The 122,422-nt window shown below is 40.1% G+C and overlaps 4 protein-coding genes across 6 annotated transcripts; 2 read left to right on the top strand and 2 right to left on the bottom strand.

Moving 5' to 3' along the window:
- Positions 1-856: 856 nt before the first annotated feature.
- On the top strand, positions 857-17,289 carry smg5 (SMG5 nonsense mediated mRNA decay factor). The gene is made up of 22 exons (XM_032558439.1): positions 857-1,293; positions 1,595-1,693; positions 2,553-2,676; positions 3,011-3,167; positions 3,858-3,947; positions 4,262-4,351; positions 5,427-5,505; positions 5,581-5,706; positions 6,385-6,453; positions 6,629-6,858; positions 8,201-8,338; positions 8,521-9,414; positions 10,620-10,780; positions 10,867-10,942; positions 11,686-11,861; positions 13,150-13,308; positions 13,415-13,474; positions 14,180-14,339; positions 14,506-14,596; positions 15,018-15,092; positions 15,180-15,318; positions 16,027-17,289. The coding sequence occupies exons 1-22, from the start codon at positions 1,229-1,231 to the stop codon at positions 16,108-16,110; spliced, it is 3,342 nt and encodes a 1,113-aa protein (XP_032414330.1). The 5' UTR covers positions 857-1,228; the 3' UTR covers positions 16,111-17,289.
- Positions 17,290-18,675: 1,386 nt separating this feature from the next.
- On the top strand, positions 18,676-61,993 carry paqr6 (progestin and adipoQ receptor family member VI). 2 transcript variants are annotated; one of them, XM_032557975.1, is made up of 8 exons: positions 18,676-18,819; positions 28,497-28,762; positions 31,746-31,873; positions 31,972-32,177; positions 55,826-55,952; positions 57,036-57,132; positions 57,352-57,496; positions 59,216-61,993. In XM_032557975.1, the coding sequence occupies exons 1-8, from the start codon at positions 18,759-18,761 to the stop codon at positions 59,467-59,469; spliced, it is 1,284 nt and encodes a 427-aa protein (XP_032413866.1). In that variant the 5' UTR covers positions 18,676-18,758; the 3' UTR covers positions 59,470-61,993. The 2 variants fall into 2 exon arrangements, with proteins under 2 accessions (XP_032413866.1, XP_032413867.1); XM_032557976.1 differs by lacking the exon at positions 18,676-18,819 and adding an exon at positions 23,417-23,558.
- A 2,966-nt stretch (positions 61,994-64,959) lies between these two features.
- On the bottom strand, positions 64,960-106,647 carry ntrk1 (neurotrophic tyrosine kinase, receptor, type 1). Its single transcript, XM_032557972.1, has 17 exons — positions 106,094-106,647; positions 101,641-101,715; positions 101,322-101,393; positions 97,940-98,008; positions 96,343-96,497; positions 95,999-96,141; positions 94,109-94,247; positions 85,421-85,753; positions 85,169-85,186; positions 85,029-85,087; positions 84,845-84,947; positions 83,608-83,763; positions 81,890-82,020; positions 79,653-79,825; positions 74,593-74,833; positions 74,338-74,496; positions 64,960-65,639 (listed from the first exon to the last, which is right to left on the bottom strand). The coding sequence occupies exons 1-17, from the start codon at positions 106,288-106,290 to the stop codon at positions 65,454-65,456; spliced, it is 2,409 nt and encodes an 802-aa protein (XP_032413863.1). The 5' UTR covers positions 106,291-106,647; the 3' UTR covers positions 64,960-65,453.
- LOC116716955 (zinc finger MYM-type protein 1-like) lies at positions 86,335-90,855 on the bottom strand. Of its 2 annotated transcripts, XM_032557974.1 has the most exons (3): positions 90,508-90,855; positions 88,907-89,053; positions 86,335-88,805 (listed from the first exon to the last, which is right to left on the bottom strand). In XM_032557974.1, exon 3 carries the CDS (start codon positions 88,507-88,509, stop codon positions 86,653-86,655), a length of 1,857 nt encoding a protein of 618 aa, XP_032413865.1. In that variant the 5' UTR covers positions 88,510-88,805; positions 88,907-89,053; positions 90,508-90,855; the 3' UTR covers positions 86,335-86,652. The 2 variants fall into 2 exon arrangements, with proteins under 2 accessions (XP_032413865.1, XP_032413864.1); XM_032557973.1 differs by lacking the exon at positions 90,508-90,855 and having other exon boundaries at positions 88,907-89,099.
- Positions 106,648-122,422: the final 15,775 nt, after the last annotated feature.

Below are 122,422 nucleotides of genomic sequence, written 5' to 3'. Positions count from 1 at the left end.
TTTTTATAAGAAAGGTTCAGATATGGCTTACAAGATGATCCCACTCAGGTATACTGAACTACATAGCACCAGTTATATCACATGCATTGTCAAAATTAAGTCACAGTAACTGAAACAAATCATAAAGTATATTACAGGTCACTGAATTAATTTACAGATACTCGTTAAAATATGGTGAAAAGCAGCTGATGAAGAATTTCAAGCAGACCTTATGATTGGCCAGTCTTGCAAAATATCATCACTTACTAAAACACAAATAGCAGCAAGATTGGAAACCTTTAATCTTCCTTAGCAGTAAGTTGAAACTGAGCCACTGCAGCACTATGGACAGCTCTCCATTCCAGTATCTCTCAGTCTAGATATGCCTACTTCATAGATGTTAAACATTCTTTAAAAATCTCTTGTTGGTGAAGTGTGCAATGCAAGCGTTCTTAAAAGCAGAAAGTTCATAACAGTGAACAATGTGAAACAACTTTTATCAACTGTGCAAGGACAACGGGAAGAAACCTGTTTGAGTAATATCTTTGTATTTTTATTTATTTCACTTTGCACATTTTGATCTTAAGAGGAATTGTAAAATTCACTCTTGACAAAATAAAACTTGTGTGATAATTCAATTGTATCATGAGGCTTACGTGGTTTAATGGGTCAACCGACTATGCCATCCTGTACTATATATGGATACAAGTCGTTGTATATTGTTGGAGCACAATACACTTCAAGAACATAAGAAATGCACGCGTCGTGACCGCTGTTAAAGGCTAACGCTAACCTTTTCTACTTGTTTTCCCTTACCAATATGGCGAAGTTGTTTACGTCTCACTACTGTAATCTCGTAATTTTGTTTATGAACTCTCGCGATATTCAGGCGGTCAGTGCCTGCTATGAATAATGGCCGCCTTCGTAGCGATGGCCGGAACGGAAAATAACACAAAAGGGATAATAGAGCTTTTTAGCTGACTGGAAGAACCGTCAGGCGCCGGGGACCCCTTCCTACCCACTTTTCAGGACGGATGGGTGGAGGGGGGTTGGCCAAAGGATTCAGGAGACAGAAAGAGACTCTCAGGGAACACAGGGAAAGCTAAGCGAGGAGCTAGCGCTAGCTGGCTAACAACACAGTTGTCACTAACGGGGAACAGAGCCGAGTAACCGCGACAGCTGTTCCGTCTAGAGGCACGAATGAAACGGTGACCCCGCGGTGTGGTGGTACTGCCGGCCTGTCGCTAATATGAGCGGACCGGGTCAGGACAGCGAGCCCGAGGCGAAAGTCCTTCTTATCAAGCGGCTTTACAGGTGAGTGGACGAGGCCGTTTTCGTCTAGCTAACCGATGAGCTAGTAAAATGCCTTAAAGAGGCTGATGGTTTCTGTTGTTGATAGTTATGTTTAAGATACATCTAAGCTAGTTGCGGAAACTACACCTGACTCTGTCATGAGGTTCTTTTTTTCATCTGATGAACGCAAAGTAGCTGTCATGTGTCATTCATCCTGTTACAGAGAAATGAAACAGAAAGGGTTGACATTTCAGGACATTTGTTGCGTGACAAACTGCTACTTCTGGTGATTCGTGTGGTCACAGCAATGCTTTTCATCTAGGGCTGTGGTGGAATCTGTGCACAAGCTGGATGTCATCATCGGCAGCAAGTCGTCCTACAGAGAAGTCTTCAAGCCGGAGAACATCAGCCTGCGGAACAAGTATGTCCAGATCAATCCACTCCTCTCACCGAAACTTTACAGGCTGAGTGATGACTGGTTTCATACAGATGCACCGTCACTCTGCAGCATTTCCTGTTACAAAGGAAGTTCAGACTGTCAGACTTGTCTTCTTATTTATTCATTAGACCAACAAAAATTACAGTTCTACCCAGAGACATTTGTCACATACTTAAATGTTTAAGTATCTGTAGATACATTTTGGTGGCAATCCCCTTATGAACGAGGTCTAATAAAACTAACAGATCTATAGTGTTTTTATTATTTAATGATTTGTTTTTGTTTTAATTGTTTTGCCTTTCTGAATCACTGTCATCTATATGACTGTGAAAGGTGCTACAGAAATATAATACTTGATATTATATTTACAGACTTGATGCATCACCATCAATACTTGTCATTATAACGTTCAGCTGATGCACTCTTAGTGTGTTCAAAATCCTGACTGAAAAGCATTAAAGATATATTTATATTATTTTTAAATTAAAAAAGCTAGTTGGCTGATATTGCTTATTGTTGAGGCATCTAGATTTAGCTTCTCGAAAAGAGGTTTGATGCAAAATGGAACTGCAGCAAGTTTTGGCTAATTTATGGCTCTTTCCCCAACATACCACTTGCCTCTAACTGCCTGGCATGTTGACCTTTTCTGTGGATAGACTGAATTTTAACAACACATGTGTATAACAATACATTGCCTATTGTTCAGCCTCATTTTTGTCTCCAAAAAAAAAAAAAATAATGATAATTAGGGCCTGTGATTGCATTTTCTTGTAGCAACACCTCCAGCTGTTGCATAAGACTATCCATGAGTTTATCCGTTGGATGTTTTTGTTTTTCCTAGGCTGAGAGAGCTTTGTGTGAAATTAATGTTTCTGCATCCTGTTGACTACGGCCGTAAGGCCGAGGAGCTGCTCTGGAGGAAGGTTTACTATGAGGTCATCCAGGTTATCAAGACGAACAAAAAGGTAAGATGGCAAACCTGCATTAAAGACTGTTTCAGATCTGGATTTAAGTCTGTTCCAGCTCTGTTGCAAATCTGGATTAAATTTGTACCTCGTCTGGATTTAAAGTCTGCTCCATTTCTGGATTAAATTGGGACCATGTCTAGATTTAAGTCTGATGTGAGAAAACACAACAAGAAGTACAAACTTGAGTTTGTCAAGTGTGTAACTCATTAAGAAGGATGTTTTGACCTCCGTATTAAACATATCTGTATATGACTTTAGATTTTGTTACTTTTCTCCCTTCATTTTGCGTTTTTAGCTCTTCATGTAGCTTTTTTTTTCCTGTTGCTTTCAGCACATCCACAGCCGCAGTGCCCTGGAGTGCGCCTACAGAACGCACCTCATCGCCGGCGTGGGTTTCTACCAACATCTGCTGCTCTACATCCAATCACATTACCAGCTGGAGCTGCAAGACTGCATCGATTGGACACACGTCACTGATCCTCTCATCGGTGAGATCTCAAACTTTGAATCTTTCCCTAAACAAAAACACATGAAGCTTAAGAATAATCATTTCTGGCTGCAGTTTGAGTACTTTTGGAAAAACCTAGACTAAAATTCACCACAAACACCAATGTTATTTAAGAGTTATTTTACTCCTCTCTTGTTTCATTTTAATGTATCTATTTACAAAATCACTGCTTGTAAAATCTAAGAACCATTCAAATCATTTCATGGAATACATTTTTATCCAAACATTTTTCAGATTAGGTTGTTTGCTCTTTATTTCTGTATGATAAATTTATATAATATCTCGGTTCAGATTTTTCTTCTCCTGATTCTATAAGTTTGTGCTTTGCTTTGAAAGACATAATGGCTGTCGTTGGAGTTCAGGAGGCTTGAAATTTGTCCCTCCAGCTTCAGCTGCACGTCTTCTGATTCATTTGCTGAATCCTTCAGACTTTAAGTCTGAATCAGGAGTTTTATTCCTCTAAAAGCTTCTTCAGGTCAACCTACTGGCCAGTTTCTGAAGCAGGATAATGCCTTGTATGGATTCTGTAAATTTTTCTTTCATCATTTACAGTTTTTATTGCTCAGCAAGCCACTTTTTTTTTTCTATTACCCACTGATGGGATTTTAGCTTCTTTCTTTGAAACTAACTTCACATCAGTTTTGACTTGAAGTCTAATTATTTCCAACAGGTCGGAAGAAACCCGTGTCGGCCTCTTCTAGAGAGATGGAGTGGGCTCAGATGGCGTGTCATCGCTGTCTGGTCTACCTCGGAGATCTGGGTAATAACATGTTAATAGCATATTTGGACTGGCTCATCTCTATTCCATGTCTGTGGAGGTGTGAGGCAGCCAGTGGGTGTCATCGCTGGTGCGTGGGAAAATTGGCCTGGTGTTATAGAAGGAACTGAGGACAGGCTGTGTGAGATGAGGACATGTTGATGTTTCCATCATTTAAGATCTAAAAACTGTTTTCTCATAACGTTTATTCAGTTATTAGAAATGTCAGAACTTAATAAAAGTAGAATTTTCACAGTTTTGCTGATTTGTTGTCTATATGTTTTCAATAATGTTTGGTAATCTGGTTTGGTCACCAGCGCGGTATCAGAACGAACTGGCTGGAGTGGAAGCTGAACAGCTGGCAGAGCGATTTTACCACCAAGCCTTGTCTGTCATGCCCCATGTCGGTGAGTCGCCATCACGCCGTGATTTCTGACTTCAATTCTTTTGCATTTGTTCATTTTACTAATTAAAAACAACAATGAGACTTCTGTGTGAATGGTTTACGATCCCAAAGCGACCTGCATGCGCAGAAGAAGAATGTTGACATCACACAGCAGCATCAATCTGTTTATGGAAGTAAAAATAGACGCCACCATTTCTGGATAGTTTTAATGTTGTTCAGCAACAGGAGTCGACAGGATAAAACTTAACTAGACGAAGGAAGGTAATAACAGAGAAGTACAGCTAATGGCAGCAACCTTTAGTGGAGCATTCACTGCAACTTCGATAGAGAAGTCTGTTTGGATGTGGAGTCGGACCAAGAGTGGTGGGACTGTAATGTGATGCTCTTCAATTCTTTCACAATTTCATAATTATAATTTTCAGCCATTGTTTCCGTCTGGATAAGCCTGTCACAATAAGCAATTAATCAATTAATCACATGATAGATGAAATTGAGATTGATCATTTCCATTCTGATTAATATTTGTTGAAGTTTTGTTTACAGTTGAATGTCTGTGGTTTTTATTTCCATTTTATTTATTAAGTTTGTTTTTTTTACTTTGGATATTTAAAATGTCTTCTAGTTTAAACTATTGTTTGAGAGGGTGAACTTGCACTATTATGCCATTATCAATACATCACTTAAAAATGGTCTCAAAACTACAATATTATTGTTTATCGCAATAATTACTGGGACAATTTATCATCCAGCTGTTTGTAATCTTGACAGCCATATTTTCGTCCTTGTCTGGTGCAGAATTATGCCGCATGTCTCACATCAGTGACATAAAAATTGGCACAGATCAGATTTTTGGGGGGGTGAAAAGATTGGAATAGGGCTGTTCAGACTTCCATAAAGAAGTTGGATTCACCTGCAGTGTGAATGTAACATTTGACTTGAGTTGTCCTCAAAAAGAGCCGAGCTTGGGTCCATTCGTCCGTTCGTCCACATAGTTGTGTGAATAAAGGCATATAATGACCAGTTTTATGCATGTAGCATCAGTTGTGAATTTGAACCACTTTTCTGCCGTTCTGCAGGGATGCCTTTTAACCAGCTGGGAACACTGGCAGGAAGCAAGTTCTACAATGTGGAAGCAACCTATTACTACCTACGATGGTGAGGGTCCATGACCTCCAGTTTTAAACAGTTCTGTTTAACATGAGGCTAAACGGATATTTATTCTGTCCTCAGCATCCAATCAGATACTCCGTTTGAGGGAGCCTACGGCAACCTGAAGCGTCTGTTCGACAAAGCTGCCAAGATGTACCACCAAGTGAAGAAACAGGAAATGAAGAAGCTGTCTCCGTCTCGGCAAAGGTGATGACGAGTCCCAAGATGCAGCTTTTCTTCTTTTTTTTTTTGACTCAATCATTTTTGGTTTAAAGTTACAGCTCTTAATTGGCCTTTTCTTGAAAAATCTAAGTGTTTGGTGAAAATCTATTCTTTTCCATCTTCACTCTTTCAGCAAAGAGGCTTTTAACAGCTGAAGGGAAAAACAGCTTCTCATTGTCATTGTGCAAGAAAGCAAAATGAAGTTTAAAAAAATAGCAACTCTCAAAGGCAGTGCAAATAAATAAATGAGTTTATTTTTAAGTATGTATAGTAGAAACAACCTGGTTGTTAAGAATGACGATAAGGGTTGGGATAAATTTGCGGTTTTCAGGGCAACTCTTGGGTAGAAACTGTTTTTTAGTCTATTTGTTCTGGTCTTTATTGGGTCTTATCCAAATAAAGCTATATTCTTTACAACCTGGAAACATTAAATGATGATTTTGATTACCTAGTAATTAGTATGCACTTCTTTGCCATCCTTTCCTCTTCTGTGCACGAGGAAAATCGACTTTTATCTCTTCTTTTTTGTATAATCAGAGATGGTGGACTTGTTTTTCTAGGATTATTCTTGCCTTTGTGTCACTAAAGAGTTTCTTGTTTAAATCAGAATAATAAAAACTGTTATGTTTACTCATAATAATGTATTTTTTTGTTTCTACATAGATCCAAAGACATTAAGCGTGTCCTGGTGAGCTTCATATACCTTCAGAGTCTACTGCAGCCTAAAAACAGGTCAGTCTCTGAGCTGCCGTACGTTTTATCTCACTTCCTGGATTTATTCTCTGTTTTAGCGCCAGTTAACAGTCTTTCTATAGTTTTTAACCTGCCATGTGCATCAGAAAACATGTTCTGTAAGCTGTGACCCACTAACCCGTTGCTTTTTGTTTTCCATTTGCTTCCGATGAAGCTTGATGGAGACGGAGCTGACTTCGCTCTGCCAGTTGGTGCTGGAGGACTTCAACCTGGTTCTGTTTTATCTTCCGGCTCCGATACACGGAGGCGCTCCACCCTGTCCGAGCGAGGAAGAGGAGGAGCAGACGCAGCACAGCGACAGTTCCTACCCCGTTCTGCCCGACAACCTCATCTTCAAGATGGTGGTCACATGCCTCATGGTTGTACACAGCCTTAAGAGAGGAGGTGTGTTTGTGTGTTTTTTAAAAAGTATTTTTCCACCTGGTTATTTTAATTAACTTAGAGTTAGTCATTTTTGAGTTGAACACAGAAAGAAGCAGGTTTCATTATATTTATTTTTTTTCCAATTTGTACCTGCATCTCTGTGCAAACAGTCCTAAGTTTTTAACTGAAAAACGTTTCAGTTAGAAACATTTCAGATCAAGAAAGGTTTTTGGAATTTCAGGATTTATTTCCAGTTTCTGACATCCAAATCTCTGAAAAACATTCCGTATCTTAACCACTCATTTTATTAAACTACTAGGACAATTGGCATATATGTTTGATATCTGTTTACCTGCTAATTAGTAGACGGATGGAAGAAATCTGCCCCAAAGCAAACAAAAACATGAACACTGCAGTAAAATCCCCAAAGAACAATTTAATTCTGCCTCAACTATAAAACATTTCCAAATTTAAAAGTAAAATATTTAATTTTACGTCTGTATTTTAACATTTTTTCCACTCCTAAACATTTGTTGTTGTTTTTTAGCTGTTTTTGAAAATGGATCGGTGTCCATTATTATTTAAATAATCGTCAACTAATTTAGTAATCAAACAGTATAAAGACTCTAAAAGGACAAAGTACTCACACAGTAACTAAGCCAAACTGTGTAAAAAGTATATAAATTTTTTGCATTTAAGATAAAAACATTTGTCAGCAAATATATTTAACCCAGATCTCCTCAGGTGACATCGATAGTAAATCAAGTAGAAAGGACTGAGCTTTTCTCATGTTGTTGTTATTAAAAGTATTTATTTTTCTGCAGATGCATACTTTGCTACAAAAGATCTGGTGTTCTCTAAAAGAATGCTGTTGTTGCATTTCAGGCAATAAAATGTTTATTTTTGTTATTTAAAAAAGAAACAAATTTTTTGTGTATTTTCATCTTTTCATATATTTCTAATCTTGTATAAAGAGGTTCAAGTGGTTTAATGAAAAATATGCAGAATGTGCCAGTTTTTTTATCTGATTAATTGGTAATAGGCGTTAGTTGCAGCTCTAAATTAAACATGTTTCCCTTTGCAAAGCTGGAAGAGGAAGAGAAGTGCCTCAGATATGCAGAGCAAACTCGTTGTGTGCATATTTGAGATGTTATTGCCACGTAGCAACAAAGAGCTGCAGATATGATAGAAATGTGTTCCTGGACAGTAAAGTGCAGATTGTTCCAGATGAGTAAAATTCTTCTTTGTATCGTTATGAACAAGAATAACTACAAAATGATTCTAAACATTAACTTGGTCGAATTCAACGGTTTATTATACACAGTTCACCTTTTCACTTCTAACAAACCTTGTTTTGTTTAAGGATCTAAGCAGTACAGCGCATCCATAGCATTTACGCTGGCTCTGTTCTCCCACCTGGTGAACCACGTGAACATCCGGCTGCAGGCTGAACTGGAGGACGGGGAGAGCCAGGTTCCTGCGCTGCACACTGACGCTGCAGGTGAGTCAGAAAACATCCACATCGGGGTGTTAGTTCAGCTCTGTGGATTTAAAGCCTAGTTGTATTTGAAGTTTTCCCTTGGTAGAATGCCAAAACAGCTTCTAGTTTCTTCTTTCTTGAAACGTGACATATTTTAGATGCATAACCAAACTAAAATAAAGTATGTTTCTCCTCTTACCCAGATGACCTTGAAATGAGGGATATCTCAGCTGCAGAAGTGGATCCGTCAGAGGAAAAGCCACTGCAGAACGGCTCCCTGGAGCAGGAGGATGAGGAGGATAAATATGAAGATGGCCGTGAGCGAGTCCGAGTCAAAAAGCAGAGCAGCGAAGAAGATCAGCACAAGGCAGAGGAGGAGAAGCAAAGACAGAAGAAGAAGTACACCCGCCTTTCTCGACTGCGGCGGCGCCGCTGCGCGCATAAAGGCGGACAAGGGGAGGACGAAAGCGACCTGAGCGAAGGATTCGAGAGCGAAGAAGATGAGGATGACGATGAAGGAGGGAGGGTCCATGCTGATTCCACAGTTGGGACGCCGATAGATGAACCGCTCAACCCTTCGTCTGTGAAGAAGGAGACGAAGAGGGATGGCCTGGGTGAGGAAGGCAGCTGGGAGAGTGGCTCTGAGGAAGAGGAGGGAGGGACCGCTTTTGACGTGGAGACCGACTCTGACATGAACAGCCAGGAGTCCCGCTCAGACCTGGAGGACATGGAGGACACAGAAAACTCAGACAGCACCGAGGGTCAGGCCCGGGAGCAGCAGGAGGAAGAGGAGGAGCAGCCCAAGGAGGAAGGCAGGGAGCGGGACGGCGAGGCCCCGCCCAGCACCAACGGGCCCCTCACGCAGAGCGACTCTAGCATCAGCAGCAACCTGCAGGCCATGTCCTCCCAGCTCTTCCAGTCCAAACGCTGCTTCCGCCTTGCACCCACCTTCAGCAACATGCTGCTGAGGCCTCAGGCCGCCTCAGGCTCCACCCCCACTGACACCTCTGCCCCGCCCTCCCAGGAGACGCCCCCTCCGCCTGGAGACTCACACTGCGACCTGAACCCTGGTACTGCCAACGGAATCAACGACAATGGTAGTGTACATCTAGCCTTCTTAGATCAGGCACTGAGACTTAAAATGTCTGATTTAAAGGGGACCTAATATGAGAAATTCACATTTTCCATCTTTTTGTTCTTCCATTTGTGTTTCTACTGATTCCAAAAACAGCCCAAGCTTTTAAGAATAAACACTCAGCCGTTTTTTGGCAGTAAGTTCATGTTTTTCGGTGTCTGGAAAATGAGCCGTTTCAAAAATATTCAGATTGTTGAATCACACTGTGCCGTTACCTAGCACCCCCAGCTGAGCCCAGTCCAACACCTACTAACTGTACAATGGCTGCTGGAAAAAACAAGTGTTTTCTTGTTGACTTCCCAACCACTTTCCCAGAAACCACTTTCTGCATTCTTGTTGTTTGTGCAGAAGGCTCCACTTCTACTTTTCAAAGATGTATGGATGTATAATTGCAGATCTGTTTGCAACCATTTTCATGTGCGAGTGTAAATGTTGAGTTCAGGGGGCGTGGCCAACAGCAGATCGATATTATATTTGGTAACACTTTATTTGACGGGTTGTGAATAAGACTGTCATGACACTGTCATAAACATGACACCTGTCATGAATTATCTGACATAAATTTGTTATAAAAGTATTACTGATTAAACTTTAAAAATTATGTAGCTTTATGTTATTAAAGCTAAAGTTTAATCGGTAATACTTTTATAACAAATTTGTGTCAGATCATGATTTCTTGGTTAATATCAAGTTGTCATAACAAAGATATTTTGAATAATGTCAACTTTGTATTAAAAGTGTCATGATTTACCGAATAACACTTTATGACAACAGTCATAAATATTCATGAAGACTTACTTATGTTCATGACAGGTTATGTCATGTTTATGACGGTGTCATGACAGTCTTATTCACAACCCGTCACATTAAGTGTTACCTTATATTATTTACAGTTTTGGCTTAATTATTGCTCTGAACATGTTTAAGTGTTTGGCCCAGTTAAAGGCCACTCCAGACCCCAGTAAAGTTGACTTCCAGCTGAGTTTGATGCAAATTTGGGGATTCTTTATAGATAGAAATCTGAAAGGTGTGGCTTGTACCGTTTAAGAAATGTATCGTTTCACTTCCACTTCACAGTTCCGAACTACATAATCCAAATAAACCATGTTTGCAATAATATCTTGACAAAAGAATCTAGTTTTATTGTTCTCTTTTGTTTTCCACTAGACTTGGACTCGGACTCGGAGGAAAGTCAGCACAGCGCCCACAGTGAAAAAACCCTGCTGGAGAAACTGGAGATTTTGTCCAATCAGGGATTGATGCAGGTGGTGAAGGTCTTTGTTGATTGGCTCAGGACGAACACAGATATCATCGTCATGTGTGCACAGGTGAGGCGACACATTACCGTACCTGTTTTATTGTTACAATAGAAAGTGCTCGTCTTTCTCACTGGGATGATCTGCTTTCTCTGCAGAGTTCGCAGAGCTTGTGGAACCGTCTGTCGGTTCTGTTGAACCTTCTTCCAGACGGCAGCAAGTTGCTGGAGGCTGGTGAGATCAGTAGGGCTGCAACTAACAATTATTTTATTTAAACAAAGATTAAATAAATACAATAAAATTGGCCCTTGCATTTAACCACCAGAGCCTTTTTGTACAAAATTAGAAATGCATTTAAAGATGCAAGCAAACAAATAATTCAGTTTCTCTTTTTAAATATGAAACATTTTACTGCCTAAAATCCAATGACGCAGCATTCCTCTAGTGAACGCTTGGTCATTTGTAGCAAGGGATGCAAAAATACTTTTAACATCAACATGTGAAAATCTCAGCCCTTTCTGCTTGACTTAGCATCAATAGTGTATCACTGATCTGATTATTAATATTAGGACTAGCTAATTGATCATTGGATGCTGTCCAAAGATGTTTAACAGGAGCTTTTTATGCAGAATTTGAACCAGGTGAAAATGAAACTGTCACTTGATATTCTCTATATTAATTTCTGGTAGCAAATTACTTTTTTGCGTCTTCAAGTTAATTACCTTTAGCTTATTATTTAATTGATTAATCACAATTAATCATATTAGTCGTTTCAGAAATTACTCATCACAGCAGCTATAAAGGTTCACTTAGCTGAATCCAGTTGATTTCTGTGTTGCTGTGGCATATATTGTTAGCTGCCTTAAAAATGCAAATTAAGTCTGGAAACCAAAGTTAAGTGGCGCTACCTACAATTTGTGATGAAATCTGGAAAAAATCAGTGTTGTTATTTTGTTGTGTGTGTGTATATGGTGCAGATTTGGGGCTGAACTCGGAGGTGACAGAGATGTTGAAGGAGTGCGAACAGCCGGGTTTGAGCCAGACTCTGCTGCTGCCTGAGGATGTGGCGCTGCGCCACCTGCCTGCGCTCAGCGCCGCTCACCGCCGCCTTGATTTCAGTCACCGCGACGCCTCCCTCAGTCCCCTGCAGGAGGTACGCTCCAGACACTCGAAATGAACTGCCCAGATTTGATTCAGTTTAAACCAGGCTTTTCCAGATCATTGTCTTGGAATTATATGGTCCTTAAGTCGTCATTTACTGATGCAGTTTAGAAAAAGCATTCATTTTTTCCCCTTATCGCCCATTGAACATTCTAATTGAACATGTTCAATAAAAAATGTTTTTCTTTGAAGCAGAATCTCTTTTTATAACTTGTCAGCGCTGGCAAAGGAACAAATAGTGTGTAAAAATGTTTAGCAATGATGCCATATTCCATCTACTGAAAGATAAAATATAAATCTCAAAATCAAATTTGATAACTGTATGTTTTTGCATTGAATTACAGTGAAATAACATTTTGTCTCTAATTTGCTACACACCGTCCTAGTGGTCAGTATTTTGGTGGGAGGGGAGGCCATTTCTGGCACAGAAGCCACAGAGGAATTCATATTTGTTCAAAAAACATAAATTACCATTTAGCATTCTGTAATGTCAGTAGTTGTTGACCATGTAGATACTAACACCTGAGTATAAACATTTCTAATTTCAAGATCTGATCAAGTTACAAATCTGAGAAAACCTACAAGAACTGAACTTAGCACTGGTGGATACCATGTAAGTTTTAGAAACATTTTAGGGATGATAAAGGAAAACGGCTCAATTTTGAGCTTCATTGATTTCTATTTTTAATGAATTTGGAGAAAAAAATCCACATTGTGATAATGGGATATTTCCGTGTAGAATTTTGAGGGGGAAAAAAAACTTAATGCAGTTTGGAATAAGGCTGCTAAATAACAAAATGTGGAAAAAGTGAAGCGCTGTGAATTCTTTCCAGATGCTTTGTGCTACAGCTCTGGTGTGGAGTTTTGATGGAAAAAGTGTCCAAACACTGCCTCATTTAGTAAATAAAATAAACTTTTTAAAAACAGTTCTAACATTTTTAGCAGTGCAGAGGAAGCGATCTGCATGTTTTTATATAATCAAGCCCAAATTGCATATTTCAGATTCATTTATGTCGACTGTTGTGAACAGATTCTACTTCACAGAAGATACATTCACCATTTTCACCATCTGCACTGTGAAGCTGTGACTTTCTCACAAGTGTTCTGTGTGGAGAAGCTTCTGTTCTGTTATCAGAAAAAATTGCATCAAATGTTTCAGTAAATACTGAATATGGACAAATATCTGCTAGCAGGCATCTAGATGTCGATCTAAGTGTGTTTCAGTTAAAAATGTGAACAGTAAATGCAAACTCTTTCCTTTTCTCTCCTTTTTTCTTCAGTGTGTGTTGCGAGTGTGTTGCATTCGCAGTTTTGGCCACTTCCTAACAAATCTCCAAGGCAACGTGCTGCACTTCAACCCAGAGGCGGGAATCTTTACCAGCATCAGCCAGTCAGAGCAGGACAATCTGGTGCAGCAGGCTAAGGCCCAGTTCAGGATGGTGAGCGACGGCTGAACAGAACCACAGCCCAACCCTAAAATAATGCAACACATGTGTAAATACTTATTTTTATTCAATAAAATATTTTTATTTCTGATTTGTCCAGGCGGAAGAGGAGGCCCGTCGGAATCGTTTGATGAGAGACATGGCCCAACTTCGACTGCAGGTTATTTATCAGCCTCTAGCTAAAATCAAAGCAGGAACGCAGAACAGGAGCCGCTGCGTCAGCAAAATATCTGTTCCAACAATATTTTAACGTTGTTGAATTAGTGCCAGCTTATGGAGGTCCATTTCCGCCGAGACGAAAAAATAAAAACCCAACAAGAAGTCATACTTTTGAGTTTTAAAGTTAGAATTTTGAGATGCTGTAGCAAACCTCCTTAAAGAAACAACGCAACTTTCTATCTCATAATTATGACTTTGAAAGTCATAATTTCAAAGTCATAATGACTTTGAAAGTCATAATTATGACTTTAAAGTAGAAATTGACTTTCAAAGTTGAGATTATAATTTTGAATCTCATGATTATGACTTTGAAAGTTGAAATTGTAACTTTAAAAGTCAAAGTAATGACTTCTGGTCTCGTAATTATGACTTTTATTCTTGTAATTATGACTTTGAATCTCATAATTGACTTTGTATCTTAAAATTATTACTTTGAAGAAGTTAAAAATTTCTTTTTTTGAAGAAAAAAAATGTATTCTCCTAAATAAGTTTATTCTCATTAATAGGACGTTTTATCTCAGAATTATGACATTTATTCTCTTAATTATAACTTCCTGTGTAGCTTTTATTTTTTTCTTTCCTGGCAGAAATGATCTTCCATACAAACTCAAAGTAAAACTTTCTTCTTTTTGGTCTTTATCTGCAGTTGGAGGTTTCGCAGCTAGAGGGCAGCCTTCAGCAACCTAAAGCTCAGTCGTCCATGTCTCCCTACCTCGTTCCTGACGCTGCCGCCCTCTGCCATCATCTGAACCTCATCCGACACCTGGCTGGCAGCGGATGCTTCATCATCATCATCCCAAGAACAGGTCAGGAAGTCGTTGATACCTGCATCAGCCAAACGCAGCGCCAATTAGTTACCAGATGTTTACCTGTGTCCGTTCATATGTCATAGGTTATTTCCAGTCTGCTTTCTAGGTCTCTGAAAGCATGATTTTTTAGTTCTTATTAATCTTTGCTCCATTTGTGTTGCAGTGATTGACGGACTGGATCGGCTAAAAAAGGAAAACGGTGGTGCAAGAGACGGGATCCGCTTCCTGGAGTCGGAATTCCGCAAAGGAAACAGGTCAGTGTTTTCTGAGTGGATCTGTCAGCTGTGGCTGTTTGGACCCTCCACAGAGAGTTGCTGAGCAATGTTTTTAAATGGAAATGATATAAAAAATTCCAGTTTTAGCAATTTTTTATGTTTTTATTGCAATATTTGCAGTGGGTTTAAGCAGAATTACATCATTACTGCAAGTTTTGTCCTTTTTTCCGCATCATTTTCAATAAATATTGAACCAAAAAGTAAATAATAAAGAAAAAAATCATCCTCCTTTTGAAAAAGTTCATGTTTTCTTTATTTTCTAATCAAAAAATAGCAATAAAATGGCTGTTCTTTAAAGATCAAAACTATCATCAAAATATGTTTTTGCAAACATATTAAAATAAGTCAGGTTTCCAGTCACATACTAATAATGTCCTTCCTCTACATATCCTGTCTGTAGGTACATACGTTGTCAGAAGGAGTCAGGTCGCACTTTTGAGAGAGATAAACTGAAGCGGCAGGACATCGAAGCTTGGTGAGCTTCGCTTCATCCCAATCGTCCCTCGCTGAGTGAAACCTCTTCGTCGTCTGACTGCTCTGCTCTGATCCGCCTCGTTTTCAGGCATCTGTATAAGATGGTGGACAGCTGCCGACAGCTGACGGTGTCCCAGAGCAACGGAGACGAAGACACAGCCGGCATGGTGACCATCCTGACAGGACATGAGGTGGACGAGCTCTGCGCTCGGTCTGCCGCCATGAAGGTCCGTCTCTCTTTATGCTCTTTAACGTTTTTGGTATCAGAATTTCCAAATTGCCCACTGATTCGATTTCTGGACATCTCACATTTTGATCTGCTAATTTTGTCACAAAATACTCAGTTTTTAGTTTTTATGTACATATAGAGCCTCATGTACAAAAAGCTTAGAGGTTATAAGTAGCTTTTAACTGCTGTAATAATTTAATCTGATTATTATGACGAAGTTTTAAAAAGTCTTAGCGGCTTTGCAGCACGCTACGTTACAGAATGATTTCCAAGTTCCTTGCAAAACTGATCAAACATCTTGATTTACATTTTTTCAGGTTACAATCAACTTATTGATGTAATTTGAAGTCCAGAGGGCCACATACAGGGGCTACGGCGGGGCACATTTGGCCCCCGGACTTTGAGTTCGACACATATGCTCTGGATCATTCTTCTTTAGCTCCAAAAGTAATATAATGGGGAAGTTGGAGTTTCCAGCGTGAAATACTGTAGATTTCAGCCACTAATACGCCTTAGATTTTTATTCTTTAAAAAAAAAAGTTTTTTCTTTCCTCCACCAGTTATGCCCTACTTTGTTTCACATCAAGTCTTAAAGAAATGTATTGAAGTTTGTGGTTATAAGGTGATAGTGAATATTTTTCAAGTAATATTTCTTCATCCAAAGCTCAGATCTGGTGTTTTATTTTCTTGTTCTTGTTCCTGCCAGTCGGCGACCCAGGCTGTGTCGTCCGCAGGCATGGAGCTGAAGAACATCGTGGAGTTCTACCGCCAGTGGAAGGAGATCGGCTGAGAGCGTACCGGGGGGGCAGCTGTCGGTGCTGCGAGCAGCTGATCAATGACAACACTCGCTCCCTCTCTCTCTCCCACTCTTTTGCTCTGTGTGTATCTGCGTCTCCAAAAAGGAAAGAAAATCAACTCAAAAGAAAGCTGGATCGAAGAGTTAAAAGTTTTGAGGGCTTGAAACGGAAATAAAGAGGAGGTCAAAAAATAACAAATAGATAAAAACAAAAGAAGAAAAGGCAGGCAAAACGAGAAGCAGCAGATCTCCCACCTCTCAGTTTGTTAAACGTAAAGCGTGAGCGTGGCGGCGGCGGCGGCCGGGGGAGGAAGCGGTGGGAGGGCGTGCCCCTGGTTCACCTCTAACCAGGAATACACTGTATATGTTAGCAAACGAGTACATTTGTGTTGAGAGAATCCACACACACAAACTCATTCACGCCGAGATGAATCCATATAGATATTTAGAGCAGTGTTCTGGATTTCCCTTCCCTCTTTCCTTCAGTCTGATTTCCAGAAACGGGTCAGGAACACGAGAGGCGGAGGAGGCGCCGCCTGACTTCCATCGATCAGAACCAAACCAGGCGCCTCGTCGCCCGCAGGCTCAAAGGAAGACGGATATATGGTTTCTCTAATGTCTGTTTTTTTTTATTATTATTTTTTTGGGATTTATTTTTTCCTTATTTGCGGTGTACTTTGTGACCAGTGACGTACGTATTGTGCTATTTGTCTGAGAAAAGAAAGAGAAAACGCAGCAGGCCTTGGCCTGTTGGAAGATTTTCATTTGGATTTTATTTTTGTACCCAAATGATGTTATTTTTCTTTATTTTTTTGTTTTGTTTTTTGTAAGCTGAATCTGAATGATAAACACAGGAATGTCTAAGGGAAAGGGGAAGGGCTTGTTATTGTGTGTTGATCCACTGAACCAATCCTGAACAGAAGCTAAGAAAGCAGAATCTATTTATCAGGTTAGAGGGAGCAGGTAGATGGAAGCTGATTGGTGGAGATCAGCCGACCTGTCCTGTGGGCGGGGCGGGGGGTCTGGGTTGTGTCTGGACGTCTGTAAACTCCTGAAATGTATCCCATTGACATCACCATCTCCATAGTGACTGTCCCATCATGCACAGTGCAGAGGAGAACCAGTTTATGTGGTCATGCAATGAACAATAAAGAGAAACTGATGCTGATCTTATGACGGTTTTTCTCTTTTTCTTCTGCACAATTATAGTAAAATAGATAACCTAGAAGTAAAGTACAAGTCTAGAAGAGATTGCATTCACTTTTTAACATGCATTTCAGTCATTTTTTACAGGGTGAAGTGATTATTCAGCAAACAACTTAAACAGGAATTAGGTTGGTAATTTTTGATCTGTCCAAATTAGACATTGATGCTCAAAAGTTTGATTTCAGTCTGAATACTTATGATATAGGAAACTGACTTAAGAGGTAGAATATGAGATTATTTTCATTCAAAATATTTGTTTAAATCAACATGTGACATGTTCATTTTAAACTGTAAAGGAATGAAATAATTAGATGTTTTTAGCTACAACTATACAGCTTTTTTTTTATCCACCAACAAGCTTGCTGCATAATCCTGATTGGATGTTTAAAAACTTTAATTACAAATCAGAACTTCATCTTTGAATTGGTGACATCATAGACAAATAATAAACCACACAAATAGAAAATATAAATAAAGCAATAACTTCATAACTGAATGAATAAAAGCATTAAAACCAACATTAAGTTAACTCATTAAAAACAATCCAGTCATCTGCCATTGTGTCTGTTTAAGAAAAACATGATATAGTTCACAATTGTGACGCTCTACAACAGGCATTAGAGTCATCAATACACAGATATATTGGTTAATGTTCCTTTTGTTATGGTTCAAAAGCAGCTCTGAACAGGTGGGTTTCTAGTCTTGATTTAAAGAATCTGTGTTTCAGCTGTTTTGCAGTTTTCTGGAAGTTTGTTCCAGATTTGTGGTGGATAAATGCTGAATGTTGAATTCGTAGCTTAAGTTGCACATTTTGCAAAGAAAAAACAAAAACATTTGTTAATGCAAAGTTATTCCAGAATGATCAATATCCACATGTATAGTCTAGTTCTCCTGCGTTGGAGGAAAAAGGGAAAGTTGGGACTGGAATACAGATTTTCCAGCAGACTGAGCAGTTTCCAGAGTAAAAACTGAGCGCAGCTCTGACATTCCTCCAGTAAACGTGAGTAAGCTCCTCGTGTAAATTCTCCCAAGGGCCCCTTTCCTCTTTTCTCTGAATCTGGGTCTCTCTGTGCCATTCCTCCCTTTCTTTTCTCCCCGCTGCCCCTCACTGAGCGCCCCTCTGTCCCTCTGCAGGCCCGGCGCCCGGCGCTGACCGAGCACACAGAATAAATAACCAGTCCCCTGACAGGCAGCAGAGACACAGAAGACGGCTGGCACTGGTGCTGCTGGCCCAGTTTGGGAGTTTTTTGTTTTGGGTTTTTTTTTTGCTGGGTAAGTGGGTTGGGAAGCCTCAGTGACCCAGCTTTTGGGGGCTGCGGGTCTGCCGGGACTTTTGGTGTGGACCGACCGGACTCGGCTGCTGCTGCCACTGGGACGGGATGAGAAATTATTAGAATTACAACCCGGCCGGGGACAGCCCGTTTTCCGCCTGAGAAATGTCCACGCAGGGGTCGGTGCTGGCGCTCGGGAAATGTCTGGCCTGCTTGGAGTTTATGCGTAAGTAACTTCTCTGTTTTTAGTTTTCTGTCTTAACTCGCTGTTTGTAGAAAATGTAGAAACTTTTCTGCGCCCGATCGAGAAAAAAACAAGCTTCCATTTTCCCCCCCGCATCCAATGGAAGAAGATTCCCAGCGCAGGGAGGGAGGGATCCGGGCATCTGGGGTTCCAGTGATGTTTCATTTGCAGCAGGAATGATCGGGGGGAAACAGGAGAAGAGTGGAATGGGTTGGGCTGTTTTGGGTGAAGGATGGAAGACTTTTAGATCAGAAAATCTACCCTCTCCTCTGTGCGCTCGGATGAACAGTTCGGACACAGAAAACTGACAGATCAGGCCAGACTTCTGAGTTCTGATCCCGGTTCGGCAGCAGAGCCGCTCTCTGCTGTTCTCTTTGGAAGAACTGTGTAATGTTACAGGGAATTCACTCCCCCTGTTCTCCCACACAGGCCCCCGCAGCTTTATCTTCCCCTCCGAAGCCAGTTTGTGTCAGAACAGGAAAGAACTATAGAAAACAGTTTGGCGCACTCTTTGCGCTGCGCGTCCTACTTTAGGATTTGTTTACGCAACCAGCTTCTGCATCAGAACAATAAGTCCAGCTGATTTGGCTTCTCGCAGTTGGACATTGTTTGATTAGACTTTTACTAGCCAGTTATAGTATTAAAAAATAAGCCGAACAAACATTTTTATGTAATGTTGTGAAAGTTTACCTTGGTAGATTTCTTAATTTTGTTTTGTTTTTTTTTTTTACCACATTTTTCACACTTGACTGTATATTTTTGATCAAATAACATTAGACAAAAAAAAACCTAGCTTAATAAATACAAAATGCTGGTTTCAGATGTTGATTCAATTTGTTAAAGGTTTTAGATCTGAAAGATCTAAAAAAAAAAAAAAAAAAGAAGAAAGAGAGAAAGAAATTCATTTCATGTTATCTGCAAACACCAATTTACTGCAGACTTGTCATTTGATTTTGATCTACACTTGTAGCATTTTGCATATTGTAGCTCTGGCTGTTTAGTGTTGTCCTGCTGGAACTTTGAGGTTTTAGCGTTTATCAAACTTTTGATTAACAGTTTGAGGCTGACTGGTTGGACTTTGCAGCAATTATTCCTAGCATTGTGACAGTGGATTGTTGTTTTCAACAAGTTAACTTTGCAACAGTACTTCTCACAGAACAGGCATATGGCGACAGAGGAAAGGAAAACTCCCCTTTAACAGGAAGAAACCTCCAGCAGAACCAGAATCTGTCTCAGTAGCTGCACAATTCAAAAACAAATTAATGGAAACAAACCAAATGAGGTGCTGTTTTTGGCTGTATTAAAATACATGTATTTTGCAGAATTATAATGGAAACACTTTTTTGCATCACACCAGTCACATGATCAACAACCAGATGTTACTACTGCCACAAACCACAAAGAGGAAGACAGGAAGTGGTTTGAGGCACAGCATGTTTTCAATGACTTATCACATGAACAAACTTATTCACATGTGATTTTAATTGTGTTTCTTATGTAGTGGAAACACTGCAATTGCGAAATTGTGTTTTTTCAACATTAACAGAGTATTGACAAAGCTGTGAGCACATTTGTAGTGGAAATGCAGCGACTTTAAGGGGTCATCTGCATCTCTGTTAACGTTTTATTTAGGAGTGAGACAGGCTTGAACAGACAGAAACGATCAAATATCAACTGTTGGACAACATAAGTTATTAGCAGCTGAAGCTCAGGCAATGCCACCACCAGGACAGATTATGGTAAAGATCAGAAACTGCATAAATACATACATTACATCTTTCTCCAAACATCATGTTGGGTTCAATTTCTGTAATTTTAAGTCAGATCAAAGCAAATATACGAGCACCTTTATTTTTTAATTTTGATAAAACTTTTCCATACACATACATAAGTCCTGCAAGTTTATTTGAGTTTTCCTCATGAATTTCTTTCACAAAACTTCCTTCCATGAAATGGGACATTCATGCAGTATAACAATGAAATAATTAGGTAAAACATAGCATAGAACAATAATGAGATTACTGCTAAACTACTGAGAGAGTCTGGTGTAAAAGTAGGCCACGTCGTAGTCAAGTTAATCCAAATGTGTTGGGTTTTTAATAATGAAGGAAAATGTGCAAAATTATTCTTTTGTGATTCATTTAAACTTTTGTAATTCTTTTTTGTTTCCAACATGTGTTGTGTGCTGCAGCCCTTCCTGTCTGTGGGTTTTTACATTACACTGGTACAACTATCCAGGCTTAATTTGAAGAAGTGAGGCAAAAATAGCAGTTTTTCCTTTTGGAACAAAGACATGAACTCAAACAAGACTTCAGAAATATAATAAGAGGAGTGAGGGCTGGAAGTTTACGCTGCAGTGAATCAAACAGGATGTCCTCTCTGGACAAAAGGAGCGTCCCCTCAGGTTTAATGTGACAGAAGGACAAAATAAAGTCAGACAATGAAAGTTCAGTTAAATTGTAGTTGTTTACATCATCTAATCTTAAGACACATTATAAAACAGACTGGTTCCATTCACATCTGTTGATTAAAATTCTAGTTCTATGGTCGAATTCAGATGAAGTAAAGGCTCATATCGTGACACGTTTTCCAGTCATATTGTCCAGCTGGAGGAATTTGACCTGTCACCTCTGTAAATTCATCACAGAGAAACTGATTGTTTGGTGCTCTGTGATGCAATAATGTGCAAGAATTTGGGATTTTAATTTGAGTTAAACATGAAAAACATTATTTTTTATACGTATTAAATCATTGTACCATAACAGTACTCTCTGAATGGCTGCTGTGTTTTTCTCTAAAAACTGATTGTTGTTCCCGGTAACTGATAACATCCAAAGAGACAGTGGACAATAGCTTGTCCAAAGAGACATTTTGTTTCATTTTTTTTCCATTCCTGTTTGCAGAACTGATCTAGCATTGAAGTGACCTATTGCGTTATATTCTTCTCGATCAGAGCAGCACTCGGTCTGCCTTCTCCAGTCTGCATGCCATCCGAATGACAAAAGGAGAACATGTTATTTGAAAGGAGGTGTTACTTTTAGAGGTGCATGTTAAAATGAACAGCTGTCTTTCAGAACCAGCTTCCAGGTTATTAACTGGTTAGAGAGGCTGTCTTTGAGTCTGGGAAAATATCTCGACCAGATTAGCTCCACAGTGTGCAGCTCAATGGTGTACAAGTTAGAGAAAACGTTTTTTACACATTTCTTATATTTTTGCTTTTTTTTCCCCGCCACGCTTAAATGTTCCGGATATACGACAGAGTATTAGGGCCAGACTAAGATTTTTTTTTTTATGTTATGAGAATGAAGTCATAAAACTATGACAATAAAGTCCTACTATTAAATTCGTTTTTATTTATGTAGCGCCAATACACAGCAAATGTTGTGATTATTCAAAGCAGTTTTAAAAAGTTTCTATCTAAGGAAACTCAGCAGATTACATCCAGTCATTCACTTTTCTTGGTGACAGCAGAAAATTGCTTGCATTGGGTTATTAACTTTACACCAATCCCTCATTCTGAGCATGTATGGAGCGACAGTGGAGAGGAACAACTCCCGTTAACTAGGAAGAAACCTCCAGCAGAACCAGAACCTGGCTCAGTACGAGCAGCCATCTGCCACCGGCGACCCAGAGTTTGAGAAGACAATGCAGATACACACAAAAGAAGAGCAATAACTGATGTTGGATTATTTTCTATGTTCATGAAAGTAAATAGTTAATGGCAGGAGAGGCAGTTATCTGATTTGATGCCCTCCTCCAGGAAGGCATCACAGCTAACAAAATGCCAGACCAGGTGTAGCTTCTATGGAGAGACAAATAACAGAAAAAACAGAAAAGTTAAGTAATGCAAAATGAAGAGTAGTATAAGAAGAAAGTGAGCAAAAGTGGTCAGTTTATCCTCCACTAGCCTAAGCCTATGGCAGCATAACTACAGAGATAGCTCAGGATAACCCAAACCAATTTAACTACTTTATCAAGGGAATCAATGAAGGGAAGCTAAAATAGGGGGAAATGATCTCTCTTTATAATTTTAGTCAGTACTCTTGCTGCAGCGATGGGATCAGCTGAAGGCTTTTAACTGTACTTTGAGATCAATGTTGGTGAGAAACTTTCCCATTTACAATTCCATCTTCTTAGGACCTTTCTGTAAATGTGATCAACTAAAAACTTGGAGTAAAACTTGATCACATTATTAAACTGTTCTTAAAATGTTGAGATGCTAATTGGAAGGTGAATTTTAAGTCAATAAAAAATCAAAAAGTTGACAATATAGGAGAATATTTAGGAGCAAGTTCCTCAAACAATCTGGACTAATCTGGATAGAAGAAGCATGGCGGACCAAACTCGAGACTACAACTGATTGCACTACCTGAAGAACCGTTCAGGAGCGGAAAGAACCGGCTCTTTTCGAGTCGTAAGCAAGCCGAAAGTTGTGGATCCTGGAAGAGCGCTGGAATTCCCATCGCTACTGGAACACATGGCTCTTGTTGTTGTTCCTGCGGAGAGCCACGTGAGCACCGTACGGCGCTTCCTATTGGCTGGGCTGGGACAAGAGACAAAAGAAAAGCAGCTGTGGATGTTCGGGCCTTGCACAATTAAACCGAGACGTGGAGAGCGGAGGACACCCAGCCCAGCCGAGCCCAGCCGAGCCCAGCCGAGCCCAGCCGTCTGTTAGCGGGAGGAAGGCTCTGTCAACCCCAGAATGGAGGAGAAACGCCGCGGTAAGTCGGTTCACCTAAAAAAAAGCTTAAGAGGATTTTGATTAATTTTCTTATAGTATAAGTTTTCCAGCTGCCAACTCTCTGGAAGTCTGTTGCGCTACAGAGACGCCCCTGTTTATCCGCCCAAATTCCTTTAAATTGCTGTATAATAGGTGGGAAGGGAAAGCCATAAACACATTTAACTGGGCTGAGACAACTTAGTTTGAGCTGCATGGCAACTCTTTCCAGCTTGTATTTTTCCATAATGTTAGAAGTTTTGGACATTAGAGTACCTTTGGAAAACTACATTTCTAAGGACTTTTCAAAAACTCTACATTTAAAGCATTAACGTGTTTAAATTACCAAATAAAACTGCAGCAGCATCTCTTCCACATGAAGACTAAGAGTTTTGCTGTTAAATCTCCTGAACTCTTCCAGTTGAGTGTTTGTTAAAAACTGTGACTTCATGGATGTTGAGCAATAACTTGTTTCTATTTGACACCCTGTTCTCGGGACTCACTGACTCCCTTATTACACCATTCAGTGTTCATAGATACCTTAAATGAAACAAAAACACAGAGCTGGTGTCCGATTCGGCTGAAAAATATATTTTTGACTTTAAAACTTGCTGGTCTCGAAGATGAACTCATCTTTCCAGGAGAACTGGTGCTGTTGCATAACGTTACAGTGCTTTCGCATGAGATGCTGACAGTTTGCAGGAAGGTGGTGAACAGGAACAGCAGCGGTGGGGGAATAGTCCTGCATGACTTCAGCCTGAGTAAGCAAAGGGAACTGCAGATGAAAAAGTCGTCTCGTGACCTGCTGTCATGCTTGTGAACATATCCAACAGCATGTCAAAAAAGTCGCCTCACTCAGTCAGGGTTCAGCGGTTTACTAGTGTTTTATTTTTCCTCATTAGGATATCTGTTCAGATTCAGATGTGTGATTAGAGGCCTTTCAATGCTGGTAGTTTTACTGTAAAATGACTTTGTCAGGGCTATGAGCTGTTGGTGTTATAAATGGAATACTGTACTTGTTAAGAAAATTTCAGATTTTTTTTTTCCTCTGTTATTTTGGAGGTTTATGTGGAGAAGTTCTGAATAGTCACCATCTGACCAGGTGTAAATAAGCCTCTTTTATTCTTCAGGTTGCATAAAACTCGTAATACATTGATCGTGCAATCTACACCAAAAATTCCAACTTTTTCTGGTCTGTAAATGCATCAGCAGACACCTTATTCTCTAATAATGTTTGTGTTGAGTTTAGAGAAAAGCAGTGGAAGGGTAGTAATGTGTTGAATTCAAAACTAATGTCCATTAATAATCTGCACATTTTTTTTCTGCATTATGTCCACATAAAATGAAAACAAAATTACATCTTTTTTTTATCTTTTTAACAAATTAATCACCTTTTAATAATCATACATTTTGCTTTCCATTTTTTTTAGTTCAAAGTAAGTAGAAAACTACTCATCCAGTTGTTCTGCATTAAATTGATTTACTAAACTTTGTTAAATTTAAACGTTTTTTAAAGAGATTTACTCAGATCGTATGTTTGTTCTATAGGCAGTCTTTGTTTTCTGGCTAAAAATGGAAGAAAATAAAAATGGGTTGTCTCCTCATAAAGCAATATTTAGTTAATTAAACTAACCATTTTTTGCATTTTAATATGAAAGAACTATTTTTGTGTCACACAGAAGCTTTATATGACGTGATTTGGTGCAAAATGTTTGAAACACATTAGCTCTGTCCTTCTTAGGACTTGTGTCTTTCTACCTGACTGCAATAATTAGCATTTATTTCTAAATAAATAAAGTAAATAAATCACCTGCTGCTAATCACCTGAGAAGACAGTTCAACATTCTGAAATATTAGTGTGTGTGACCTTTATTTTTTGTAGTTCAAAAATTGGAAGTTTTGTTTTTGTGTTCAAAGTAAAACAGAAATGAAAGTAACTTTCGTTTTTCTTGAAAACGGCCCTCTGAGTCAGAGTTCCTATGAGAGATCGTGATCATTTTGTCTTTAGGAAACCATTTTACAAGTTTGTTTTCAGACGATACATAAATTAAAAAAAATCCAACATGGAAACTTTGTGCCCGGCTTTTGTTGCTGTTTAGAGTCCGTTTTTTTCCGTTGATTTCCTCTACTCACCTGCTGGGTAAAAGCAGGTTGGCGTGTGTAACCTGACAGGTGACTGCAGCATGTGGAAACATGCTCCCGAGGGTGTTAATTTAACGGGGTGAGGTTACTGAGATCCACACGCAGTAATCGTTCTGCTCCAGACTGGACGTGTTCCAGCAGAACGGTGGAATTTTCCAAACTTCCACCCACGGATCGAGACGAGGGAGTTGTCCTGGCAGAGCCAGTGTGTGTGTGTGTGTGTGTGTGAGTGTGTGTGGTCAGCATGCTCTCTGTAGACCCATCTCTTTGCCAGAATCAGACCCATAAAGACGTTCATTGAAGGAGGTCACATGATGAGATCATGAGCAGGGGAGGCGGCGGGTCTCAGATGGAGGAGAGACGAACAAAAGAAAATGTATTGTTGTTTTACTCAAAATGCGCAACTTTGAGATGCACAGGATGGATTATCTGAGTTCATTTAACCTCTTTAGCATGAAATATCACCTGTTTTGACAGAAAACTACATTTATTTTTATGTTTTTTTGCATAGAATTCAGTTTATTTTAGAGATGAGAAATTTTAAATCAAATTTTCTCGCAGACTGGTTAGAACCCCTTTTTGTGGGTTATGTGAAGATTTGAAAAAAGTTTAAAAATTATTAGAATAATTTAGTTCAGGTTTAACTAGGGCTGGACAGTGAATCATTGACAATATACATTGTGACAGACACTTGATCAATATCAATAGGTAATGCATCTGATAGAATATTCACTGAAGTTGATTCAGAACTGCACAGCACTCTGGGAAATGTAGGCAGAGGAGACACCTTAGCTGCTCAACCTCTCACAGCTAGCTTAGCAAGGTTGGTAGCATCAACTCACTCTTTGGTTACCTAGCAACAACATGTTGAGTAACTTGTGTTTCAGGTTTCTCCATCGTTCCTCATAACCGCTTAAAAACAAACAGAAAACTGGATAGAACAGGAAAGATCAGGCCACCAGTTTTGCAGTATTTCAGATTTTTAACACTAATAAACAATTATTTATATTGATTGATCTAAAACGTTTATATCATATGAAAGGTTTTTTAGCCATCTTGCCCAGCCCTAAGTTTAACTGCATTGTTCTATTTTTTTCTCGATCAGTGGAAGTCATGGTGTCAAAGTGTTTTCTGATAGAATAAGGGTTTATTTTTTTACTTCTAAGCCTCTAGATGTCCTAAAATTATCTTCCAATATTTAAATGTAATCAAAAACAAAGACAGCTTCTTTAAACTTAGCAGTACAAATCTGTCAGACTCCTTCCTTTAATTATTACCTCAGGATCTAATGGCTACTATGAAGAACTCAGGATTTGTGCCAGAGTGTGTGCGCATCTCTTGAAGATGTTTTGTGTTGGCGGAGTGTGTGTGTGAGTGTGTGAGTTGCCTCATTTCCATCCCGTTCAGAGTGTTGCAGCCATAGTCTGGCCTCTGAAGGCTTCAGGCCACAAAGCTCACTTTGTCCCTGTTAGTAGGCCAGATCCTGCAGCTGGGGTTCTGCAGACGGCGAGGGGCTCCGAGGTCCAGGGGACCCCAGTGAGGCGGGAACTTCACAGTTTAAGGAAATGTTTTATCCTGTCTGTCTGAGGACACACATTCTGACGGGTCAGCAGGTTTATTCAGCGTGGGTTCTGGTCGGGTCAGCATCAACCAGTGTTCCCATTTAAATATTTAACTTTTGGTTTTGCTGTCGGCTTTAATTGTGAATAATTTGAAATGTCTCATAGTTTTGCTACCTCAGTGTTTCTGCAGTTACAGCAAATAATAAAAAGCAGCTGATCTGATATGGATGTAAAGTTTTATCCCAATATTTTACCACTGCCACAGTAAAAGTGACAATAAGAGCCATTTATTGCATCTTTTTTAGGTAACTGTGACTGTGTGTCACATCAATTAGATACCCCCCAACACAAATGATGCTCTTTAATAACATTCCTATTTGTAATGCGCTTCTTTAGGACACAAGTGACAAGAAGAAGTGTGATTTATATCACTAAAACTGCACAATGTAATTATATTTTCAGATTTATTGGTATTTATTTGTTTTTATTGAACAAACAGTGGAGAAAAGAGTAAAACTGTCAACAATAAGGACAATTTTAGAACGTTATAAACATCATTAATTGGAATTTATCATAATGGATTCCAATTAATTCAATGGAATTTATTCATCGTTTAATTAATATTAAATGATGATGATTTTTCATTTACTATAATAAACATTACTATAATCAGAAGCTTTTTTACTGGTAGATAAAGTCCTGCATAGATTTGTACATTTTGGAGACCATTTTATTGGGCACATAGTAATAATAATAATAAATTTTTTAGTGTAAAAACCAATCAAAAACTGTGCGTGCTGCTGTTTGATGATAAATCTGTTAGGGAAGCTTTGTGCAGCAGCCAGACAGCAAAGGCCATCTGAGATCCAAGTTCATCTCCTGCTGCTGTGGTTCTGTAGACGTTTCAGGAATGCTCCTCGTAAACATGTTTCTGCACGCTCTGCGTCTGATCACCGGCGAATCCTATTTGACAGAGCCCCTCATTCTTCCCATCGGCGTGTGGGAGGGTCTGAAGAGCAGCCACAATAAGAGATTGTTCTGCTGCAGTCAACAAACATGTCTCTCTGAAGGACTCCGTCACATGAACTTGAATGCTGGAGATAAGCTGTGCAGCTTGGAGAATAAGGAAGATTTGTTTCTGTTGGCTCCCGTTCACCACAGGGAGGATCAAAACCAACCTGACTGTGTTTGGGGAGGAAACCTGGCTTTGATTCTTACTGTGTTCATTGTGTCCTCAGTGTTTCCTGTGTGGAGGGGGATCAGGGCCAGCAGCGCCGTCGGGTGGAGCCAGGGCTGGGGCCGCTGCTTGAGATGGGAGCCCGGTAGCCAGGAGCAGAGCAGCAGAATCCCGGTGTTTGACTACCCAGTCTGGTTGGTGTTCTGCCGCCGGGGGCGTGCCAGGCTCAGGGAGGTGTGTCAGCGGGGCAGGGGAGCAATCAGACTGCCAACAGACCTGCTGAGCTTAAAACTCCCCCAACTCTTCGACATCCATCAGGTTCCCAAGGTAAGAGTCGGGAGTCTTTCTTATCCTGCACCAGAAAAAAACTCCTGGTTACTCCTGACTGTCTGGAAATGTCATGCAACTCAAGCACAATACTGAATCAATCACATAAACCAAAGTAAGTCAAACAATGACACCACAGTTATCGCCAAAAACTCTGAAACAACTATTAATCATGTTTCTGTGGTGAACTAGGGAATCAGGCTCATATTTAAGAGGCATATTATGCAAACTTCACTTTTAAAAAAAACATTTTCTAGTTCCATTTTGTTTCTACCATTTCCAAAAACAGCACTAGCACTTAAAAAAAACACCAAGACTGTTTTTGGCAGCAAAAACCGTCTTGCTGCGGTTTTTGCCTCAGGACGGTTTGTCTGGAATATGACAAGTTTCAAAAACCTCCAATATGTAAAGTCACAGTCAGCATCTGCGCTTCACCTAGCAACCCTAGTGAAGTCTAGCCCGTTACCTAGCAACCCCAGCAAAGTCTAGCCCGTTACCTAGCAACCCCAGTGGAACTCCTGCATGTTTGGTCAGCTGGTTTTACCACTGTACAATGGCTGCTGGCAAAGACATGCAGCCATTGCTTGTCTTTGCCAAGTGTTTTGTTGTCTTACCATCCAGAAACCACTTGCTGCATTCTTGTTTGTGCAGGAGGCTCTACTAATGTTTTTCAAAGATATATGGTTGCATAGTTGCAAATCTGTTTGCAGCCATTTTCAAATGTGAGTGTAAACGTTGGGATCAATTCAGTATTTTTTCTTTGGTCATTGGGTTCAATAAAATATTTTTGAATTTTAATTGAACTGAAGAATATTCTTATTGGTGCAAGAAGAACGACTTCCAGGTTAAAAACCAGTTTCTGAAGCGCTGCTTCACATAAAGTTGTTTGTTCCCAGAACTTTTAGAGAAAACTGAGAACTTTGGTCCGAAGGTGGTTTTCCTCATACATTGTCACTTTAATTCTGATACGACTACGACTCAGCTGAGAACTTCTGTTGACATCATCATCGTCGTGCAGATGGTTTTTCATCGGGGTTGGCGCTCCAGTTTCAGTTGTAGTGTCTACACTGGCCACCGCGCCGCTGCGCGGACCTTATCTTTGAAACCCAGATAGAGTTTGGAGGAGTTTTTGCATTAGAGATTCCAGTAATGCAAAGCCATGAATGTCAACAAACGAGTTTCTCTTTGACATTTTAGCTGCTTTTAATCTGCAGGATAAGCTCAGCATCATTAGCAATGAGAAACTGCCTTTGATATAAAAAGTTATTCTCCAGGTCAAATTAATTTTCTTCACAATAAGCAGATTATCACAAAGTGTTGCTGCTGCTTCCAGAAGCAGAATTACCTTCACTGCAAACCCAGCTAAGATAGTGATGGTTTAAGATAAAAAGGAAAAGAATAAGTCCTATTTTTATTTGATAAAACTGAGTCCTTTTGTAACTGAAACATTGATAACTCATCACCACTGCTAAATATTTACAGAACTCCCATCTGTGTTTATGTTCACATCTTCTATCTGAGTACAGTTTGATCCAGTTAGACATTTTAAACCAAACAGACGATTTCATCACTTTGTCAGAGGATACTGTATCGCTGAGATGTTTTTATAAAGCATGCTGCATCTAATCTGCAGTGACTAGCTGGGGCATTTATTTTTACTTTTAATAACCCGACAACAGCTCGCTTTTCTTTCTGGATATATTTCTCAACTGGAGAGTCTATAATTATGAACACTTGTGTGAAGAAAGTGACTGAAACAATTTACCTGTTGGTATAAAACACATGTATTTTTTAGGAGAAAGTAGTTACTGAGCAGACCTGAAAGAAAAAATTACTTATAGGTTTGAGTTTGAAAAGCTGTCTGGGTAACAATTTTTTTTTTTACTTATTTGTGCACAGTTCTGTCCAAAAGTTCTGACTTATCTTTCCTGTGTTGCTGGGAAGTTGATTAGTTTTTGTAATCTCCCAAAGTTGTTTTGATTGAAATTGCACCGATTAGGTTGATACAATTTGCTTTTCTTCTGCATTTGTTTGGTGGCACACACGCACACACCCCCCTCCACCCTCACACACACACGCACACCCCTACACGTTCAACTAAACACACACACACCCAGCCCCACACGCACTTTGCCTTTGTAGAAGGACTGGACTGAAAATGAGGAGCAGCTGAAGACAAAAGAAATCCTAAAAAAATCCTTCAGAAATTAGAAATGCAGCGATCCAATATTAATATGCATCGGTCCAGATATTGAAAAAAAGAACAGGTATCAATGTGCCCAATTCATAAGGACAGATCTATTGAGTCTAATTCTATGCTTTTTGTTCTGAGCAACGCCATGCTTTATTATTTCTTTTACATTATATTTAGAAGGGTCGTGCTGTGGTGGCGCAGGGGGTTAGCACGCCCCACATCCCGACGACCTTTGCCGCATGTCCTCCTTCAAAAATGGCGCCGGCTCAGCTGGCTGCCTGCAGATGCAGCTCCTGTCGTGTGTGTGTTAATCTGTGAATAAAAAATTCTTGCTGTAACTGCGAAATAATTTCCCTGCTGGGATGAATAAAGTAATTCTTCTTCTTCGTCTAATTACTAATTGCACTTTCTGAACCATTTGAAAGAAAGTTTGTTGCTGCGTACTTTCAATTTCTTTATTATTTATTTTACATTGTGTGTTAAACTCCCAACTGCACTGACTGAACAAATTAAAGTTATTGTGTTTTTACATGTTTGACCAAGCTTGTGAAGCTATTGGTGTATTTAAGTGTGCTGTACTGGTGCCGAATGATCAAATACATTTTTAATTCAGTAAATTTATTTCTGTGTCTTGAAAAACAAAACATTTTAAATCAATTCAGCACAGTTTTTCTGTATCGATAATAAACCTCAGGTGCCAGTATTAAAAGTGGATCGCTGCATCCCTGTCAGAAATCATAAAGAAGTGATGATGAAAAGTTGGATCTGAGGCGATGCGTCTGTGTTCAGGTGTTCAGGGAGGACAGCATCATCTCCGGTTATCGTCACCCTCAGAGCTCCGCCATGGACTGCGTCCTCAGCAGCTTCCAGATGAACAACGAAACCGTCAACATATGGACCCACTTCCTGCCCACATGGTGGGTGGAAACGCTTCAAACCAAGTTTATGTCCACCATCGTTTTTATTTATATTTTTCATATAGTGATGATCTGGTTTATGAAACCCTTCGCTGCAGGTACTTCGTGTGGCGTTTCTTGGCTCTGTGCTCCGCCATGAACTTCCTGAACGACAGCTACACCTGGCCGCTGCTGGTCTACATGCTGCTCATCTGTATTTACCCGTTCACCTCCAGCTGTGCCCACACCTTCAGCTCCATGTCCGCAGAGTCCCGCCACATCTGCTACTTCTTTGACTACGGAGCCCTCAGCCTCTACAGTCTGGGTAAGACGCCTGAGATGCTGCTTGATGGACAGCTAACAGAAATAACTCTCTACTGTTTTTATTTTAAATCTTACACCTCTGTAATTTGAAGGTAAAATGTCATAGTTGATATATACTAATATTATTTTTTTCTGTTAAGATTTTAGACGCAAACATTAAAATGTTAGCACTTTACCACATACAGAACTGTCAGAGGACTAAGTATAGTAAAAAAAAAAAAAATCAACTTTTAGTTTCACATTTCTAATTCAGTTCAAACATACTTTAGTTATCCCAGGGGAAAACTAAATCTAACTCGTATCATAAAAACATATTTTCAAAGAGTTGTTGATGGTAATGCTGCAGGCAGAAAAACATGTTTGGTAGCAATCAGTGTTGCATCGAATCTTAAGAGGCCTCTGACTGAAGATTGTTGCTGTACGACTCACCACTGTCATGACATGCTAATGGCACGGTATCTGAGTGACTTTTCACAACATACCCTGAAGCCAGGAAGCACTTCTGTCCACTCTTTATTAGGCCCGAGCAGCAAAGCGCTGCGAAGGCCTATTGTTTCTGTACTGTTTCTTATTAGGCCCGAGCAGCAAAGCGCTGCGAAGGCCTATTGTATCTGTACTGTTTCTTATTATTATTAGGCCCGAGCAGCAAAGCGCTGCGAAGGCCTATTGTATCTGTACTGTTTATTATTATTATTAGGCCCGAGCAGCAAAGCGCTGCGAAGGCCTATTGTATCTGTGCTGTTTATTATTAGGCCCGAGCAGCAAAGCGCTGCGAAGGCCTATTGTTTCTGTACTGTTTCTTATTATTATTACGATTCTGCCCCCCCAAAGAGGCGCCTTTTTGGGGGCTTTATCATATTCAAAAACTCACCAAACTTGGCGGTGGCGACTAGAAAATTTAAAAATTTTGAATTTTAAGGTTGTCGCAAAAATCGCAAAAAAAATTGCTGAACGGCGGCAACTAGCAATTTTCTGTTGACACAATGGTATGAACGTACTTCATCGTAGAGACATGAAATTTGGTACACATGTAGAGCTCACCAAAAGACTCAGAACTTACATTTAATGTTATAAGCCAACTATCACAGGAAGTCGGCCATTTTGTATTGAACGTCCATTTTTTACCTCGATTTTGACGTTTACAGCCTTCGTATTTGATCGAACTCCTCCTAGGGATTTCGATTGATCGACTTCAAACTTGGTCAGTCTGATCATAAGGCATGTTTGATTTAAAGTTATCAAATTGGTGAGTTTTGGAGCATGTTGAAGGGGGGTTAGCAGGGGTCAAAGTTCACCTACTCGCCATGAAACACGAAACTCTTATATTTCCTATACAAAAACACATAGAGGGACCAAACTTTCAGTGATTGATCGTCATCGGGTGCCCTACAATACCCTATGGTCAAATGATGACATCACTTAGGCCACGCCCCCTGAGAACAGGAAGTGTCATGTTTTACTGTGAACGGTCGCTATCTTAGCCCTTTGACCTCATCAATATGAAACTGTGTCCAGAGACAGAAGACATGTTGGTGTGTTGAGGATTCCAACCCTGACCGGCTTTGACATAGCAGGTGGGCGTGGCGGCGTGGCGAAGTGACCTGTAACGCCGTTGCCATACGTTTGGCTCTGAATTCCACAATTTCGGGCCCAGCTGCTCCAAACTCACTAGGATGGATCCTTATCCACTCACCGACAGGAATTCATAACAAAATTTGGTGGGCGTGGCCTAATTTCTCTATAGCGACCCCTAGAGTATTTTAAATGAACAGCCCCAAGCCATGCTTAAACCTAGAATTACGAAACTTGGTACACATGTGTATTTTGTCGGGACGTACAAAAAAGTCTCTTAGAGCTATGCTCTAAACCCAACAGGAAGTCGGCCATTTTAGATTGAATTTCATTTGACCTCGATTTTGACGTTTACAGCATTCGTATTTGATCGAACTCCTCCTAGGGATTTCGATTGATCGGCTTCAAACTCGGTCAGTCTGATCATAAGGCATGTCTGATTTAAAGTTATCAAATTGGTGACTGTATGAGCTTGCTGAAGGGGGGTTACCAGGGGTCAAAGTTCACCTACTCGCCATGAAACACGAAACTCTTATATATCCTGCACAGAAACTCACAGAGACACCAAATTTTCAGTTATTGATCAACAATAGGTGTCCTAAAATACCCTGTGGTGAAATGATGACATCGCTTAGGCCACGCCCCCTGAGAACAGGAAGTGTCATGTTTTACTGTGAACGGTCGCTATCTTAGCCCTTTGACCTAATCAACATGAACCTGTGTCCAGAGACAGAAGACATGTTGGTGTGTTGAGGTTTCCAACCCTGACCGGCTTTGAGATAGCAGCTGGGCGTGGCGGCGTGGCGAAGTGACCTGTAACGCCGATGCCATACGTTTGCTTCTAGATTCCACATGTTTCGACCGAGCTGCACCAAACTTGGCTTGAGTGATGCTGGTGTGATACCTGAAAATTCTATGTCATCAGATTATGACGTCATCTAAGCCCCGCCCCCTCAGAACAGGAAGTGCTATTTTTTTCCTTGGAAACTTTCATCTATGGCTCTCTTGACCTAATCAAGGTGATTCTGTGTTGGATGACAGATAGGAAGTTGGTCTCGCTTGCTTTAAAGTGCCAAGAGTTTTCAATGGCGGCAACGCCGTTCGTATACGTTTGCCTCTACATTCCACATATTTTGACCGAGCTGCATCAAACTTGGCCTGAGTGATCCTGGAGGCTTGCCCGTCAATCCTACGTCATCACATTATGACGTCATCTAAGCCCCGCCCCCTCGGAACCGGAAGTGCCGTTTTTTTCCTTGGAAAGCTCTGTTTATGGCTCTCTTGACCTAATCAAGGTGATTCTGTGTTGGATGACAGATAGGAAGTTGGTCTCGCTTGCTTTAAAGTGCCAAGAGTTTTCAATGGCGGCAACGCCGTTCGTATACGTTTGCCTCTACATTCCACATATTTTGACCGAGCTGCATCAAACTTGGCCTGAGTGATCCTGGAGGCTTGCCCGTCGATCCTACGTCATCATATTATGACGTCATCTAAGCCCCGCCCCCTCGGAACAGGAAGTGCCGTTTTTTTCCTTGGAAAGCTCTGTTTATGACTCTCTTGACCTAATCAAGATGATTCGGATGATAAACTCTGTCAATGCTCACTGCTGGCTGAACCGTGTGGGCGTGGCCAAATGGCGAATATCAGTCCCTCGCCATATACATACGTTTGGCTCTAATTCACACATGGATCATCCGATTGGCGCCAAACTGGATATGTATGACCTTTGTTCTGCTCTAAAGAGCCCAACGGGTTTGAGATGTAATTTGGGGAAAATGCGCGACAGCTTCTGCAGCGGCTAGCGGGCGGCAGTGCTGGAAACTGCGGCAGAGCTTCTGCGGTGGGGAGTTGGCTGCGGCTCTGGAAAACGCGCGAGAGCTTCTGCGGTGGCCGGAACCCCCGCGGTGGCCAATAGGCCGGAGCGGCGCTTGCTGCGAGGGCCGCCCGAGGCTGCTCGCAGCTTTAATTATTATTCTTATTATTCTTCCACCCAAATGAATTGCCTTTTTGGGGGCTTTATCATATTCAAAAACTCACCAAACTTGGCGGTCGCGACTAGAAAAATTCAAAATTTTGAATTTTAAGGTTGTCGCAAAAATCGCAAAAAAAATTGCTCAACGGCGGCAACTAGCAATTTTCTGTTGACACAATGGTATGAACGTACTTCATCGTAGAGACATGAAATTTGGTACACTTGTAGAGCTCACCAAAAGACTCAGAACTTACATTTAATGTTATTAGCCAACTATCACAGGAAGTCGGCCATTTTGTATTGAACGTCCATTTTTTTCCTCGATTTTGACGTTTACAGCCTTCGTATTTGATCGAACTCCTCCTAGGGATTTCGATTGATCGACTTCAAACTCGGTCAGTCTGATCATAAGGCATGTTTGATTTAAAGTTATCAAATTGGTGAGTTTTGGAGTATGTTGAAGGGGGGTTAGCAGGGGTCAAAGTTCACCTACTCGCCATGAAACACGAAACTCTTATATTTCCTATAAAAAAACACATAGAGGGACCAAACTTTCAGTGATTGATCGGCATCGGATGTCCTAAAATACCCTGTGGTGAAATGATGACATCACTTAAGCCACGCCCCCTGAGAACAGGAAGTGTCATGTTTTACTGTGAGCGGTCGCTCTCTTAGCCCTTTGACCTAATCAACATGAAACTGTGTCCAGAGACAGAAGACATGTTGGTGTGTTGAGGATTCCAACCCTGACTGGCTTTGACATAGCAGGTGGGCGTGGCGGCGTGGCGAAGTGACCTGTAACGCCGTTGCCATACGTTTGGCTCTGAATTCCACAATTTCGGGCCCAGCTGCTCCAAACTCACTAGGATGGATCCTTATCCACCCCCCGACAAGAATTCATAACAAAATTTGGTGGGCGTGGCCTAATTTCTCTATAGCGACCCCTAGAGTATTTTAAATGAACAGCCCCAAGCCATGCTTAAACCTAGAATTACGAAACTTGGTACACATGTGTATCTTGTCGGGACGTACAAAAAAGTCTCTTAGAGCCATGCTCTAAACCCAACAGGAAGTCGGCCATTTTAGATTGAATTTCATTTGACCTCGATTTTGACGTTCACAGCATTCGTATTTGATCGAACTCCTCCTAGGGATTTCGATTGATCGGCTTCAAACTCGGTCAGTCTGATCATAAGGCATGTCTGATTCAAAGTTATCAAATTGGTGACTGTATGAGCTTGCTGAAGGGGGGTTACCAGGGGTCAAAGTTCACCTACTCGCCATGAAACACGAAACTCTTATATATCCTGCACAGAAACTCACAGAGACACCAAATTTTCAGTTATTGATCAACAATAGGTGTCCTAAAATACCCTGTGGTGAAATTATGACATCGCTTAGGCCACGCCCCCTGAGAACAGGAAGTGTCATGTTTTACTGTGAACGGTCGCTATCTTAGCCCTTTGACCTAATCAACATGAAACTGTGTCCAGAGACAGAAGACATGTTGGTGTGTTGTGGATTCAAGCCCTGACCGGCTGCGATGAAGCAGCTGGGTGTGGCGGCGTGGCGAAGTGACCTGTAACGCCGATGCCATACGTTTGCTTCTAGATTCCACATGTTTCGACCGAGCTGCACCAAACTTGGCCTCAGTGATGCTGTTGTGATGCCTGACAATGCTATGTCATCATATTATGACGTCATCTAAGCCCCGCCCCCTCAGAATGAATTAGAAAGATCTTCTGTGTAATTACATAATAAACAGTACATGTTCGTCGTTTGTAGGGCAATGCTGCCCTCTGCTGGCCACTGAAATAGTTTCATTATTTCAGTAATTCGACACCAGAGGGCAGCATTGCCCTGCAGATGAAATTCTTCGATTTTGTAATACACAGGAAAAAATGAAAAATTGGTATTTCTAACACAAAAACTCACAGAGACTCCAAACTTTCAGTGATTGATCGTCATCAGGTGTCCTACAATACCATATGGTCAAATGATGACATCACGTAGGCCACGCCCCCTGAGAACAGGAAGTGTCATGTTTTACTGTGAACGGTCGCTCTCTTAGCCCTTTGACCTAATCAACATGAACCTGTGTCCAGAGACAGAAGACATGGTGGTGTGTTGAGGTTTCCAACCCTGACCGGCTGCGATGAAGCAGCTGGGTGCGGCGGCATGGCGAAGTGACCTGTAACGCCGATGCCATACGTTTGCTTCTAGATTCCACATGTTTCGACCGAGCTGCACCAAATTTGGCTTGAGTGATGCTGGTGTGATACCTGAAAATTCTATGTCATCAGATTATGACGTCATCTAAGCCCCGCCCCCTCAGAACAGGAAGTGCTATTTTTTTCCTTGGAAACTTTCATCTATGGCTCTCTTGACCTAATCAAGGTGATTCTGTGTTGGATGACAGATAGGAAGTTGGTCTCGCTTGCTTTAAAGTGCCAAGAGTTTTCAATGGCGGCAACGCCGTTCGTATACGTTTGCCTCTACATTCCACATATTTTGACCGAGCTGCATCAAACTTGGCCTGAGTGATCCTGGAGGCTTGCCCGTCAATCCTACGTCATCACATTATGACGTCATCTAAGCCCCGCCCCCTCGGAACCGGAAGTGCCGTTTTTTTCCTTGGAAAGCTCTGTTTATGGCTCTCTTGACCTAATCAAGGTGATTCTGTGTTGCATGACAGATAGGAAGTTGGTCTCGCTTGCTTTAAAGTGCCAAGAGTTTTCAATGGCGGCAACGCCGTTCGTATACGTTTGCCTCTACATTCCACATATTTTGACCGAGCTGCATCAAACTTGGCCTGAGTGATCCTGGAGGCTTGCCCGTCGATCCTACGTCATCACATGGTGACGTCATCTAAGCCCCGCCCCCTCGGAACCGGAAGTGTCGTTTTTTTCCTTGGAAAGCTCCGTTTATGGCTCTCTTGACCTAATCAAGATGATTCGGATGATGAGCTCTGTCATTGCTCGCTGCTGGCTGAACCGTGTGGGCGTGGCCAAATGGCGAATATCAGTCCCTCGCCATATTCATACGTTTGGCTCTAATTCAAGCATGGATCATCCGATTGGCTCCAAACTGGATATGTATGACCTTTGTTCACCTCTAAAGAGCCCAACTAGGTTGAAATGTAATTTGACTCCACTGCGCCCCCTAAGTTAATACATCGGCTATATCTCCTCGACGCATCGACCGATCTGCACCAGATTTTTTGACAGTCGTCGGGGAGCGCTGCCGAACGCATTCACGCGTGTCGCCCGGTGGACGGGCGGGGAAAATGCACGACAGCTTCTGCGGCAGCTAGCGGGCGGCGGTGCTGGAAACTGCGGCAGAGCTTCTGCGGTGGGGAGCGGGCTGCGGCTCTGGAAATCGCGCGAGAGCTTCTGCGGTGGCTGGAACCCCCGCGGTGGCCAATAGGCCGGAGCGGCGCTTGCTGCGAGGGCCGCCCGAGGCTGCTTGCAGCTTTAATTATTATTATTATTCTTATTATTCTTCCACCCAAATGAATTGCCTTTTTGGGGGCTTTATCATATTCAAAAACTCACCAAACTTGGCGGTCGCGACTAGAAAAATTCAAAATTTTGAATTTTAAGGTTGTCACAAAAATCGCAAAAAAAATTGCTCAACGGCGGCAACTAGCAATTTTCTGTTGACACAATGGTATGAACGTACTTCATCGTAGAGACATGAAATTTGGTACACTTGTAGAGCTCACCAAAAGACTCAGAACTTACATTTAATGTTATAAGCCAACTATCACAGGAAGTCGGCCATTTTGTATTGAAAGTCCATTTTTTACCTCGATTTTGACGTTTACAGCCTTCGTATTTGATCGAACTCCTCCTAGGGATTTTGATTGATCGGCTTCAAACTCGGTCAGTCTGATCATAAGGCATGTCTGATTTAAAGTTATCAAATTGGTGAGTTTTGGAGCATGTTGAAGGGGGGTTAGCAGGGGTCAAAGTTCACCTACTCGCCATGAAACACGAAACTCTTATATTTCCTATACAAAAACACAGAGAGGGACCAAACTTTCATTGATTGATTGTCATCGGGTGTCCTAAAATACCCTGTGGTGAAATTATTTTTTTAAGTAGGCCACGCCCCCTGAGAACAGGAAGTGTCATGTTTTACTGTGAACGGTCGCTATCTTAGCCCTTTGACCTAATCAACATGAAACTGTGTCCAGAGACAGAAGACATGTTGGTGTGTTGAGTAATCCAACCCCGACCGGCTGCGATGAAGCAGGTGGGCGTGGCGGCGTTGCGAACGCCGTCGAATTTCGTTTGGCTCTGAATTCCACAATTTCGGGCCCAGCTCCTCCTAACTCACTAGGATGGATCCTTATCCACCCACCGACAGGAATTCATAACAAAATTTGGTGGGCGTGGCCTAATTTCTCTATAGCGACCCCTAGAGTATTTTAAATGAACAGCCCCATGCCATGCTTTATCCTAGAATTACGAAACTTGGTACACATGTGTATCTTGTCAGGACGTACAAAAAAGTCTCTTGGAGCCATGCTCTAAACCCAACAGGAAGTCGGCCATTTTGTATTGAAGGTCCATTTTGGACCTCGAGTTTGACGTTTACAGCCTTTGCATTTGATCGAACTCCTCCTAGGGATTTCGATTGATCGGCTTCAAACTTGGTCAGTCTGATCATAAGGCATGTCTGATTTAAAGTTATCAAATTGGTGACTGTATGAGCTTGCTGAAGGGGGGTTACCAGGGGTCAAAGTTCACCTACTCGCCATGAAACACGAAACTCTTATATTTCCTATACAAAAACACATAGAGGGACCAAACTTTCTGGGATTGATCGTCATCGGGTGTCCTAAAATACCCTGTGGTGAAATTATTTTTTTACGTAGGCCACGCCCCCTGAGAACAGGAAGTGTCATGTTTTACTGTGAACGGTCGCTATCTTAGCCCTTTGACCTAATCAACATGAAACTGTGTCCAGAGACAGAAGACATGTTGGTGTGTTGTGGACTCCAACCCCGACCGGCTGCGATGAAGCAGGTGGGCGTGGCGGCGTTGCGAACGCCGTCAAATTTCGTTTGGCTCTGAATTCCACAGTTTCGGGGTGAGCTGCTCCAAACTCACTAGGATGGATCCTTATTGACCCGCCAACAGGAATTCATAACAAAATTTGGAGGGCGTGGCCTAATTTCTCTATATCGCCCCCTAGAATATTTCAAAAACTCAGCCCCAAGCCATGCTTTAGCTTAGAATTACGAAACTTGGTACACATGTGTATCTTGTCAGGACGTACAAAAAAGTCTCTTGGAGCCATGCTCTAAACCCAACAGGAAGTCGGCCATTTTAGATTGAAGTTCATTTGACCTCGATTTTGACGTTTACAGCTTTCGTATTTGATCAAACTCCTCCTAGGGATTTCGATTGATCGACTTCAAACTTGGTCAGTCTGATCATAAGGCATGTCTGATTTAAAGTTATCAAATTGGTGAGTTTTGGAGCATGTTGAAGGGGGGTTAGCAAGGCTCAAAGTTCCCCTGTGATCGACTGTGTAATACAAAGGGCTTTGTCATGTGTAGGGCAATGCTGCCCTCTGGTGTCGAATTACTGAAATAATGAAACTATTTCTGTAATTTCAGTAATTCGACACCAGAGGGCAGCATTGCCCTACGGAATGACAGTTCAATGTTGAATTATAGAGGAAAAAATTAAATAATTTGTAATTCTAACACAAAAACTGACAGAGACACCAAAGTTTGAGTTATTGATCATCCTCGGGTGTAGAATAATATCCAATGGTCAAATGATGACATCACGTAGGCCACGCCCTCTGACAACAGGAAGTCTTGTATTTTACTGTGAACGGTCGATAGCTTCTGCACCAAACTTTGCACGAGTGACCCTGGTGGGATCCTTGACGACCCTATGTCATCATATTATGACGTCATCTAAGCCCCGCCCCCTCAGAACAGGAAGTGCCGTTTTTTTACTTGGAAAGCTCCGTTTATGGCTCTCTTGACCTAATCAAGATGATTCGGATGATAAACTCTGTCAATGCTCACTGCTGGCTGAACCGTGTGGGCGTGGCCAAATGGCGAATATCAGTCCCTCGCCATATGCATACGTTTGGCTCTTATTCAGGCATGGATCATCCGATTGGCGCCAAACTGGATATGTATGACCTTTGTTCACCTCTAAAGAGCCCAACGGGTTTGAAATGTAATTTGGCTCCACTGCGCCCCCTAAGTTAATACATGGGTTGTATCTCCTCGACGCATCGACCGATCTGCGCCAGATTTTTCGACAGTCGTCGGGGAGCGCCGCCGAACGCATTCACGCCTGTCGCCCGGTGGACAGGCGGGGAAAACGCGCGACAGCTTCTGCGGCGGCTAGCGGGCGGCGATGCTGGAAACTGCGGCAGAGCTTCTGCGGTGGGGAGCGGGCTGCGGCTCTGGAAAACGTGCGAGAGCTTCTGCGCTGGCCGGAACCCCCGCGGTGGCCAATAGGCCGGAGCGGCGCTTGCTGCGAGGGCCGCCCGAGGCTGCTTGCAGCTTTAATTAGGCCCGAGCAGCAAAGCGCTGCGAAGGCCTATTGTATCTGTACTGTTTATTATTAGGCCCGAGCAGCAAAGCGCTGCGAAGGCCTATTGTATCTGTGCTGTTTATTATTATTATTCTTATTATTCTTCCACCCAAATGAATTGCCTTTTTGGGGGCTTTATCATATTCAAAAACTCACCAAACTTGGCGGTCGCGACTAGAAAAATTCAAAATTTTGAATTTTAAGGTTGTCGCAAAAATCGCAAAAAAAATTGCTCAACGGCGGCAACTAGCAATTTTCTGTTGACACAATGGTATGAACGTACTTCATCGTAGAGACATGAAATTTGGTACACTTGTAGAGCTCACCAAAAGACTCAGAACTTACATTTAATGTTATTAGCCAACTATCACAGGAAGTCGGCCATTTTGTATTGAACGTCCATTTTTTTCCTCGATTTTGACGTTTACAGCCTTCGTATTTGATCGAACTCCTCCTAGGGATTTCGATTGATCGACTTCAAACTCGGTCAGTCTGATCATAAGGCATGTTTGATTTAAAGTTATCAAATTGGTGAGTTTTGGAGTATGTTGAAGGGGGGTTAGCAGGGGTCAAAGTTCACCTACTCGCCATGAAACACGAAACTCTTATATTTCCTATAAAAAAACACATAGAGCGACCAAACTTTCAGTGATTGATCGGCATCGGATGTCCTAAAATACCCTGTGGTGAAATGATGACATCACTTAAGCCACGCCCCCTGAGAACAGGAAGTGTCATGTTTTACTGTGAGCGGTCGCTCTCTTAGCCCTTTGACCTAATCAACATGAAACTGTGTCCAGACACAGAAGACATGTTGGTGTGTTGAGGATTCCAACCCTGACCGGCTTTGAGATAGCAGCTGGGCGTGGCGGCGTGGCGAAGTGACCTGTAACGCCGATGCCATACGTTTGCTTCTAGATTCCACATGTTTCGACCGAGCTGCACCAAACTTGGCTTGAGTGATGCTGGTGTGATACCTGAAAATTCTATGTCATCAGATTATGACGTCATCAAAGCCCCGCCCCCTCAGAACAGGAAGTGCTATTTTTTTCCTTGGAAACTTTCATCTATGGCTCTCTTGACCTAATCAAGGTGATTCTGTGTTGGATGACAGATAGGAAGTTGGTCTCGCTTGCTTTAAAGTGCCAAGAGTTTTCAATGGCGGCAACGCCGTTCGTATACGTTTGCCTCTACATTCCACATATTTTGACCGAGCTGCATCAAACTTGGCCTGAGTGATCCTGGAGGCTTGCCCGTCAATCCTACGTCATCACAATATGACGTCATCTAAGCCCCGCCCCCTCGGAACCGGAAGTGCCGTTTTTTTCCTTGGAAAGCTCTGTTTATGGCTCTCTTGACCTAATCAAGGTGATTCTGTGTTGGATGACAGATAGGAAGTTGGTCTCGCTTGCTTTAAAGTGCCAAGAGTTTTCAATGGCGGCAACGCCGTTCGTATACGTTTGCCTCTACATTCCACATATTTTGACCGAGCTGCATCAAACTTGGCCTGAGTGATCCTGGAGGCTTGCCCGTCGATCCTACGTCATCACATTATGACGTCATCTAAGCCCCGCCCCCTCGGAACCGGAAGTGCCGTTTTTTTCCTTGGAAAGCTCCGTTTATGGCTCTCTTGACCTAATCAAGATGATTCGGATGATGAGCTCTGTCATTGCTCGCTGCGGGCTGAACCGTGTGGGCGTGGCCAAATGGCGAATATCAGTCCCTCGCCATATTCATACGTTTGGCTCTAATTCAGGCATGGATCATCCGATTGGCTCCAAACTGGATATGTATGACCTTTGTTCACCTCTAAAGAGCCCAACGGGTTTGAAATGTAATTTGGCTCCACTGCGCCCCCTAAGTTAATACATGGGCTGTATCTCCTCGACGCATCGACCGATCTGCGCCAGATTTTTCGACAGTCGTCGGGGAGCGCCGCCGAACGCATTCACGCCTGTCGCCCAGTGGACGGGCGGGGAAAACGCGCGACAGCTTCTGCGGCGGCTAGCGGGCGGCGATGCTGGAAACTGCGGCAGAGCTTCCGCGGTGGGGAGCGGGCTGCGGCTCTGGAAAACGCGCGAGAGCTTCTGCGCTGGCCGGAACCCCCGCGGTGGCCAATAGGCCGGAGCGGCGCTTGCTGCGAGGGCCGCCCGAGGCTGCTTGCAGCTTTAATTATTATTCTTCCCACCTCTTCGTGTGCCTTTTTGGGGGCTTTATCATATTCAAAAACTCACCAAACTTGGCGGTCGCAACTAGAAAAATTAAAAATTTTGAATTTTAAGGTTGTTGCAAAAATCGCAAAAAAAATTGCTCAACGGCGGCAACTAGCAATTTTCTGTTAACACAATGGTATGAACGTACTTCATCGTAGAGACATGAAATTTGGCACACTTGTAGAGCTCACCAAAAGACTCAGAACTTACATTTAATGTTATTAGCCAACTATCACAGGAAGTCAGCCATTTTGTCTTGAACGTCCATTTTTTTCCTCGATTTTGACGTTTACAGCCTTCGTATTTGATCGAACTCCTCCTAGGGATTTCGATTGATCGACTTCAAACTCGGTCAGTCTGATCATAAGGCATGTTTGATTTAAAGTTATCAAATTGGTGAGTTTTGGAGCATGTTGAAGGGGGGTTAGCAGGGGTCTAAGTTCACCTACTCGCCATGAAACACGAAACTCTTATATTTCCTATATAAAAACACATAGAGGGACCAAACTTTCAGTGATTGATCGTCATCGGGTGCCCTACAATACCCTATGGTCAAATGATGACATCACTTAGGCCACGCCCCCTGAGAACAGGAAGTGTCATGTTTTACTGTGAACGGTCGCTATCTTAGCCCTTTGACCTAATCAACATGAAACTGTGTCCAGAGACAGAAGACATGTTGGTGTGTTGTGGATTCCAACCCCGACCGGCTGCGATGAAGCAGGTGGGCGTGGCGGCGTTGCGAACGCCGTCGAATTTCGTTTGGCTCTGAATTCCACAATTTCGGGCCCAGCTGCTCCAAACTCACTAGGATGGATCCTTATCCACCCACCGACAGGAATTCATAACAAAATTTGGTGGGCGTGGCCTAATTTATCTATTGCGCCCCCTAGAGTATTTTAAATGAACAGCCCCAAGCCATGCTTTAACCTAGAATTACGAAACTTGGTACATATGTGTATCTTGTCAGGACGTACAAAAAAGTCTCTTAGAGCCATGGTCGAAACCCAACAGGAAGTCGGCCATTTTGTGTTGAAGGTCCATTTTGGACCTCGAGTTTGACGTTTACAGCCTTCGTATTTGATCGAACTCCTCCTAGGGATTTCGATTGATCGGCTTCAAACTCGGTCAGTCTGATCATAAGGCATGTTTGATTTAAAGTTATCAAATTGGTGACTGTATGAGCTTGCTGAAGGGGGGTTACCAGGGGTCAAAGTTCACCTACTCGCCATGAAACACCAAACTCTTATATATCCTGCACAGAAACTCACAGAGACACCAAACTTTCAGTGATTGGTCGTCATCGGGTGTCCTAAAATACCCTGTGGTGAAATGATGACATCACTTAGGCCACGCCCCCTGAGAACAGGAAGTGTCATGTTTTACTGTGAACGGTCGCTATCTTAGCCCTTTGACCTAATCAACATGAAACTGTGTCCAGAGACAGAAGATATGTTGGTGTGTTGTGGATCCAAGCCCTGACCAGCTGCGATGAAGCAGCTGGGTGTGGCGGCGTGGCGAAGTGACCTGTAACGCCGATGCCATACGTTTGCTTCTAGATTCCACATGTTTCGACCGAGCTGCACCAAACTTGGCCTGACTCATCCTGGTGTCATGCCTGACAATGCTATGTCATCATATTATGACGTCATCTAAGCCCCGCCCCCTCAGAATGAATTAGAGAGATCTTCTGTGTAATTACATAATAAACAGTCCATGTTCGTTGTTTGTAGGGCAATGCTGCCCTCTGCTGCCCACTGAAATAGTTTCATTATTTCAGTAATTCGACACCAGAGGGCAGCATTGCCCTACGGAATGACAGTTCAATGTTGTAATGGAGGAAAAAATTAAATAATTTGTAATTCTAACACAAAAACTCACAGAGACACCAAACGTTCAGTGATTGATCATAATCGAGTGTCCAATAATATCCAATGGTCAAATGATGACATCACTTAGGCCACGCCCCCTGAGAACAGGAAGTGTCATGTTTTACTGTGAACGGTCGCTATCTTAGCCCTTTGACCTAATCAACATGAAACTGTGTCCAGAGACCGAAGACATGTTGGTGTGTTGTGGATCCAAGCCCTGACCGGCTGCGATGAAGCAGCTGGGTGTGGCGGCGTGGCGAAGTGACCTGTAACGCCGATGCCATACGTTTGCTTCTAGATTCCACATGTTTCGACCGAGCTGCACCAAACTTGGCTTGAGTGATGCTGGTGTGATGTCTGAAAATTCTATGTCATCAGATTATGACGTCATCTAAGCCCCGCCCCCTCGGAACCGGAAGTGCCGTTTTTTTTCCTTGGAAAGCTCTGTTTATGGCTCTCTTGACCTAATCAAGGTGATTCTGTGTTGGATGACAGATAGGAAGTTGGTCTCGCTTGCTTTAAAGTGCCAAGAGTTTTCAATGGCGGCAACGCCGTTCGTATACGTTTGCCTCTACATTCCACATATTTTGACCGAGCTGCATCAAACTTGGCCTGAGTGATCCTGGAGGCTTGCCCGTCGATCCTACGTCATCACATTATGACGTCATCTAAGCCCCGCCCCCTCGGAACCGGAAGTGCCGTTTTTTTCCTTGGAAAGCTCCGTTTATGGCTCTCTTGACCTAATCAAGATGATTCGGATGATGAGCTCTGTCATTGCTCGCTGCGGGCTGAACCGTGTGGGCGTGGCCAAATGGCGAATATCAGTCCCTCGCCATATTCATACGTTTGGCTCTAATTCAAGCATGGATCATCCGATTGGCTCCAAACTGGATATGTATGACCTTTGTTCACCTCTAAAGAGCCCAACGGGATTGAGATGTAATTTGGCTCCACTGCGCCCCCTAAGTTAATACATCGGCTGTATCTCCTCGACGCATCGACCGATCTGCACCAGATTTTTTGACAGTCGTCGGGGAGCGCCGCCGAACGCATTCACGCGTGTCGCCCGGTGGACGGGCGTGGAAAATGCGCGACAGCTTCTGCGGCGGCTAGCGGGCGGCGGTGCTGGAAACTGCGGCAGAGCTTCTGCGGTGGGGAGCGGGCTGCGGCTCTGGAAATCGTGCGAGAGCTTCTGCGGTGGCTGGAACCCCCGCGGTGGCCAATAGGCCGGAGCGGCGCTTGCTGCGAGGGCCGCCCGAGGCTGCTTGCAGCTTTAATTCTTCTTACGATTCTGCCCCCCTCTTCGTGCGCCTTTTTGGGGGCTTTATCATATTCAAAAACTCACCAAACTTGGCGGAAGCGACTAGGCGGTTTAAAAATTTTGAATTTTAAGGTCGCCGCAAAAATCGCAAAAAAAATTGCTCAACGGCGGCAACTAGCAATTTTCAAAAGACCCATTGCTATTCACTTACTTCATCGTAGAGACTTGAAATTCGGTACAGTTGTAGAGCTCACTAAGACGCTCAGAATTTACAAGTAATGTCATAGTGCAAGTATCGCAGGAAGTCGGCCATTTTGTATTGAAGGTCCATTTTGGACCTCGATTTTGACGTTTACAGCCTTCGTATTTGATCGAACTCCTCCTAGGGATTTCGATTGATCGGCTTCAAACTCGGTCAGTCTGATCATAAGGCATGTCTGATTTAAAGTTATCAAATTGGTGAGTTTTGGAGCATGTTGAAGGGGGGTTAGCAGGGGTCAAAGTTCACCTACACGCCATGAAACAAAAACCTCTTATATTTCCTATACAAAAACACATAGAGGGACCAAACTTTCAGTGATTGATCGACATCAGGTGTCCTAAAATACCCTGCAGTGAAATTTTTTTTTTATGTAGGCCACGCCCCCTGAGAGCAGGAAGTGTAATGTTTTACTGTGAACGGTCGCTATCTTAGCCCTTTGACCTAATCAACATGAAACTGTGTCCAGAGACAGAAGACATGTTGGTGTGTTGTGGATTCCAACCCCGACCGGCTGCGATGAAGCAGGTGGGCGTGGCGGCGTTGCGAACGCCATCGAATTTCGTTTGGCTCTGAATTCCACAGTTTCAGGGTGAGCTGCTCCAAACTCACTAGGATGGATCCTTATCCATCCCCGAACAGGAATCCATAGCGATATTTGGTGGGCGTGGCCTAATTTTTCTATAGCGACCCCTAGAGTATTTTAAATGAACAGCCCCAAGCCATGCTTAAACCTAGAATTACGAAACTTGGTACACATGTGTATCTTGTCAGGACGTACAAAAAAGTCTCTTAGAGCCATGCTCTAAACCCAACAGGAAGTCGGCCATTTTAGATTGAAATTCATTTGACCTCGATTTTGACGTTTACAGCCTTCGTATTTGATCAAACTCCTCCTAGGGATTTCGATTGATCGGCTTCAAACTCGGTCAGTCTGATCATAAGGCATGTCTGATTTAAAGTTATCAAATTGGTGACTGTATGAGCTTGCTGAAGGGGGGTTACCAGGGGTCAAATTTCACCTACTCGCCATGAAACACGAAACTCTTATATATCCTGCACAGAAACTCACAGAGATACCAAACTTTAAATTATTGATCATCATTAGGTGTCCAAAAATACCCTGTGGTCAAATGATGACATCACTTAGGCCACGCCCCCTGAGAACAGGAAGTGTCATGTTTTACTGTGAACGGTCGCTATCTTAGCCCTTTGACATAATCAATATTAAACTGTGTCCAGAGACAGAAGACATGTTGGTGTGTTGTGGATTCAAGCCCTGACTGGCTGCGATGAAGCAGCTGGCTGTGGCGGCGTGGCGAAGTGACCTGTAAGGCTGATGCCATACGTTTGCTTCTAGATTCCACATATTTCGACCGAGCTGCACCAAACTTGGCCTGACTCATCCTGGTGTGATGCCTGACAATGCTATGTCATCATATTATGACGTCATCTAAGCCCCGCCCCCTCAGAATGAATTAGAGAGATCTTCTGTGTAATTACATAATAAACAGTCCATGTTCGTTGTTTGTAGGGCAATGCTGCCCTCTGCTGCCCACTGAAATAGTTTCATTATTTCAGTAATTCGACACCAGAGGGCAGCATTGCCCTACGGAATGACAGTTCAATGTTGTAATGGAGGAAAAAATTAAATAATTTGTAATTCTAACACAAAAACTCACAGAGACACCAAACGTTCAGTGATTGATCATAATCGAGTGTCCAATAATATCCAATGGTCAAATGATGACATCACTTAGGCCACGCCCCCTGAGAACAGGAAGTCTCATGTTTTACTGTGAACGGTCGCTATCTTAGCCCTTTGACCTAATCAACATGAAACTGTGTCCAGAGACAGAAGACATGTTGGTGTGTTGTGGATTCAAGCCCTGACCGGCTGCGATGAAGCAGCTGGGTGTGGCGGCGTGGCGAAGTGACCTGTAACGCCGATGCCATACGTATGCTTCTAGATTCCACATGTTTCGACCGAGCTGCACCAAACTTGGCCTGACTCATCCTGGTCTGATGCCTGACAATGCTATGTCATCATATTATGACGTCATCTAAGCCCCGCCCCCTCAGAATGAATTAGAGAGATCTTCTGTGTAATTACATAATAAACAGTCCATGTTCGTTGTTTGTAGGGCAATGCTGCCCTCTGCTGCCCACTGAAATAGTTTCATTATTTCAGTAATTCGACACCAGAGGGCAGCATTGCCCTACGGAATGAAAGTTCAATGTTGTAATGGAGGAAAAAATTAAATAATTTGTAATTCTAACACAAAAACTCACAGAGACACCAAACGTTCAGTGATTGATCATAATCGAGTGTCCAATAATATCCAATGGTCAAATGATGACATCACTTAGGCCCCGCCCCCTCGGAACAGGAAGTGCTATTTTTTTATTTGGAAAGCTCTGTTTATGGCTCTTTTGACCTAATCAAGATGATTCGGATGATAAACTCTGTCAATGCTCGCTGCTGGCTGAACCGTGTGGGCGTGGCCAAATGGCGAATATCAGTCCCTCGCCATATACATACGTTTGGCTCTAAATCACACATGGATCATCCGATTGACGCCAAACTGGATATGTATGACCTTTGTTCACCTCTAAAGAGCCCAACGAGTTTGAAATGTAATTTGGCTCCACTGCGCCCCCTAAGTTAATACATCGGCTGTGTCTCCTCGACGCATCGACCGATCTGCGCCAGATTTTTCGACAGTCGTCGGGCAGCGCCGCCGAACGCATTCACGCGTATCGCCCGGTGGACAGGCGGGGAAAATGCGCGACAGCTTCTGCGGCGGCTGGCGGGCGGCGGTGCTGGAAACTGCGGCGGAGCTTCTGCAGTGGGGAGCGGGCTGCGGCTCTGGAAATCGTGCGAGAGCTTCTGTGGTGGCCGGAACCCCCGCGGTGGCCAATAGGCCGGAGCGGCGCTTGCTGCGAGGGCCGCCCGAGGCTGCTCGCAGCTTTAATTATTATTACGATTCTGCCCCCCCAAAGAGGCGCCTTTTTGGGGGCTTTATCATATTCAAAAACTCACCAAACTTGGCGGTCGCGACTAGAAAATTTAAAAATTTTGAATTTTAAGGTTGTCGCAAAAATCGCAAAAAAAATTGCTGAACGGCGGCAACTAGCAATTTTCTGTTGACACAATGGTATGAACGTACTTCATCGTAGAGACATGAAATTTGGTACACTTGTAGAGCTCACCAAAACACTCAGAACTTACATTTAATGTTATAAGCCAACTATCACAGAAAGTCGGCCATTTTGTATTGAACGTCCATTTTTTTCCTCGATTTTGACGTTTACAGCCTTCGTATTTGATCGAACTCCTCCTAGGGATTTCGATTGATCGGCTTCAAACTCGGTCAGTCTGATCATAAGGCATGTTTGATTTAAAGTTATCAAATTGGTGAGTTTTGGAGCATGTTGAAGGGGGGTTAGCAGGGGTCAAAGTTCACCTACTCGCCATGAAACACGAAACTCTTATATTTCCTATACAAAAACACATAGAGGGACCAAACTTTCAGTGATTGATCGTCATCGGGTGCCCTACACTACCCTATGGTCAAATGATGACATCACTTAGGCCACGCCCCCTGAGAACAGGAAGTGTCATGTTTTACTGTGAACGGTCGCTATCTTAGCCCTTTGACCTAATCAACATGAAACTGTGTCCAGAGACAGAAGACATCTTGGTGTGTTGAGGATTCCAACCCTGACCGGCTTTGACATAGCAGGTGGGCGTGGAGGCGTGGCGAAGTGACCTGTAACGCCGTTGCCATACGTTTGGCTCTGAATTCCACAATTTCGGGCCCAGCTGCTCCAAACTCACTAGGATGGATCCTTATCCACCCACCGACAGGAATTCATAACAAAATTTGGTGGGCGTGGCCTAATTTCTCTATAGCGACCCCTAGAGTATTTTAAATGAACAGCCCTAAGCCATGCTTTAACCTAGAATTACGAAACTTGGTACACATGTGTATCTTGTCAGGACGTACAAAAAAGTCTATTACAGCCATGGTCGAAACCCAACAGGAAGTCGGCCATTTTAGATTGAAGTTCATTTGACCTCGATTTTGACGTTTACAGCCTTTGCATTTGATCGAACTCCTCCTAGGGATTTCGATTGATCGGCTTCAAACTCGGTCAGTCTGATCATAAGGCATGTCTGATTTAAAGTTATCAAATTGGTGACTGTCTGAGATTGCTGAAGGGGGGTTACCAGGGGTCAAAGTTCACCTACTCGCCATGAAACACGAAACTCTTATATATCCTGCACAGAAACTCACAGAGACACCAAATTTTCAGTTATTGATCAACAATAGGTGTCCTAAAATACCCTGTGGTGAAATTATGACATCGCTTAGGCCACGCCCCCTGAGAACAGGAAGTGTCATGTTTTACTGTGAACGGTCGCTATCTTAGCCCTTTGACCTAATCAACATGAAACTGTGTCCAGAGACAGAAGACATGTTGGTGTGTTGTGGATTCAAGCCCTGACCGGCTGCGATGAAGCAGCTGGGTGTGGCGGCGTGGCGAAGTGACCTGTAACGCCGATGCCATACGTTTGCTTCTAGATTCCACATGTTTCGACCGAGCTGCACCAAACTTGGCCTCAGTGATGCTGTTGTGATGCCTGACAATGCTATGTCATCATATTATGACGTCATCTAAGCCCCGCCCCCTCAGAATGAATTAGAGAGATCTTCTGTGTAATTACATAATAAACAGTACATGTTCGTCGTTTGTAGGGCAATGCTGCCCTCTGCTGGCCACTGAAATAGTTTCATTATTTCAGTAATTCGACACCAGAGGGCAGCATTGCCCTGCAGATGAAATTCTTCGATTTTGTAATACACAGGAAAAAATGAAAAATTGGTATTTCTAACACAAAAACTCACAGAGACTCCAAACTTTCAGTGATTGATCGTCATCAGGTGGCCTACAATACCATATGGTCAAATGATGACATCACGTAGGCCACGCCCCCTGAGAACAGGAAGTGTCATGTTTTACTGTGAACGGTCGCTCTCTTAGCCCTTTGACCTAATCAACATGAACCTGTGTCCAGAGACAGAAGACATGTTGGTGTGTTGAGGTTTCCAACCCTGACCGGCTTTGAGATAGCAGCTGGGCGTGGCGGCGTGGCGAAGTGACCTGTAACGCCGATGCCATACTTTTGCTTCTAGATTCCACATGTTTCGACCGAGCTGCACCAAACTTGGCTTGAGTGATGCTGGTGTGATGTCTGAAAATTCTATGTCATCAGATTATGACGTCATCTAAGCCCCGCCCCCTCAGAACAGGAAGTGCTATTTTTTTCCTTGGAAACTTTCATCTATGGCTCTCTTGACCTAATCAAGGTGATTCTGTGTTGGATGACAGATAGGAAGTTGATCTCGCTTGCTTTAAAGTGCCAAGAGTTTTCAATGGCGGCAACGCCGTTCGTATACGTTTGCCTCTACATTCCACATATTTTGACCGAGCTGCATCAAACTTGGCCTGAGTGATCCTGGAGGCTTGCCCGTCGATCCTACGTCATCATATTATGACGTAATCTAAGCCCCGCCCCCCCGGAACAGGAAGTGCCGTTTTTTTCCTTGGAAAGCTCTGTTTATGGCTCTCTTGACCTAATCAAGATGATACGGATGATAAACTCTGTCAATGCTCACTGCTGGCTGAACCGTGTGGGCGTGGCCAAATGGCGAATATCAGTCCCTCGCCATATACATACGTTTGGCTCTAATTCACACATGGATCATCCGATTGGCGCCAAACTGGATATGTATGACCTTTGTTCTGCTCTAAAGAGCCCAACGGGTTTGAGATGTAATTTGGGGAAAATGCGCGACAGCTTCTGCAGCGGCTAGCGGGCGGCAGTGCTGGAAACTGCGGCAGAGCTTCTGCGGTGGGGAGCGGGCTGCGGCTCTGGAAAACGCGCGAGAGCTTCTGCGGTGGCCGGAACCCCCGCGGTGGCCAATAGGCCGGAGCGGCGCTTGCTGCGAGGGCCGCCCGAGGCTGCTTGCAGCTTTAATTTTTTCTGTTCCTGCTTGTACAATATTCACATAGTTTCACCCATTTCTGAAAACAAAATATCAAAATTATCATTTTATCTGCAGATTTTTAATCATAGCAAACCGTTGGATTATATTAATCGTTAATGTGACTGAGTTAAATATAAAAACTTCAACAAATCTTTGGAAGCATCTTCAAAAAGTCTCTTCAACCGATGAACCTATGTTTAATCTTCATGTAAACCAGTGATCATTCATGAAACCCACTTAAATTGATAAATAAAATCCTGGAAACTGAATTTAAAGTCTCCTCGTGTTTACTGTTGAGACCAGAGGTTCTTTTTGATCAGATAAAAACTCAGAACATGATGAGCACATTATGAAAACATTCCAGATGCTGAGCTTTTCCTCACACAGGAACCCTGAAGCACTTTGAACTATTGAGAAGTCGAGCATATAAGGAATGTTTTATATGAATCTCTTCAGCTTCTTGAACCTCTTTATAGGACAACTTTCACCTTATTTGAACTGAACCAGGCTGGACACGTTTAACAGATAAATATATGTTTTTGACTTGCAAATTTTCAACAGTAACATTCAAATCCTTTTCTTTCCCTTTGTGTTGGAGCTGCAGCTGCTCTGATTTACATGTCTGACTTTACTTGATAGCATTCAGCGTTCGGCTGATTTTTCTCTGCTCGGTTGAACTCATGCAGACCCAGATCCTGTTCATGCTCCCAGTAGCAGATCATATTTTCTGCCTTTAGGGGTTCAGCACTGCACCATTTGAATATATTAACATTATGCCTGGAGTCTTGTTGGTGCAGAGATTTCCTTATAGAAAAACTCTAGTGCATAAACTTTCTTTTAAAGAAAGTGCAGGACAGAAAAATTAACCCAAAAGATAAACATAGAAACAATATATTGTTACAAAAAACATTTTGAAGTTTTAGTCATGAAATTTAATCTGCATGGAACCAAAATAATCCTTCTACATCTAAACTATGGCGTGCTCTAAAGTTACAGTCACAAATTAGCAGCAATAATTTGGGTCATAAGAGGAACAAAATGGGGGTTAATTTTTCAAAGTTATATTTTCATCGTGTTATTCATTCACTTAAAAATGTCACAGTTTTAACTAAATGTTTAATTAGCAAACTAAAAATTTCACTTGCTAGATAGTTAGCAAGCTATTTAGTTAGCTTGCTAGCTAAATATTGTGCTCCTAAATATTAGCTAAGTAAATATTTAGCTTTGAACTAAATATGTTGCTTGCTAACAAAATATGTAGCTTGCAAACTAAACATTTAGTTATCAAGTTCAACATTTAGCTTTCTAACTGTTTTAACTGTTCAGCCAACTAAATGTTAATAAGCCAAACATTTAGTTGTTGACTGCATGGTGTGACTTTTTTATGACTTTGTATTTTTCTTATGTAAAGCACTTATTAGCAAGTTAAATATTTAGCTCCAAATTAAATAAGTTGGAGCTAAATATTTAGCATGCAGACTTAGATCGTTGTGAAATATTTAGTCTGTAACAAATATTTAGCTTGCCAATTGAATATTTAGTTTTTTTTACTGAAACTGTACAAATGGCCCCCTGTTCTAATTACAATTTAAATGGTACTTTTACTCAGAATAAATAACATCAAGTTGGTATTAAATGTTTTGTACCATGGGGGGCTCTAGTGGTTTAATCAGGAACAACAATGAACAGAAATGTTTAATGTTACATCTACAACATTAAACAAACAGTTGATGTGTATGAATTCAGCCAAATGCAAATATTGAAACTCAACATGTTTAGTACCAACAGCTGAATAAAAATCAGCAAAGACAAACATTGAGGTGATTCTCTGAAAACTTTGTGACTCTGTTAACATTCCTGTGTTTGTCTGCAGGTTGTGCCATCAGCTACGGTCACTATGTGATGCCAGACTGCTGGGTGAACAGTTGGCTTCATCAACATTTCATTCTCATCGCCATCGGGAACTCGCTGTTCTGCACCAGCATGTCCTGTTATTCCAGGTAACAATCTCCCAGCTCTTCTGGATTGCTGCATCTGAAATTACAGTTCAGCACCTGGAGGAATTTTGATACTTAATTATCTGAAAGGTAATTAAAGAGGTGGGGATGTATTTTTGTTTCTTATCTGGGGCTCACCTAGTAGATCCTCCAGGTCATCAGACAGTCTCTCAGAACTAAATAAGGAGATTTAGTTCACTGCAAAAACACAAACTCTTACCAGGTATTTTTTTTAAATCTAATTTCTAGTGCAAATATCTCAGTACAACTCAAATAAGACAAAACTAACATAGAAGTAACTTTTACTTGTTCACTTACAACAAAACATTTTAAGTGAAATAATTTCGGTGCATTTTTTAAAATCAAATTTTTGTTTTAAGTTTCTAACTTAAAACAAGCTCTGACATCTTGCTGAAACATTAAACGTGAGTTAACATATTTTAAGTGTAATAAAATATTTGTACTATTAAACTAGATTAAAATACTTTATTTTGTGTTTTGCAGTGTATCTGTACTCCTTAGCTTTCAAACAAATTCCCTGAAAATTGACGAAAGGTCATCTTTTCTTTTTTGCACACATGCAACATGTAAATATGAATATGGCCCTTTTAGCTTTTATTAATTTTGGTATGAATAGTCCACCGTTACTTTTGTCCCCTGATACACGTTATAGACGTCTGCATGCGCCTTTGCAAATCAGATTATTGTCACCACAGCAGCCAGACCTCATGTGACCCAAATTACACTGGGATGTATTTTATGTTTGTGTTTAAAATGTTGTAGATTGTGCAAAGCTGTGCTGGTGGAACAGGGTTTGAATTTGAAAAGCATGACTCCAGTTTGCTTGAGAAGTTCTCTAGTGTGTTTCTCTTGGTGTGTGTGTTTGCATTCTGCCTGTAACTGAAAGCACCTGGAACAGCATTAAGGTCGTCATGTGGCCCTTAAACGCTCCATAGAAACCCAAATAAACTGATTTTTTTTAGTTCCAGCAGCCCTGAAACCAGATTATAAACGCTGCTGCTGAACAGCCTGAGCTGCTGTTGAAAAGTGAAAAATTTTTATTATTATTATTATTTTTTTTTTCAGATTTGTGGAGCTGCAGTTCCCAAAGAGAAGTAAAGCGTTACGAACCGGAGCGTTTGTTGTGCCGTTTATTTTCGACACTGTTCCTCTGTTTTACAGGGTGAGTCCCTCAGTTTGAACACACATATTTGATTATGTAATCTCTCATTAGTTTAATAGGACTTTGGCCCACTGACCCAGGATCTGACTTCCTTTTTTTAACTCGATACAAGCAAATTCATGCCAGTAATAATTCTACTAATCCTATTGATGATTAGTCTGTTATGTAATCTGAAATTCTGTAACAATCTAAATAACAATGGAGTTCTTTGATTCTCAGGCACTGATCTGCTTTTGGGGCGGCGGCACCCCGAGCGATGCCCTTTCCAGTCACTGTTACCACCTCCTCTTCGCCTTCCTCACCTGTTTCCTGTTTACCGCCCACCTCCCAGAGAGGCTGGCCCCGGGGCGCTTCGACTACATCGGTACGTCCAGATCCTCCGTCGGCCTCGTGAACTGTCTGACTCGCGGTAATGCTGGGGGAGCTGCAGAAATCTGATCCAAAAATGTACTTTTATGGAGGATTTGCTCAAAGAAAACCAGAGGAAGTTCAGTTTCTTTTCCCCACAAGTTCAAGAAAAAAGAAATCAACAAGTGGAGTCAATTTAATAATAAAAAAAACATATATACATCCAAAATTAAGAAATTTTGCAGATTTACTGTATTGAAAGAAAGGCGTCTTGTTTTCAGTTTTTTAGGGGGGCCCAAATGAACAAATTTACTTTTGGTAATAAAAACAGCATTTGGGTCAGTTTCTCTCAAAACGACTACTAAATTTAACCTAGTTTAATAAATTAAATGAAAGCTGATTGGGGTGCAGCAAAGTTGGCTTTTCAGTAAAATCTCTGGATTATTGTGGCTCTTCTTGGTGTAGAAGCTTGGTTATAAAAAGACGAATACTTTGTATATTACTTAACATTTTCCATTGTTGGAAAATTATGTCAGTAAAAATTTTATCCTGATTACAAATTTTAAGTCTCTTCATCAGTCACCTGTTCTGGACAGATCAAATTTGTATTATTTTTGAATTGTAGTGGGCCGCGAAATGTCAGTCCAAGGGCCACAAATGGCCCCCGAGCCACACTTTGGAGAAAGATACAAACTTTGTATCAATTCCTCATAAAATAAACTGATGTTTGTGATTAAAGTAAAAAAAGGTCAAAGGGTATGAATTGTTCTTCTGGGCATTTTCTCCTAAATTGGGGTGTAACTATTAAATAATATTCTTTCATCTCAGCCTGAACAATACTGGATCCACATCAGAGGCTTTTGATTGGACGCCATGGAAACTCCTCCCATTGTTTCCTTGCTCTCCTGTTTGTGTTTCATTGTTAGAAATGATAAAGACAAGAAAGCAGAGTCTGTTTACAAGTTGTACCAAATATTAAAATAAGCATCAGGAGAGATTTTATAACTCAAACTAGTTTTTTATTATTTAAACCTTCAAGTCCAAAAGTGGAAAATTTTACTTAACTTTGTATTAATACAGAATCTGGGTGTAAATATTATTTCAGAAGATTTAATTTTAGGATTTTCTTAAGTATTTGTGATCGTGTTTTTAGTGTAAATATCGTAGTAAACTTGAAATAAGACAAAACTAACTGATGGGCAACTTTTCAGGAGGAAAGAGGAGCTTGATAAGGGTCAATAATTCCTCTATTTTGATTAAAGTGCTAGTTCTACCTCCAGATTATTTCACTTATCATAGGATATTTTTTTATTTTAAGTGAAATAATCTGCCAGTAGAACTATCACTTTTAATAAATATTCAAAAAGTATTGCCTTAAATAAAACTCCCATATCTTGCTGAAAAGTTATTTATAATTTAGTGTTTCAAGTGTAATAAGATATTTGAACTAGAAACTACTGTAGGTATAGTTTGTAAGATTTTGTCATTTCTGCTGTGAGCTTCCAGTTGTGCTGCTATAAACTTAATTAGTGCAGAATGTTTTTTCTGTAACATGATGCCTTTTTGGGAAAAATTAATAGTTTTGCTTTAATCCATAGAAACGTTGCAGTTTCAGGGATTTGATTAGAGATTTTACTTTGAAAAATGGGCCAAAATGTAGTTTCCTGTGAGTAGGAACATCAGCCGCCGGGTGTCGCCACGCTTCACTAACGGACTCCTCTGCTCGCCCGTTTAGGCCACAGCCACCAGTTGTTCCACATGAGCGCTGTGGTGGGAACCCACTTCCAGATGGAGGGCGTGGTCGCGGACATGACGTCCCGGAGGGCGTGGCTCCAGCTCCACGGGGCGACGCCATCCTTCCTGGGGACCATCGGGGCGCTCGCCGTCAGCGTCGCCCTCAACCTGGCCATCATCGGCATCTTCAGCGCGCCGCTGCTGTGGAAAACCCGGCCTGGCTCCGCCCAGCAACACGCCTGCAGGGAGCAGTGAGGAGGCGTTCCTGCGGCGGACTCATTGGCTTTCCAAAGGAAAGGTTTCCCAGTAGTGCTGGTTTAACAGTTCCCTCTGTTGTTTTAAGTGTTTGTGTGTCGGTGCAGCGACTGAAGACCCAGGTTTGGTTTCTGAAGCCTCGTCCTGATGTTCGGGTCGAGGAAGGCTCTGGGTTGAAGGACGCCTGCTGCAAGTTTTTAAACCTCAAACTGGAAACATTCTTTTCAAATTGAAAGAAATTCTGAGATTTCACCCAAAGTATTCCTCCTAACTGGACATATCAGTTGGTCGGGTTGTTCTGTGAGGGCAGCGGCTCTGTAAAATAATGCAGATTGGATCGGCAGCTCTTAAACGCCCACCGATTGATTCAACTCCTCGCTGACTGGAATTGATTTTCAGAGCCGTGCGGTTTCCTTTCCTTTTTCTTTTTTATTTCTCCTGATTGCCCGCCTCATTATGAGCCACACAATCTGCCCTGGAAGAGGGCTGCTGGGGGGGCAGAAAGTGTGGCGGTGATTAAAAGACAGGTACCACTTTCAGAACGTTCCGTTCCCATGGCAGCGGCGGAGCGGCCTCTCGTTCCCGTCTCGGTTTCCCTCAGGAAACTGATGCTAATTAGATTCTGACCTTATTGGCGTTCAGAGAACTTTAACATTTGTTTCACACACGTTGGTGGGATTCAGAGAAACAGACAAAGTGGAGTTAATTTAGAATCATTACCATTCATGATGATTTCTGTAGAAGTGCATTTAAGCAAAAACATTAACGGCTCATTTATGCTTCATAAATGTCAAACCCAGTGATTCTTGTTTACATTAACCACTGAAATAATTTCTTTTAAGAAATTTTAATCTAAGTGCAAAATGTGGTAAAGAGGCAAGATTTTCTCCTGTTAATTGCATTTATCTTTAAAGGATCATGTTCTGTTTGCTCATTTTTATAACCTTAATGATCCTAAAACAAGTGGAAAAAAATCCAGATCATAAAACTACTTTTCATTTCAAAATTTTTACACATTTTTTATCTAAAAATAGTTTGCTTGATACAGGATTCCTGATCTGTGTGGAAAAGCTGTGCATTTAATATTTCTGTCTGGATGATGCTGGAGTAATGGGTTAAAAGTGATGGGAAATATGGATTTGCAGAAATCAAAAACTTTTAAATAAATTTTTTTTAAAACTGTTGCAAATTTTCTATATTTATTTTATCAAAGAAAATAAATCTAATCTAATATGGTCATTATGTGTGCAGAGATCACATTAAGCTATTTTAATGCTTGAATAAAATAAAACATGATACATATTTGCTAGAACTAATGACAATTCACAGTAGCTGCTCAAATGAACCATTTTTTGCATATCATCTGAATTCTGGTGTAAAGCTGCTATTTTTGTTCGATTGTGGCTGAAAAATCTGGAAAAGAATATGCGAGATAGATTCTATCATCAAAAAAAGAGCTGATTTCAGAATTTTGAATTGTTTTCCCACTTGTTTTAGGAAAAGTTTCTTACCTAAATGAGCAAAAATAATTGAATAACCTGTAGACCCGGCAGTAGGACTAACAGAAGAGGACGGTTAATTGGAAGCTGGATGTTGCAGATGGTTCATTCTGCAGATGAAGGTTTTCCCTGTTCCTCATTTTAACTGAAATCCGTATAAAACAGTTTTCTTCTCCGGTAGAAAAGCCACGTTGCTAACACACGCTCACTCTCACACATTCACACACTCGTCATGTTTAGTGGGACGACTCGGTCAGCGGGATAACTGTAGGTGATTTAAAGCGAATGAGGTGCAGTCCAGGTCCGTTTCGGACGCTGAGGTGGAAACGTTGGATGTAAATTGTGAGTAGAAAACACAAAGTGCACACACTTTTATTTTTTTATATAAATATTACCAGGGTTACTGTGCTGGGTTCGAGTGGCAGCATCAGATTAAAGAGCACTCTTTACCCTAAATGTATTTTTGTTTTATTTTATGTTTTTACCTCAGATTTTCCTCGTCTCAGCATTCATCATGTTGCAACATTCCCCAGTTTGAGCCTGTTGATTTCAGGGATTTTCTGTGGCATTCCTCTCATTGTTCTTCCTCAGACACTTAAGGGTCAAAACTTCAACATCATGTATATCTATACATATATATCTGTATAAATACAGATATATATGTATATCTACTTCTTCCAAACTGCATTATTTTGATGAGAAAATCCAACCTGACCGGATCACTGTAACGTCTTTCCGTTGAGTCTCTGTGGACGGAGTGATGCAGGTTTTTCTTTTTTTTTTACATAATGTGTATTGAAGGATTTTTTGGGGATCATATAATGTTAGCAGGAAGATTATGATGATGTTAGTGGAGGGAAAAACTATTGGTGCCTATTTTTTTAAAAGTGTTTTACCCAATTTTTATTTTAAATTCAGAGAGCTCTTAAACGGTATAAATACTTATTTACATTTTGTGTACCATATGTAATTTGCTGCTTTGTTTTATTAGACATAAATAATAAATTAAGGCTTTTATAAAAGTAGTTGTTGTCACTGGAATCATTTTATGTACCTGAAAACAAACTGGTTTCATAGTTTTTATAAGTTCAGCTGACAGGAGTTGAAAAATTTTGTCGCCACCAGTGCAGAGCTACAGTGTGTGTGAGTGGGTGTGTGTGTGTGTGTGTGTTTATGTGCGCGTTTGCACGTGTGTGTGTATTTGTATCATACTGTGAACAAGGACAGAAATAGACATTACTTCTGAAATTCAGAGTAAAGAAAAACATCCAGGACAGACTGAGTGTCTGCAGGGATGGAGCCTCCTGATTGGTCAGAACACCTGCAGAAGAAAAGGTGAGAACTATCTTTGAGTTCTGTTACAAACAGCGAAGCATGCTGATAAAATCCATGCCTCTCATCCAAGCAACCGGAAATGAGCCTGAGCAGTTCGTGTTTGTGACCACCAGAGGGCAGTACAGAACAAGAAGCTCGACTCCAGCAGAGCAGCGAAGAGTAAGGAGAGGGCGAAGATTATTCTGCAGGTAAATCAGGTTTTGGAGCAAAAATATTTAGTGTTAAAACCGGGTTTTTGTCTGTCAAAAGCAGCACTGGAGTCGCTTTTAGTTGTTTTTATTTAGTTTAAAATTTTTTTTTTTTAAATCATTCAGTGAGTGCTTTTATTTAAGCTTTTTATGTTGTTTTACTTGCATTTTATCAATTTACCTGAATGCATTTAACTTAAAATTCAGATTTTTTTGTAATTGAACATCTTTCAAATATTGAACCCTAGAAACGAATTAAAGGGCTGCAGGATAAAATACTGGACGGTTTTTAAAAGCTTGTGGATTTCTTGATCAAGTTGTGCAGTTTTGTCGGCCGTGCTTTTGATTCATTAGCTTCCTTTCTTTTCCTACTGTGAGACCTCACAAGGTGGTCTGCAAAGCACACAGAGTGGTTTATTATTAGCTGTGCACACAGGCCACAATGAATTGGCTCTGCCATTATCCTAAAAGAAATAATTATTATGAGGAATCAATATTCTGTGTGCGTACATTATGAGATGAGGTGAAGGACTGAAAAGGAAAGTTTCCTGCTGCAAAGCTCTAATAGGACTTCCATTTTAAAAATGGCCTCATTTCCAGCTCTTATTATCCTCCATATTCCACATCCAACCAGGATGGAGCCTCGAGTGCTTATTAAAAAAGCTTCATTCTGAAACCACAAAGGGGGCCCTTAAGGAGACCAGGGACAAACACTACACTCTGTTCTAATCCTATCTGGCCTGAATCTGCTTGTAAGACTCTAGAAGAAACAATATGCCAGACACGAGTCCTCCTCCAAGTGTTTTTTTTTTTTTTTTCACCAGATGCCCCCCGTCTCTCCGTCCTCCCCCCGGTACACCAGGGAGGAGGGGAGAAAGGGATGATGGCATTACTCACAATCCATTACCCCTCCCCAGAGACGCTCTGCATACAGAGTGATGGAGGCGAGATTTTTTTTTTTTTTTTTGGAGGGTGTTTGTTTGCTGAGGGGGGTGACGGTAAGGCAATATGAAACATGATTATTCCTTTTCAATAACCGTCTGCTGAGCATCCCATGGAGACGTCGCAGGTTGCTGATTAGTTCGTCAAAATAAGAGAAGGCTCCTGAATAGCTTGTTAGGATGCTAAACTTTAAGTACAGACAAGAGCACAGATCATTATTCACTGTGAAGAGTATCTTAATGATGGATTGACTGATGTACAGGGACTCTGATGCTCTTTTTTTTTCAAACAACTTTATTTTTAAGGCCAGACAATATACAAAGTGCTGGAGGAACAATGAAGATACAGTCTGAGTCAGAAGTTTACGTACACTCAACATGAGCATCGACGTCATTATTACGTCTAAACGAAATAATTTATTTTTTAAACTATGGAAAGATAGTAGAACATGCAACTATCCTGATTTAAATGGAGTTAATTTTATTTGGCTTGGTTTTGTTTTCCAAGCATTTTCAGCAGGGTTGAGGTCGGGAAGCCATTAACAGTTTTGGATGTGTGTGTGTGTGATATGTGTCCACATTTCTACACTGCAAAAACACAAAATCTTACCAAGTCATTGTCTACTTTTTGTTTTTGCACAAATATCTTAGTACACGTGAAATAAAACAAAGTTAATTCCCAAGTAACTTTTAGGCAAGAAATATGAGCTTGTTTAAAGCCAATAATTTCTTAATATTATTGGGAATATTCCACTGGAAAATTATGTTACTTGCAAGACACTTTTCCTGTGTTGTGACATGATCTGCCGATGGAACTAGTACTTTTTAAAATCAATATTAAGGAATTATTGATTCTAAACAAGCTGAAAAGTCACTTGTAAGTTGTTTTCTTACTTCAAGTGCACTTAGATATTTGCTCTAAAAACCAGACTAAAATATTTGGTAATATTTTATGTTTTTGAATGTTGGCTTTGCTAAAAGATTTGGGTGAATTTCTGAGCTTGATTACACTTGAAAAAACACAAATTCAAACATGTGCAACTAAATCTTTTATCTGAGCCAGGGACTGATAAAAAAAAAAAAAAAAGCTGGTTGGTTATAATAAATCAACAGCCCCAAATTAATAATGCAAAAAGTGTATGTAAACTTCTGATCTCTTCTGTACATAAATGACACTAATGCAGCGTATATACATGTAGTATTTACATGAAGCGCTGCAGTGGTTTGTTCACCTGATCTTGTTTTTTTTCTCCAGTTTCACTTTCAGCGCCATCTGTCCCTCCTGGAGTCGCTCTTTAATCCATCTGTTGCCTCTCAAACCATCTCAGGCTTTCACCCCCCCACCATCCTGCCCTCTTACCAGATTTCACTGCAGTGCTTTGATTTTTTCCCCCCCTTTCTCACAGTCGCATGTTAAAATGTTGCTAATTTTGAAGAAAAAGCCAGTGTGGAGGGTGTCGCAGGTCAAACCGCCGCTGACTGGAAACGCATTTCTGTCCACATTAAATGTAAACATGGAGATTATTCTCTCCACTTCATATTCAACAAATCTTTTTGTTTCTTTTTTTTTTGAAAAATAAGTATATGATACAGACAATTTGACACATGAAAAACATTCTTTCATTGGGTTTTTCTTATTTACATTTACATGAACCCCCCACTCAGATAAGTTACACAAACACCTTCCTGCTGCATCCAAATCCAGAAAACACTTTTTTTTAAGCTGCAAAATCTTACGAAATCCTCATCTTCAAGTTACACTTTCCATGCACATCCCATCCCATCCCACTGATCCCACAGCAGATAAACTTTTTAACACTTTGGTAAACATTTGACATTTTTCCAGAGCAGCTCAGGGGAGAAAGCAGGACTCTGAGTCGAGTAGAAATGGGGCAAAAAGCTCATCTCCAAAATAGAAATAAAGCCTTAAATGAAGCAACGTAAGCCGTTTACAGTGAATAACGTAAATCCCAACGCTTTGAGTCTTTGATTTCTGCTCCCTGGCTGCGTCTCGACCCGCTTCAGCCCAGGATGTCCAGGTAAACGGGCGGGTTCTTGACCAGCTCCAGCAGGCGGCTGTGGATGTCCTTGATGACCATCCTCTGCTGGGGCTCCCTCTGCCAGCAGCCGTGCATCAGCAGGTACACCTCCTTGGGGCAGGTCCGGGGCCGCTCCAGCTCCCGCCCCTGCGTGATGCATTCAATGGCCTGTTGGGATGGAAATAACATCGACTGATTCGATTAAGCATGAAAAGGACAGTTTATCTGTAAAATAAATGTAATGAAAGCTTTTCATAATTTCTTTATTTTTGCTTTAAATGAGTAATTGTTTTTCACAAACTTGGGACAGACTCATAAAATTAAAAGCAAAAGTTAAAACATATTCATAGGAAGTTTAGTGGAAGGAAGAAGTGTGTTAGGGAAAGGTGTAACTGCAACTTTGAGACGATTTTCAAGAAACCTTTTTACTTTCTGAAATGAGTGAAGTATTTTTCTCTGTATTCTGACTAAAGCTGGTACAGTAACAAAAAATATTAGTTTTTTAAATAATCATATAATCAATTTTAATTTCTATATTTAGGTTTTAAAATACAAACGAATGTAAAATTTTGACAGAAAAACTGATGAATATATTTTCTTCTTAGTGGAAAAAAGGCACATTGTTTCCAATTTTACATAAAAACATACATTCTTGGTAGTTAATGCAGTTATTCAATGAAAAACTGAAAACTGCTAAAGCCTGAATTTGTTATATTTATATTTTAAAAAACATTCTTCAGCAGGCGAGGTCGATTCTGTTTCAAAGAAAGCCATGCATTTTCTCTGAGTGTTTTAAAGAGAAACGGGTCAATAAACCTCCCCTGGACTGTTTGTTGGTGAAAATCTGGATTTTAAAGCACAAAGTTCCAACAGACTTCACTAAACTTCACATGTTTACATTTGTGATGGTAGAACTTTAAAAGTTTTTTTTTCCTGCCTCAAGGAAACAGATTACATGGTGTCTGGGGGTTGCTATGGAGACACTTTGCTGCAGCTGTAAACCATCGTCCTGTGTAAAATGGGCCTTTGTGTCACGTTATATTTACACCTCAGGGAAACAAGAAGTCATGGGTTACTGATTAAAAGTTCCTTGATACTGATCAGTTTAAGAAAATTAATAAATTAGAAAAATGGAATCTTACAGGAATTATTAGGGGTAAAAACTAACAGCAGCACCAGAGTAATTTACTGACTAAATGTGATCAAAGTAAAAGTTAGATCATTCCAGTGATATATTTTTTATTATTCTAGATGTTTTTTAAGGTCGTAAAAGCTTTAAAAACTGGGGTGTTTTCTGTATTTACAGCGCTTTAACCAGGCTGGCTGATCCCTAATGTTTCCTTGTAGGCCCAGCAGGAATAAATCAGCAGCGCTCTTATATATGGATCCAGTGAATGTATTGATTTACCCGCCTTTGTGGCAAGAAATTGAGACCACAAAGCTCGATGTCAAAAAGGTGTCTAACTAAGCTCAGTGTTCAGGAGCCGAGCCCCACAGGCAGCTGAATATTCAGGCCAGCACCTCAGCTTCGCTGGTAAAAGCACTTTATAAAAGCTAAAATAAATAATTTCCAATGTTCACATTTAAAAGAACAAATCAAACACATTCAATAATCTTCTTCACTGCTAATGTTCAATAATCTTCTTCACTGCTAATGTCACAGCTCCACTCTGCCTACAGCAAATGATCAAATCTAATTATGTTTTCCAATCGGAAGAATGGAGTGAGGAAAACACCCATGATCATTTTGGACCATAATCAGATTATTATTTTTCGAAGAGCCGACAGCTTTTGTGCATCAATCTACAGAATCAAGGACTGTGTGGGCAAACCTGTAAGAAAGATAACGCTTCCACTGCAGAGAAATTTACATCAACTCTAACTTTGACTGGAAGAAAGTTCAGCAACATTTTTATTTTTCAATGACTGAGGAGAGGAAACCTGCATTAAGCTACAAAGATTTTAGACAATTTAGTCTCATGACAAATAAAAAAAATCCTCTTTCAGTTCTAAAATTTACAAAAAGAGATAAAAACAGCAGCAGAACAAAAACACAACACATCACACTACATCATTTAACAAAAAACTCAAATCCAGCAGCTTCAGTTTGCATGTTAAAGGTCAAAGTTCATGCATTTAACTTATTCTACCAGTTAGAAACAGGCAGATTAAGTGAAACTTATGTATTAGATTTAGGTTTAAGTTTGCAAAGGTCCATCTGCATGAAGCTCAAGACTTCTGAGATCCCTGGACATAAAACACAGCAACATGTTTGGAGAAAACCAAACAGCCCCAGGCTAAAGGAAAGCACGGAGGAGGAGGGCTGATGATCTGGGCTTCCGCCTGGCAGTCCTCAGTTACATTAACACAGCAGGGCTTCTTTTGCTGAAATCCTTTATTTTAATTTAGTTTTTTACATGGTTGTTCTTGCTAATAATTAAATGCAACTGCAATCAGACTTCTCTGTGAGCGGTTTATGTCCACATTTACTGAGTCTGTCGCTCTCTGGTGAACAATTATGATGAACGTCTCTCAGTCTCAAAGTCGGCTGAGAATCTACAAGATCGTTCAAGCATCAGACGCTTTGAAATCTATCACATACATGTACAATTTAGCTTTTTTGTCCTATTGGTGCATTTGGCAACAACTGAAGGCACTTTTAACTTTGTTGTCCATGTGACAATGAAAAAGTTTCTATTCTGTTCTAATACCACATATGGAAGAGGCACAAATCAGGGGAAAAGATTGGAACTGAGTTGTTCAGACTGCTGTGGAAAAAGTCAGACATGGGCAAAAGGAATCGTATTTGGGTTGAACCCGGACCATGAACTACTCTATAAACCAAAGAAACTTGGACTCAAATATGCCACATCTGTCCGACACAACAACAAATCTACAACGGATGAAAAAGAATAGAATGAAGTTGTTGCAACGGCCCAGTCAAAGTCCAGCCTCCGAGTGATTGAAATGATTGGAGAGAGCTGTGCAGAAAGTGAAAACTCAATGAACTGAAGCAATGTTGTTAGGAGAAGTGAGCCAAATTCCTCCACAACAACTAGAGAGACAAATATTCAGATTTATTCCCCCAGCTTATAAAAACACACATCCTGTTTGATCTCACTCACTTCCTGCCAACTGGAAACTTAGAAAAGTAGAAGAACCTCAACAACCAGAAAACTGTTCATTTCTTTAGGCTGCCTGACTCCAAACTCAGAGCAGAACACACAAACAGTCTTAGCCAGTTCAGGATGGATCTTTCCTTCATTATGAAGTGTTCATGTTTTCTTATATGTAATGTTTTGAACAATGTAGGTTTTTGCATCCTCTTGCTGCTCTCAGCAATGTCCTATTTATCTGCTTTTCATGGCCCGGCGTCGCTTTGTGCTGCGTAGCTTCACTCCAGCAGACAAAGCTGAATGCTGCAGAACCAACATAAACATATCTTTATGTGTAGCAGGTAGCCTTCAGTTTACGAAGTGCCAGTCCGTTTCTGGATCCTGTTCAGTACAATAGAGGGAAAAAACTGAATTGTCTATTTACAGTGCAGACAATTACATTTAAAAGCTGTGAAGTTTTGGAGCTGATGTGTTCTGTAGGACCTGTGACGATGTTTGTTGAGAGGTTTATTCAGACAGAATAAAAGAATCAGCTTTTTCAAACCCGTCAAGGTTCCTGTTTGTCTTAGTGAAGAATGGTACAAAACATCAACAACACACACAAGCCAGTAACCAGCAAACATCCCATAAACAGCTGTGGAACCGACCGTTTTCTGAGCTCATTAAAGGCATCATTGCTTCTAATTAGCCAATCAAAATCCACAAACAGATCTCCTATGAAATAGATTTTCTGACACAAGCCAAGGTTCACATCAATCAATGTGTGTCTTTCTCACATCGCAGTCTTCCAGATTAAAGATTGTTTGCTAACAACATTTAGCTAAAAATGAAGCTGAAAAATCGCAGATTTTTTCAAGACAGTTTCAGCTAAAAATGTTTGCACTGCTCTAACATGTCCTGCCATACGCTTTCTCTACATCTAGAAGGTTTTGATTATTAAGTAATGAAGAATATTGTTTAATTTTGAGACTATTGAACAGCAGTGTCTGCTAATGTCTCTTTAGCATATAATGAGTGTCCAGCACCATGGACAGCAGCACCTCTGATTCAAATCCCTAGTTTTACATTTTGTTTCCACTCAGGTTAAAATTAAGACTTCTCAACATCTGGAGTAAATTGTTTTTTGTTGTTATTGCTAATGCTACCTTAAACATAAACTTTGCTTCCTTTTGAGTTTTTTTCTCTCCAAAAGTGTCTTTTCTGGTTGAAATCATTGACTGATCTTCTGTATTCACATATGTACAGTCTCTGTGCTTCTACTTGGAAGAGAAAACACTCACAGCTTAGTGCTTTGTTCGTCTCCCTGTTCCCTGGTTGGAGACATCGATAGAGTAGTTGAGGCCATTAACTCGATGAAGTTAGCATTTCTACATCCAAGTTTGTATCTATCCCGACTGAGCTGATAGCAATAATAATTATGTCATTCTTTCTGATGGAAACTACTCTCAGGCTAGAGGTTCCTGGTTCAACCCATTAACGGAGATATTGCTTCAGTAACTCTGTGTACTTTTTTTTTCCCCTCACAGAAAGTTGTTCCTTTCTACTGTTGCGACATTCTTACATAAGGGTGAGTTGCTGCAGTGAGTTAAGATAATGTGTTGTGAAATTGTGCCATAAAAATAAACTAGTAAATTAAAATTTTTAATCAAACCTTGCAATCGACAGTGGACAAAATAAGTAAAATTTTTCAATTCAAAAACACTTCTTGCTGCTAAATTACAGAATAAATAGACATATGAGGTCAATAACAAAGATATTAGTTATTGTAACCATCAGATTAATGAAAAATGCTATTATATCCATTCAAAGTTCACATGTTGTTGCTACATGTTTAGCATTGAGATGCTATTTTAGGCTTGAATAGCTTTGCTAATAGGCTACTTCCTGTTAGCACAACTTGAACACAACAATAGTATTTTACAGCATCCCATCAGATCATTTTTCTGAATTAAAAATTAAGCGTGTTGTGAGGGTCTGCTGGGAACGTCTGGCGGAATCCCCTGTGAGACGGAGCTTTAACTCCCATCTCCGGCAAAACTTCGAACACGTCCCGGGGGAGGTGGGGGACATGGAGTCTGAGTGGACCGTGTTCCGTGCCTCCATTGTCGAGGCGGCCGATCGGAGCTGTGGCCGCAAGGTTGTCGGTGCCTGTCGCGGCGGCAACCCTCGAACCCGCTGGTGGACACCTTCGGTGAGGGAAGCCGTCAGGCTGAAGAAGGAGTCCTATCGGGCCTTTTTGGCCTGTGGGACTCCGGAAGCAGCTGATGGGTACCGGCGGGCGAAGCGGCATGCGGCTCGGGCGGTTGCTGAGGCAAAAACTCGGGCGTGGGAGGAGTTTGGAGAGGCCATGGAGAAAGACTTCCGTACGGCTTCGAGGCGATTCTGGTCCACCATCCGGCGTCTCAGGGGGGGGAAGCGGTGCAGCACCAACACTGTTTATAGTGGGGATGGTGTGCTGCTGACCTCTACTCGGGACGTTGTGGGCCGGTGGGCAGAGTACTTCGAAGACCTCCTCAATCCCACCAACATGCCTTCCACTGAGGAAGCGGAGCCTGGGGACTCTGGGTTGGGCTCTCCAATCTCTGGGGGCGAGGTCGCCGAGGTGGTTAAAAAGCTCCTCGGTGGCAAGGCCCCGGGGGTGGATGAGATCCGCCCGGAGTTCCTTAAGGCTCTGGATGTTGTAGGGTTGTGTTGGTTGACGCGACTCTGCAATGTCGCATGGACATCGGGGGCAGTTCCCCTGGATTGGCAGACTGGGGTGGTGGTCCCCCTGTTCAAAAAGGGGGACCGGAGGGTGTGCTCCAATTATAGAGGGGTCACACTCTTAAGCCTCCCTGGCAAGGTCTATTCAGGGGTCCTGGAGAGGAGGGTCCGTCGGATAGTCGAACCTCGGATTCAGGAAGAGCAGTGTGGTTTTCGTCCTAGTCGTGGAACACTGGACCAGCTCTACACCCTTGGCAGGGTCCTGGAGGGTGCATGGGAGTTCGCCCAACCAGTCTACATGTGTTTTGTGGACTTGGAGAAGGCGTTCGACCGTGTCCCTCGGGGAGCCCTGTGGGGGGTTCTCCGGGAGTATGGGGTACCGGGCCCTTTGATACGGGCTGTCAGGTCCCTGTATGACCGGTGTCAGAGTCTGGTCCGCATTGCCGGCAGTAAGTCGGGCTCGTTTCCGGTGAGAGTTGGACTCCGCCAGGGCTGCCCTTTGTCACCGATTCTGTTCATCACTTTCATGGACAGAATTTCTAGGCGCAGCCAAGGTGTTGAGGGGATCCGATTTGGTGGCCTTAGGATCTCATCTCTGCTTTTCGCAGACGATGTGGTCCTTTTGGCTTCATCAGATCGTGATCTGCAGCTCTCGCTGGAGCGGTTCGCAGCCGAGTGTGAAGCGGCCGGGATGGGGATCAGTGCCTCCAAATCCGAGGCCATGGTCTTGAGCCGGAAAAGGGTAGAGTGCCTTCTCCGGGTCAGGGGGGGTGTCCTGCCCCAAGTGGAGGAGTTTAAGTATCTCGGGATCTTGTTCACGAATGGGGGAAGAAGGGAGCGGGAGATCGACAGGCGGATTGGCGCAGCGTCTGCTGTCAAGCGGGCGCTGTACCGGTCCGTCGTGGTGAAGAGAGAGCTGAGCCAAAAAGCGAAGCTCTCGATTTACCGGTCGATCTACGTTCCCACCCTCATCTATGGTCATGAGCTTTGGGTCATGACCGAAAGAACGAGATCGCGGATACAAGCGGCCGAAATGGGTTTTCTCCGTAGGGTGGCTGGGCTCTCCCTTAGAGATAGGGTGAGAAGCTCAGTCATCCGGGAGGGACTCAGAGTAGAGCCGCTGCTCCTTCACATCGAGAGGAGCCAGTTGAGGTGGCTCGGGCATCTGGTCAGGATGCCTCCTGGACGCCTCCCTGGTGAGGCGTTCCGGGCACGTCCCACCGGGAGGAGGCCCCGGGGAAGACCCAGGACACGCTGGAGGGACTATGTCTCTCGGCTGGCCTGGGAACGCCTCGGGATTCCCCCGGAGGAGCTAGAAGAAGTGGCTGGGGAGAGGGAAGTCTGGGCCTCCCTTCTGAAGCTGCTACCCCCGCGACCCGACCTCGGATAAGCGGAAGAAGATGGATGGATGGATGGATGAAAAATTAAGCCCTAGTGGTCCAAAAGAAGCTGCTCTTTGTCCCATCGCTGCTGTTGGTTGTGCATCAAATTCACGGGTGTACCAGAAACATGCAACAAAGGTTCCAGCTCTGAATTTTGTAACAAAAAAATACAAAAAAAAGCAATTAATTATGCTAAAATTCTTTAATACATAAATCAAAATTTATGTACTAAAGTCCCTAAAATAAACTGAATTGTGCTGAATAGCAAATTTAAATAGTCAATCCTCTGTTTTGTAATAAGTGCTGAGAAAACCAACTGTGAAACTTAACTGTAAGCCTCTAAAGCAAACACACTAAACTTTCTGAATCCAGACATCCTGCCTCACCAGTTTTAATCTTTAAAAGCAGCATTACTCTATACAGATCTGTGTCCATTAGCAGCGACTCTGGGACAATTGAAAGCAGCCAGTAATGTCTGCAGAGACTGGTACAGTTCACAGCTTTGCTCCGCTCAGTGCATAAAGCACTGTGGAGGATCTCCACCTGACTCTTTTTACTGCCGTTAACCTTTGCCTGATTAAGTGAGCAGAAGATGCCCAGTCACCAGAGCCACTTCACACCAAAATGAGCTGTCAGACAGTCGACTCCTAACGAGCCACTGAAATGCCTGCTGCCGCCACGTCAGGTTGGGGTGATTTATCTCCGCCGCTCAGTATTTAGGCAACATGATAATTTCACCTGTCCCTCACCAGGCGAGACAGATTAGGATAACGAGGTTACACCTTATTGGCATAGGGCAAAAATGAAGCCAATGAGATTAAAATTGAGTGCAGAGGAAAAGTGATCCACCCTTCTCTGGAAAGAAGAGCGGCTCCTGCCCTGTAATAGCACCGCTGCGGTCACAGTGGAGACCCACTTCTTGGTGCTTAAGCTAAAAAGGCCAGACTGGACCGCCCTTAATTACTATGAACTTATTGATTAGCTCAGGAGTGCAGAATATGTAAGGCTGCAATGGGCTGACAGGTAAAACGATGAGAGAGAAACAATCCAGACTTGGGTATCTGTGCCAATATGAGTTGAAAAGTTCATTTAAAGGATAACAATTTGATTAATTCAAATCAAAACATGTACAGTAGAGGTTAGTCACCATCAGAGTTGAAATTATCTTCCACTGCTAAAGTTACATGGAATTATTACAGGCATTAAGAATGCTTCTTCCAGTTAAAACTGTTTTTTCTTTCCACCATCACCATATACTTGTTAAGGAGGAGGGATTGCTGCAAAGTGAATAAATACCTTTTTGGCAATACATTGGACCCCTGCCTATTTGTGGATTTTTTTGTGCAACTTAACTCCAAATCATTCATAGAAAACTCAATTATTTCAATATTTTTTTCTTAAATACATATTTTAAAGTATGTATGCATATATATATATATTTATATTTATGTATTTTTTTTCACTTCTTCTTTCTCATTTTCTGTTTTTATCAAAACCAGAACAACACACTCAGGCCACCTTAAACTCATATCAAATCATACATTAATTTTACTTTAACTTCAATTTTAGAATTGTCAGTAAGGACTGAAAATAATTTATATTAAATATATTCCACCAAACTGAACAAGAAAAGTGAAATGTTCCAATAAAAAGCATTTTATTTACCTCACTGTTGGACAGCTGGTACCAGGGTTGTTTGCCGTAGGTGAAGATTTCCCAAAGAACGACTCCGAAGCTCCAGATGTCGCTCTCTGTTGTAAACTTCCTGTACATGATGCTCTCCGGCGGCATCCAGCGGATCGGAAGCATCGTACGTCCACCAACCTGAGGATGAGGGCGTCCATCCAGCAAAACACTTAACCACACAGAATAAATATCAAAGGAAACAGCTAAAATGTTGGTGGACCTCCAGACACGTACCCGGTAGTAGTCTGTGCTGTAGATGTCTCTGGACATACCGAAGTCTCCAATTTTCACCACCAGGCCTTCTCCCACCAGACAGTTGCGTGTGGCCAGGTCGCGGTGGACAAAGTGCAGCGATGCCAGGTAAACCATGCCTGAGGCGATCTGGGCGGCGATCTGCAGCATCTGGGGCAGAGTCAGCTGGCCCAACGGGGGCAACTTGGACTCCTCCAGGATACGAGCGTCTGGGCCGTGAGCTCTGTGGGGGAAACGCAGAAGACAGGTGCCGGTTATTATTGGTATGTTAGTTGTTTAAATCGGCAGTATTATGTGTTTTTCAGTATATTCGAGTAACTATGTTAACTTCAGTTACTATATAAATGCTATTTATATCAAATATGACTTAAAAGAAATTTGACTTTGTAATTTAGCGCCTTGAAATTGGGTCTGAAACTCCTCCTTCTGGAAGTCATCACAGCATCACTCCTCTATTAACGCTTAAAAAAACAATTTTTTATCAGAGTTTTACTGATTAGTAGCTCGTATAATGCCACCAGGTGCTTGCTAATTGCTGTCGGCTAGTCTGAAGGAGCTGAATGGGGGAGTCGCTGCTTCATTTCTTTTGTAAAAGGTGCGGGGAACAACTTCACTCAGCTACATGGATGAGTAATAAGTGAACCATTTTATTTAAAAGATTTACAATAATTTAGAAAAAGTGAAACATTTTAGATTATTCACACAAAAAATGAAGTTTTAAACTCTTTATTGCCATTAATTATAATGATTTTCTGCTTACAGATCAAGAAAACACGACATTTAAGAAAAACATAAGAAATATTGCTTGAAGGTTGTTCCTTTCAAAATCTGACAAACGAACCTCAGCTGATCTTCAAAGCACGTTGGGAACCTGTATATTAAAACACATAATAGCTACTGTTATATGTTTGTATTTTAAGAGCGGAACATGAGAGCCGTAATAAATGCAGACAAGGTCATGTGGGCCCACATGGCTGAAGAACCTGCAGGTCTTTGTAATGATTCATCTACTATTGGCTGTTTATGATTATGAAAACACTCAGATTGGCCTCTCAGCATGTTTGTAATTATGGCACCAACCTTGGGTCACCTGAGGTACAATGACCTCAGCGAGCAATCTGCAGATTGAACACTTTCAGTCCCATCCAGTCCAAGCCGTGGTCAGCACCACCGCGCCACAATAAAGCCATTTAAAGCCGACGCTTAATAGAAAACACGAGGCTTGTAATACGCCCACAATTGATTTGCAATAATGTAATCCAGAGATGCAGAGCACATTAACGCGCTGTTGTTTCTGCGGATCATGAACACCCACTCTGACATCCAACTGGCTAAATGAGCAAATCACAGCTGATGTGTCTCCATGTGTCATCCATCCATCCTAATCTCTCTCCTCTCCATATTACAAAGGAAGTTGTCTATACAATCACTATTAGTTTAAAAGGCAGGTGGCAGGGTGGGAAAGCAGCTGCAACGTGGGGGCTCTCAAAGAACTCACCCACTCTGTTTTCTGGAAATGTGATTTCGAACCGTCCCTGAACATATATCTCAGGAAAAGCCTGTGTGAATGCACACACGTGTGTTTCTTTTTTCTTTTTTTTGGATGGAGGGGTGGTGTGTGTTTTCATTTCCAGTCTGTCTCCTGTGCAGGACACCCGGTGATCTGTTTTAACTCCGTCTACTCCGGTACTTTCTCAGATTGTTTCCAAGGTGCCAGCTGAGCTCTGATTGGTTCCCTTCAAGTCCTTCTGTTGCTTTCTGAATGATTTATCAAAATTTTAAAATGTAAGCTTTGTAAGTGTAAATGTAAGCTTTTCTTACATTTCTTACAAGCTTTTCTGTCAGTATGTTAAACAGCAAAAAGTCATTTTGCATATGACCCCTTAGATAATAAATCAGTTCAACTACAGCAGACTTTTCTGCTTTTGCTCAAATGTTTTTCTTTTTTTTATCAGTGTTTCTTAATGCAGAAAAATCTTCTGAAGATTAAAGTCTATCATTTTTATTAATACCATCTCGCTAATAATGAAGCTGCCCTCGGCCTTGACTCGTTCTGAATCGCATCCTGGAGCTTCAGGTTTATTTAGCTCACACATTATCCAACCTAACATGAGCCGAGCAGATAAAATGATATTCCATCTCTCTATCCTTGAAGCATAAACTGAGTCTAATTATTGCAAAAGATGCAGAGGAGTTGAGATCTTTCTGGGCTTTGACTGACCTTCTTTCCATCCAGAACTTGTACAGTTCTTGGGTCGAGAAAAAGGCAGATAACATTTTTGCAGATCTCACACATCCTGGACACAGTCTGTTTAGCTTCAGGTGGCACTAAAGCTAAACTCCCATAAACACAATAAAAACTAATAAAAACCTAACAGCTTGTGAAGTCATCAATTCTTTTGGGAAACTAAAAAAAAAAACAAAAAAAAACTTTTGTACAATCACAACAATTCTTCTCTATTTCTTTCTTTTATACAAAAATAATGTCTGAAAATACATACACATATTGTCCCTTAAGCCTAATTTTTATTTTGATTAAAGTTTTATATTTACGCTTTATGGATGCACAATGAGTGCTTGATAACTGATACATTTCTTTTGTTGTGTAAAAAAATCTTAACCAGTAAAGCTGATTCTGATTCATCAAACACAACATTTGCATTCATCTATAAATTATCAATCATCTTTCATTCCTTTAGTTTCTCCTAAATTCAAAACTTTTCTATCTGGAGCAATTTTTTTCTTTCATGTTACACATTACAAAGAAAAGATTTAAATTTGTTAAAAACAAAATCAGCAGGTTAGAAAAAAACTCAGAAATTAAATTTTTCTTACTTTATTTTATTCAAATGTGGCCTTTAAGCAGTAAAGTGAATTTTCTTTGAAAACGAACGAAGCAAATAAACCCGATTTGCACAAAGATAGGTGGGAAAGTTTTTTCCACAAATGTGCCAAACAAAAGCTTTGTTTTCCCCAAAACATTTCCAAAATTCATAAAGATTAAGCTTCAGAAGAATCACAAATCTGATGAAAACGAAAGAAAAAAATTAACTTGGATTTTTTTCCTTTCAGAGAATTTTATTTAACAAAACTATTCTGGGTCATATGGAAAAAAAATCAGCCAGAATTTGGCATATCTTCATTGCTAAAACACAAAATTGACACAAATTCAGGTTCAGACACAAATTAGACTGATTATATGTTATATATTTGTTAGATTTTCAGTTTATATATAAGACCAATGCACCTGTTTCCTCAGGACATTCAGATTTAACTAAAAAAAAATAATAGGATGAAAAAATGTCCAGATTTTCCTCAAACCAATCCGGATGTCAAGAATAAAATAACAGTAAATAGAAGCTGCTGTTCAAGGACTTAAAAATAAGACGGAGGTTGTGACTACTGTTTAAGAAAAATCTGAATATTACAAGAAAAATATGGAAAAACCTTCATCACATATTTCTCAACATTTCTGAATGGCTTTTTGGCAACTTTTAAAGCAGCTATTTATGTTGAGAATAAGACGAAACAGAGAGAATTTAATTTCAAAGACGCGGTCAGAGGGAACCTGAGTGGATCCACGCCAGCGTGTGGCCTGCCATTACCTGCAGGAGAGTCTCAATGCATGAATCACATACATTAGAGCCGCGAAGGCTTGATATGTTGATGGAGCCGGTGCGTGATATAGTGATAAGTTAACAGGGGAAAAATAAGAAAAATAAGAGCTAGAAACCAGGGAGCTTCAACTTTTGAAACGGCAACAAGAGCACAGAAAATACAATTTATATGAAACTCCTTTTGCAATTGTGCCTAAATGAACCTTCTGTAGTAATTAACAAGAAATGAACAGCCTTTGGAAAGTTGCAAAAATTAGACCTCTATTCAGACAAACCTACTTTTAATTTAGAAGTGTTATTTACAGACAAAGCAAATCAGCCGTTTGACCGTTTGCAGAGAAGAAAAGAATCAGTTTGAAAAACAGAAACAGCCTTCAGTAAAATTTTAAACTATCTCCTCATTTCCTCTAAAATTAAAGTTGTGTATTTATCTTTTTTACCTGTAAATTTAGAGCAAATATCAAGTGGATTCAAAATAAAAGAAATTAGCTAATATTTCACTTCATGATTATAGTATATCAACATGGTTCCCCATCTAGTGTAACAATTAACAGACACTGATGATATTTTAGAATTAGTTTTATTTAAATTTTTTTAAACAATAAAACAAATATCTTAATTTTCCATGTAAATATAGATTAAAATGGACAAAACAGGGTTTATTGTCTGCTTCCACTCATTTGGTCTTAATTCATTAATTAGTTTTAATCTGTATAATTATGCAATGTTTGATTTTTACTATTTTGCATGCAGAAAATAATCCTAATTAAAGTGAAATTAGAAACCACTGAACCATTCTGCAGATCACAAAGGAAGGACTTCAAAAGCCTGTATTTTATTGAGAAGTGTAGAAACACCTGTATGTCAAAGCTAATGCATAAAATGCAATATTTAAAACAGCAGAAAAAAGTAACTTTACTGTTAAAACTAATTTATTCTGTTTCTTTTCTGCTTCAGCGCTTCAAAATGTTAGGACCAAATGATCCACTGTGAGTCTATTAGTTATGTTTTGTGTGAAAAAGTCCATTGATCAGATAGAAAACATTCAACCTCACAGCTACAGAAGATTCTTTTGAGCTTTTTCCCCCCAAAGATTACAGTTAGGGGACTAATTTCTTCATTCACTTAGCGACATTATTATTCCACCAATCCGCTCAGCCTTACTTTACATGATGAAAGGCATGATGGCTGTGCTCCACTTAGCTGCTTCAGATTCAGGCTCCTGTATTGTGAGAGCAGACTTACTGCTGGGAAACGTTCCTACTGTGCTTTTCCTACTCTGACACATTTGCCATGAAGGCGTTGCTGTTGCCTTTCATCCAACACTTTTAGGGGTCTAACATTAAGCAGCATGAGGACCAACAGCTTGGGCGGCGGAGACTCGGCGGCCCACTGCAGAGGCGGGATGTGTGGTCTTGTACGTACCGAAGGAAGCGGTTGAGGTCTCCGTGTCTCATGTACTCGAACACCATGGCCAGCGGCTCGCCGTCTGTGCACACGCCGTAGAAACGCACGATGTGTTGATGCTGGAGGACCGTCAGCAGCTCGGCCTCCCGCTGGAAGTCCTGCCGCGTCGACTCGTTGGCATCCTTCAGAGTCTGTGAACAAACAACGGTTGCACCAAAATAAGACACTTTCTGTTACATCATAGTGTTACTTGACCTTTTGCACTTATAGGATCATTTTTTTGAGGGTGGTTTTTCAAATACGATTAAATGACACGAGCCTGCAAATGCGTTTATGTTTAATATCATTGTGAAGGTCAGTTTAAGCATTTTTCCTTTGTGTTTTTGTGCAATATCTGAATGAATTGTCACAGATAAAAAAAATACACTTACAAGGTCATTGGAAGATAAGCTGACTTTTGTGAATTCAGTTATGAGAAAGATATTATAGACAAATGAATGCATGGCTTCTATCACATTTAGTATGAATAACACCTATTTTAGGATTATACTATGTATTTAAAATGCTGCAAGGCAACTTGAAAATTATAATTTTTCAGTAAAATTATAACAGAAATGTGTAAGAACATGTCACAAATCAGTGAAGGGGATTTTAGGCATCATACCAAAGGAAGTCTAAAGAAAAAATAAAATAAATTAGAAACAAAATGTCGAGTGTTTGTTGTAGCGCCTTAATTTCTTATGATTTACATAAATGTGAGCCGTGTTGATTTTAATGGAAAGCTGAGGTGGGGCACACAGCTCGGGAGAATGTTTACTGTTTTGATTTGTTTTACTTTGGGATTCCTCAGGGCTTTATTACTGGAACACTTTCACTTTATTATCTGGTCAAGAGCAAAACGGTTTGGGAATTAATAAAAGAAACTAACAAAGTTTAAATTCTGCTGAAAATCTGTGATCTACGGTCAGAACTGGGTCCATAGTGGGAGACTAACATATTTCAATTTCACCACTGCTTGACTTATTTTGATGTGATTTGTTGAAAATACGTTTTAACTTCTTTAAATTTAATTACCTTCTGTCCTTTGTACTGTTTTTCACCACAACTTGTCCTGTTTCTGAGTCAAGAAAGCTTTTAATAAAATAATTAAAATATTTTTAAAAAGTAGTTAAAAGATTTGTCTCTGAACTCTGTCTGAACGTTAAGGGAATGTTCCCGGAATGACGCCTTTCAACGCCTTGGCGAAGATGAGTAACGATGTATTGTAAAAGCTTACATGTGTGATTAATGCACTGATAAATGTGAGCAGATGCATATTCCATCATCTCCTTGTATAAATTTTTCCCTCTGTGGTTTTCATTAACCTGGTGTAACATGAGGTGGATATAAAACCACCTGACAGCCTTTTAACAACAATGGCTCACTCTAAAACCACAAAGTATTCTTCCAACAATGCACTGGAGGGGGAAACAGCTTTAAAAGAAGAAGTTAAAGTCGACTTTTATTGGGTATTATTTTATTTATTTGTCAGTGCCTAGAGAAGAAAAAGTTCTGTACACATCTACATATATAAAAAAATATAAATAAAGCAAAATAAGACTAATTTATGAATTTATTATTGTTAAGTTATCCTGTCTCAACTGGAATTGGGAACTTTTGTTCAAAATGTTCTACAATGCATGATGACTCTTTTTTTTTTTTTTAAAGTTTGCTCAAAATTCACGTGACAACTGAATGGAAACATATGACAGTATAAACTTCTTAACTAATGCCTTGACTGTAAACATGAAGATGTTCAGATGAGGAGCTTTTATCGTGTGGCTATTTCAGAGAAGCTAACAGAAATGAGCCTTTACGTAGCGTCACATTTATACTCCAGGAAAACTGGAAAAGACGGATTATGTTAAGAAATTGATAGACATTTTGATCAATTTATTAAAAAAATTTAAAAAAGCTTCCATGTATTTTCTTTCAGATCTGGAAGAAAACAACTGCACTTTAGCTTCAATAATGCTCTGAACCAGGGATGCCATTTAGAGAAGAATCAGGACTTCTGAACACCAACTGTAACTTTGTTGCAGCAGGAATAGAAACTTTCTGTTTTTATTACCACAAACGGCCTCTTTACCGGCGACTCCTCTGCTCGGACCACATACTAACGGCTGACATTTTCACTGCTGTTGCAGATGTTTAGAGCACATTAGTTGTTAAATTGCCTCTGAAGCGGCGTAGGGGACGATGTAAGATTTCCTCACCTTAATGGCAACCAGCATCTTGTCGCTGTCGGGGCTGAGGTTCGCACACTCTGCCAGGTAGACTTTGCCGAACGCTCCTTCACCTAGCTCCCACTTCAACACAATGTCCTGCCGCTTAATGTGCTGCACACCTGCAACAACAAGAAAGAGACGCAGCTGTGAGGGAGCCGTTGCTGAGATCTGATCCAAGCCAAAGCAAGTTTTCGTGAGCTACACTTTCGCTAAAGCCTGGAGCTGATCTGTCTGAATATTTTCAAACTTGCTTATCCTCACGGGGAAAAAGTACCAATGCATTCCCTAATTGTTCTTATATGTTTATCATCTTTAAATGTTTCAGATTATGAAATTAATTTTAATATTAGATGAAGATAAGTAAATTTGTTTACAATTGATGATTTTATCTATAAGGGGATAAAAACTGATCCAAACCAACCAAGTCCTGGGTGAATAACTTGAATGTTTGTGCCACCTTACCAGCAACAACTTCAAGCATTTCTGAGATCTGGAAATTATGGATTTTTTTAATCTACTCTTCTTTGCAAAATTGTTTAAAGTCAATAACACTGTAGGGTTTTTGAGCAGGGTTGAGCAGTTTAGGGAATTGCCACATTGGATTTCCTATCCGATCCTGGGGAAGCCAAATGTTACCACCGAAGCAGACAGGTCCGGTTCTTCGCACCCAGTCCAAGTTAAAACATGTTAAAACATACCACATGCAACTAACATATCTAAATACTGGAACAATAATGAATAACATAGCAAGCTAGCAAGCTAAATATCTAGGTTGCAGCTAAGTATTTAGTTAGCAAACTAAATATTTAACCTCAAAATAAATATGTTTCAAACTAAATATGTATTTAGTAAGCTAAATATTTAGTTGATATGCAAAAATTACTTGCCAATAACCAGAAGTGGACTACCAAAGTAAAAGTTGGATCTTGCGAATCTTTAATTAAACTCCTGCTACTGTGACTGTTACACTTCATCATTGTTTCTTTTCCTCTCAACAACAATTACAACATTTCAATTTAAAACATTGGATGAGCCACTTAAATGGCAATACAGACGTTCACCAATGGATTTAGAGCAACAGAAGTTTATGTAGAGGTTCACAAGACCCAGTTATTATTTTGATAGTACAATTCTGGTTATTGGTATGTGAATTTGCATATTTGTTAAATATTTACCAAATATGCTAGCAGTTAAATATTTCGTTTGGAGCTAAATATTTAGTTTGTGAACTAAATATGAATATATTAGTAGTACTGAATAGGCAGCAGTCTAAGCATAGAGGTCCAGTCACTTGGGCTAGCTCTCCAGTTCTTGGGTTGATCAAATTTATGTCCACTTCATTATTTCACTCACATATGGCTGCTAATCACCACCCTAAACACATTTTAGAACTGATAACTAACTTGGACAAACTGCAACAAAATGCTAACAAAGAACATCATGAGTAAAAGGGATTAGGGTGTTTTCTCTTTTCAAGTCTAAGAAGGATTTTTTTTTTTCAACATTTTGACTCATTATTTCTTCTGAATTATAAGCAGTTTGCATTAAGAGCGCTCAGACAGTGAGACAAAAACACACCTTGAGAATTCATCTAAAAACCTTCTAAATATCTCAGAAACTATTTACTAATGAATTAAACAGTACTGTAATAAGAGCAGATGTACAGTATATAATAGTTATGGAGCATAAATTGCACCGGCACTTACACATGTCTTTGTCCTTGATGATGCCACAGAAGTACTGCGGGTTCTCCACAAAACTTGATAAACCAGAGTCTTCGTCGGAGGAAGGCGGGCTGGTCCCAAAATTCATGAAGCGGAGTGAGACGGCCAGGTCATCCTCCTTACCGAGAACTGATGAGCCTAATGAAACACAAGAGACAAGCATGGCTGACAGATACATGACACCTAATCAGTCTCCAACCTCTTTTGATTGCAGCAGCCAACAAAAGAAGCAATTCTGGCCCAATTTTTCCCTTCTGAAGGACAAACATACTCCACTACCAACGTGGCGGCCCAGTCGCTGGTACCATGGTGACAGATGATGACAAGCTCTAATAATCACCATCATCAACCATGCAGCAATCAGGCCACATTGAACTGGGGGAAAAATGACCATACAGGAAGCCTGGATGGTTAGCAACACCTGACTATGGCAAAGTATTAAAAGCCAAACAAGTGGGACCCAAATTGTGAAATCCACTCAGCAAGGCAAACCACAGAACCCCCAGAGTCCAAAACAGAAGAAAATGGAACAACAACGAGGGAGCCCAGAGGAGATGGAGGGAAGGAAAGAGGGAGCACGGTCCACTTAGGCAATCAGGCACACTTAGGAGCTCTGAGTGAGGAGAGAAAAGGGTGGGGCGTCCACACGGACCTAGCTTTTCCTCCATCCATCCATCCATCAATCCGTCCATCCATCGTTTTTAATGGCTCTCACCACGTGGCGGTGGGCAGCGGAGGTCTACGCTGTAATTAAGGCACTTTGCCCAACAAACAAACAGCAGCTGCCTGTGTGCAAAGTTACATCACAGTGCAAGGCTGTATTAGTCCATTACATCCCAAAAAACACAACCATCTCTGATTCCAAACTGTAGTTTTGTGGAAACTCTGAGAAAAAACATGAGGAAAAATTTGAACTTTGAAGAACAAGGACAATTTTAATGGCAACAGAAGGAGATATTTTCTTATGTCAAACAAAATTTCATAAATCTGGTCACTGATCAAAAATTAAACATTGAATTTATGAATTTTGGGAAATTATAATGTTGACTTATTGTAAATATATATATAAAATGGCTGTGTATTTTTATGTGTTTTGGGCTGTTTTTAGAAGCAGTAGAGAAACAAATAGAAGTACATAATGTGAATTTAGCATAACAGATCCCCTTTAAGGTGTCAACATGTGGTTTTACTGTCATGCAATTTTAAAGAACCCACTTACGGTGAATACCAAACTTGGTTTGGTGACCACACTTGTTAATGATCAAAACTGTGATGAGCAGAAAGATGCAGGTGAACACAGCGAGGCCCACAGCAACAGAGACCTGCCAAACACACAAGTTAAATAAAATAAACTGGCCTGGTCTAAATCTAAAAAGACTCTTAGATTCTCAGCAAACACATACCACAAACACCCGACTCTCTGAATTCTCTGTAACGTCCACGACCGGTTTGTTTGATGGACCTGAGAGATAAAATACACAGGAAGTTAGTACTGAGAAGATGCACGGAAATTATGAGGAGTCATAGTCAGTTGAGAACTTACTTGGATCCCCATTAGAGACTAGCATGAGGGACGCAAGAGAATATAAAACATATTTAATGCAAAACAAACTTAGATTGGTAGACCAAAAAAAAAAAAAAAACTCAATAAATGGTATTTTAGTTGGAGGAACAAGATTAAAGCAAATCTATGAAGATGTGTGATGCTGATTATCTAGTTTTTGTTTGACTCTAATAAAGCTGTTAGTTCAGATCGATCATCAATCACTTTTTTTTTTTTTTTACAGGAACTCACCTATCATGATCCCCTCAGGATCACCATTATCAAAAGGATTTTCCATAAACATCCCGACAGCCGTGGCATTTTCCCCTCCGAGCTCGTTCACCGCAACCAGAGTGTAGTTTCCGTTGTTCATGTGGGTCGGCTTGTTTAAGGTTAGGCAGCCGTGCTTCACTGACCCGTCGTTCGAGTCCGCGATGAAGTGTATGAAGATGAACTTGCTTTTTCTGTACGGTTCTCCATTGAAGAACCAGGAGATGTACGTGTCAGGATTCCCGTCCACAGCGAACGGGAAGCACCAGTGGTGGTGTTTCACGGCGTCCTTGAAGAAGATGATTTTGGCTGGAACTGCATGTTTGGGGGTTCAGATGAGGTAGGAGACAGAAATACATTTTACAATCACTTTTATCCACTCTTATTTCTTTATATTTTAAGTCATTTTGAAAGAATTTGATCAATACTTTTCCAGATTTTCTGATGACGTTTCATGGTTTTATTTGGACTTAGAATGTTCTGGCTCTTTAGTTGGTGCAGGATTATTTTTAGATTTTCAGTTTTCCGTTTGTTAAGCAAAGACACGCTCTCTAAAAGCCCTATTCTAATAGTTCAACCTCCGTTTATATGCTAAACTCTAAGCCAGCTAAGCTAATGTACAGTCTTCTTCTTGATATTTATTGGCAGTTGTCAAAAAACGTGAAGTAGCACTACCGCCACCTACAGGTATGAACAGCATGTACTCTTCATTATAGGATACAGCCAATCAAAGCTAATAGGGGGAGCGGGCAGTGGCGGAGCTAGACTTTTATTTCTGGGGGGGCGAATGGGGGGCCAGGGCTATCTGTAAGGGGTCCACTGACTATGACAATGACAATACAGTAAAAGTACTTTCATTCACATACTATATATAAATAAAGACTCATGAAATGAGATTTGCTCATGTAATTTGCAGTTTATTATCAATGCATGCCACACAAAGCATAAGTGGACATTAACCTCTAAATGACACCATTGTAACAAGACAAGACTTACAATGAGAATGCAGTGTCACACAGTTCACAATTACAATATCTCAAAAAAGAAGGTTGTATGTTATGGAAACTGTTATTTAATAGATGCTACATGTGCATTTTATTTTCAAACTTAATGCAGCTATGACCAAATGTACTGACTCCTAAACTATCATTGGTACAAGTACCAGTCGGTGAAGACCCAAATCATGACGAGAAACACAAGACTTCTTCATGCACTCATAAAAGTAAAATCCTTCGGTTGTTGTGAGATGAAGCAAAATATGTTACAAAGTCATCCATGTTGAGGCCCCGTGCCCTCCTTGACTCTATGCTAAGTGTTCCAATGTGACTTAGCCTGGCATCAGCCATTGTTGTCCTTAGGTAACTTTTAATTAATTTTAAAGCAGAAAAGCTTCTCTCACAAGAAGCAGTACTAACTGGACTAACTACTGCAATCTTGCAAAGTCTGAATAATTCATGTAAAACCTCTTTATAAGGTTCAAGAAACAGAATAAAATCAAGCAAAGTAGAAGGTGTGCCTAAATCACTCTTTATTCTCTGATCAAGCAAACGCCTTATTTGGTGCACTTCATGTTTCAGGTCATCTAAATCTGACTCAAAGATATGTCCAAAAGCAATCAGAGGCTCCTCATTCAAGAAAGTTGCACTTTTGGGGTTTAGGGACTGCACTCCTTGCATGATCTCACAATTTTTCTTTGAAAAACGCCTCTTTAACTCCGCTATGAGACAGTCAAGCACCTGATTAAAGAGTGGTCTGGGGAAGCCCTCGTCATCACATTTTCTCTGTCCTATAGTGCTCATTACAAGTGAGTCAAGAAATTTTGAACTTAATCTTGGATTTCTTCTGTCAATTTTTACACTGATTTTGCTCTTCTCAGCAAGTTCCTCAACCTCTTTCCATAGTTCATCAAAGTACTTTTCATTTCTGTAGTCCTGGAAAGTGTCTATAAGAGCACCTACTAGATCTACAGCTCTTGCTAGGTCAAGAGTGCTGGACTGAAGCATGTCGGAAAGACATTTGGCATCACCAAGCACTTTACAAAAGGTAACCAAAAGACCTAAAAATTGGATATCTATTTGAAGAAGCAGGCCCCTTGCCTCCACTGTTCTTTCGCCATTTCTTTCAAGTGCAATATCCTGCAACAATCTCAGAACTGCTGGAAGTCTGTCTCTCATGGTACGGCATGCCGTATACCTGCAGGCCCACCTCGTATCTGAAAGTGCCTGGAGCTCCCTGGGTTGTTCTGCTGGATACAACTCTTTCTGTACGTCAAGCCACCTCAGATGAACATAAGAGCCAGACACAAAGTTATGAAGCTGCTGTAGAAGTGCAAAAAAGTCAACGACCTCAGGGACTGCTTTGGTAGCATCAACAAGGACTAAATTCAAGCAATGTGCGTTACAATGAACATAAAATGCAAATCTGGCATTGCTCTGAATTCTGGCAGATACACCAGAATGCTTCCCACTCATGACGGATGCACCGTCATAACCCTGTCCCACTAGGTTATTCCTGTAGTCCAGACCATGTTTCTCAAGACAGCTAATGATCATTGCACTAAGACCTGCTGCATTAAGGCTTTCAGCTGCCTGGAAACATAGGAAGCTTTCGTGGATGACACCATTGTAATAATATCGTACAACCAAAGACATTTGTTCCTTTTTTTGCAAGTCTTTTGTTTCATCTGCAATAACACTGAACACTTCACATTCCTTCACTTCTTTTATGATTTCAGTCTGTACCATCTCTGCTAAGCCCTGAAGAATTTCATTTTGGATTTGATGACTTGTGTATTTTGCATTGGCACATCCTCTAAGCTTTTTTTCAATTAACTGATCATGCTTTGCTATTTCATCCAATATAGCCAAAAAGTTTCCCTTATTTCTAGAGTCCCGAGACTCTCGATGACCCCTTTGAGCAATATTTTGTGTTGCAGTCAAAAGAAGAACATCGGCTATTGTTTTAATATAATAACGGTTTTCTTCCACCACTTTTTTCCGGTTTGTGTTTATAGAATTTAGCATGGTTGTATTTCCCTCATTAGCCCTTTTATATTGACTCCATGCATACATTGCATTTACATGGTGCTCTAACTTTGAGTGAAGCTTAAATCCAGACTCCTTGGACAATGCCTTTTTCCAATTACTGAAGCCGGAATGCGAAGCAAAGACACTATCTGGTGCATTAGGCAAAGAAAAATGCCTACAGGCAAAGCAGTAGGAGGAGTCTTTAATAACAGAATATTCTAACCAAGAATAGTCTTTGTACCAGGAGCTGTGAAAAGTTCTCTTTCTTGTTCCATGCTGAGTTCTGGGGAAGTTTGTCAAACTTGGCTGAACAGGGCCCTGTTCTTTTGACTTTGAAATATCTGGAATACAAACACAATGGTTATGTACACATAATTTACATGATCATTATGTCATGTAAATTGTGCAGCTACTAAGCAGGTCTTAGTGTAAGTAAAATTACCACTGGGTCCTTTTGGAAAAGCAAAAGGAGTGCTGGACACTGCTGAGAAGAGATCAGTGGTATCTCCTGCAATTGCCCCTTCTGGCTCATCATCATCCTGGTCAGGCGCAGAGCTTTCTGTGTTTTCAGACTCCTCCTTTGATGGAACTACGTTGTAAAAACAGTACATTAACATAATTGAACCAACAATTAAAGAAACACATTAGCAGAAGCCAGCAAGTAAAAATAACCTAAAACGGGGCAGGAATTTGACTGTTTCTGTAGATACTCTGACCTGGTGATGGTGGATTGGTGTTTGCCAGACTTTCTTTCTCGTGACTGTTCTCAGGACATGAGCTACCAGGACTGCTGATGTCAGAGCTGAACCCTGTTTGATCTGTGCCTGATTTGCTTCTTTTTATAAAGAAGCTGTCTATCCTGCCTCCCTGTCTTTTCATTCTCAACTGACCCTAGGAAAAAAAACAAGCCAGTCATGTTATGCCAAGTATCACTTCCTATTACTTAGTGTTAATAGATCCCCACTTCCAGTGTGTAGGTCAGGGGAAACAGACTGTGGCTGTATGTTCAGCATTCAAACTTCTCAGCTACTGGACCGACTAACCTGTTTTTGTTCATGATCATTATCGACTTTATTTATAAAGCACTTTAACAGCAGCCAGAGCTGAAATAAAGTGCTAAACATCAGCGATAAGATAAAAGAAAACATAAAAGAAAATGACAAAGCTAAACACATAAGAATTTAAATAAATTAAACATTTCATGGAAAACATAATAAAGCAAAAAGAGTAACAGATTAAATTGTCACAAGTTCATGCCCTTTCCTAGGGGAAACGGAACCTCTAACAAAGTGTTGCCGTTTCATAGAAAATGTTTAGAAAAGAATTAGTAAAAATAGCAAATGTCAGTGGGGAACTTGTGTGGAGTTTTTTCACTCATTTTATAGTACAAGCTGGCTCCATTAGCATTACCTTTCACAGGTAAGAAAGAAAGAACACAATTTTATGAACAGAATTTCTTGACTTTGTGGCCAAACGACAGCTTCTGAGCCAATAAATATTTCCCATGTAATTATATTGGCCAGAAGTAACTACTCTGATTTTTATTTTCTTAGTATAGCTAACATTTTTCATTCTGTATAGTTTTATTTAATGCGAGAGCTAATAAGAAATCGCTGTTAGAAAGAAAGAGCATTACAGACCAGAGGATTTTGGCAGGTCATATAATCAGGAATGTCGTGATCCATTCTGTCTGATAACACATGCACCACGTTGGATACTTTTTTTTTTACTTCCCGTATTTATCCTCCCGACATTGTTCAGGCAGACGTGAGTGGTAAACACACTGAAACACGTCAGCGTCTTTACAATACTTTTTGCTTCTGCGTGCATTACGAGTCTGACTGGCAGACGTGACGTATCATAGCAACTGGCCGACTCGCTCACTAAGTCGGCGTCTACGTATGTCTATAGCTGTAGCATTGTTAGCTTGATGCTCGCAACTTATAGTAGTAACTCAACTACCAGAAACTATTTCCTGGCTGAGCACAAAATGTTTTTAACGGGGTTTTTTTATTGGTAGTAGTAAACCATTGTAAAACTTACCTTTGAAGTCAGATTATCCGTCTTGGAGTCAAATCGACTGTATTCCTCTTAGCTGTACAATATTTCTCTATCGTCTCTTCGCGGTTCTCCTTCTCTTCTTCTGTTGGGTCAACTCTGTTGTGTCCAAATGGTGTATCACAATAAACGTAAATGGTGCATATCGCCCCCTGCTGCTTTTGAGCAGTCACAACAGTCACAAGTGTCACAACCCATTGTGGTACATAGTGCTACCTACTGTGAAGGAATGACTGGGTGTCGTGACATGTCGATCATTTGGGGGGGCCGCTGGGGGGGCCAATCAGATGGCTGGGGGGGCACTGGCCCCCCCGGCCCCCCCTCTAGCTCCGCCTCTGGGAGCGGGAGCCATTCTGGATTGGCTGCTTGGCAGGTTGACTGGTATTTTGACTTCTAACATCAGTTTCATAAGTTAAATTATCTATTGAATATTTTAAATATGCTTTATAAAAAAAAAGACAGAAAAATATTGAACCATGAATTGGGTGGAAAGTGAACGGTATAGCTAAATTAACAGTAGAGAACAACACATTAAAATGTATTAAAATTAAACATGAGTGTCCTTTCAAATGCTTGAAATCAAATAATTTACTGAGCTTAATATCAATCCCGGATGTCAGTTTGTTTATGACGAATTTACACAAAAATTTGAATTTCATCTTGAGGCAGATTGTTGCAAAAAATGTCACAAATACATTTTTTTTAATATAACAATTATTACTCAATTTTAAAGTGAAAAAACACAGCTGAAATCTTGCTGAGTTCCTCAGGTCCTGATTCAGGTTTCCAGATGTAGCTGGAAACCTGAATTTTCATCTGCTGTAAATTTAGTCACTGATACAAACAGTTGGACAGAGCTGTAAATGTTGCCATTACTTTATCATCCAGAATACAGTTGCATGCTGTATGTTCCCTCTGAGTTTCCGTGAATCAATGCTCTCCATCTGAACTGCAAACCTTTGACGACCTGCCATGAATAATAAATCCTGGTCGTCGTCGTGCTCCCAACCACAAAAACTACCTGGAAGCTCTATGTCTATGTCTCCTGGACATGAAGTTACAGGAAATGGCCCCATTTAGATCGAACGCAACCCTGAAGTGCAGAGACCTTCACTCCGCCCTGGAGATTGTGCTGCTCTTAACCTGCAACTCTGACCCGGAAAGTGCTGTTAAAAGGGGGATACCGGCCCATGTGCCCCTTTACTTTACTGCACTGCAGTGGAAATTACTGCTATTTATCATATTTGACTAATCATTCACTGGCAGTCTCTTCTGATCTTAAGCTACAGGGGATAAAATAAAGGCTATTATTATATTTAATTTAGCTTGTCACACCTCATTTGATATTTAGACAATGAGCTAATTTAGATGTGCCACAATTAATTCTGGAAAAATTCCTGTCACAGTTAGCACGACTGACTCACTTCCATCTTTGCTCATGTTAACTTTTCATTATCGTTTTTTTTTTTTCGTTTTGGCATTTACAATATTTCAGCTTCAAACATACAGCAACAGTGACTACAGGACTTTATATAGAGGTTTGTAAGACTCAGCTTTATTTTGAGAAGACACTTCCATTTATCAGCAAGTGAATTTTTGTACATTATCTACACATTTACTTCTAAGCTAAATATTTAATTTGAAGCTAAATATGTAGCTTAACAACACATATTTAGATAAATATATAGGTAAATATTCAGTTTGGACCTAAATCTTTAGATTGCTAGCTAAATATTTAGTTTGTAGTTTAAATATGTAGCCTGGGCTGCTAAGTAAACAAGTAGTTTGTAGCTAAGTATTTGCTTTGCAAATAAAACATTTAACATACTCAATAAATATTTAACTTTAAACTTGCTAGTTGAATGAATAGCATGGTGAAAATATTCCCCTGTCCATTTTTTCCTCTTATGGCAGGCCAAATAACCCAAATTATTGCTCTGAACTTCTTAATGTGAACAATCTCAACAGACTCATATTTTTTACACCAATTGGTTTCCTGCCACATAATTCACACGTTCTGTATAGTTGAAGTCATTTCTTTAGTAATGACATTCCAGAATCAAAATTTTATCCTTCTTTATGCATTCTTCCCCTTTGTGAAACCTGGACCAGCACCGAGAGCCAGAGAAACGGACCCACAGCTGCTAAATTGACATCTTAGGTCTGAAGGCCTCACTTTGCTTTCTTATTATTGCTGCCAAACAGTTCAATCTTTGTCTCTTCTAACCATAAACGTTTTGCCCAGAGGGCAGTTAACACATCCATGAGGGCAGATCTTTGTTGGTGGGCAACCACTCAGACTGAATATCCAACCAGAGTAGCATCAGAAAGTCTTTGAGTGCTAAAAAAAGCATGTATTTCTGGTGAGACTTGCTGTGGGATATTTGTGTGATTTGTGGATATATATTTGTGCATATATTTGATCCTGTAAGCATAAATTTAACCCTCTCTATACATTATAACTAAATCAAACTTGTTTTTTAAAACTCATGAAAGTTAGATGCTGCATAATCCTTCCAAACTGATAAGATGTAGAATAAATATTTATAACACTAAAATTATTATATTTGTGTCTGTAGTAGGTTCGTGTTAATCCATGCTTTGAAAGTGACGCTGCAACTTGGCTGATTCAGAGCAGGGATGCTATGAAAAGAAAGTCACTTGTGTAGCATGAATCAATGGCACGAGGAGCCACTCAGCAATAAACTCCCACTGTTCTGGGAGGTAATTAGAAGTAATTAAAGGGCCAGCGGTTAACGAGTGTCTGTCCACCATTGGGGCTGATGTTGATGGATTAGCAGCACTAACGCATTTACAGACTGCCAATCACCGTGGAAGAAGCGGTTTTCCGGAGTTGGGAGGGAAAAGTCCATTAGCACCAGCTTAAATCAGATCTGAGGGCGTGTTATCCGCCCCATTTTCCTGATGTTCATTATCTGTCCCTTGATGCTCATACAGCTGATTGGCGCCCCCGTCGTTTTGGCTTTATTTTCTAATGAGTGTCATTGAGTTGGAGATGTACGATATTGTTTGGGTAGTATTTGCAGTAATGTATTGCTAATGCACCTGACTGCCTTCTGTGGGACTACTGGCTGCTGTCGCTCCTTGGTGTTGCTCACCGTCCAGATGCACTAATGCATCTGAAAGCGGAAAGCAGCAGCAGACCCTCAGAGTCAAGCTCCATCTGTAATTTAAAAGTGCAGAATAGATAAGGTGGTAGAATTCTTAAAGGGCAAGATGAGGTAAGTTCACCTTCCTTTGTCTTCTTATTGGATCCCTACATTAAACGCCAAGCTGTACCTGCAGCCCTTCACTCATATTATTTTACCACTTCTCACCAGTCGCCGGTTTGAGTGGCAGAGGACAGAGAGCTCCATTAGAAGCATGGTGCATACGTACCCATATTTGTAGAGGGGGCATTTAGAAGAAATCAGCGCAGTGCATTTTTCTTTTCTGCAACCGTCCTCCCTGCCTGCACAACAAAATGATCCCAGTGTGCTCTCGCCCTCGCCTCCATTAAGGCTGGCGACTTGCATTGAGCTCGTGAGCTTTCAGGAGTGCGGCGCTTTATTTCGCAGGCACTTACACTCAATGTCCAATTGCACCATCCCCTCGTTGGGCCCAGCTTGGTTCTCTGCCTCACACGTCAGGTTGTGCATGTTGTCCTTGAAGGAGACGTTGGTGAGATGAAGCACCAGACTTAACGTGGAGCCCGTCATTTTCTCCTGCAGTAATCAAATGACACAGTCATAAAGACATGTAGGTCACTTTTAGAGAAATGAAAGTTGTTCAAGAGAAATATTCATATGGAAGTGGTATGTAGAAATATGCATATTTAGTTACTGTGAAATTAATTTTGTTATGACAGCAGCAGCAGAAAGAAGTTATGATAAAAATCTTCTTCTGTAACTGAATTACAAAATACAAATGTTGCTTTTTGGGTCATACCATGTTTTAATATGATTGATTTTAATTATAATTATCTTGAACTTTTAAACTGCACCCTCTGCGATTTAAGCCCCCAAACACAACTTCAAGCAATGTTGGGGTTTTTTTTATAATTATTAAAATTTGTACATTTCTATGATTGTAAGTTTAAGTTACAATTTGTTTCAAAATCTGGATCTACTGCCCATTTGAAGTCTGTTTGTGTTGTGCACAATTCATGAATAAACCTGATTGAGTGATTTTACCTGAACAGTGCTTGGAAATAGTTTTTTCCACGACAGTTTTCTTTTGCACATTAATGTTGTCTACCAGTGTGCTTCTTTGCATAAAATTTTAAATATGTTTATTCAATTATTTGTTGTATGTATTTATTGTTCCTGACTTTAAGTATTGTTTTGTCTTTGTTGTACTGCATGCAGCCTTGTTCACTTTTCTAAGTCAAATTTTTCCCATGAATGACCAATTACCTTATCTTATTAGAAACAGCTTTAGCAACTAATCCTAAATTCACCATTCCTCATTTGCTCTAAAATTCCCAAAATACAAGGTCAAGATTTTGTGCAAATCTCTGGAACCAGCTTCACTGAGGGAACATATTTTCTGCACCTTGTATTAGCTACATCCATTCTGACTAGATTAGGACTGTTCTGGATGATCTAGAGTCCTGATGAGTCTCATAGCACGTACGAGTTCTCTGAATCTTACTTCTGCAGAGACATTGAGGAAATCTGTTAGCATAGTTTCTGTGCATCAGGGTTCAGAGTGATGCACAGAAGAAGAGCGGTTGCAGCTGATCCACTGGGCCTCTTTGAGGGCACATGCAAATCTGTGTGGCTTAGTCATCAGAGAGCATAAAACTGGACTGGCCACATTGGCCTCTTGCCAGGGCTACAACCTCATGAGATCCACAATGGGTTGGCAGCGCCCCAAGTACGTGATTTTACTGCTCTTGGCACCAGAGATGACAAAAGCAACATGGCTGGTCAATACTCTGACTTCCCCCGATAAAGAATCTCATCATGCAGTTGCAATAAAAAAGCTTGGTGATAAATTATGCACCTTGCTCTTTGAACGTGGAGTCCAGCATATGCTGAAGTCCCTTCTACAGTAGAGTAAAAGAGAACACAACCCGACAAGTTGCTCCCAGAATTGGATATGCTGGTTGTTGGGAGACTGAAGCTAAGTTTTCAGGCTAGATATACATGCTACCTATAGCAGCCAAGCTGAAAGTTGGTAGAGGACCAGAAATGCACTCCACAGATTGCTACAAATTAAACATTGTTTCTCTTAGAAGCAGCATTATTGTGGTAGGGTTTGGAAATCAGCACTGAAAAATCTTCTTTTGACTAACATGAAAGCAGCTGCATCATAATTGGTTAAAATGACATTTTCAAGTATTTAGCCACATTAAATGGAAGTGAAGTTTTCACTTCCAGTTATTCTCTTCAATATTTCACTCCAAAACTGAATTCAACAAAACTAGCAGTATTTTGCATAAATACAGACAATGTCCTAAAATCCTTCCTACCTGGACAGTAAAGTTAGATGCAAGTTCTTTCGTTTGCCACATCACTTTGGGGGTGGGACTCCCTGTCACCCGGCATTCAAACATGAGGTTTCCTCCCTCTCTGGTCTTCAATTGTGATGCGTAAATGGTCACCTCAGGCAAACCTGGGATCAGCACAGAAAGCAGGATGAGCACTGTCGTGGTAAACTGGAAAATGTTTTGAAATACGAATAGTTAATATTCTCAAGTGTACTGGATTAGGGCTTGTGATTTTAAGCGATGGATGATCAAACCCATCATCAAAGGTTAAATAGCTTCATTCCCACAAAAGAAATGTGAAGCATTAGAACAAAAACACAACTCACTGCAATTATCGATCTCCAAAGAACTGAGGGATAATTCCTCATCGTTGGACAAGCAAAACAGCATCTGGCTGTCGATGTCGCCACGATCCTCGTTCTGCCACTGCTGCAGCCAGAAGAGGTCACATGAGCAGACGAGAGGGTTGTCCCTTAAAATCCTGAAAAATAAAAGCACATGAACAGGTGGTGGCTTCAGATTTGACAAATAACTCTTCAGGATTTAAATTATTCAGGGCAGCAAGAACTCAAACAACTAAATGTTTTCCAGTAACCTCATCCATCCACTCACCCAGATATCCAGCTTCTCCTGCGGAATACCAAGGTATTTACTGATCAGAAGCTCTTTCCAGGAAGACTAGAGTCTCTACCAGAGTTTACATATCCGCACCCAAAATCAGGCATTCAGGTAGCATCCTAATCAGAACCTCAAACCTCTGTCAATGGAAAGGATGGCTCTAATCTAAGCTCCCATTGAATGATCATTCATTTGGGTTGAATCTCATGTTGAAGTCTTCCATTCTTTGAGCCATGACCCATAACGTATGACCACATATAATGGTTACACTACAGATTAACCAGCATGTTGAGAACTTTGGCTTTTTGCACAACTTTCTTGCTTAATAAAAACCACGCTGACAAAAAACCTGATCAACACTTTGATTACCAGAGATGAGGCTCCAATCCGACTCACCATCTCCATCCTCCCACCATTTATATAACCAAGACATCAATATACTGTTCCTCCACTTGAGGTAGAGACTCATGTCTAACTAATAAGGAGCATTCTGCCTTTATAAGCAGGAAGGAAAGATGGACAATAGACTGTAATCCATTGATCGAGAACACATTTTCTCTTTGGACTTGTTTGATCAAAGGTGTTTAAAATAATTCTCCAAATGACAGGTGAACCTCAGATCCAGCAGAAGCAACTATTATCCAATAGTTCAGATCTTTATGTTGCCTTTTTTCATGGCAGTTTGCTCATCCAGTGAAAAGAGAGTTTGTGGACTGGTCCTGTGAGTCGGGTGCCAGATTTGATTTTACAGGTCATCTATTTTTTTGACCAAAGCAAGAGCTCTGACTTCTTGGTGGGGTTGGATTCTTTTAGGATTCCCCTTCATCACCAAGCCTTTTGTGGTGTTGATGGACAGGATCTGAAGTTGTAGCTGGTTTGGGAAGTTCTATGTCTCATTTAGTCTTTTTGCAGATGACATAGTTCTGTTAGTTATTTAAGCCATGACCTTCAACATGCACTAGACTAATCTGAAGTGAGATGTCTTTTTATCACTTAATGATTCAAATATCTGTGATGAAAAGCTACTGGAAACAGGCACCAGCTCCCCAGTAATGCTGCACGGATAAAGAAGGTATGGACAATGAACGGATGGAAGAAAGTCTAAAGAAACAACATCTTTGGAAATGCCTGCTTGACAATGCCTTGTCAAAATGACAAGAATGTCTCACTGTTTGTAGGGAAATTAAAAAAAAGAGGCATGAATAGTATGGTTGAGTCAATTTTTCATTCGCAAGTAATAAATGTTCTTTCTGACACCTTTAATCAGGTTCAGTTTAACTTTTGCAGAATTTGAAGATGACTCACAGGTTGAGCAGAGGCAGAAAATGAAACACTCTCCAGCTGATGTGCTCCAGAAAGTTCGACGCCAGGTTCCTGCAAAACAAAATGAAAAAACGCAGAAGCTTTTACAGTTCATTAAACAAAACCGCTGCAAGTTCCGATTCTGCCTGCACATATCAGCCATTTCAAAGCGGAACGAGAAAGAAAAAGATCAACTGAAAGATCCTTAGTTTGGTCTTTTTAATTTTTTTACATTTGCTTCCTTGTGGGTTTCACAAGAAATATAAATTTTTCCCAGAAGACAAACTGAAAGGAGCGAACTCTCTCATTTTTTCAACTCTGGTACTGTGTAGGAGTCAAGTCAAGCTGGGAGCTGATTGCTTACCTTCAGAACAATGTGTACCTGCTTTGAATTACACTCAGTGGAAAACGTTAATGCATCCAAATTGGTTCTGATCAATTACCCCGGCAAGTATTTCACAACGACTGGGACCAGCGTTCATGAGCCCACCGCAGCAGACCTCTGTTCACTGCTCAGTGCATTAGGTAATTAGCCCTCAGTCACAAACAGTTCTTGGTAGAGAAATGCTGTTCTGCTGCAGAACTGCATTTGGAAAAAAGTCCATCTCGAACTTTCGTCATGACTCAAATATGTCAGCAATAACGCAATGAACTGAGTGCAGTTGATCGTTCTGAGTTTGAACATAAAAATTCAAACTTATGAACACAAATGAAATGCACCAGCAATGTTTATACCTAATATGAATTAATAATGCTGACACTAAAGCATTTCTTGCTACTTTACTTGTCAATTTGTTTTGTTAAATCAATAAAGATAAAAAAGTATCTGACATAAAATAGTAATTTAGCTCAAACTTTTTCAAAATGGGTGATTCCCATGGAGTTACAAACTAAAGACTTGTAGTAGAGGATCAACTGAAGGTTGATAGGATTCTGTTCATCCTTCAAAACATGTATCAGTTTTTGTAGGATTTATTTAATACCTATTTCTGAATTTTTAAGCTAGAATCATATAAAAGTACCCAAGTGTTACTACATTTTAGCATTGAAACATATACTAATTAAGGCCAAAACATTTGCTTCAAGGCTCTTTTTCATATTACAAATGTAAAAAAGCATAAAATCAGACTTTTTTTATATATATAAACTGCTTTAAAGCTAATTAGGTTAGTTGTCTTCATTACTAACATACACACATTTGTCACTGTTTTTGTGGTAAAAAAAAAAGGATCAACATTTGTCAAGATGGTCAGTGCTTTAAGTCGATAAAAATAAATGCTGGAACTCCTCTTAATGTCAGACAAATATGGGACAGAAACATGGGTAATATTTTTATGTCGATAAAGCTGCTATAAACATCACAGGAGCTTAACATCAAATGTTCTTTAGAAAAAATATGATGAAACTGTTTTTGAGAGCTTAGTGTCTCAATATAATGTTAGAAGTTCAAGTTCTGAATTTCTCTGATTAATTTCATTATTAAATTTGTCTTCACAAAACAATTTGGGTCTTAGGGTCAGAACATATTATGAAAATTTAAATGTTTAAAATGTTAATTTCTCCATGTAATATATCTATTATATAAAGCATTCATAAAAATAAACTTTCAAAAAGATTTTTTAAAAAACACCATGAACTCATTCACTGGTTACGTGCACTAACCTTTCAGTTTTACAGTTTAGCCATTATTTTTGAATTTCCTGCTTAAGAAATCTGAAATACCTTTAGGGTTACTGAATCTTCATTCTTCTAGTATAAAATATAATACAACACTTTATCCCTAGTTTGCACCTTCAAGTGCTTTAATGGCCCAAAGATTGCAGTGTGAGCTTTTGGAAACATCATATTTGAGTCTGAAAACTTTAAAAAGGAAAGTTTGAAGGACTCCTGCAAGTGGAAAAAAAATCCAAAAGAAAGAAAAACACAGAAAAATCATCAGAAAACCTGAAATGTATAAAAAGAAAATCCAACTGCTTGGAATAAAATTTCTGCACTAAAGTAATTGCCATGTTTTTGTCTTGCATATAGATAATTTGTTAATATGAAGAAAACATTTATTATTGTGCCTCTCTTGTGTTATTACTGACACTATGCCCCATATTTTTTGGTCAATCCTCCCAGGCCACTTAAATATCATCACAGCAGAGCTCAAATGATCCTCAGACTTTGAGAGGCTGTAAATAAACCTCCCTCAGAAGATGACAGAAAGCCACACTGGGGAGCGCGCATGGAAACCAATACATAATCACTGTGACAGGGCCAAGGGTTCAATTATTTGTTTTCCTTGCTCCCAAAAGTTCATGTCAGATGGGTTAGCCGTTGGGGCTTATCCATTACCGGCTCGATTCCTCCTCCAATCCACAGGGGGAGAGCGGAGCCGGGAATAGCAGCTCGATCTCTTTCAGCCACATAACAGCAGAAATGTTATCAAATCTGGGAGGTTTGAGTGTGGATCAGCGCAGAAGGAGAAACTGGCTTAACCAGCTCTATTTTTTTAGCTTGCGTTCAGACCTTCCTAATCTTAGAAATACATCCATATCAGAAACCCCCACACTCCAGCCAAGCCTAGCTGGCCCCTCTCCCACAGTGAAATATTGATTAAGTGATAATGGACCCTTAGTGGAGTGTATTTATTATGCATCAGTTGTCGATAATCCGCCAAAGTGAGCGAGTAAAAGGTGACTGGTGGATGTCTTCTCCAATTTCTTGAGCATCCCAACCCCCCCACTACACCTCTTCAACCATCATCTGAAAACCCGCTTGTCTTTCAGAGGAACAGCACTGGACATGTTGCACACGCTCAGTAAAACGATGAGGACAAGATGGTGCCGATAAGCATCAGCTGTTCATGAATACACCGACCTGATGGTTTCATCTGATATGTTTCAGTGAAGATGGGAGGCCAGACGGCTCAGAAGGAAAACAAAAGAAGACAATAATAATGTAGGTTAAAATAAACTGTTTGCTACAGGGTTTCCAGATTATCAGACAGCAACTTAATAACCTGTTTTTTATATAATGATGAGTAGTGTCCTGTAGATTTATAACCCTTCAGTTTTTTGTGTTTATCAAGTTGAAAGATCTGAGCTACATAAGAACAAAGTGAAGTGAAAGAAAACTGATGCATGAAAAACCTGTTTTCCCATTTAGCTCCCTTAACTTCGATAATCCTGGATGAAAACACCAAAGCTCTGAAAGAAAAATTTCTGAGAACCTCAAATATCAAGAAACCATTTTTTTAATTAAAGAATTTAAGTTCATAATTTTAGAAGAGCAGACAGACTTAAGAAAATTAATATTTAAGAGGTGACCAGCAGGGATGAACAAGGAGAGAAGCAAACCGAACAAAAACACATCATTTCTCATCACCAGTGAGGACACTTACACGTACTGCAGCTTCAGGTTGTTTTGGAAAGCATTTGCAGAAATGAACCTCAGTTTACATGATGTGACGGTTCTGAGAAGGAAAAAGAGAAAAATAAATATGAAAAGACAATACATGAACTTCAACAATCAGCATTTTGGTTGACCTATTCCAACTTTTCTGTCATTTTAATGCAAATATAAGTGAGTAAATTCTGAGTAAACATAAAAGGTGAGTTTTAATAAGAAACATAGATGGTTTCTCAGAGCTGAAAGAGTTGAATATTACTCAGAATTTGACCCTCATTGTTAGTTTGGAGGACAAAACATAAACTACTTACAGATTTTTCAGCTCTCTGTAGTTGGCAAGGTTGACCTCTGTTATGTTCTCCAGACCTGCTTGGTTTTCAATGTAGCTAATTAAATGGAAAAAACACAGGAAGATAGAAAACATGGAGATAAGACACAATTTCTCATGGCCTTAAGCTTTTGTTGTTGTTTGGTTAAATCCTTTGCAAATGGGGAAAAAAGAAAATAAGTACAAGACTTAAAAAAAAGTGCAATTATTAAATTTTCTTGAGAAGGACAAACTACTGTAGACACTCAACACAAGAGGCTTTTTTGAGTTCAATGTCTAGTTCGGACAAACAACTGAAAAGGTTCAGATTTTCTTCTACTCTGAAGAAAATGGGTCAGAGTATAAAAGAACAGGCAGAAAAATAATACATCACTCTTCTTGGAGGAAGAAAACATGCATCAAAACTTTAAAGTAAGAGGTTGTTATAAATTACTTCGGTAACACTTTATTTGACGGGTTGTGAATAAGACTGTCATAAACATGACATAACCTGTCATGAACATGAGTAAGTCTTCATGAATATTTATGACTGTTGTCATAAAGTGTCATTCGGTAAATCATGACACTTTTAATACAAAGTTGACATTATTCAAAATGTCTTCGTTATGACAACTTGACATTAACCAAGAAATCATGATTTGACATAAATTTGTTATAAAAGTATTACCGTGCCAAGCTGCTTTTTCTGGTCATTAATTTGTGTTGTAAGGCAATTTTCTTTCTTGTGCCAACATGTCTATCATTGCTGATATGCAACAGTGTGATGGAGTTTGTTCTTGTTGTTCTAGTTTGGCTTTTCTAAAAACCAAAAGACTAACTTCTGACTTTTTTATGTTTCCCGCTAAAGAGATTCTCTTTTCTCTTTCTCTTTTAGACTGTATTCAGTCTAAAGGAGTAGACTGAATACAGGACACAATAACTGACAAAAACCAACAACCCCAAAGAATCAAAACCCAGAAAAACAAAGGTGTACAGATTATCGGATTATAATTTTAACCCTAAAACTGTCAGAGATTTGAATAATTTGGGTTCAATTGTAATCACAATCTAATTTTTCTGTAATTCATTAAAATATTTCATACCAATGAAATTTAAATTCATTAAACGGTTTCAAAAAATTATTTGCTCACAGATGGGAAGTGATACAAGGATCGTGTTTGGCTATAAGACATGAGTACAAATTGGCAAAGAGGTGAAGAAAACAAGATTACTGACTCCTCAGTTGCAATCAAAGAGCCCAGATATGAAGCAAATCTGCAGTTTTTCATCCCACAGAAACTGTGGTGATTGTGCAGTAGAGAAACTACAGAATGTTTCAATAAAGCTCATAGTGAGAAACACGACAGAGAGTTAAACAACACGGACTGAATCTTTACCAGAGCTCCTGTCAAGGACACCGACACAACTACTGAGAGGAAAGCAGAGAGTTTGAGATGTAAAGTGGTTTTATTCCAGATAACAAAGCTAAACATGCAGCAGATCAGGAGGAGGGTAAAACTCTAGCCGGTCTTTGGAAACAGGTCGTGGTTTGAGTCTGGCCTCCTGACCTGGAGTGGGACGAGAACTTGAGGCGAACCAATCAAAACTGAACATAATTTGAAATTATCCTTCAAATTTAAACAGTAAATTAAGAACGTGGAAAATTTTAAAAAATAGAGGCAACAACCCAAAACCTGTTCAAATCAGTAGCTTTAGTTTCAATTTCAGCATTTAGTTTCCTTTCTTCCAAATAAGTACAAGTAATCAAAAGTTTTATTTTTGGGGGGGTTTATAAAGATGCAACTATAGATTCTGAACAATACTGTCCTATCATGAACTTGAATATTTATCTTGCTAAATTAGGTCTGCAAAGCCTCAGATAGTTTGGAAATGTCCTTGAAAGAGTATTGAAGTGCAAAAAAATTGGCTTTCAAATCTCATTGCTGATGTCTTCCCACCATGGCATTGTGCTCACACACACTTCATTTCAAACACACCTGTTTTTATGTTGAGGGTAATCTGCTAATTAAAAGCATTTGATCAGTTAGATTTTCTTCTTAAATCCCATGAAAGCAGCTTGGTTTTTCACTAAATTCACATGCAGAAGCCTCTTTTTTGCATTAAGTTACTGATAACCAAAATCTGTTGTGCATTTGTTTACATCTGAGGGCAGATTTGTTCATTTTTCTTCTGTCTTTAGGCTAGCTTTTGCTGCCAGTTTGTTGTTAATATTTCATTGCTACACTTAAATGTTAGGTTATTTTTTAGATATTCGTTTTATTTTTTTGCCTGTATTCTTCTGGAACTGTTTTTTTGGGATGTGTCCCTGCTTGAAATGAGCTATAAATAAAGTTGACTGAAGGTGCAGCCTGCATTTCTCTCCCTCTGAAGTGTGAAGAGCGGAATGCAGACATAAAGGGATTACATGAATGCAGATATTTTCTGTAGTGTGCTTGCTATACTTTCAATATGTGGCATTGTTTCAAATTTCCACTTCCCTGATCGTCAGCTAACACACAAAACGTTTATGTTCATGTTTGATTGACCTGCGCTCCAGTAATGTGATTACAGGGCAGGTGGGCCCAGGATCGCCCATCGGCCTTACTTATTGGATTGAGGCAAGTGGGTTGTATATCATCTATTGTTCCTGGGTGGGGGCATTGACTGGCAATTCACAAAATTGAATTTACAACTCTGCGTATGATAAATTTCGGCCTCTGTTTTGCAGCTAATGGGCCCTTGTTTGTTCCACGCATCGCCTTTATTTCCCTGCACTGCCAGTACGCAGAATTGTTGTTGGTCGCTGGCATGTTGGAGCAGCTCGGTAAACAGAAGCCCGCTCTCTTATTGATTGAACATCTGAGAGAGACTGTCGTGTCTGAGCTCTGCGAAACAGGCTGCAGATACAAGGAAATACCTCCGAGGCAGGAGAGAGAGGAGGAAAGAAGGAAGGAAAGAGGAAGAAAGTGGCATATAGGTGAAAGAAATTGGCAGCAAATTGACTTGCTCTGCCGAAAAAAGCGTTTCACAAATGTAGTTCCTTCTTAACAAGTGCTAATTGCTCCAATCCGGGTCCAGGAACAAACAGAGAACAGCGTGTCGGTGCAGAGAGTGACATTTAGTTTTCCATGCTGGAGCTGATGGTGGGTTGCTTAATAATACAGCAGCTCTCTCTAAATCACAGGTGGTCACTTTCTGCTGCTTTTTCTGAGCAAAGTTTTAAAAAGCAGACGTTAAATAACAGTCTTCTGCCTGCAGACGTGCTGCTGCTGCTGAGCGAGAATTCTCCAACCTTAGCCGGATTTGATTCAAACACCTTCCCACTGCGGTTAATCTGTCCATCAGGCAGGTAATTATACAAACACTGGCATGTTTGATTGCAAAGATGCACCGACATCAACGTAAACCAGCCTTTACAATGAGAGATCATCCTTTTTCTGCTTAGAAACTTAAAAGATAAAATTCACATTGAAACAATAGAAATATTAAATATCCTCTTCAGTTTTGGCAAATCACATATTTTAAGATGCAGATAGTTGTGGTTTGTTAATTTGAGAAACATAATAGCCTTTAAATACAAAGTTGTTGTTTATGAAAGCAAATGAAGTGCATTATTTTGTCATAATTGCTGTTAAAAGTCCAAATTTTTACACGTTTACACTTGATAATAGCTACACATTGCTAATATAAAAAGAAAAGTCTGTCCTGAAATACTAAGATCAATCCGACAGAGTTAAAGGGGGTTTCTTTAGTAAATTAGAGCTGAAATCTCATTAACATCTAAAAGCAACATTTGAAAAACCTTAAGGCGAATCATCAGTTACTACAGGTTTGTCCCAACAGCAGAGAGACTAAAGTTCTTCAAGTCAGGACTGAAAACAGAACCGTTTTCCTGCAGAGGTCTGGGATGTTTTCATCATATCTCAAACTGTTTATGTGTTAAATTTGCAGTTTATAATGTCTTTCTTCTTAATTATGCTTAACTTTAATGTTTATTGTTCTGTTTAAATTCTTAAGTGTAATTCTTTTAATCCCATTCCCTTTTTATTTTAATGTTAATCACATTAATTTGCCTATAAATGGGTCCATGCAACCAAACTTTCCTTACCTAAACGTCACAGTATTGGGTAACAAGGAGTTTATGTTACATTGAGGAAACACAACAATGCTGGTTTTAAATATGCAGATTAACCTTCAGTCAGATATAAGGAAGCGCTGTTCTAAATGCAAGTTGATTTTGGAATAATAATGAGGGTTTTCTACAATAAAAAGTTACTGGTTAGTGAGAAAACTACACAAAGTAAATCCAAATCACAGCTAAAAGTTGCAAAGACAACTAACTAAGACAATCTGAGCAACTTCATCACTAACTAGAAGTCAGAGAGAGGAGAATTCAACTTCAAGCTAACTTTAAATCATGTGGTTGCATGCTCACTCAGGTAGGAGTCCATACTCACATTTCCGTCACGTTCTCACTCTCTTGAAGCGCCAGTGGCGGGATACTGCTTATCCCATTGGGCTCCAGGCACTGCAGCATGGCAGAAGAGCACCGGCAAGCAGACGGGCATCCTCCCAAGGTGAGCGCAGGCGACAGGCTGAGCAGGACGAGCACCAGAGGCAAGAGGAGCGCCAGGGCCCTGGGAGCCACATCCATCTCTTTGTGGGAAGTATCGCCTGAGAGGGGAGCAGGAGTTGGTGTCTGAGGGCTTCACCTAATGAAGAGTTAATGAAGAGTGGTGGAGAGCTTCCCCACACTGCTCTCCAGCTGGTCAGGGTTTGATGGGGAGCCACAGCTGTACTGAGCAGCAGGAGGGGCAGGCACATGAGCAGGCTGAAGGCCCCTGGGGACATGCTGGTGGTGGGCTGGAGCTTCTCCTCTTTACCTCCCTCTCTTCTCGTCTCCTTCGCCATTCAGGGAGGAGCAACATATTAACATGGGCCAAAGTCACCAGACACCTCGGTGAGCATGATAGGAGGTGGGAGGGGCTGGAGGTGAGGGTGTGTGAGCAGACCCAAGAAGTCAGGGCTCTTCCTCCTGCAGCAGCAGCAGCAGCATCGCTCTGCACTGATGATCACTGATTGTTTTAGAGTTCACCGCCAGAGATTACAGACAGATCTAATGCATGTTAAAATGGAAATGCTGCTTTAACGACAAGAAACACATTTAGACCTAAAGAGAAACGATCAAGAGTCACCATGCAGCTTCTGTTATTGCAGCTCAAAACTAGAAACCAGGCCTGAAACCTGGATGTAGTGCTGGACTCTGACCTGAACATTCAGAGTCACATAAAGACAGTTGCAAAGTCGGCCTTCTATCACTTGAAGAACATTTCTAGAATTAGACGACTAATGTCTCAACAAAATCTAGAGAAATGCGTCCAGTTGCATTGATTACTGCAAAAGTTACTGCCTAAAAAAAACTAAAAATCAATCCTCTACCTGCAGCTGATCCCAAACACTAGAGACGTATCAACCCTCCTGATCTATCAGGTCTTCTGGTTCTGGCTCTGCTCTGCATCCCCAGAACCAGAACCAAACACGGAGAAACAACATTCAGCTTCTATGCACCACAAACCTGTAAAAAACTTCCAGAAAACTGCAAAACTGTCGAAACACTGAGTTCCTTCAAATCTAGACTAAAACTCACCTGTTTAGAGTTGCTTTTGAACCCTAATAAAAGAAACATTGATCAACACATTTGATGTCTATCAATGATTTCAACAATAGCACTTGACAAAATGCCATTTCCGTTTACATGTTTTCATGATGTAAAGCACTTTGCTGCTGAAATGTGCCATACAAATAAACTTAAAAAGAAAAGGGAAACACTTTATCATCATCAGCAATCACTGAAACGCAAACAATCCATGATCACCAAACTTCATTTGCTGGAAGCCCTGAGGCCTGATATACGAGCGCATTACTACTAGTTATAAGAAAGCAATCCAACCTGAGAAGAGCTCAACCTGTCAGTGAATGTGGCCCAGTGAAGGTGGAGAACTCCAACACAGAGTTGATTGAAAAGGCAGATTTAAAAAAAAAACACTTGCAGCAGTGTAGTGAATCAATAAAACAGAAAGAAACTGAAAACAAAGAAGAAGATAGACGTAAGGAGCCAATACCAAGACAAAAGAAGAGACACAACAATTCAAGAGCAAACAGAGAAAACATGACGCATCATGTGAGCAGAATTCAGGTGTGAGGAACCAAAACATGGAGAAGGAAAGACTAAAACTCCTGAACTGGACTTCAATGAAACAGGAAGGACCAGACTACAAGTCACACTTTTTTTCCATAGTGTGGCTGGTTCCGCTACTTATGTTTTTCCGTCTCCGTAACGCATTTTTTGGGTAGAGTGCCCAAAATTTTACTCAAGACAGAGTAGCACTATTTTAACATGTCTTTACACAAGTAACAGTAAAAAGTATCCATCCAAGAATTTACTCAATAAGAGTAAAAAAGTATTTCGTAAAAAGGCTACTCAATCATTTAATATTTAAAAATGCGCAATTTAACTCTAATACGGACCAAAACAGTCCTGCAAACCTTGGTCTCGGTTTGGTTGAAGTTAACTCTGGTGCGGTTCGACTGCATATGTGCATGCTAAGCGGGCCGAAAACCGCTCCAAAAGCAGGAAGTGGACTACAGCGAGTCGATGGTTTGTGGTTTTTACCAGACAAAAGTAAAATTTTACAACCTCATACCTCTGACGTCACTCCATTTTTGCTTACATTTTGTGAAGAAGGAAGTTGCGCTCATTGTCTTCTTCAGAGGTTTCTGTGTTGTTTCCTTTAGTGGTTCTTGGTGCAGCGCCACCACAGGCGAGGAGGGGAACAGTTTGCTCAAAGGATTTGGTTCGTTTGACTCAGTGCAGCATGAAAGCAGCTGAAAATGGAACAAATGTTACAATTATGGTTCCCAATATCTTTCTACATAAAGAAATCTTAACAGTTGTTAAAACGTCAACACCAATGTCAAACTTAATTCAACTGAAAGTTTGCAAAATTTCAAAGTAAATTAACACTTTAGAATTTATTTTTTAGACAATTCAATTCAGGGAATTCTAAGTGTGCTAAACATTTTTAAAATTAGTAAAAACACTGACATGCTAACCCGAAAGTTAGCTCCATTATTAGCACATTTGTGTATTAGCACAAGTGTGCCCAACACTGGATATTACTAATGAGACACCAATGGACACCATTAAAAGCAAAGTAACTGAGAAAATTACTGGGTTACTTATGTGAACCTCTTAGGTAACCCATGGAGTCCTTATTAAATCCCCAGGAATGAACTTATTTAGTTCCTATGGGGTCTTTACTGTGAGCTGGCACTTTAACTAAAACAAGCTGAGATGAGTCCATTTGGAAACTTCTTCTAAATTACGCTTTCATTCTATATTTTATTTGATTTCAATAAATCTCCTTTCCACATTGATATTTGAACTCTGCATGCCTTCACTGACCATCTGTCAACTGCAACTATCAATGTGCTGCAGAGACACGCCACTGTCCATCTCACATATGCTCTCTGTATGATCAGAGCTGGTTTCCTCCCCCGGGACACACACTGCGCCCCGCCCTCACCCCTCTTAGTCACTCTGCACATGAGCAGGGGTCAAAGTGTCCCGACCACAATTACTGACCATAAGCCAAATCCTCGTTTTTGCTGCTGTCATCAAAATTATCTGCAGGCTTAATTACGTTTCCTTTTACGCCTCCTTTTTCCTCGGCCTTAGCTCAGCAGATATGATGGAGGGACAAGGCACTCATTCACAGGGAAAGTGTGTGAGAGCTGATTGAAGCAGGAAAAAACAGCATGCGAAGGAACATACCATGCAAAACAAGCACATGCAAACAACATGCAATAAAAGCAGGATGCATCACCTGAGGATACTCATGTTCCTCTCATGTGTTCCAGGCTACATTAGGTAATTTACTGCACTTATTTACTTGTAACACATGTTAGCTGATTTATACATACTGTATGTCTTAAGGTTTTACAAAGCCAGAGAAATGTGTTATCCAGTGTGTGGGATTTCAGAGAAGGCCCTAAGTGGTTCAAGAGACAATAATAATAATATCTAACAACTTAATCAAATGACTAAAATATTAGTAATGTATTAAAATTATATAAAGCTTCTCCATAATACAACAGTGAAAATTTGGCCTGATTCTAGGTTTTCTTTCCTGTTCCTAGACAATGAAATGTCATAATTTATAGCTGTTTGGACTTTTAGTTTGATTTGTGTTTCTGTGTTTATTTCTTACCATTTTGTGTGAATTAATTTATCTTTCACCTCACCTTCGGCCTCCTACTCTGCGTATCTCTCCCAGCTGTTCATCATCTCCTCATTTGGCCCAGGCTGCTCCTCCCCAGCTGCATCCACTCACCTGTAATTAGCTCTTCTGGTTCCTTTGTCATTTCCGCTCCCTTCTCAGTATATTTAAACCTTCTATTGTTTGCTGACTCCTTACGCTGCACTTTGTTTTGAATCCATGACATCCTGCTACGCTTCTGTTTAATCTGTTTGTAAGATGTTATTTACACTTCTCTTCCCTTTTCCTGTCTCCAGTTTGGTCGAGCCATAAACTTATCCAACATAATAAAAAGGTTTTATTTACAACAGTGTGAATGTGTAAACAGGAACAAATTGGCTTCTTGTGGGTGGCTTTCTGACGAGACTGTAAACGAGACAGAATGGTGAGTAACTGGCAGTCAGGGAGGAATGTAACAGGAAGTAGTGGTTTTCCTGGCAGAGGTGGTTTCTTCAGGGAGTGACTGGAATTCTTGGAGTTTAAACAAAGGAAGAGAGAAACGTGTCTGTTTTCTGGGGTTTGTTTCAACAGAATAGGACAATCAATCGATCAAGTTAATTTTCATAGCACATTTCACCAACAATGTGCTTTACATCATAAAACCATGATATAGTCAACAGTTGTGAAAATCAGGAACAGACATTAAAATCATCACTTCACATACTTATACGCTGCAAACCAAGGATGATGATGTCATGGAAACTTTGGTAGCTGGTTCACACTCACCGCCACAATGATCTGGTTTCACCAGGAGGAAATCAGATCATCATCCTGAGTTCAGTGGAACCGATCCAAAATCTGTGACAGTGATTCCAGGTACATGAAAGAACAAGCAGTCAAATCTATATTAAATGTTTTGTGTCATTGTTTTATATGCATGATTGTGTATATGTTGCATCACATTAAACGATTATTTCACATTCTACTCGTTTTCAGATGTAGTGTTTATAAAGCCCATCTTGGAACAAGTGCTGTGAATAAGTTTTTGCTAATGCTGTATTGTTCAGTTTATCTATGTCGACATGTGTCTGTCCCCATCAAATAAACTTAAATTAAATTAATTAAAGCAGTCAGGGAGCATGCAAAGGCGAAAACAGAAAACAGGTCAGGCACACCATCAGGATGTCAGACATGAATGCTAAAAGGCTGCAGCAGGAGTTGACTAGGAGTTGATGTAGGCGGTGGCAGCAATCAGTAGTCAGCAGAGAGCGGTGCAGCAACATGAGAGTTGGCAAAAACAGTGAAGACCTTTACATCTAAGCTATCAATCACAATGAAACTTTGTAGCCATATGGATGGTTTATTAAAAGATCATTTAATTTTATTTATTTCAGCCCAGGCTCTTTGTTCAGTAACACAGAAAGATCTTCAAACAACAAAAATGTTTATAGAATAGAATAGAAGTACTTTTTTCATCCCAGCAGGGAAATTACTTCGCAGTTACAGCATAGAGACAAGACACAATAATAACTACCACTGAGTAGTAGTTGTAGATAAAATAAAAAAATAAAAAATAAAAATTACGGGCCGAAAACCGCTCCAAAATGATTATGATTATGACTCTTTATTTCACACCTTTTCTTTTGGTCTGTTCTGCAGACATGATGGCAGTAGTGTGTTGGTGGGAAATTTGTTTAAAGTAGAAAAGGTTTGACAGTTGGTGTTTTTACTACTTTATGTCTGACCAAAACTTTATTGCTTAACATTAATATACTGATCAGTTTCTAAAATGTTACAGTACTACAATCTGGAGGCTATCAACATGCTCTTGATTAGTAGGTAGGATTAACTGTAGCAGTATTCTACTGCAGCATCTTTGAATAATTATTTGTCCGATCCTAACAGGGTTACGTTGAGCGTCCAGCACCGTGGACAGCAGCAGCTCCACAGAGGTCAGCTTAAACTGTCGATGGACGTTAGCTCTGAATAAACTCAAAGTTGGAAAGAGTTACTTTATGTTTGACACGAGACAGAACCCAGTAGATCACATGAAAAGTTTTGTCTCATGTATTATCGCTTTTTTAGGTTGTCAGTTCAGAAGAGATGTTGGCATCAGGCCTAAATGGGAGGAAAGTCATTTAAACCTTTTTCCTTTCTGAAGAAAATCATAATTGAAAACTTTTTTTTTCAGGAAGAAAAAATCTGGTTGATTTGAAACCTTTCAGTTGGAAAAAAAGCAAAAACTGAAGAAAACTCTGGGATGTAAATAGTTTGAGAGAGTAAATACTTTTTTATAGTAATATATATCAATGACTGATGCTACTGGGATGACTTCAAGAATTTATTTTAAAAACAGCTGTGATAACTTTAGAAACATTTCTGAGGAACTGCTATTTTGTTTGTCTTGCTAAAAGTTTTCTTAATTATCAGATTAAAAACGTAAAAAAAATGTGGGTAAGTTTACATCTTATGTCTCCCTTATAAAAGAACAAAAGTGTCTCAAAAGACAATAATGAACACTAACAAAACTATTGAAGAATGCAGAAAGCCTAAATTGTAAAGCTGATGGCAATATAATTTATCTGAAAGTACTTCTTTTCCGTCTCTTGTCGCTGCCATTATCCTGAGTTTGAACCTTTTTCACCTCTAGCCTTCCAGAAACAGATTCAGCAAAATGAGAGGCGGATAAATTTAGTCTCACTGCATTCAGGTGGGTGACAGTGTAAGTCTTGATAAAACAATAACCAATCAGAGAAATGATGTTTACTGCCCACACAAAGTCTTTGTTTCCTTGTCCACAGACATAAAGGAACATATTGCAGCACATGTGGTGAAGAAAGCTCTTAACTTCTTGCATCTAGTATTTGGTTTGTGATTTTCATTAAGCCACAATCCATAACATAATCCATACCATTAATTTAACAACAATCTAATTTCCTTCAGGCTGTAACATTCATTCTGTCTTCATTTGAAAACTGGACATTTGACAGATAAGCATGGTCTCGTATGTCTCTGGGTTTTAACTGGATTACTGTTTTTATGATCTGTGTTGATTGATGAACCCAGCAGGGGTTAAATGCAACACTTGGCTGTCAAATCAGCTTCCGCCCCCCTTCATGTCAAAGATAAATACACTGATTATTAATCCACCCAGAGGGAACAGACATCCTGCTGTGCAGACTTCACCATCTTACTATCTGTCTCCTATAGATGTACACTTCCTCAAACGTCAACAAACTCAAACCATTACTTGTTAATACTTAGATTCAGAAGTGGTTTTAGACATTTTTGAAAACATTTAGATGTTTTTTGTGATTCTTTTTTAATCTGCTGAAGCTGGTAACAGAGAACCGTTACACACAGTGAAACAAAACATGAGCTGAAAGGCCACTCACACAGGAAGAGGCCATTACTCCAAAAGAAATGTAAAAAAGAACAGAGAACAGTTTGCAAATGCACTTGGAGACAAATACCTTCATTTCTGGAAGTACATCCTGTGGTCTGATTAAACTAAAAATTGAAGTGTTTGTCCATAATGTCCACAGAAAGCTGTTAGGAAGAAACTAGAGGAAGTTTCCAAGCCTGAGAACATTATCCCAAATGTGAAGTAGATGAGTTTCAGCTCCACAGATGAGCCAGGAATTTAAAGCTCAAGTGCAAACGATACAAAGAATAGCATCAAATTAACTACAAAGTATATTAAAGCCAACAAAGACGGTATTTTTAATTTTATTCAATAGATCTTATTTTTTTTCCCTGAGGGGTCATTTAAAGACTCATTGAAAAAACATGAACATAATCACCTAAAATGCAACAATTAACATGCAAAGAAACCAACATAAACATAAGCAGACGAGGCTTACTATGTAATGTGCCAGTAATTAAAGCTGCACATATCTTCTGTCTCTGGAAACTAATAGTTTGACTCAAATTCAGAGGAGGAGTATTTAAATGTCCAGCTTTGAAGTTTTCTTTCTCATTCTGGAATTTATAAACTAGAAATAACTTTGATGATCCCGACTGATTTCTTATAATTACTGCCAGACAATGAGAAAAAGTTGTGATTTTTACAGTTAAAAGCGTAAAAATATTAGTTTTGAGTTTCAAGTAAAGTTTTTTAACTGAATTTATTAAGCCTGGGCTGGAGACTGAAAGAGAAATCTGGAATTGCATTTAATTTTGATTTGAAAACAGCACACCCACTGCAGGACACAAAAGTTAGAAATTAGGAAGGTAAATTTGCATAAACATTTATTTGATTGTACGATTGTGAAATATTTATATCAAGCATGTTGGAGTAAAATTTACTTTGACCTTCAGTGGCTTTTAAAAAATCTGTTATTTATTAATTATTTTATGTTTGATTTGCACTGTTCATATTTCTCCAGCCAGAATGGATCTAAATATGTTTTATTTATTTATTCCACTGCCACAGTCCAGTCTACTTATTAAAACCCTCTTTGTATCCATCCTACTTCTGTATGAACTCATGTTGGAAATAAATCAATAAACTAAACTAAGGGATACTATTCTTAAGTGCTTTCCCCCTGTTTTCTTTTAAATCAACATATATAACGTTAGTATCTGCAGAGAGGGGCCACGTTAAGAGGCTGTACACATGTGGACAGGAAGACTATGAGAGGCTGCACTGCTGTCAGATCCTTAAACAATAATCAATCAGGTTCATATTTAAACCCAGCATTGAAGGGAATGAAGGACGAAGGGAAGAGCGGCGGGGGGACAGAGGTGGAGGGAGTCCAAGAAGAGAACAAACGGGTGAGTAAAAGCTCTTTTGGATCAAGTACAAGGAAAGGCTTTTAGACATGAATTGGTAAATGCACATCGCTCAGGTTTTTTTTTTTTTGTATGTGCCATGTTTTGCTTCTGCCTGCAGTTTGTTAGCTGGGCATTGACGCACTAACAGAACAGCAATGGAATAATGTGCAACAATGTGTAAAAGATAGATTTAACAATAACTATGACAAAAGTAATAAATGTTCCATGACTGATGATTTCTCTTTAATTAAAAGAGCAAAAATGTTCTGAGGAAATTGATTTATTGCCAAATATTCATTAAGCAATTGCTTTTATAAGCAGAACTATAAATATGTTTTGTTTTACAACTGAGAAATTAATCTGCTTACATTATTTTTTTAATATCTTGAGTCATATTTCAGCTTTTCATCATTTCTCTTGTTGTTTTAATGGTAATTAATTTATTTAAAATTGTATTTTAATTCTGTGTGTGTGTGAATAAAAGAAATCTTATATAAACAAACTGATGTAAAGAAAAAATAGCACAACATGAAAAGATTACAAAAAGCGATTACTTTCAACGACTGAGGAATACTAAATGTACAGGAAGTCTAAGACATAATATGTGCAAGAGTTGTTTCAGGCTTACCAATTTTTAGGTGCATTAGGCGGACGGACTTGTTCTGCTGTGATTCGTCCTAAAGCAGTTGTTTCTGGTTAATGTCGGGACTCCTTGCAGACATTTCAGCTCTTCAACATCAAGCTGATTCATTTGTGTCTTTTTGGAGTTTGCTTTGTGCATCCGGACCAGAAAGAAATGCAACATCTTCAGATGAAGCAAAGCTGTGAGCATAACATGTTCAAACGCTGTTGGTGCGCTGTAGCATCAGGAGTTCCTTTCATATGAGATAAGGAGTAGAGCCAAAGCCCCACACTATGATCCTCCCTCCACCAAACTTTCCAAATGGGTCAATACTGTTAAGCAACAACCAATCTTTTGCTTGTTGCCAATTCATTTTCACTTTACTACAACATAAATAATAGTCCTCTGTTACATATTTATTGTGAGGAAATTTTCCATATGGACTTATTATAAAGACATCTTAATGTTAGTCTTCTAAGAAAGAAGCTTTCATGCCAAGCGGCTGGATCTTCAGCGATGGATGTGGTTGGATCACCTGAATCCAATGACTAGGTACCATACGATATAGTGAAGATACTTTGTATAACATATTCTGGGATATTTTTTTATTTAAACTGCTCCACATTAGACTCAGATATTCATTTCTCCAACTTTGATATGAATTTGTGTGAATATGTTTCACAATTAAGCCCAGAATTACACATGACTTTTGTTCAGTTAAGAAGTTTGTTTGTGATTGGACATGATTTACTCTTTTGAAAACAAAACATACTTTTAATGTTATACTAAAACATCTTAATACCGAGTTCCATAAATCTTTTCCTGGAGCTGTCTATCTCCAACCTTGCCATCTCCTGTGGATCTGTAAAGGCGGTTTCATTAATTTCTCCTCCCAAATGTATTCATCTAATTTAGTTTTTAAAGTTTCCAACTTCTACTTTAACAGAATCTGAGAGCAAAACAACAAGAACATCTTTGGAGCTTGTGCTGCTCAACCCAAGCAGCTTTAGTTTTGCTTTTGTTCTTGCAAGATTTCTGAAGTGTTTTATGCATCATTATTGGCCTTAATGTTTGATTTTCAAAAAGTTTTGTGCAGCTACATTAAAGTTTAGAGTGCTGCATGTATACCAATAAGCTGCTCCCCTCATTTAGTTTTAAAGGATGTCCTTTTTTTATTTTTCTGTTTTGGAAAGTGGAAGCCTTGGTCGAGCCGCTGCAAGGTTGAGTGAGCCATTTCTACGAACTCATAATTTCAACTAAATTACCCTGTTTCAGTTGGTCTTGAATTCTTTCTTTTTATCTTATTTTTTAGTGGTACATAAGAGGCATGTGGCCCTGCTACATAATGGGCACTTACTGTATATCATGAAGATGATAGTTTGTCCTCTGTGCTCCTTTGTAAAACCTTTCTATTGAAAAGGCCGAATAATCCGCTCATATTTTAGAAACTACCAGGGTTTTTATCCTCTCTGCTCTAATTAGTTGTTATTTTTAGATTGTAAACTGGTCGAATCAATTAAATATTGGCTAAAAAGAAATTCCAGGCCCTGAATGGGCAGGAATAACAAACCTAACAAATTAGATATTGTTTGAAAGCACAAACTTTTCAGATTTTTTTTGTTGTAAATCATTCGAATTACCATTTCCAGTCATTATGGTTTCTATTGTCCTACTTAGTGGTGAAGATTACCTATTGTTGAAAGGAGGAGGGAGTTTCCGTACACTCTCAGTTTTGAGGTTTTTGTTATTAGGCAAAAATAATAAATTACCCAGAAAGTCCAAAATGAAAGTCTGCTCTGAATTAAATGCCGATATAATCACTTTTCACTCATGAAACTAAGTAAATGAAGAAAAGCGCCTAAGAAAGCTAATTCCTTGATGTGTTTAAATATATATTTTTAATCTATCAAACAATGCAACATTTATAAAGATACTGGTTTTTCTAATACACAAAAACATGAGGGACAGTGCCAACAGATGAATAAGAGAATACAATATAGATAAGCATTTAATATGTTGGTTTGATAGATTCAACGTAAATGTTGAAATTGATCACCTTTAACTCCCCAGGTAAGTTTTTATGACATTACAACGTGATGGAAACTCAAAAAAGTACATTTTTAGTAATGCTCATTTTTATTACTTTTTTCTTCAATTCGACAGACAAAAAGAAAACTACACCTGAAATGATTCACTTTGTGCAATCTAACTGGGTTGATGTATCTTTATTCTTGTTACAACCATGTAAAGGTTTGGAGCAAAGAGAGCACCAGTTTCACTTTTTATAAAAGTACTAAAATGCACTGGAACTATTTAAGGACTCCATGTTGCACTACAACCAAATTTTGCACATTTTTCAATATAACAGGTATTTGTTGGCTATTTGAGTTTCAACAAGTGATATTTCCAACATTTCACTTCACGACGTACGCAAAATAAAACTTAAATGACAAGAGAAAAAGTGAATTTTTAGCATCAGAATTGATGTTTTATCAGATTTGTACATTCAGATGAACAAGATACAGAGACTCTGTTTGCCAAACATGTTTTAATGTCTTTATCTACGAATCTGAACACCCGGACTTGTACCAGACGCGGTCCTCCCCTCCCTGATCAATACACCACAAAGAAAGAAAAACTGCGACGGGTGCAGCCGTCTCAAATTCTTTATCACTTCTCATATTTATTTACACCCCTCCAGCCCTCACACACACTATTTTCCATGTGTGGCTGGCCCAGTCTGTTCAGCTCATAACAGTCTATGATGGCATCAAATGTTAAACTTAGCTGGAGATGTGTTTGTTGAAGGCAGAGCATCACTATGAAAGTTGTTCCAATTTTGGTTTGTAATGTGAATGTAACCATGGTTATGTGTGCAGATTGTTGGGCTAAACCGAGAATCGATGGCTGGAGTGGGCTGTAGTAAAAGCTTGATCAGTGTGTGTAACCGGATCGTCCGTCTCTGCCCCTCATTAGCAAGCAGGCTGTGGACACCAGAGGCCTTTGGAGAGGCTCATGCAGATGAGTAGAAACCCGATCAGCCGAGCTGGGAGCTGGGGAGGAGGCCGAGACGGCAGGAGGGAGGAATGGAAAAAAGCTCGTCAACTGCAACTTTTCTGGCCTTTTTCTCACCGTATAAACACAGAAGAAATGCTCACTTCATAAACAACTCTGCTTTTTCTGAAATATTTTCATTCTTAAGTGAGTTAAGATAACAAAAAGGTATTTCACATTTGATTTCATACAGTTCTGCCTGGATTTGATAGCGTGAATTATACAGTTTGAATGTTAGGGCAGGGATTTTTACAAAATCTTTCTCTTTTTTCCAACATTAGCAGAAAATTGACAAAGTTTTAGCCACATTTGCAATGGTAGCTAGTTAGTTACCATTACTAGCTAGTGTGATGCTCAAAAAGCGGAATGTGCCTTTTTAGACTAAAAACTGTGCCATTCAAACTTTTCTTAAACCATGAACATTGTATTAGCTTTATAAATTATTCCTTGTCACAAAAGCATAACTTCTTTCCATTTTTGTGCAAAATTTGCAACACTATTATGTTTCAACTTACCAGAAGAGAAGAAAAGTGCATAACATTTTGTATTCATAGTAAACTCAAAGGTTATGTAGGCTTTGTCATATTTACTCATCTTTTTCTCATATAGTCAGTCTTCTAAAAGTGCAAAAAGCAAACAGAGATGCAGACTGTCTTGCCTTCTGAAAACAGGGATGTTGCAAACTTGGTCTAAAATTTAAATATGAATTATTTTAATTAGATTAGATTATTACACAGAATGCTCTATTACAGGATAATAAGAAAAAAAAAGGTTTTATTTTACAGTTTTATTTATTTAAAAGAGCGACAATGTAAAGAATAAACTGCAGGAGGAAAGATGCACTGTTGCAGGTTGTAGCTGTGGTGGTAATTTCCATCAGAGGGTTAAGAACTGAAGATGTTCGGCCCTCTTCTCTCTGCTGCAGCTGCTGCAGCTCTGCTCATATCCATGCTTAGAAAGAGCTGAGCTCCATTATCCTAATTGAAAAATTAGAGTAAAATGCCACTTTAATAACAACATCTGACTATAACTCCTTCAACTTGTCCACTGCTCTACTGGTCACCTAGATATATAAAAGGACAATCAATTTCACACCTAATAAATTACAAAAAAAATTAGTTTGCTTTATTTAAATAACTTTCATTCAAGTCTCGTTCCTATGGAAACTTCCAGAAAACACATGCAGAATGGTGGAAACACGTGTGTGACAGAGGGGCAGAAAGTGAAGTCAGGAGGATTCATGGGGTGAATTGTTTTGGCCTCTGAACATAAACTTCACTGAACCTTTGAAATGGTTGATAATGTTAACACTGGAAGCATTCTGTGATTTATTCAGAGCACAGAACCCCCGATGTCCTAAAGAGCTTTATGAAATACACCTTATGCATGGGCAGAAAAATATGAAGCTGGAACATAATAATTGTGCAGCACTCTCGTTCCCTGAAGTTGTGAGTTATTAGAGGAAAATAAAGTACAGATGCAGCCGAACAACCTGCACAGCAGTTCAACAACAGGAGCACTTTGTGGTAGTAAGGAGCTATTCTTTACATAAAATAAAACTTTATAAATACATGGCTGGGTAAAGATTATAAAATATACTAATTTTCTTAAAGTTTCTGTAGCAGTAGATCAGCTTAAGTCCTCAATGATGTATAAAGTTCACCTGGTTGGTAATATTTTCCACATGAAATAAATGTTTTAAGAAATTTTTTTAAATAGTTTTACTGGAATCATCCTAAATAAACAATTCGTAGAAACAGCAAAACAACCCAGATTTCCTGCAAAAGCCAGTTTCTTTCTGAAAATCCTTAATTCATCTCAAAAGTAAACATCTGTGTAAATGAACATGGCGGTGCTATCAGTGTGACAAGTTCTTGTTTCACTGTGTACAGATAAGACAGTCAAAATGATTAGTCATGTCCTGTGGAGGGATGCACTGATGTAAACTGTGCAAAACGTTTTAATGTCAATTGTAATTAAGATCAATGGCAAGAGACACATTCAGTATATTTCAGAAAACTGATTTAATGTTTCACACATTTACCTACACTGGAGAAAATCAGGATTCACCTTAGAGCAACTTACCAGTTCAGGACATAGTTACACTGTAAAACATTTGAGCCGCATTTACTTGAGTTTACTATCTTCTTCTCTTTAAGTCAAATGAATTTAGCAAGTTTTAGATTTTCAACCTAAATGTTTGACTTTGTAAAAGTAGTAAGTTGTGTTAAATTTTTATTCATTTTGTCAAACTTCCAAGAGTTGAATAAACTAGAATTTTTAGGTTAGCACTTAGCACTTTTTCCCAGAATGCTTAGCAGCATGTTTTTGTATCCTGAGATGAAAATGCGTTACATTGATCTGACTCTTGACCTTTATTAAGGCAAATGTTTATTTTAATGCAGCTGACAGTTTGCAAAGCTTGAAGATAATGTCCTGATCACACTAAATGTTTCTGGGCTGAATTCATTGTGATATTTAATAAAATTCATTATCGATCAGAAATTTTATTAATGCAATTTGAAACAATAATTTAAATTATTCTAAAGTAAAATAAGTACTTATTTTAACTTGATAATGTGAGTGGAAATAATACAGAAGTGTGTGATCTTTAACTAGATCAGGGCAGTTTTTTTTTTCTTGCATATTGTGAAAAATTATTTGGTTTAAATTGCAGCATTAAATTAAAACTCAGTTCGAGATTAATGAACTTAAAAAACAATGTTTAGACAATTTGTCTCTTGTTAAATCAACTTCATGAACTTTAATTTCTGAGTTGAAACCAAAACAATTTTCTTGCTGATTGAAACTGAATTTTCAAGGCAGCAGGTGGATTTTCATTTTCAAGTTAACCAGCTTCAAATGTTTTACAGTGTAGACTTATAAAGCAAACCTACAAACAAACGTTGTGAAGGTTGACATAATTCAGCAGATATATCCATATGATACATTTTCATCAATATTAGACAATTGTACATAATCCTTTACATGGGTGTGAAAAAATATTTAGAACTTGTTCACCAAAATGAGAAACTGCTTTTATGATGTGTGTGAGTAACAATGATTTTGCGAATTTCAATTCTGCTTTAAGAAATGCATCAAAGAAAAACAGTACTAACTGTAAATTATTATTTTTCTCATGTTGTAAATTTGCTCTTGGTGTGAAGTCTCTTCCTTTGTGTGAACACACACGCTTCCACTTACCTTTAACCTGCTGCTGTGACACCTGAATGGATATTTCTGTTTCACTCCAGTATCTCAGCTTACTAATTCTGCACATTTAGTTCGATATTCACAAGCATTTCTGGTTTGGTGTGGCTCTCAGCCCATGGTTATTTTTACAACTCCAATTTTTTAACAAATCTCCAAATGACGCTGGTTCTGATCCATTTCTTCTGTAGCCGTCTCAATTTAAACTTCTTAAAGGACATATTGTTAAAACCCGGATGCCAACAGAGAGAAGCAGAAAGTGTCGGAGGGCTCAAACCTCGGTTCGTAGGAAGTGGAAGAAACGGCAGCATCTTGTTTTGGCTCATCAGTTTGTCTTGTTGAAGATCTTTACAGTGAAGACAGGATTGTGTTTTTCATCCTCACAAAAGGTCATAGGGAAGTGGCCACAGGTAGTTTAACACAGCATGAAGTGAGAAAAGTTGTTTAAAGTCTCTGTGATTCCTGGACAAACTGGTAAATTGACTAAAAAGGCGACTTGTGTCAGAGTCAGGTGGAGCTGAAAAATACAAGTTAAGAGATATAATAATCTAGCAGTGACAAGTTGGAAAGAAGTGAAGCCACTTGGCTTCTTATCTCTGCTTGAAGCAAACCGCTCAAAGTTAAAATAAGCACAACTCACAAAAACCTCTGGTGAAGCTTCCACCTTTGTTTTCTTGGTGTGGAGCTAACATTTAGTAACTTAATAAGTTGTGGAGACTAAAATTTTAGCTCAAAATAAGAAAGACATTGACCGTTTTGGAACTGCAAAGCTGTTTCTTTCCTTTTTACTTGTATTTTTACTCAAGCATTTACCTTTTAACCCTAAATAATTAGTCATTAGACTGTGATATTAAACAAAAGAACTC

The sequence above is a fragment of the Xiphophorus hellerii genome, chromosome 3 (genome assembly GCF_003331165.1).
Source record: "Xiphophorus hellerii strain 12219 chromosome 3, Xiphophorus_hellerii-4.1, whole genome shotgun sequence".
NCBI classification, from domain to species: Eukaryota; Metazoa; Chordata; class Actinopteri; order Cyprinodontiformes; family Poeciliidae; genus Xiphophorus; species Xiphophorus hellerii.
The sequence above is the reverse complement of the archived record's forward strand: the minus strand, read 5'-3'. Positions and strand labels throughout refer to the sequence as shown.

Bases quoted from the DNA above. Each gene is read 5' to 3' on its own strand.
- ntrk1 (XM_032557972.1), bottom strand. From the start codon at position 106,290: ATGGATGTGGCTCCCAGGGCCCTGGCGCTCCTCTTGCCTCTGGTGCTC. The intron at 101,394-101,640 runs GTAAGTAGTTTA...TTTCCTTCTCAG, and splicing joins TACAGAGAGCTGAAAAATCT to AACCGTCACATCATGTAAAC. The intron at 65,640-74,337 runs GTAAATAAAATG...CCATCCCAACAG, and splicing joins ACCAGCTGTCCAACAGTGAG to GCCATTGAATGCATCACGCA.
- paqr6 (XM_032557975.1), top strand. From the start codon at position 18,759: ATGTCCACGCAGGGGTCGGTGCTGGCGCTCGGGAAATGTCTGGCCTGC. The intron at 57,133-57,351 runs GTGAGTCCCTCA...TTTGATTCTCAG, and splicing joins CTGTTCCTCTGTTTTACAGG to GCACTGATCTGCTTTTGGGG. The intron at 57,497-59,215 runs GTACGTCCAGAT...TCGCCCGTTTAG, and splicing joins GGGGCGCTTCGACTACATCG to GCCACAGCCACCAGTTGTTC.
- LOC116716955 (XM_032557973.1), bottom strand. From the start codon at position 89,081: ATGTTAATGTACTGTTTTTACAACGTAGTTCCATCAAAGGAGGAGTCT. The intron at 88,806-88,906 runs GTAATTTTACTT...TTTGTATTCCAG, and splicing joins TTTTCCAAAAGGACCCAGTG to ATATTTCAAAGTCAAAAGAA.
- smg5 (XM_032558439.1), top strand. From the start codon at position 1,229: ATGAGCGGACCGGGTCAGGACAGCGAGCCCGAGGCGAAAGTCCTTCTT. The intron at 5,506-5,580 runs GTGAGGGTCCAT...TTCTGTCCTCAG, and splicing joins ACCTATTACTACCTACGATG to CATCCAATCAGATACTCCGT. The intron at 9,415-10,619 runs GTAGTGTACATC...GTTTTCCACTAG, and splicing joins CAACGGAATCAACGACAATG to ACTTGGACTCGGACTCGGAG.